At 40.4% G+C, this 142,540-nt stretch overlaps 9 protein-coding genes across 19 annotated transcripts; 1 reads left to right on the top strand and 8 right to left on the bottom strand.

Annotated features, from left to right (window-relative positions):
• Positions 1-28,742: 28,742 nt before the first annotated feature.
• Positions 28,743-60,492, bottom strand: rnf213a (ring finger protein 213a). Of its 2 annotated transcripts, none has more exons than XM_061027397.1 (67): positions 60,340-60,492; positions 58,730-58,848; positions 57,838-57,992; positions 56,261-57,208; positions 55,961-56,133; positions 55,691-55,858; positions 54,493-54,698; positions 54,092-54,393; positions 53,737-53,996; positions 53,386-53,595; positions 53,095-53,284; positions 52,944-52,999; positions 52,602-52,776; positions 52,348-52,509; positions 52,163-52,261; positions 51,964-52,086; positions 51,679-51,862; positions 51,292-51,465; positions 51,017-51,169; positions 50,307-50,926; positions 50,030-50,189; positions 49,324-49,541; positions 48,402-48,539; positions 48,148-48,312; positions 46,483-47,770; positions 46,187-46,368; positions 45,925-46,068; positions 42,222-45,842; positions 41,578-41,702; positions 41,100-41,213; positions 40,894-41,018; positions 40,686-40,808; positions 40,397-40,473; positions 39,992-40,145; positions 39,763-39,904; positions 39,483-39,674; positions 39,239-39,369; positions 38,984-39,141; positions 38,662-38,868; positions 38,336-38,523; positions 38,104-38,224; positions 37,866-37,966; positions 37,582-37,764; positions 37,270-37,436; positions 37,082-37,184; positions 36,874-36,988; positions 36,556-36,763; positions 36,262-36,461; positions 36,024-36,146; positions 35,814-35,924; positions 35,363-35,605; positions 35,191-35,266; positions 35,046-35,080; positions 34,831-34,931; positions 34,577-34,733; positions 34,271-34,433; positions 33,764-33,858; positions 33,374-33,625; positions 32,897-33,029; positions 32,585-32,668; positions 32,321-32,501; positions 31,893-32,094; positions 31,728-31,805; positions 31,415-31,612; positions 31,081-31,170; positions 30,470-30,648; positions 28,743-29,642 (listed from the first exon to the last, which is right to left on the bottom strand). In XM_061027397.1, the coding sequence occupies exons 2-67, from the start codon at positions 58,833-58,835 to the stop codon at positions 29,486-29,488; spliced, it is 15,972 nt and encodes a 5,323-aa protein (XP_060883380.1). In that variant the 5' UTR covers positions 58,836-58,848; positions 60,340-60,492; the 3' UTR covers positions 28,743-29,485. The 2 variants fall into 2 exon arrangements, with proteins under 2 accessions (XP_060883380.1, XP_060883381.1); XM_061027398.1 differs by having other exon boundaries at positions 36,262-36,458.
• A 3,967-nt stretch (positions 60,493-64,459) lies between these two features.
• Positions 64,460-67,408, bottom strand: LOC132954192 (B-cell receptor CD22-like). Of its 7 annotated transcripts, none has more exons than XM_061026682.1 (10): positions 67,217-67,408; positions 66,980-67,168; positions 66,571-66,897; positions 66,219-66,476; positions 65,825-66,067; positions 65,640-65,730; positions 65,289-65,343; positions 64,872-64,993; positions 64,727-64,789; positions 64,460-64,639 (listed from the first exon to the last, which is right to left on the bottom strand). In XM_061026682.1, the coding sequence occupies exons 2-10, from the start codon at positions 67,029-67,031 to the stop codon at positions 64,600-64,602; spliced, it is 1,251 nt and encodes a 416-aa protein (XP_060882665.1). In that variant the 5' UTR covers positions 67,032-67,168; positions 67,217-67,408; the 3' UTR covers positions 64,460-64,599. The 7 variants fall into 7 exon arrangements, with proteins under 7 accessions (XP_060882665.1, XP_060882666.1, XP_060882664.1 ...); XM_061026683.1 differs by having other exon boundaries at positions 66,980-67,093; XM_061026681.1 differs by having other exon boundaries at positions 66,980-67,408.
• A 1,269-nt stretch (positions 67,409-68,677) lies between these two features.
• LOC132954195 (neuropeptide B-like) lies at positions 68,678-70,047 on the top strand. Its single transcript, XM_061026691.1, has 2 exons — positions 68,678-68,941; positions 69,699-70,047. Exons 1-2 carry the CDS (start codon positions 68,678-68,680, stop codon positions 69,825-69,827), a joined length of 393 nt encoding a protein of 130 aa, XP_060882674.1. The 3' UTR covers positions 69,828-70,047.
• A 287-nt stretch (positions 70,048-70,334) lies between these two features.
• On the bottom strand, positions 70,335-79,512 carry LOC132954194 (guanine nucleotide-binding protein G(o) subunit alpha-like). The gene is made up of 9 exons (XM_061026690.1): positions 79,363-79,512; positions 78,692-78,827; positions 78,412-78,596; positions 77,803-77,963; positions 74,892-75,020; positions 71,826-71,955; positions 71,649-71,720; positions 71,212-71,299; positions 70,335-70,683 (listed from the first exon to the last, which is right to left on the bottom strand). The coding sequence occupies exons 1-9, from the start codon at positions 79,399-79,401 to the stop codon at positions 70,493-70,495; spliced, it is 1,131 nt and encodes a 376-aa protein (XP_060882673.1). The 5' UTR covers positions 79,402-79,512; the 3' UTR covers positions 70,335-70,492.
• An 869-nt stretch (positions 79,513-80,381) lies between these two features.
• On the bottom strand, positions 80,382-93,135 carry LOC132995788 (ethanolamine-phosphate cytidylyltransferase-like). Of its 2 annotated transcripts, none has more exons than XM_061065985.1 (13): positions 92,812-93,135; positions 87,298-87,386; positions 86,822-86,983; positions 85,671-85,737; positions 85,489-85,573; positions 84,287-84,328; positions 83,635-83,767; positions 83,389-83,471; positions 83,026-83,103; positions 82,878-82,943; positions 82,720-82,785; positions 82,543-82,631; positions 80,382-81,970 (listed from the first exon to the last, which is right to left on the bottom strand). In XM_061065985.1, exons 1-13 carry the CDS (start codon positions 92,949-92,951, stop codon positions 81,826-81,828), a joined length of 1,245 nt encoding a protein of 414 aa, XP_060921968.1. In that variant the 5' UTR covers positions 92,952-93,135; the 3' UTR covers positions 80,382-81,825. The 2 variants fall into 2 exon arrangements, with proteins under 2 accessions (XP_060921968.1, XP_060921967.1); XM_061065984.1 differs by having other exon boundaries at positions 83,635-83,783; positions 84,288-84,328.
• Positions 93,136-97,913: 4,778 nt separating this feature from the next.
• LOC132995522 (transcription factor MafG) lies at positions 97,914-112,841 on the bottom strand. 3 transcript variants are annotated; one of them, XM_061065535.1, is made up of 3 exons: positions 112,669-112,841; positions 100,943-101,015; positions 97,914-100,860 (listed from the first exon to the last, which is right to left on the bottom strand). In XM_061065535.1, the coding sequence occupies exons 2-3, from the start codon at positions 100,976-100,978 to the stop codon at positions 100,408-100,410; spliced, it is 489 nt and encodes a 162-aa protein (XP_060921518.1). In that variant the 5' UTR covers positions 100,979-101,015; positions 112,669-112,841; the 3' UTR covers positions 97,914-100,407. The 3 variants fall into 3 exon arrangements, with proteins under 3 accessions (XP_060921518.1, XP_060921520.1, XP_060921519.1); XM_061065537.1 differs by lacking the exon at positions 112,669-112,841 and adding an exon at positions 112,260-112,503; XM_061065536.1 differs by lacking the exon at positions 112,669-112,841 and adding an exon at positions 111,908-112,243.
• A 153-nt stretch (positions 112,842-112,994) lies between these two features.
• On the bottom strand, positions 112,995-117,263 carry pycr1a (pyrroline-5-carboxylate reductase 1a). The gene is made up of 8 exons (XM_061065534.1): positions 117,112-117,263; positions 116,814-116,885; positions 116,612-116,682; positions 116,257-116,436; positions 114,982-115,203; positions 114,761-114,853; positions 114,074-114,237; positions 112,995-113,781 (listed from the first exon to the last, which is right to left on the bottom strand). The coding sequence occupies exons 2-8, from the start codon at positions 116,878-116,880 to the stop codon at positions 113,613-113,615; spliced, it is 966 nt and encodes a 321-aa protein (XP_060921517.1). The 5' UTR covers positions 116,881-116,885; positions 117,112-117,263; the 3' UTR covers positions 112,995-113,612.
• Positions 117,264-118,612: 1,349 nt separating this feature from the next.
• Positions 118,613-121,179, bottom strand: LOC132954315 (myeloid-associated differentiation marker-like protein 2). Its single transcript, XM_061026850.1, has one exon. The coding sequence runs from the start codon at positions 120,411-120,413 to the stop codon at positions 119,502-119,504; it is 912 nt and encodes a 303-aa protein (XP_060882833.1). The 5' UTR covers positions 120,414-121,179; the 3' UTR covers positions 118,613-119,501.
• A 2,227-nt stretch (positions 121,180-123,406) lies between these two features.
• notum1a (notum, palmitoleoyl-protein carboxylesterase a) lies at positions 123,407-132,300 on the bottom strand. Its single transcript, XM_061026790.1, has 11 exons — positions 131,691-132,300; positions 128,852-128,904; positions 128,628-128,723; positions 128,202-128,262; positions 128,046-128,104; positions 127,852-127,954; positions 127,237-127,428; positions 127,032-127,129; positions 126,727-126,874; positions 126,577-126,624; positions 123,407-126,245 (listed from the first exon to the last, which is right to left on the bottom strand). Exons 1-11 carry the CDS (start codon positions 132,017-132,019, stop codon positions 125,942-125,944), a joined length of 1,491 nt encoding a protein of 496 aa, XP_060882773.1. The 5' UTR covers positions 132,020-132,300; the 3' UTR covers positions 123,407-125,941.
• Between the last annotated feature and the right edge of the window lie 10,240 nt (positions 132,301-142,540).

The raw sequence follows: 142,540 nt of genomic DNA, 5'->3' as shown, positions 1-142,540 counted from the left end.
GTGCTGCACTCGAGCTCGAGCTGACCAACCAATTATCATAATCCAAGGCTGTTTATTTTTTCTCCGCTGCCAGTCACAGAGCGTTGGCTGAAATGGTGGTTTTTACACCGTGAGGCCTGGTGACAGGAGATGCTCAGGAGCCGGTGGGATGGAGAGAGGAGGCAGGACAAGGTCTGTTCAGTCTGTCAGTAATCTAGAAATGCTGTAATGAGTGAAAGTCGATCTGTCTGGGTTGGCTGAGCGAGCTGTACAATACTGACATGGATGGAGAAACACTGACACATTCAGATCACATTGAACTCATTTGCTGTCTCAGCTAGGATTTGTGTTTCTTTTTTTCAGATTCATTTTGTGGTCCTTTAAAAACACAAGACCACACAGTTCGAGGACTTTACTTTTGGAGTATCAGAGTCTAATTTATCATATATATGGAATACATAATATCCATAAGCGCTGTATGGTGGAGGTGTATCTCTCTAGTGAACATATATTGTTTCTGTAGGTTGTTAGATACATTTCGATGCACTGATTCTCAGAATTGGGCACACGTCTGTTAATCGTTTATGGTCAACATTTGTCCTTAAATATGGACATTATTCAGAAAAACAATTATCAAAACTCCTGGTAAATGTTGTTTCCGTCAATGCCCTGACCCTGTTTTTAAAATGTAACGCAGACAACCTGAGCAGGAACTACAGCCTTCTGTTCTTCAGAGAACTTTGAGAATAATTAGCCACAATGTCCACTACTGCGGGCGCTTTTATTGTAAAAGGCTGCTTGACCTATATGAATGTATACATCCAGAGCACCACTGGAGTGAAGAATGTGGTTAAGATTAAGATTTACTTTATTGATCCCGCAAGGGGAATTCAGTTTTTACACTCTGTAAGTCATGCAACACACACAGGCTGAAATATACACACAAACAGGATCCTATGGAAGTGTACTAATGGAGAGATTTCAGAGTGACGGAGCTGCCCCCTGAGCGGGCGCTCCTGAGCTGGTGGTGGGGAGGGGGTTTGGTGCCTTGCTCAAATGCACCTCAGCAGTGCTCAGGAGGCGATCTGGCACCTCTCCAGCTACCAGACCAACTTCCATATTTGGTTCGCACCGGGACTTGAACCAGCGACCCTCCAGTTCCCAACCCAAGTCCCTACAGACTGAGCTACTGCTGCCCCAAAATTCAAATTCGGTTATTCAAAATCAATAGTTTCTATTATTTGTAGATTTTCAATACAGACACGCATGTAGTTTTGAGTTTTCTAAGTCATCATGGCCTCTTAAGGACTCAGATCTATTAATGTTGCAAAAAAACAGATGTTTTTGTTGTTATCTAATAATACCGGTGTTACAGTTTAAAAAGCGACCATGTTAACTGGCGACTTTTAGCTGAATGTATCGGTGGTTGTCATAGTTACAGCAGATGTTGGAGACAGAAAGTTTCCTAACAAATAGCACTTTGTTGACTTATTTATTTGAATGTCAAAAATACCAATCATGGCCTATGTGTTTAACTACGACGACCACAGACACATGTCGCTGAAAGTCTCCATTAACACGGTCACTCTAAACTGTAACACTGGTTAATGTTCATTTTAACATCAGTTTATTAATAATGGAATGAACTGATTAACCTTCGTTGATAACAGAAGGTTATAAAGTAAAGTTTTAATTAACTGTGCCCACCTCTGTAGATTCTATGTTCTTTAACAGAGGGCAAAAAATAGAGCCACACTGACCTTTAGCTCTTGGAAATGTTCAATTGACTTAAATAGTAACAGCTGGTACTTTTTTTGGCAAGAGAGCAAGACAGGTTTCAACAAGGTCCTTTATTTTATGTACGTTTTAAAAGCCACCGTGTTTAGATGACACATTCGCTGTCTTCCATTCCAAACAAGCAAGCTTAGTCCCATTTGGTGACCGGTTTCGCTGCGGCGTGTCGACAAATGTCTGACGCATTAATCAAAATGTGCCCACAATTGTTTTGTTTTCCAACAAATTTGAGTATTTACTGTAGGTCCTCTGTTTTAATTTTTGGCAAGAGAAGGTAAATGTCAGATTTAATAAGAGGTTATCGGGAAGGAAAAAGTAATTAAACTCCCTCCGCTCAGAAAGAGTCCTTTTACGGTACATGCTGGCAGTTATTTCTCCCTTTTCCTCTGTCTAGACACGCAGGGCAGGACCGCAGTTTGCATACTGGACAAAAAGAGGCATACAGGTCTCTGGAGGACTCTATGAAGGCCAATACATCATTTTATTTTTTCTCTGACCTGGGAAACACCATATTTACCTCTGCCTATAGTAAGCAACATTAGTTAAAAAATGCCTTGACTTAACTTTCTTAAAGGGGCAAGTGCAACAGAAGCAACACAAATTCAAAATGATGAAGTGGTGGAGCTTTCTCACCCCAACCAGGCCCTGGTACTTTGGTAACTTCTGGCTACTGTTTAAGTAGCCGACACCAGTTTAACAGTGGCCAGTGAGGAAATTAAATTTCCTTTTCCTGCGCTACAAGTTTGATAATGGCCCCTTCCAGAAACCTGCTCCCTCCTGACATTTTACTTCCACCTGTTATAGTCATGTTCTGCCTCATGTCAATCACCTCATAACATTGACAACAGCACTCCACAGGGTGTTAATTGCAGCATTCAGTGTCCCGGGGTAATAACACTGGACGGCTGGCAACACGAGCGCCCTTGCGTTAAACCAGTGGTACAACCAGTATCTCTGTGCAGAAGTTAATGGCATGGGACGTGATCATTGCTCCAGCACCTATTCTCTGAACACCTCTCTTCTAATGAGAACAAAAAAAAAACAGGTTTCCAGGTTAGCTCAACAGAATCGGTAACTAACACTTGTAAAAATGTTTCTCAGGAGAAATCACAATATATTGTTTGTTTCCTGCAGCTTGGGAACAACTCGGGGATAAACTCAAGTGTTCACTCTGAATGTAGCCATTGTGCCAATGTGAGAGGGGCTTGTAGAGTTTGTAGATCTAACATACGGAGACATAACACCAGGTAACAAATGCTTTGGAGTCAGACAATGCTTATTATTATTATAAGGTATTTTAACTTCATGCAAAGTGAAAGCAAGGGATTTAAATCAATTTTATCATCTAAAAATGTTCTTTTAAAGCTAATTAGTTACAGTAAAACACCAAATGGTCTTTTTCTAGTGTGAAAGTTTGAGTCAGTGTAAATCAAAGGTTCAGTCAGCCATGGAGGGGGCATGAAGCTGTGACCCCTCAGATTCTCCTCAAACAGAGGAATGTAGGCTCCAGAAGGCGTCATTAATCGTCAAATCACCCAGAAACCCTAAACATCATCAGCCTGCAAAGATATCTCAAGAGCATACTATATACCAGAAAAATCTTAAAAAATAATAGGGGTGGGACAAAATCCTCATACAGCAATATATCATCGTCTTCACTCGTGTGATACATTTGTCAAATCGCTGAAAATTAACCAAATAAACAACCAATCTAATTTGAAAGCCAATTTGACTCATGGCATCACTACTTCATGACTACTCGTGGTGGAGCTTCTGACATGAATGAGGGTAATGTGAATATAAATTAATTGTTCATAGAAGAAATTGATGGAGAGATAGAGAAGAAGAAGAAGAAGAAGACAGCAGGATACTGTTGAACAGCAGTGAAACAAAGTTAGAGGATGCATCATGATCAGATGTGAAACTGACAATAAATTGCTTGGAATAAATACATGAACTTTACTTTTTTAGGACCATTTTGTATTCTTCAGTTAAACGTGATGTACAGCACCATTATATGATTGTCATGCAATGTATCAATTATCACACTATCTCTTTGTTATGATAGTTCCATAATCATGGGCCACAGATTGTGTACTGTATCGCATCTTAACCTGTCGATATCATACTGCAATACATCGTACTGGGTGCATTGTATCCTATCCTATCGATACTTAGTGTATCCTATCGTATAGTATCATATATATCGGATCCTATCCTATCCTATCGCATGGTATGGTATCTGTCCTATTATATCGTATTGTATCAGATGGATCATAGGTTGCTCTGTGGTTCCCATCTCAATTTCAAAAACCTCTCTTGCAAAGAAAAGCCTCTCTCTTCATATTACATTTTAAAAAGTTATAGCATGTCAGTAGTTTGTTTTTTACAGTATTAGAAGCACTTTCTAAGGTATATTGTTGCGAGGTAAAATATCTGTTAAAGTGACACTTTCAGCGGCTCATAAACTGAATAAACTGTACTCTCTCTGCCAAGACACTCTTGCTATTTTTCTTATCATGTACAGTATCAGACTGAGAAAGTGGAGCAATAACATCCTCCACCGTGCCTTGCCAGGGCACCAGCAGCCGTCTGTGAAGGAAATTAAAGTGAAATACATCCCCCTGCCTGGCTCTTGCACTTCACACGCACATAAAGCACTCCTTCGCGATTGTCATCTTTTACAGCCTACACATCGTTTAAGGAGATTTTTCATGTGGATGAATAAATCACAGTTTGAATGTTTGAATTCTGCCTAGCAACAGCAACCAAATGCAGAGAGCTTCGCTGGCAGTAAAAGCATGGGGCTTGGTGTGTGTTCAACAATCAGAGTCCACATTAATACCAGAAGAGGGGCCAAGGGCTTTAGTCTATACTCTAACTAACTTAATGTGTATTTATTAGGAAGTAAATGCAACTGAGAAACCATGGATATGATCCAACCAGGGCTGGGAATGATTCAGCATGAGCTCCTGAATATGAGCAGTATTGCATGCAGTGTATCTGATGCTCAGGTGGGTCAGGACTAGCCGGCGGTCACACTGAAAGGACCTTTTCATCCATGACAGAATGAATCAGATGCACAATTTGGAGCAAGCTGCTGACAGAAAATCGGCTAGGAAAATATTTGGCCTTTCATACATCCCCCCAAAACACATCACATGTTAAAAATACAGAAGGCCCTGCACATACATGTCACATGCATGGAGCCAGGGCGCCTGGCCACCCTCTAGTCTCACTCCATCCACCCCACACGCTCTGTAAATATCCCATCAACCCCAGGTGGTGGAGACACTAGACAACGCCAAAGCATGACAGGAACATGTCTTGCACTGTGACCCAATAAAAACACGGCCAGTGTCACCCTGGAGTACACATACAAGCTAACTATGTATGACCTATAGGTTGATACTGAGTGAAGAGATACATTTTGTACATTTGAAAAACAGCAATGCAAAACAAACCAAAAGGATTTAGGAGTTTAAAAAAGTGGTTCATTTCCTACCAGACCATATAGCCGTACAAACTTATTGTAACCTTCAATTTAACAAACCACCAATAGAAATGACTACTACCTCAATCATTACCACAAGTTCTACAGTATAATGTTCCCTAAAGACAATATATAAACTCTATAAAGCCACCAAGCCAATTTGAAAATAAATGACATTCTACAAAGGATTTAAACATTACACATTAAATTGAACATAACAATAAAACTGAACTGGGTAAGTTATCATGAGATTTTATTTCAAGTTTCTGCAAAAAAACCTTCATATAACAGACTCTGCAAGTATGTAAAAAATGTATCTAGTAATCTTTTTTCTATGGTTCAAACATTTAAGTTTGATACAAAGGTCAAATAAAAACCCACAACAGGGAGTGCTAGATCGCCTAGCGGTTGGGTCACACCCCATGTGCAGAGGCTGGGGTCCTCCGAGCAGACGTTCCGGGTACGAGTCCGACCTTTGGCTGCTTTCCCACATATCATTCCTCTCTCTCTCTCTCTCTCTCTCTCTCCCCAATGCCCTACTCTAACCTCTGTCCTATCAGACAAACGCATATCAATCTTAAAAATAGAAACTCATCAAATAGAGGTACATTGAATATTCTACAAAGTTTAGAATACTTAATAACTTACACTAAGGTTTTTTAAGAGAGCAGCCAGTAAACAAAACTGTTCAATTGCGTGAAATCTTCAGACTAAAATGACATCTTTTTATTTAACAAAAAAGATAATATTATGTATTCGTTGTTTCATATGTGCTGACAGGGTTAAAAGAAAACGGATGAAGCCAGAGATGCAAACTCTTGCACATTTAGAAGAGGTCTTTTTACTGATGCAGTGGGACTGTATACAGTAAGGATTCCATGGTCCATAAATGTAAATCAGCATGGCTTTTTTGAGAGAAATATACGGCACTGTTATAACAGAGGCCTCTGAGGTTCAGCCTTATTCTAGAGTCATAATTCAAGATGATGCAACGGGCCCATTGTCAGACACAACAACACACTTTGTTGCCTCACAAAGATAAAGCCTTTTATAAAATCTGTTTTCGAGTCATTTCAAATTAATCTTTTTCTTTTGTGTGTGCGTTTACTGTGAAGTGTTTTTAAAGTGATGTCTTACAAAAAGCTTATTGGCTTCTTGCCTCCATGACAGACGCCCCTGAAGCAATGTATCACAGCCGTTTTAATGCTTAAAAGACTCTGAGGAAAAAGAAAAGTGTTCACAGTGGACCTGGGTCTGAAAGAAATGAACCAGAAACCCACATGTGTGTTTGTGTGTGTTTTGTTCATGTACAGTACATGGAGGCATATGTGCCTGTGCTCTATGGGATTTGTCAAAGCGTTTATTGTCCACTAAAAGCAATCAGTAAAAAAAGAAAAAAGTCTGTTTCTTAGCTGCACAAGAAGAAAAGAAATCTAATATTTTTGGATGTTAAGACAATACTATGATGCATTTTTAAAAGCTTTAATTGCCTGAATTGAACCGGCTGAAGTATTTTAAATCTAAGATCTGATAGTTATAGTCGGTGGCAAAGTTTCTGGCAACGTTTTAGCTCCGAGCTCCACAGAATGACGTTAAAAACATGCAACTCCGTATCTCTAACCACTGTGACGTTGAGCAAATGGACTGCAGAAAATGCGAGATACACATCGCAGAGATACAGAACAAATCCTCTGATCAGTGGATGAAATGGGCAGTTCAGCTATTAACAAAAACAGGCACATTTATGTGCTATTAGGGCCATTTATTTTCAAAGAGATGGAAACAACACGCTGATTAGGGTTGACATCGCACCACCCTTGTTTCAAAACCTACAGCCAGAGCCTGTTTGGGAGGTTTCGGCCAAACTCTGAGGAAAATATTCTTGCTTGAGATTGCATAATAACATTGCAAATCTGATAAATTCAATCTACCCCATAGCCTATTAGATCTGCTGAATTTAACACTAAATAATGGTCATTTAGTTTTTACTAGTAGATTAAGGTGCATTCAGAGGTTGTACATAAGTTTAATGGATGAGTCTAACATTGTTTTCCATTACACACTTAACCCTTTTGACTAAGAAAATACTGGAAAATAAGCACGAACACCAGATAGCCATTAAATCAAAACACTTTTTGCACGTATGTTTTAAAACTATTAGTAGTAATATATTCTACCACATTAATACAACAACATATTGGGATTTCTGAACAAACAGTAACAAAGCAATGTGTGTGTGTGTGCGTGTGCGTACATGTCTGTGTGTGTGCATTTGTGTATCTCTGTGTTCATAAGAATTCCTGAGGGATAATCCCATAATTAGAGCAGATAGCTCAGGAAGTTTACTCAGGTGGGCTTTTTTTTTTTTTAAACAGGCCTGTCGACATACTCTACTGTATGAGAGATCTGGCCCAGCACAAAAGCCTTGAAATGAGAGATCCTTAAAGGTGCTTTCCACCACAACAAGACTGTAAGATTACGCACAAGAATTATATCAGAGAAACGGTGTTGTTGCTGCTCGAAACCCCCGGGCTGTCTTGATGCAAGAAGCTTCACATGTTTAAGGTTTATTGATGCATAATAATACAAAAAAAAGTTAAGTGTTAACAGCAAATGTTCTCAGACTATTTAGTAATACAACAATCAAACAAGATTGACTTTCCTTGGTTTGGAATTGAAATGCATTTCAAGATAACTAAATCAAATACTTACAAAAAGTAGACAACTACACAATAGAAATTAAAAGCATAGCCACCACAAACGCATATAGATTTATTTTATATTCCAGCTGTGAGTCAAAACTTACTATGGAATCAGCAACACACAACTGCTACCTAGCACCCGCCTGCCAGCTCCAGCTCAATCTAAGGACACTACAAGCTTAGAGTACTAATGCAGCTCAGACAGTCCTCTTCTTCACTGTCTTCTCGCCCTCGTTTCTGATTGATTATGAAAGTAATGTGGTCATTAGTCAGCTGGTTAGCATGGAGGTATTTACTCAAATCTTGGATGTTCGTTTTTTTTCATGCTGTCCCACAAACGTTATCAGACTCTGCTAGGAACCAACAAATCACACAAGAAGCAAAGTTGAAGTGTCATCGTTAATAAAATAACTGGAACTTTAATAGTTAAATTAAAAACATGATCATATTCAATACAAGGTGGAAGGGTGGGCTAAGGGAGGGGGGGTATCTTCTTCACCACAAGACCCAGTAGGAAAATGATGGCATAGCTCTGATAGAAGAGCACTCCAAAGAGAGCTTTTTCATATTCCCTCCATTTTAACATTTAATCATGTTCGCTCTACAAGCTCTTCACATTAGATGTTTTCCGTCCACTGCGGTATAAGGCATGCAATTTAATATTAACCTCTTAGAGATAACTTGCAGGTTTAAATCAGTAGGTAAGCATTGCAGTCAGAAATTATACTAAAGAAAACAAAAGTTCTGGCTTGTGCAGAACCTACTACAATATCAAGGCAGTACTTTTGGACACCCAAAACAAACTCTCTTTGGGTCAAAGACAGGAAGCAGATGGCCTTCCTTCACTCTCCATGTGGGATCATATACCCTCCATAAGCCCATTAACACCTACCATACAGTAGCCATGCTGCTGTGCTGCGCATTAAATCATGGTTGCACATCTTTACTCGGATCATCACTGTTGTCTTTCTTGTTGAACACAAACAAAGTCTTATTGAGCCTGCGTGAAGCCATTAGTTGTAAATTGCCAAGAACAGTGTGAAAACCCAGCTGAAGCCATGTGGTTTTAAACGGCCTCCTTCTCGCCATGTTTTTGGAATCACTTCCAGCTGCTCCACAGCCACTAATGGCACCTTGGGCCCACATTGCCGTTTTAACGCCGGCCAAGTCTCAGCCCCCTCCCGCCTTCTCCAAGCTTAGGAGGTTTTCAACTACTGTTGAACAAATGATTTTAGCCCATATTACGAGCAATAAAAGGACGCCCTGCAGAGTGTCCTGAATGTTTTGTTAGTGCACATGAGCAGATCCCGACAGTTTGCTCAAAGAAGTTTAAATAGTACTTCAAACTCTGCCTCTGCCATAGAATTAAGGAAATCTATGAACAAAAAATCAATAATCGAATAAAGCCTTAAGTAATACTTTAGGATGAATAGTTTAAATGCAACACAATACTTCACTAAACCTTTCGTTTTACCTTGAGCATAAACATCTTATTTATCATTTAGAAGATATAATTTATCGTTTCTTTTCAATATGTATTCATTCATCCTAACTGCAATCAGACTCTCTAACAGCATCACCACCATGTGACTCACAACACCTCATATACATAAGAGTGAATATGCTTGTATGTGTATGTATATGAATGCATACACTCTTTACAGTCTCATATACCTCAGAGTGAAGTGTAATCTTGGAAACGTTTTTCACATGTCAAAAGTTTTCCTGACTGTGTCATCATGTTCATCATGATCACTATGCTATGCACCTATTTTAATAACTCTTATTTGTCTTCTCATAACACACAGCATACTATTCTAGTATTATGTTATTGCGATCTTTCTTCTTTTATTTAATTACTGTCAATATATGAAGGGCTCATTTGCAAAAGCAGTTAACTTTTTTTTGTGTTTATTTTAGCAAAATAAAGTATATTTGATCTTATGCATAATATATGCAAATATTTAAATCCTGCTATAAAAACCAAAAAAACCTACAGTATGTTATATAAATGTTTTTTTTTACCAAATGACATGGCCAAAATGACATTGTGCATTTTTCTGGGTTCATATTCAGTGAGGCAGGAGTTATCCAGCAATCACAGTCGGTATAAACAACATCATCTTGCTTTTGTAGAATTAAGTTCCCTCAATTTTTTTAAGAACTAAATAAAGACAACTGAAAACAATTGACATCTTTGCATAAATGTTGGTTTGTTTTGTCTGGTCTACTGTTTAAAGTGTCTAAGTTAAAGTATGTCCAGGTTCACTCTCTAACCAACAACTCCATAACTGCCCATAGACAGCTCCAAAAATGTGCACAATCTGTACCCGTGTCTTAAACAGGCTCAATTAGTTAATTATACGTCAGACAGTGACTGTTCGTCTGTGTTTTTTTCAGTATTCTGGCAGTTAGCAACCTCAGCAGAATGACAGACCCTGGACAACAAAAAACGTTTTGACATATAAAGGTCAGACAAGTTATAGAAGCAAGTGATCAAAGTCAGATATGAGAGTTTAAAGGATAAACGCAGTAGCCATTATGCAAAACGAACACATCCCAAACACAAATACATGTGCAGAGATCTACATAAACAGCCACAGGGCAGGGGGATTAGACATGTCTGTCAGGGCAGGCAAATTTGTTTTCAGCTTGTGTTTATGTTGAAGGGACCTCAGCCACTCTGAATCCTGTTGAGAGTTTATCACTGACATCATCTAAGAGAGAGAAGAGGACTGCGGCTGATAACATTTGACCTCCCGCAGCTGTCAGTTAGAGAAACGGTCAGAGTTAAGGACAGGGTGTGTGGGCCGGGGGCACTTACACACTCAAACAAGCAGTACTCACACATGAAGGAAAGACACACACTCCTTGACCGTAAGTTAGAACTGTGGACAATGTGATACATCCAAATCAAAGGTATGCGGGGGGGGGGGGGGGGGCATCCTCACTGTGTTATGGTATTTTGTGGCACAGTTTATGTTCATTTATACTAACTTGAAAGATTACTAAAATTAATTTGTACTAATTTGTAGTTTCATCATACAGATACAAACACAATTAATATGTAAAATTATTATGTATGTTTATATGTATATGTTACAATTGGGAGGAAATCTTACAAAAATAAATACATGTTTATAAAGCACTTTCTCTGAGTTTTTTAACTCATTATAAGTCCATTGAAATCTGTATTCTAAAATAGGTTTCGCCTGTCTGACAAACACTTGTTGCATAAGTGGTTATTCACATTGTACACACAGAAATCATATCCTTTTATTTTCCTGCATACTTCCAGATATCATGCACGCTAACTGATCCGTGAAACCACTGTGTGTTAATAAAAACTGCAAGGCCAAAGAAAGCATGTGTGCATCTATGAATGTATTCATATGTGCATGTGTTAATTGACTGCTCATGAACCGTGTTGGCTGGTCAGATGGCCAATTAGTGCTGGCACCTTTGCGCTCCTTGTCGAGAATATAGGGGCAGGGCACATCTGGTGTCAATACATCTTAATAACTTATTGTAATTCTCCTTTTCCTGGACTGAACATGCTGGGACAGAGGCCCATTTAACAGCTTGTCGAGCGGTTGACCCTGTTTGAATGGAGCCAGATTGCCATCACTGGATCAACGGAGGTACTGCAGGGGAGACTGTCATCCTTTTTTTTTTTTTTCAAATTGTCTGACAAGGCAGCAAAACTGAGACTCATGATTAAAACATGTAGAGATACATTTATAATCAGTTTGTTTCAGTGTGGATACTGATGGTCCAGAAGGTTTAAAGGAATCCATCATGTTGTCTTTGAATGTGTTTGTGATTGTGTTTTGCTGCTACTTTGGCCAGGTCTCTCTTGTAAAAGAAATGTTTAATCTTAATGGGTCTTCCTGGTAAAATAGTCTTCCTGGTCATAGAGATTAATGAATTAACCATAATGCATGAAGCCTCCTAAAAAGAGATCAAGCTCCTACTTTTTGATTCATGCAGAACATGTAGTGAACCCTGAGCCTTTCTGTGCTGGAAGGTCAAATACAAATGTATGCTTACTGCATAAACAGAGTTATAAATGTGTCTGTTTTATACTATAAATGTTGTTTCATTGCACAATGCCTCATGTTAAACACTTCCAATTGATTCCCTATCCATTTCCAAGAGTAAGCGTTATTACTTCAGTTAGGTTGGAGGCAGTTTAAAGCTTGTTTCTTCAGCTTGTTCATGAAAGTACAAACAAATTTGTGTTGGTCTCAAAGCTCTTTTATGCTTTTTTTTTCGGTCCATCTCACACATTTCTGTAACAGAAACCATAAAACTAAGTTAAATAACAAATCATAGTGGGGGGATTTTTCTGCGAGGTGTTTAATTGTTGCTTTAACAATGCCATTAATTTTCGCTGGGCACACACAGCATTTGCTTACCCAGATCATTATATCCTCCCTTTAAAAAAAAAAAAAAAGCTGAGTGAAATAACAATAGCTAAATGTGCAGCCAAAACTTTCACCAAGGTTAATATTAACAGATGTTTGGAGGAAAAATCTGAATAGTTCCTGTCAGTGGAGGCCTTTGGAATTTCAAGGTCTGTTCAGATTCAAACATCAGATAAACAAAGAGTTGTATAATCTGTTTAAATATCTGTGTCTTATTTAATCGATAGAAAACAATGTTGATGAATGGATTGGAGGATACAGCCTTCAGAGAGCTTAGAGAGCAAATCTATCCACCAAGCAATTTAATGGTCGGGGTCTTGGCTGGTCCGTTTGTTATGAAACTAGACAAATGTCTTCTTCTGTCAAACATGGTTATTATAGGCAACCAAAACTATATAGTTTGTGTCCCAGCGTGGGTGTAGTGGATGTGACAGAGCATAATGTATCAATTTCAAGAGCCGTGACATACACCAAATTGGCCATTTATAGTCATAATGCAAAACCGAATGTTGACGTCAAAGATGCAAAGTTTGGCAGAGGCCCATAGTAACGCCTGGTTAGAAATGAAAGTGGTTTTAAACATGAGCTGAAAAGACAAAAAATAGACCTCAATCATTTTGTGACACTGCCTATTACTGGTTCCTGCCAAGCCCTACAGGGAGGAGTCCCTCCTGAGTAAAAGATGACCTCATGTTGTCCCATGCAGTGACAGCGCGGCGGGCATGCCATCACACCCTGGCGTCCTCCGTGTTCCTCAGGATGTGATGATTATTTAGGAAGGCTGACGTCTCTGGGATCAGACAGGCCTCCAGAATAGTTCTGTGGACCGCTGGGTAAGTGAGATGCTGTGTCAATATACCACTGGCAGTTTCCATTGCCAACACATTGCAAGAGCTATTAGTTTAAGTGGCCGTGGTGGCCTGAAATCACCCTCTGACTGCTATATGAAGCGTAATGAAATAATGTAAAGAAACAGTAAAGGACTGGAAGAGTGTCTTTCATCTATCTAACCTTACTTCTCCAAAAAAATTGCTTCATTATAGTATTTTTATTCAACCACAATAGCCATAAATAGCACAGCACGGGATGTTAAACTTACAAACTAAGGGCCTCGGACCACAAACTGCGCAGAATAGAGCTCAAGTTGCTGTTATTGTGAGCCCGGCCAGAGCAGCAGATAATATTGCAGGCCATTCCTAAACCACAAGTCTGAGCCATAAAATCCCAGAGTTCCTTGTGGCTGACACAGAGGAAGTTAAGTAGGCTTTTTACAAAAAGCCAACAACACAGCCCCTGTCACGGCTTACTGACTTCACCAGAGGACCTACTTCAATGTTCATTTTCATAGTCGTTATTTTAGTCAAACTTCTACCATTAATATTAAAATTACTTAATATTATTTTAGTATTAATTATAATACAAGTTACTATAAGCCTGTATTATCTGTGTTATCTTTGTTACTCTGTGTACGTCTCACTATGAGTGTCTAGGGGCGGCAATAGCTCAGACCGTAGGGACTTGGGTTGGTAACCGAAGGATCACACCCCAAAGCGGCCTTTAAATTGGGAGTTGGTCTGGTGGCTGGAGAGGAGCCAGGGCAACTCCTGAGCACTGCCGAGGTGTCCTTGAGCAAGGCACCGAACCCCCAACTGCTCTGGTGCGCTCCCTGCATAGCAGTGTGTAGCAGCTCCACTCTGACATCTCTCCACTAATGCATGTCCACAGGTCCTGTTTGTGCATGTGTGTGATTCGGGCCTGTGTATGTGAGCAGCATGTCTCTAAATAACAGAGTGTAAAACAGAATTTCCCCTCTGGGATTAATAAAGAATATAAAAAAAATAATAATCTGTTTTCATGTCTCAACCTATCGCTCTCTTTCTTTCTCTCTTTTTAACACTTTCTCAGTCGAGGCAGATGGCTGTTTGAGATTTCTGTCTGGATGTTTTTCTTTCCACTGTTTCTGAATGCTTGCTCATTTGTGGTAACATGTTGGGTCTTTCTAAGAAAAATATACAAAAGCAAGCAGTCTAGACCTGCTTTTTATAAAAAGAAGCCTGAGATAACTGTTGTCACGATTTTGCACTGTAGAAATCTAAAAGACACAGGGTGACACAAAGGCTCAAACCTGTGTTCGTCTGGTCACATCTGCCCCAAAACGATGATACCTTCACCTTAAGGAGCCGAATATAGCTAACAAATTGATTCACTATATTGGAGCTAAAAGACCCTGAGGAGCTGCAGTGCTGACAGACCCACAGAAAATAACATGAGGGTTACAGGGCTCGCTCCCTCAGAGAGTAATCCCACCACCCTACCATTAAGGATACACATGTATATAGTATACACACACACACCCACTGCAGCTGCTGAGCACGTGCATTTCCACACAGCTCAGCTAAAGACGTGAAGCAATGACACATTCACACCTGTTAGCACCAGCAGAACCGGCCAAGTCTGACTGACAACTTCCCTCTGGCCATCATCACCTCTCGATCGCAGGAGGACCGTCCAAGCAAACAGTCCATCAGCAGCGTGTCGGAAGACTCTGCCGCATTGCATTAGCATCAACAACCTTTCCACATCTCCGCTGATTACTGGACAAAGAGTCTGAAAAAACAAGAGAAAATGTCTTTTCTGTTTGTTAATAGAAGATCACTTACTGGAATATGAGCCACGGGTTGGGAATAACCAAGTGTGTGTGTGTGTGTGTGTGAATACACAAAATTATGTTTGTGTTGCTGCATTTCTGAGCTGTTACAATGTCTGCATGTCTCATTTGTGGCCATGAGTATTAAAAGGAGGAATAGGTTTTCTTCTTTACTGTTAAGCTTTATTCTATCAAAAACTGAGAAAGAACTTTGGATTCAAAAGTTGACCAAAAGATGATATTTTTTTTAGGCTTAAAAGCCATTAAAGGCTGTGAGGAAATTTTAACCAGTTGTGAAACAGACTATGATTAATACTAATGCCTCTATATGATCTACGAAGGCAAACAACTCCATCGATTGATCATTTCTTTGCATCAATTTTTAATGCAAGGATCTACCGCGGCAGGGGTAGGTGTTAGTTTAGATGAATAGTTTAACAGCAGGCTGTATAGAAACCGCCATTGTTTACATTTTCCAATCCAATCCCAGTCATCCCAGTACAAACTGAAAGTTTTTCACAAGACCGTTAATGGTTTGTAAGAAAATAACACGGTTAAGGATTTATACACAGTTGTTGTCAAAAAGTATTTTTTCAAATTTAGCATTTGCTTCTAAAGCAGCCGTATCCCTCTTTTCCGTTTATGCTCGTAACAGAGCCATACATACCAGTGTTTGTTTTCATATGTGTTGCAGAAATGTAGCAGAGCTGTGGGGTTTATTAAATGTGCTGGGAGGAATGGGATCCTGTCAGTGGTGAGAAATGAGGAGATAAATTAAGAGTCTGTTATCATAGATTAAGATCAGAAGGAGTGCAGAGAAGAGATGAATAGGTATGGATGGGTATAAATCTTTCTAAGTATATCTAAACACGGGGAACCTTCAGTTGAAATATTATGAGGCTTCTGAAGTCAAGTGAACGATTTGCATGTTTACAAGGTGGAAACAAATCAGAGAAAAAGATCTTATCTGAATGACACTGCCACCATGTTTCTCTAGGTCTATTTTCCTGACAGGCAGCTCTAGCTCTGCAGCGAGGGAGACCTCATGTTAAACATCTCTTCAGCTTGAACTCTGATTCCTCATTGTCTGCCTATCTGCACTAAACACCTACAGATGGATGAGTCCAAAGGGGGGGGGGGGGGGGGGGGAACGACGGCTGTGTGGTAAAGTCATCACACGGTGATGTAAAGCAGGCGCACGCTGAGGCTTCTCCACAAGTTCAAAAGGAAATGAAAACTTTTTTTGATATTTATTTCACATTTTTTTCCACCAAGCGGCCTCCTTTCCTTCCAATCTGCACATGGGCAGATTTATTAATGTTATTCTTCACATCATCTCCATAATGTATGACAGAGATTTAGCAGATTTTGGTCTGGTGTCAAGGTCTGACAGAGTTATCCTGACTGGAGGAGCTGCTGAGTCCTTAGTTTGACCCAGAGGATTGAAAAGGATCTACTGATGTGTCTACATGTCCTGAATATGAGTAACAACTTGTTCCCTGCCTGTAAAATCTTAAACCTGTTTTCAACATGGTGCATGAAACAGTGTCTGCTAATATAAAATTAATGAAAAAAATAAGCCTTTCTTTGATAATTACAAGTGATATTTAGTTTTTCTGGTTTATTAAGAAATTAAATATTACTGACAGGTCGGCTCATTGTACCTGTTTGCCACGAGGCTTAAGGCCTGCCTCAGCTCTGCCTCTATAGTCCTATTCAGATTGTCGTTTTTTGCGTTCAGATTGTGTGATATTTACGTCCCTGTGATGTTTAACCTTCAATATGAAGGTCGCAGAGCCGTAATGGGGGGACAAAGTGACCCTGCCTGTGTACCGTCTTTGGAGGTAGCAACAGAGGCGTTATAGGGGGAGATGGGATCGTTGGAGCCAGCAGGGAGCGCAGCACTGAGTGTTTCTGAATGCATGACTATGTGTGTATGTGGAGCTCCCACTGTGCCATCCTCTTCGTCTTCTGCAACGCTGCAAGGTATTAATATTATGCTGTCACAGAATCAGTATGTACAACGATGTAAAGATGGCAGAGCTAGGTTACAGAAACGCAAAATAAAAAGAGCTTTTGTCTGTTTCTAGGTTGACTGACAGTAAGTTTGAGTCAGTATTTACAAGGTGACAGCTGTAAAGTTTCTGAATCATTTTTAACACAGCCGAGTATGGTTTTAAGGTTCTTCAGTTAGATTTCTGCTAACATATCATTGTGCTCTATCGACCCTCATAGCATCCTTTTTCTTCCTTGCTTTCAACCGATTTTTCCAAAACATATTCCAACAATGAACCAAGAGTGCCCCCTGGTGGACCGAACAGAACAGTTCCAAACTACAACATCACATGCATAAGACATAAACATTAAAACTGTCACCATTTGGCTAGTAACCCTTCTTCAAAATACAATGGCTGACACAGCCATAAAGTCATAATGTCCATGTTTCATACAGTTTGTAGATTATTCATCATTCCCCTCTCATGGAATAGATATAAGCTTTAATCTGACAATGGGTCAAAATGTCTCTCACTTTTAAAACATATGAATCATAATGTGAAATGACAATTTTGATTTTTTATATCCATATTAGTATCAGTCACAACTTAAAAAAAACATTGTTTATAAAGATCAGTGCAGACATTAATGTCTCATTGGCGCTGTATTAAGTCTAAGGCAGCTTTAAGCCCGTGTGCATAAATGTGTCACAAAATGACAAATATCCATACAATAGCCGTTTAAGGTTGTTATCTGCTTTAACAAACATTTAAAGAAGAAGAAGCTATGTGCTGGCTGAGCTGACCTTGGGAATCACACAGTTAGGAGGCTGTTGTGTTTTATCTGTGTGGGAAGGAGGCCATCCCAGGTTATCACACGTGCCTCCTCCACCGCTTGCTCATCCTCTCTCCGCCTCGAGGAGTTTCACAGTGAACACAAAATCCCGGGCACCGCTGATAAAGTCCATTCAATTAGTCTGGGCAGATAAAAGTATTATGACCTCCATTTCCGTCTGCTTTGAGATAATTCACAGCTCTGACGTGTTTGCCTTTATTGCATTTTGGTCCTTTTTTTTTTTTAAACTGTCGATGTGCTGCTTGCGTAGGCTGCCAAATAGAACAAATTAAAAGAATAACAATGTGAAATCATGAACTTGTGTGACTAAGAATTCATGAAAAAACTTGATATGGATTGTATGAGGCTGTATGCTTTGTCCTCTAATATCTTACTTTTACATGAGCTCACTGCTGTTATCCACCACAGAACCCCTAAGCTGAACTAGAGGCCTTGAGGTTAAGAGGCTATAGCATGATGTGTCCTCCCTTTCTGAACAGTCTGAGTGTATCCTGACATCTCAGAGCTGTTCTCTAACTTTGACCATGTAATACAGATATAACAGCACAGATAGAAGTGACACTATTTTCAGCAGTTCACGTCGTCCAAAATCATGATTTAAAAAATGCAAACACATATACTCTGATGCAGTTTTGTCCATTGGCCCAGCTGCTGGTGGCCAGTTATTCAGCCATTAGTCCTTTGTTGGCGAGTGGCCTGAACCACCGGCTGTGCTATCAACGGAGCCAACTATTTGATGGCAGGGGAATACTGATGCTCAGCTGTGGGGCCCTGTGAGGGTGAACCTCTTGGCTTTAAAAACCTCCAGGGCTTTTTTTGTGTCAGTCCCCTTTGTTTTTCTTTTCTTCATAATTGGAGACTAAAGCGAAATAAATTGCCAAGTAAACTGGGTTGAATATGTTGAGTCTGACAAAAAGTGAAGTGTCAGGAGTTATTCATCTCTGCACCTGAATGTTTCAGTTGCTATGTTGGATCATAGCTGTTAAAAAGCTACAAATTGAAAATGTTCTATTTGAAATTGTCTATTCCATTTAATAGAAATGTGTGTTAACACGGTAAACTATTTTTTCTTGCTAATGGGAGACTAAAGCAAAATAAACTGGGTTGAATAAGTTGAGTGTCACACACACTCACATTACACACGACCTTGAGGTTTTTTTCATTACTCATAGGTCCTATAGCTGATAAACACCTAAAATTAGACATTTTAATTTGAAATGATTGTATAGAAATGTGTAGCCTTAAAGCTATAATGAGGGTCCATCGTTTTGTCTCGATGTCTTTTAACAATCAAATGCATCACTCTCGAGGAAGCTTTGCTGTTGGAAATGTAATTTAAAGAATCTACCCTGCGCGGCTGTTTTAAGCATTAAAATGAACTACATAGAAATAGTGAATCTTTATGCTAATGTTGTGTATGTTTTTTACAGAAGCATCAGTATTAATTTAACAAACAGTTAAAAACTCCTCACAGGAGCTTTAAAGTACGGTTTACAATTAAAAGTAAAACTTCTAATTGAACTATTTGTCCCTGTTTGCAGTTTAAACTAGGATTTGATCTCACTGGGACATAACTCAGACTTTACATTAAACATATGTTGAACGTAAGTTAAGCAGGCAGTGGTCGCCATCATGTGAATTAATTCTACAAATCACATTTTAGAGAGAAAACTAGGGCTGACTCACTTTAGATACTGAACATTCAAACAACATTCATTTTAGTCAGTACACTCATTAATAACATTTAACTACATGTGACCTTCCTGTTATCACCGGGTAAATATCATGTAATTCAAGCTACAGTGTAATTAGTCTGTTTTGTTTGTGCAAGCTTAATGTATACAGTATGGAAATCCATCCTATGGGGCATAACCAGGTAGAGTAAACAGGCTATTTTTCAAAGCCAGGAGCACTTCTACAGCATATTTATTAAAGGTCCAGTTCAGACATTTCAGACAATTCATTTCAAACTACATTTTTCTAAGAACTCAAACCTTCTCAACCTGCAATCTTGATTTGCTTGGAAAGATCGCTGCTGTCGACAAAAGAAAAATAAACACGTTTAATTTTTTGCAAATCAGAGGCAGAACATGAACGGGCTGCCAGTGAGTAGTAGTTATAACCAAATGAGCGCCCCTGGCAGGAAATTACACGCATGTCGTTCCTGGGCATCACAGGGTAGTGCTGACTTGCCCAAAATAGGCCCTGCCAGTAACAACAATATTACGCACAGATCTCTATGTGTGTGCAGGTTAAAACAGCAGACGCTGGCAGACACTCCTTCCCCTCATTATTTCCATCTACTTCCCCCTGCTAGAAAACTCTCAATCCTCTGATGCCATCTCTAATAGCCAAGACAATCAACAAATCACAGGCTGATCCTCAATAAGAGCTCAGGCTAATGGTGGACCAGAAATGAGACGATGATCTCAAGACATACGGGCTGCTGCAGTTTGAGGCAATAAGGCCTATAGGTAATGTATATGCTCTCTGATTGGCCAAGCTAAATATGACTCTTTATGTACAACAGAGATTGGATTTGTACCCAAAATACATACAATATTATGAGTCCCCTTCACTTCCATATGTTAGCATGATGTCATACAGTAAAGAACTGTTAGCTTACATGACGTCTTTGGTCACTGAGTTCAAACAGGACATTTCCAACTTTCCTCACTTGACAGATTAATCAATACATAAAATTACTATACTTATATTGTCTTCAATTATTTGCTTTATATTAATGAAACATTATAAAAACGTATTTGTGATCCATTAGATCAGTGGTTTCCAAACGTTTTCTGTCGACCCCCCTTTGGCAGAGGATACAGTGCCCCCCTCCCCACCACCACTCCTCAACATATATTGACATACACTAAACCCTCTGCGAGTCACATTTGTTGTTTTTTTACAAATTCTATAGTTTTTGGAATTTATCTCAAACATTGTCTGCAAAAGGAACAGAAAAGCATTTCAGTGTGTGACAACAAACTAAAGAGCATAGAGCATGGTCACACATGAGCAAATGGCAAACGACAATGCTTTTTTAAAATGTTTTTTATTTACAAACCATGTTGACTGTGATGTTGTCGAGGACACAGGCGCTCTTCCGGTTTCTTGCTGTGCTTGAATATTGTCCTGTTTGTCATTGTCTTTTTGTTTTTTGTTCTTGTGAAGCCAAAGATAATTTTCCACATTGTGGACAAATAAAGTTATATTTTACCAGGCCAACCAAACACACTGCACTACTATTGGTTTTTGTTGAGACATAAGGTGAGCCCAAGTTACGTGAGGATGCATACAAGCTTTACCACTAAGAGATTTTTTTGGGGGTCCTGTAACTCTCAAAGTCAAATTTCCATCAATGCATCAATTCAGTTCTTCAGTGTTAAAGGGCCTTTCAGTTTATGTTTTGATCATATATATAGGTCATCATATGGTTTGAGACTGTATGACTGAAGAGGAGTTTCCTCATACCTGTGTGTGTTTGAACCATTTCCAACTTCATGGTCTATGGAATGTTTTTACTTAACTCATTAATAGACTTATCTTTAACATTTCCTTGTTTTGGGGGATGAAGCAGACAAGGCTGGACTCATTTATTTAAACTGTTACCAGCCCTCACATGCAACACTTAGTTTGTGTTCTTGCTGGTTTCACGTTTCACCATCCCAATGCATGCACTCACCTCAAGGACAAATATACATCCAAGTGTTTCCCCATTATATTGGAGCTCTTAATGGTCACATTGCTTATTTTGCCCCACTGCTGAAGAGAACATGGATTGTCTGGGGTTAATGCAGGAACCCACCTCAGCAAGGGCCGGTCAGGGGGCTCAAGGCCGCTCTGATTTGTCTGGTGCCACTGTACTCCACTCAAGAATCCATATCTGTGGAATTATAATTGAGGATAAATATTATCAAGTGCAATCGGAGAGGGTGTTGTGTATTTGTGCTGGGGCCAAGAAGAGAGGCTCGGTGAAACTGAACACCGTCTTGAGCCCTGACCACAGGAGAGCTTAGTTGGAGGTAGAGGAACCATCTTTCTCTGTGGACCGCCAGAGGCATCAGGGAATACCAAGGAGAAAGGTCAAGGTAAAAGGTGACGTCATTTCCCACCAACTAAGACTGCATATCATGGGCTACAGCTAACATAAGTCTGAGGAATGAACAAGCCAAACCACGGAGGCTGCGGATTACTTTCGCTGCAGGACAGCCCTGGTCCTTGAGGTCTTGGCATTGTGATGTTCAGCCTTTTCTCTGAGTCTCTCAACACCAGGTGGAGAAAAACATCCCATGATACAAGTTCTCTAATCTTGTACAGGATAGCTGTCAGCACCTCCATACACAGTGGAAGGTTTCCCCAGCTTGTTACAACACTGGCACCAGCAGTAATCACCCTAATCCTTTGGTATCCATGGTAAACAAAACCTCTTGCACAGTCATTATCTATTCACAGCCAAAGGCCGTCAGATAACAAAGCACATCAGGGAGAAGAGAATGAATGAAGAGAGGCTAAAGAGAGAGGGAAAGAAAGAAAGAAGAGTGTGAGAAAAAGCAAACAGGAAGAAAGAGGAACGAGAGAACGGCATTTAATTGTATTATATAACACTCTTTGCTGTGTGCCAGGCAGCAACTGTTTTCTCTCTTTCAGAGAGTTTTCTGTTGTCAGAGCTCCAGGCATGTCTCAGCCTTGATGTAAACCGATACTTGTGTTGTTTGATTTTTGTTACGAGATCCAAACCCCTCCAAGAAACGAAAACTCTGGGAAATGTTACATAATGACAATGTAGCGACATTCATGGCTTAACCATAAAAGTATAAAGATGGTTTGCACTTCAGACTTTTTGCAGAACAGCGAAGACTTTTCCAAAGAAATGCTTACACAGAAACCTGGGCAGGAACCTGCCTACAGGTCTGCTGAGTCGCTGCTCCTGAGGAAAATTCTGACATGTGTGCCAAAGGCCAGACAAGTGGGTGGCTCTTTGCAGCACCAATTTGGTGAAAAAGGACATTTTCACAGGAAATCAGAAAAAAGGAGCATTTGTTCAAGTGTTGCATTATTATTTGCATCTGCCTGCACGCCCAGATGTCAGATTATAAGGAGTGGTGTGTGAGAGGGTGAACAATTACCCGAGTGTTAAAGTTTCTATCTTAATCTTGACTAAAACTAGTAATAATAAAAACCACATTTATAATTAATGAGGCTTGATGATATGTTGATATGAACAAAATCCAAGACTTACTTTTACAGAGTCCAAGAAGCAACAAGGTCCAACAAAACAGGTGAAAAACACAAGAAGAGCCACGAGGAAAATCCACAAGAAACAAGGGTTAAAATGTTTGATGAAAAAAACTGGCATGGAGAAAATGAACACAGAGACACACTGGTTAATCAGGCACAGGTGAGACTAACGAGACAGAGGTGAAAACAATAAGGGGCGGGGCACACAATAATGACATAAACAGTGGATTTTAGATGTTTTGCATCAGCAGCAGCAGTCTCTGTTTACATAAAAAAAATCCAGTGTTTTACTTTACAGTCAGTTATTTCTGGTTAGCTGACCCCACATTAAAGGGCCCATATTCTTCTTTTTCTGGTTTTATATGCTCTTTAGTGTGTTTTCCAAGTGTCCTGTGCATGTTTAGGCACATGCAAAAATTCAAAATCCGCGGAAACGCGGCTTCTCCTACCTCCTCCTGTTAGCTGTAGCATTAGCTGCATGTAACGCTCGGTTCTAGCCCCCCTCGAAAAATGTGTCAGTGTGACGTCTTGTCAGTGTGAGATCACTGATCTAAGCCCATTGGCTCGTTGTGGCAAGCCCAGCAGCTCATGTTGCACGCCCATTAACTTCTGTAGCACGCCCACGATATGTCGTAGCCTGCGGTAGCACAGTAGTGCTAAGGTGCTAATGTTTTTGCTCCCTGGCCCTCGGAGCCAGAGTGGCTGAGCAAGTGACCAATTACGGTAGAGCCGACAGGCCAACCAATCAGATCAGACTTGGCACAGGTGGGGAATCTGAACGTGGGCACTTCAGAGCCTTAGAGAGAGAGTCAGAAGCGAGCCGGTGCATGGAGCGGCAGTACATGAAAACAGACACTTTTTAAAAACTTTAGCTATTGTGAACAAACTTTAGTAGGTACATAGATTAAATATATGTACCCCAAAAAGGGCATAATATGACCTCTTTAAATAAAACAGTTGTGATAGGCTGAGAAATGTGCAGTTCTATGGACATGTGGATTGTTGCTTTTGTTTTTTTAGTTATTCAGTTTTTTTTTAGTTATTCATTCTACTCTATAGGTAGCTCAATGAGTCCAAGAAAAAATTCCCCAGGGGGACGATGAAGTGAATTGTATCATAGCCGATCCTATCCTAGAGCTCAAGAGTGGATAGTGATGTATGATCTGAGATGAGTGATTCTGATCTTTGTTATTTTGATCGGTTCCTGAGAATTGTTTAAAAAAATGTAATCTAAAGATGGCTTCAATTGCCATCCAAGGAACCCCAAATTTGCACTTGTTTCCAAAGTGATTGTCGTTACATAATTTTGCTTGTTGCTCACAAAAACATGATATGACCACCTGAAGAAACATGGCACTTGTAATGAGAGTGTTTGTCTCCTAAAGCCTGAACTGTGTGTCTACACGGTCAATCAATTCTGGCTTGTGCCCAATGGTTTTCCTTTTTTTTGCAGAGTTTTTTATTTCCCAAAACAAAAGTCAGTGAGAACAGCAGGAGCTTCTAACAATGTGAATGCAACTCAGTGTCTGACACATGATCCTGTGTCTGCTTTTTTGCCGCCTCTTATTATTTGGGAAATGCAGGACACATTTCTGAACTGCTCAAACACATTCTCCTCTTACCATAACAATCTGATTCAATATGTGCTTTTATTGTTACGGAATGCAAAGGCTGAGCTGTGTGCCTGTAGCAGGCGGCTTGGTATCGACATTCAAGCTGTTCTGAAGAGTCGGGTACAGTTGAGATTTCTTCGCCCAAGGTGAGTTTTGCAGCTCCAACTCGACTCACTATTATGCAATAACAGCCATTTTCCACAGAGGACTGAGCTGGAAAAAAAAGTTGATATTCTGTATTTTACAGCGAATAATGGAGGTACATGCAAGTTCATAATGTGTCACAAGAGAATATACACTCCAAATCATTGATGATTTCTTTGACTGCACAGTTTTGTTGAGGTTTGAATGTGCAGGAATTTTTAATGCAAAGACAAAATTCTCACTGCAACACTGTCATTTGGTTTCATCTTTGGTTTAATGTTGCTCAGAAACCTGTTCGCATGCAAAGCAAAAAAAAAAAATTAACTCACTCTGAAATCCTGAAACGCGGTGCCTCCCATAATCCCTTGTGGTATGTTCCCACTTAACCAGTAATTGTATTTTCTCTTCACGTATTTAATAGAACAACATGGCAGCAGTGCGGTTAATTTCTTCCTTGTGCTTGGAGGACAACCCAAGTGTTGAGTGCAAAGAGAAGTGCACACAATTAGCTAATATAATTCACAGATGTGCTCACTGAGTTATTCTTTCTCTCTCTCTCGCTCACTCACTCTCTCTCTGCCTCCCTCGTCTCAGCTTTGCACAGCAGGGCTCGACGGCCTGAGAGTTTGGACACGGTCTCTGCTCTCACCCCACTGTGACCTACTGGCACATACATTTCAAATGACGTAGTAATTAAAATACACTAATTTGATAATAATGCAATAACAGCAGCACCCTGAAGGGCTAATTTAAAGAAAACATTTTCCCAGACCGCCAGTAAAGCATATGTAATGCCCCATAGAAAATACAGTAGCCTGTTGGTGTGCTTTCAGAGGTCTCGGGAGTGTTTCAGGGTACTGATTTCATACCACAATCATTAAAATCTTAGCTCCCTTTTGGCCCAGAGCGCCTGACTGGCGACGGCGCCTGTGAATGATATTGGATCCCCAAGGTGTAAACGTGATGAATATCTGGGGCTGTTTTGCAAAGGGTTAAGTCTGAAGCTCCACCACAGATCAAGGCACAGTGACGATTTGAAGCTGAACTTGATATTATTCTAACTGGATTGAAGAGTTCATAGGGCGTCTCTGAAGGGTGAAAAGATACACAGGAGTAACTAAGACAAGAAGAACTGATTTAGATTGCTGACCTAGATTGAGCTTTATGATTTTTTTTAAGCATTATTCTGTGACGTCACTTATCTGACATTATCAGTACACTGAAGAGAGAGCTGCACCATTGAACCACCAGGAGATGGATTTAATTTTAAATATAGTTTAACATCAAAGTAGATTAGCTGAAAAAAAAGGGGGCAGATTTCACAGATTTCTTAAAGACTGGATTCGGGTTTGTCTAAATGTATATTAAAGGAAGAATGTGCGACTTTTTGATCCAGTAGATGTCGCCCTTGAGCACAAAACAAACTGCTTTTTGGTGACACCTCGGCTATTCTGAAGCCTCCGCTCTTCTCCAGCGGCACACCTCCAACCCCTCTCCACTCGCCATTTCCACGAAGGAGTTATTAATTAGAACGCACCATAATTAAGCACCATGAAGCGCAAGCGGCGGACAATATTGTCCTTTGCTTGAGCTGCAATTGCCTGTGGTCTGCACTGTTGTGTTAGCAGGCTAATGTTAGCACACTTTGGTTGACTCATAGAGTCATATTGCACATAAACTGACACATAATGACAGTTATGTGACATCCAAATAAGCATTGAGTAGACTATGTTATTCCTTCTAGTACTTGACTAAAATAGCTTTATATGCAAGGCCGTCCCGTCCATGTTAACATGATGTAAACACAGCTCTGACAACAGTACAGCTGGCGGGACTCTGGCTTCTCACTCAATGAAGACAGTCAGGACTCAGAGACACATTTACACAGGATATACTTGATTTCTGATGTATTTATGTGTAAAATATCATTATGATGTCAACATTTTGGTCCATCTGACTTGAAACTGATTTTCCAAGCACTACAGTGTTATCTGTTACTGGCTGGAAACCAATGCTTCCTAGAAACTTTTCTGAATCCATCGGTATTACTCAACAAAATGCTAAAAGCTCTGAAAAAAGGACAGCCATGCACATCAAGTCCTTCAACACACTGCGGCTGCAAACAAAAAGAGGTAATTTCTGCACATCATTATCCACCTTTGTTAACCATAATTTACCCAAATGCTTGTGACCTGATCCTGACTGCTCAGCAAGCATGAATATCATTAAATGTGAGCCACGATGCACAGTAATGTGCCCCTAATTCCTCCTCATCAAGAGACAAAGACAAGAAACAAGTAGAGAGCAGGGGAAAGAATTTGGTCCCTTTGTAGCGCTGGCATGGCGGCTTTGAAGCCTACAGGAGTGGAAGTTAAAGTGATTAAACTTGCTCACTGAGGCTTGTTCTCCAGGACTGAGTCGCACAAATCACGCCTTATGACCCATTTGTGAGTGTGATTATTAAGTACCAAGTAAAGTACTTCCACATTTGGGTTTGCTAATGAGAACAGGGACACGGCTAGATAGCGCTTGTTAGCATCGCCTTATAATGGAGAAATGTGTGACGACTCTAATTGGTAGTCCATCAACTTGGAATGAATCAGGACTCCCGACTGGGGTTTTATGTGTTTCTTCATGATTTACAGATCAGATTCTTTCTTTTTGTTCATCTGGCATGTGATTGGAAATTGACTAAAAACTTGAAAAGTTAGTTCCCCAAAACACACACTTACATCCAAAAAGTGGAATAACTTCGACTTAAATTGCACAGATGTTAAGTCTAATGAAGCTCAGTGTAAGTTCAAGCAAGAAGACTGTTTCATATTCATTCACCATCCTTCATTCATGTCACTCCCCCTCTCCCTATGTTCCTGCTGATTAGAAGCATTTACTCTTTAAATACTTTACCAACGAGATTTTGCCACAACCTCTATCGACCAATCATCCTGCTGATATCTAACTTTAAATGTGTTCTCCTCTCTTTCGCTGTCAGTTTGTTGTTTCAGTTTGATCACTGCGACCCGATCGTAATGTTACTGAGATAAAGGGGAAAAAAAGGAATTTGGGTGAGCAGTCCTGACTCTAATGGACTCTATCATTTGGCGGCAGACTCCCAGAGGGTGGTCTCCAGCATGGTTTACTTTCACAGGCGAAATGCTTCCATTTGTCATTGTTATGCTAAACACTGCTTTGGTATAGAGGAAATTGAATTAAAGAGCCGTCCAGCAGCAGTCTTCAGTCTGTCTTGTCCTTATCATTTCCATCGGCCTGATCAGAAACACATTGAGCTCCCACCAACAGAGGGTCAGAAAGTCACGTAACCTTCGGCAGGCAGCCACTTCCTGAGCACTGCATCATGGACAGCCTCTGCTAGGTTCTTGTTAGGGGTTAATATACAGCGAGTAACAACACACAGTACAGGAGTAAGTGTTTGAGAATCTCCAGTAACAACCTCTAAAACTGTTCACAGGGAAAGGGAGTTATAAGACACCAAGTGAACCTTCATGTACCCAGTGTTTGTAACACTTATCTGAGTGTGCTGCCCCCTGTGGATTATTTAGATCACTGATGACAAACATCCAGTAGATATCGCGCTCGAGCACCGGCACTATACCAAAACATTCTTCCTTTAAATGTTTGAGCACACTGCAATGACTACAGAACCAGATTCCCATTTCTAGTTTGTCAAAACAAATGCATCAAATCGTCGTAAAAAGATGAAGGACAAGTAACTTACCAGGGAGAGAAGAGGGAAGCTTAGAGACACCTGACAAACCAGCCGTGTTTAAAACATGTTATTTTGTCAATCTGTTATTTCCTCATTATACACAAAACAGCCAAACAAACACATAACATAGGAAATGTCTGCTTTATTTGAAGGAGTTTGTTTTATCAAGCAAATGTGGAATATAACAAACTTCTGGTAAAAATGAAAAAAAGGCGGAGTATGATGCAATATGAGAGAAAATAAATGAAAATGTCACAACTGGAATGTAAAGTGTGTAGAGTTGTTTTAAGGAAAGATGTATATATTTTTTAAGACAGTGAATTTGAAGAGTAGAAGAAAGAAAAGTACATCTTTGACACAGATATGACACATCAACATAATTATTCATGAATGGAAATGACACATTATATAATGTGAGTTAAGTGTGGCTTTAAGCCCCCAGATGATTCAACATTTGGTACCTGAGAAGAATTCAGATTCTTTTTTATTTTGCCTCTCTGGGACAGACAAATTCACATTTCAAGTAAAGTGTCAACGAGAGAACGTTCATCTGTAGGGAAACCCTGTGCATGTTGATGCTTCAGAAAATGGAAGAGAATATAAAACAAGTGCAGAAAAAAAATTGAGGATACATTTTAAAACGGTCAACTGTAGAGGAGAACACTTGATCTGTGGCATAATGACACTTCACAACAGTGCTCTTTAAAAAGGCATCTGTCTTCTGCATAAATATTTGTAAAACAACTATTAACCCCACAGCCGAACAACAACAATACTGTGGATTTATCATGATTGTAAACTTCATCTGAGGTATTTGAGTACATCAAATAAAGAAGTGAAAAAGAAAACAACCCTTCTGAGTGTCTCACTGCCTCTGTCCATGCTCCTGCTTGAAGGCCACAATGAACTTCCAGGCTTCTACGTAGTGACACAGGAGGATCTCTCCTGGAAACAGCTCCTCCACATCTTGCGGGATTTCCAGGTCTTTGCGCTCCATGTAGGAGAATAGTGTGTCTTTCAGGCTTTTGAGGACAAAAACACAATTAATTCATGTGATTTGACATTAATGATGGAAATCATCACACTGACATATCAGCCCAGTCATCAGTCGTTTTTTCTTTACATTTTCCAGACAAATTTCATCAAAGCTTCTTACTAGACACAATACCATGAAGGTCTCGGTAATAGCTGTGACTTATAATCAGAGCCTGAACAATTCATCGGCCAGCTGATAATATCGGCCAATATAAGCATGTCCAGTGACTCTCGGTATTGGCTAATTTTATCTCCGATATGCGCTGATATGCACTGATTTATTCACCAGTTAAATAGCATTTCATTTGAGTATCATTGTATTAAACTAGCAGTTCTCTTTCTGGCTGTCACCAGCAGAGGGTGCTATATTAAAAAAATCACTTCGCACATATGGATTACAACAAACATCCAGAGTGTTAAGCAATGATGCACGTACATGTCCATGTTACTTTAACATTGAGAGACCATCTTGTCTTCTTTATATATCTTTTCAACAAGGGCTTAATTGCATTTGAGGGATCCACACAATAAATGTGTTTATCTGTCTCTACAGGATGAACATAGATCCAAAAAATATATCGGCATCAGATTTTTTCTGTCCCAAATATCGATATCGGCCCCTATAATCCATATTGGTCAGGCCCTACTTATCATAGCTCACAGTGACATCACAATGTCTCTGGACCATATAAAGTCATCACTTTTGATTACCTACAATATTCAACACAATGAGAAATTAATATTTCTCTATTTATTTTAAGAAATATTCAAGGTTAGAGAATAAATATTTAAGTAGTAAAGTCATTCATTTTACCTCCAGTCCGGCCTGAAGGTATCAAGTGCATTGGGCTTTTTAAGGACCAGAACCAGGAACTCGTGCATCTCCAGCAGGAAAGCGTCGGCACCGTTCTTAGAGAAGAAGCCAGTCAGCAGCCGGTGCTCGTCCTCACCCAGGACCTGTTTATACTTCTCTGAGACCCCCACGAATGGATCCTAAAAAACATTAGAAATGAATGTAAAAGGGGCGCCAAAGGCCAAACAGTGAGGTTGCACCCCATGTAGGGAGGCTGTAGTCCTCCAAGCGTGCGACACAGGTTCAAGTCCGACCTGTGGCTCCTTTCCCACATGTCATTCCCCACACTCTCTCCCCGATTACCTACTCTAAACACCATCCTCTCAGATAAAGGCATAAAAGCCTCAAAATAAATGTTCAAAAAAGAAGAATTTCATGGAACAGCCAATTGGAATAGTAATGTGAGAATAGATATCATTGCTCTGACAAAAAGAGGGTTTCCATAAATCTCTATAACAGCACAAAACATTAGATCATAGATCAGATCATTATAACCAATATGTTATTACTTAGATGACAAATGCAGTTCCTCTTTTCTATATGTGCTCTGGTAGAATTCTGTGATGCCTTACCCTCTTGAGTCGCAGCATATTTTCTGATTTCAGTGAGATCAGCAGCTGCCACAGAGCCACACAGTGTTTTAGACAGCACATGCTCAAGGCCTGAGGGAAAAATACAAAAAAACAACACATTAAATACTAACAAATGCCAGGAACATAAAATAAACACCACCAAATATGACTTTGTTGCTTTAAATCCATCAGTGATTAACACTTAAGAAATATAAAACTTAAAGTAACCTCAAAAGGTGTGACATTGTTTGCATACAAAGTATCAAAAGTTTGCTCAGTGGAAGCAGGAGAACATACAACAAGATTAAATATCCTGTGTCTCTGATAGGCTGACCTTGAATATGTGTGGAGCCATCTGGTTCTTCATCTGCAGCACCTCCTCCAGGTAGCAGGACAGCTGCATGAGAGGCTCTCCCCCGGTCATGGCGAGGAAACCGAGGGCCACTTCCAGAGTGGACAAGGCCTCACACACCTCGCTGTATGAGTGAAGCTCCCCCGCCATCGCAAACAGGGTGAGAGTCTGAAGAGGCTCCTGTTGGCAAACACACACACAGGTAGAACGGTAGCATTAAGTGAAATCTGCAGCAACATACTACACAAAAGACATTTGAGTAACTAATGTGTGTTGTTTTATTATTACAGCTTACTTGCTTGACTTTTGCTTTCACATCCTTCAGTATGATTTCATAGTTACGGTCATGTCTGTTCACTAGTGTTGGAATGCCCTGCAGAGAGAAAGGGACAAAAACATTTATATTTGATCTCTTTTCAAAACAAAAAGGGGACACTTGTTTCATTTTCTATTTGCTTACGTTGAGAGTGATGAGAGGTTTGCCCAGTAAGAAGCGAGAGATAATCTGCTGCTGGATTTTGGGTAAGTCGTACTCATGAAGCGTCTCCTGGCCCCTCTCAATGCTGTACTGGGTGTTGGACAGAATCAGGGGCATCAGATCCCTCTCCAGCTCATACCGAATCACATGCAGGTCAGTCAGATCTGCTGGACTCACTTTGTAACTGGGGGAGAGATGAAATGAAAAGAACGGTGAACCAAATGCTGTATTATAAGAGCATATCTGCACACATGCTTTTCTTGTTTTCACCCCTCTCTGGTTTTGATTTTGCAATACAATATTATCCTTTTATAATCTCTAAAACTCCAAAATAAACAAATGAATAGTCATATGCAGTGGCAGAAGTGCTCTTGCAGCAAGGGTTATATATGTGACAAGAGCGCCCCCACCTGGTCTCCTCTCCAGTGTGTTTATCCACACAGTAAACCAGGTCATTGTGCAGGGCGATGAGATAGCTGACTAGAGCGGTGGAGCACAGGCCTGGGCCCTGTCGCCGTGGTAACAGCACTTTAAAGTCACTGTTGAGATCCAGGTCCTTCTTGCAGAGATCAGCGGGGATCTTGAGCTCACCTGAATGACAAATTTCAGGTCAGATCTCGATGTTTGAAAGGCCAGTGTGAGTTAAACAAAGTGTGAAAATAAATAATATTCACCGTTTGTCCCCAAAGAGACTCTGAGCTGATTCCAGGTTGTGAGGAAGACTTCGATGTATTTCTGGTACCAGGCTTTCAGGGAAACTAAACAGATGAAGAAGTAAAATATTATCCAAAGTGTACACAACACAGATGATTATAGAACTAAAACACATCAATGTTCAATGTTTCCTTTGTTTAAAGCAACATTTCTCTCTCTGTTTCCAGCAGTGTTACTGTTACATTTCTGAGGAAGAGGTGATTAGAAAGTGGTTAGTATAAGTAGTTGTTCTGACAGTCTCACAGAACTTCTGATGTAGAGAGTTACAGTACCTGATTTCTGACTGTGGAGGAATTCTGCTATGGTGCTGCAGGTCAGCTCAGAGACGTTTTGAAACGTCTTCACCAGATCTCTCTGCAGTGTGAGGATATCAGGAAGGTGCTTCACCAGTCGCAGCTCGGCCTCCTAAAAAAATAAAAACAAAAAATGCATCCGTGGTAGATTTTTCTTTGATGTCACTCACTAGCATAATGCTACTGCTGAGTTCTAGTGTTTCAGTCAAACAAAATGTCAATGCATGATGAAAGTCTGGTACTGAAACGAGTATGCTGCCTATCAGTGTTTGTTTGCATGTTAGACAGTGTGCGGGAGTTTATGCACCTGTCTTATGAAGTGGATGTGTGAAGGTTCTTTCTATAAACCAATTGATCATAAAAAAGTTAATTTTCCCAAAACAGCTGTAGAGTCGGACTCAGAAAACCCTTGCTGTGTTTTTAGTCGACCTGTGTATTTGTCCTCAGTTTCTTTACCTTATGCAGAAACCTCCAGAGCACAGGCAGAGTGTCTTTGCCCCCGTTCTGCTCCACAATGTGGGTGAGGCTCAGCAGAGAAACTTTCTCCCTGCAGCTCCACACGGCAGAACGATGGATGAGTGATTTTTTGGGAAGTGAAGCCAAGAAAAGACTAGGATCACCAAACATGAGCTTCATGATTGGATTGGCGGAGATTCGAGAGTCAGCTCGGATGAATGTGTTCACTTCCTTTAGCTGTCTTTCCAAGTTCTGTGGAGGAGAGGAAAGGAGAAATTCAATTGTTTGATACAAGTGTTTTACAAACAGGCAGAAAAAGTTGTCCAAATAAAACTATTTCTTCTTCAATTGTTTCCCTTAGTAACAAATAAGGTCACAACTTATTGCTACCTTCAGCCACGGTGAGATGATGGTATTGCTCATTTCCATCTCCCATCCATTTCTAACTTCTTTGGTTGTGAGCAGGTTGTTGTTAGGAACAGGCACTGAAAGCAAAAACAAGATGTGTTGAATAGTAGACTCGTATCAAGTCAGTGTGATTCCTTTAGAACCTCAAACCAAGTAATACATAAAAAAGGAAGTTTTTTTTGATCAGGGTCTTTCAACATTATATCACAGGCCCAAAAGGGACCAATAAAAAGGAAGTTTAATGGCAGCAGATAACAGCAGAATAACAATGTAAAATTTTTTTAAATAGAATATTATATATATTACATCATTATATTGACATCATAACATAAGTTACCCTTAACCACTCCGTATAAATCCTTTTCAAACACTATTAATTACAAAATGAACACATGCATAATTTCTGACCACTAGAGGGCAGCCATGTGTCACTTTCCTGTAGCAGCCAAAGTTGAAATTATTTCTTTTTTTTTTTCAGTTGTTCCTTACATGCTTGTTGCAGGAGGCTGCCGATGAGCAGGTGAATGGCGCTGACTGTATCGTCTGTCCCCTTCCCCAGAGATTTGATAAGATGCTCCATGTCCTTTTGCAGGTGAGCGAGAAGAAATGCACCTGGGTCAGGCACTGGAGGCTTGATGATGGCAGAAATAGACTAAAAACACAGAAAAAGAGGATGAATGAGTGAGACAATGGCCCTTGTATTGTTTGATGTTTCTCTTTTAGCTACAAACACTCCCCCCCCCCCCCAAACTCCTTTGGGTATATTTAAGGAGGGAAACTGTCTTTATCGGCTACCTGTAGATGGCTGCAGGTACCGAGCAGCATGGCCATATGAGTGAGCATGCGAACAATGGTGAAGGGAACAGGAGAGATGCCCTTTGTGTCCAACATGGCTGGGTTGTCTCTGCGATTTGGGTCCCCCAGGATATGACCTGTCTGAGTGCGGTCCGCCCTATTAGAAGTCAACAAACAATTAAACATGAAATCAAATATAATGTACACTTATGAACTTTCTTCTGTTTTCTTGATTTAACCTACAGAACACTTACTGTAACCCAACGACATGAAAGCCCGGCACCACTGCATGATTAATTCCTCCAATCACAGCCCCACAGTCCAAACAAAGACCTTGTTCCATTGGCTGGCCGCACTAAAGAAAAAGACATAAGATGAAAAATAAGACTCAAAATATATATATATATATAAAACCTAAAAATAAGTCTTATTCAAAATCATTGAGTCCGACTGAAAGAAACACACGTACCTCTCCAATGGTGCAGGGGTGACCATTAGGACAATCTATGGTGAGAATAAATTAAAAAATACTTTTAGAGTATAACAACAATCCTTGTAATACCTGCAACTGGTGTATTTAAATGTGAGAATAAAATCTCTGATCTGTTACTTACGGTACCACTGCAGCGGTCCCATGGCTTGTTGAGCTACTGCTAACATGTCCTCAGGCATTGTAGGCAAGAAGGCTGCCTGTACCAACAAAAACAACATATACATCACATCAAAGAGGAGGTATTTATCTCTCTCTAAAAAAAGAAGAAAATAAAAAGCTGATAATAAACATACCTGCATGTTGGCAGGTGCTGTTGCCAGTTGCTGTAGAGGAGCTAAGATCCCCTGGTCTCCACATACCAACACAACAGCCAGGTGAATAGTTAATTCCACCAACGCACACCTGGCGCCAGACGTCCTGGGAGGAACAACCAGCGACTTGAGTTCGTTGGTCACCAGAACTTCGGCAAACCTCTTCGTCTCTGGGCTGGGAAGGAACTTTGAGGTCTGGATGTAGGCCATCAGGGGCTTCAGTAGCTGTAGAAATATAAGTATGTACATTATACATCCTGCTGATCCTGCTGAGAGTTAAGAGCAGAACCAATACCGACAAATACGACAGTACAAACCATAAGTGCAATAAATGGTTAAATCTATGACAAGAAAGAGTATTCCTGACTGAACAACCAGTTATGTCACTATGTCTATTACTTATAGAGACTGTGGTCTTATTGTTAAGTGCTACCTCAGGCTTGGGATGGAAGCTAACATTGGGGTCTCTGTAGATAGTGGTGACTTCTCTGTACAGCGCAAGCAGAAGATTAGCTGTTATCCTCTTCGGAGAACATCTGCACGCCTATAAAGAAACAAAAGAGCAGCGAGATGGTTTTGTTAATATACACACAAAGTCCAGACTTGATGCTGAGTTACGTACAAGAGAGTGATGTCATATTACCTCACAGGTCTGGTCCAGCCCGTCCACTTTGCCTTCCATGACTACTTTGGCAACAGCGTTTCTGATTGTCTTGTAGTCCTCTCCACACACAAGATACTGATCGATTGGGGTGGCTTCTTCACTCTGGGAATAATGAAAATTAAAACTAATTACTTCATATGCAACTATTTAATTTATAGCACAGTATTACCTTTTTTAAACATTAACGCTAGAAAAACTACAATGTGGACAAGTGAACCTTTTCTAGAACTTCTTCAGGGAAGATCCAGCGCATTTCATCCACTTTCAGGAGTTTCAGGACAAACTCCACACCATGTTGGCTGCAGATCTTACGGATCAAGTAGACACAATACCAGCTGTTTCCACTGCGTCTGCACAAGTTCACCACGCTGGTCAGGAAGGCTGTGGTACCACTTTGACCGCCCTCTTGAGCCTCTGCTTTGATTGAGAAGAGCAGAATGATGTTTTTTCGGTTAACATTTTGAAACATCTCAGTCTATAATATGGGAGTTTATCATCCAAATTTGCAAACCTGGGGCTCTCCGTTTTTCCACTATGAGGCTGGCAGCCAAATCCAGGTCCATACGCACTCTGGCCACCTGCTGCAGGTACTCCACAGTGGCTGTTTCAGCAGACTGACCATGTGACTGCAGGTAGTCGGTCAGGAAGGAACTTTCATCCTGCAGACACACATGCTGGTCTGCAGTGGACCTGAACTGCAACCTTTCAAACATAGAGTCCTGGAGGAATGACAAGGTAAACATTTGTATTTAAAGGCAGATCACATGTATCACAATGTGTTATAGGAATCTTATTTCTTATAAATGATAGTGACTGAATGACTTCAGACCTCGAGGCAGTTTATGTACATCAAGTACAGTTCAGTTTTATCCGACTCCTCCAAGAAGTTGCTCTGCTCGACTGACACCAGATGCTGCTGCAGGTATTTCTTCACCTCTTCAAAGCTTTAAAAATGTAGAAAAATTAGATACTGCACTAACAATGTTGGAAGTTTATACAAGTTCATCGTATACAGTCTTTAACCATGACCACCTCACCTGTACTTCAGCAGGAGTTTGAGCACTACTGACCGGATCACTGGATTTTTATCCACAGAGTCATCAAATGGAGAGAGCACCTTTGTCAGGATTTGACGATTAACTAGAAAAAAAAAAAAAAGATTGTCAGAAAGGGGAAAAAACAAGAACAATTACATGCTAGTGACAAAGTCAGCCCAGTGTCCTACCCCTGAGAATGGGAACAGGGCTGGCCTCCACCATGAGAAAGGAGAGCAAGTGGAGAATGACATCTGAACAGGGGGGAGAGTTGTCCTTAAAGCACACAGTGGACACCAGGTCAATGAAGAATGCATTGCACTGCTTCCTGAACTGAGCATGTTGGTTGATTAGAATCCTAGACAAACAAAACAAGAGACAAAAGAGTTAAATCGTTTTATTCTTGAAATGCGCTACATGCCGGATTCACACAGATTAGGAAAACAGATATTTTTTAAATTAATACTCCAAATACTCTCACTAATCCATATACAGTCACCAACCTCATTTCGTCTGAAGGAACCAAGGGAAAGGCTTCCTCAACTTGCTGCATGCAGAGTGGACAGTACATCTGACCTGGGATCAACCACTTTTTAATACATGCCAGGCAGTACATGTGTTCACATGGCAGGCAGAGTGGATGTTGTGGGTCTCCCATACAGACTGGACACAGCATAAGACCAAACCTGGACAAAAGATTCACAACATGAGACGACACTGGGTGAAGAAAGAGTGATGTGGCAGTGATTTTGATGCAATGCAAAAAGAGTCTCAACTGAATTTCTACCTGAACAAACAGTTGACCGCTTGATCTTTGCAGCTTTTGAGCAAAGTGATCACTGCCTCAAATGTCTGCCTGGTTTTGAGATCCGAATTCTTCTCCAGTATCTTGATGAGAGAGGGGAAGTTACACATTATTATTGTGAATGGGAGACGGATTTAGGTTAACCTTGAATGCAGTCTTTTGGTCAGTCCTTTAATAAATCTACTGAGAACCAAGGTAAACATAAACAAGTCAAACCAACCTGGCAAAGCCTTCGTGTGTGCTCCAAAACCAGAGGTGTGAGCTTTTTCTCAATCTCTTCAATTCCCAACAGCATGTGCTCCACAAACAGAGAGAGAGAAAATATCCGATTCCATCCAGCTCTAAGAACAATGGAACAAAAAATAAATGAATAAAACATCGACTTCAATAAAGTAGTATCTAAAGACAGCATATACAACTGACCCATTGTGTCCCAATAAAGAATGACTTACTGGACTCTGCAGACGATTGTTTTGCTACGCTCTCCGTAGTGTCTCACACTGTCCTCTGAGCAGATCAGCTCTATGGGAACTTGGAGTTTTTTGACCCGTCTGAGCCAAGCTTGTCTTTGGGCGTCCGTGTTCAGGACTGTGGGCTCCAAGTACTCCACACATGCAAAAGCAGCGTACACATCGAACACCTTAGAAGAGAGGGGGAATACAATCACTACACGAATAAAGCAATGTATATAAAAACTGAAATAAGTCACTTGTATGCCTGCTTCATTCTAAGTAGAATAGTGCAAGTGTGGTTTTTAAGACAGACTTTATAGGCTCACCAGCTCATCCCCGTTTCTGGTATCTGGCATCTGCATGAGATGCTGTGTCACCAGTGGCTCTATGCAGATCATTCTTGTGAGGTTCTGTAGACGCTTTTTGAACTCATTATAAGCAGCATGGACCCATGGAAGAGACGTCACCGTGTCTGTGGCATTGAGCCGCAATCGCAGCTCATTGACACAACAATTCAAGGCACCACACAGGATCTGAAGAGTCGAGGATAATTTAGATAAGTGCAAAAACATTCACAAACCATCCCACATATGTAGCCTAACAATCATGCCTTCATTTCAACAGTTAATCTATTAAACTATTAACTACCTGCAGATCGTCCTTGCAAGTCAGGTTCATTGTCATAGAGATGAAATCCTGAATATAGCGGTGGAAAAACTCCTTCTGCATCTCTGGGTCTCCTTTTTCAATGTAACGCCCGAGTGGTGTCTTCCAAAAGAAATCATCAAACTCCAGCTGAGTTTGGCCTAAAAGACATTCACATTGATGTTGGTTTTACTTTTAACATTAAAATCCAGAGAAGCGACACTGCAATTTTGTAAAGTACGTGATAGAAGCCTTTACCTTCATGTTGAAGTGCATGGACCCAGAGCTGCTCTAGGTAGTTCTTGATCCTCCAACTGAAAGGCATGCTGCAGCTCATGATCTGGTCCTGGGCAACATTGTTTTGTACAAGGATTGTTTTTGTCTCATTGCTTTGAAGAGAATAAGATTGCATAGGGTTAATATGTGCAAATGTAAAATTCTGTTTTACTAGTAACAGGAATGTGTTATTCCTATTTCAGATTGCGGTATTATCCCCACTCACTTGTGGTCCAGTGTTAAATGTGGGATATCCAGGAGTTTATCATTCCCAAAGATATCTAACCACAGTCTTTTGACAGATTCACCACAGTTGCTGTCAAGCAAGATATCCAAGTTTTGGTCTCGGTCGATGACTGAAACCAGTTGGGCCAAGAGGGGAACCACCACAGCCTGAACACGCTTCCATAGTGTGTTCCTGTAAAGACCCCCAAATATCATCAGTGCTGTTTAAACAGGAACATTAGGGAAACATACAACCATGAATCAACGACTGAAGCACTCACCTGAAGGTGCCTCCTTCTTGCAATGCATCAATGTTTGATGCCTCCTTAATGACCCAGTTGCTTTTCATGGATGAGAAGGTGTTGCCATCATGAGACGACAGCAATGAGTGAAGATGCCTCTTCACAATTTGTAGAAATTCACCTGACAAGAATCAAATCATATTACAGGTAAAATCAAATCATATTACCTGTTGAAAGAAAATAAAATGACTGCAGTTATTGTTTGTACCTTTTATTTCATCATTGTCACTGAGGAGTGTCAGCAGGATCTCAACTCTGTGGGTACTGCGGCTGCCCATGTCCACCTGGTCCCTCAGCATGCCTACTGCACTCTGCACACAGCTCCTCAGCAGCGCTGTGGTGTCCACAACACAATCCCCAAACTGCAGCAGGAGAACACACCAGTCAAAACCATGTGTCACACATAACCCAGGATACACATCAATGTGTGTGGAGGTTAAAGAATTCACAGTTTGGATCTTTCAACTCAAGGATTTGAGCATGTTTGTATTTTATTGCTGCATGTGTCAAATTTTTTTAAGAGTTATTTTTCAGTTCATGTCCGAAAACATCTGATGTGAATTTTGTGATTTCCCTCAATAGCAAATGTTTGAAATATTTTGCCTGTACTCACCTTTTCATCTGACTGCACATTTTCCTGAACTGCTTCCTCCTGTTCATTTTCAGTGTACATGTCGTCGACCTCCATGGCTGTAGAAAAATATTTATTTTATCATTAAATGTAATGCTATACAAGTTTTAAGAAGAGTAAAACTATTTGATAAGTTCATTTACATGTAGGTATTTTTAATTTTAAGAACATCTACATAAGAAAATAATGAGTGTATAAGTGAGAGAGAGTGAGTGGATGGAGACAGAGAGGGAACTATCATGTAGTATAATTTAACAATCAAGTCTGATACCTTCATGCAGAGTCATCTTTGTTTCGAACATCTCACTGATTGTCATTTTTTGCAAGGCTTTGATGTCTGAAACAATGTCTTTGGACCGCCTGAGGTCATCGATGTGAGCTGATGTCCAGGGGCCTGTGAATATCAGCATGTCTGTGATTATTTTCTAATCTTCAAACATTAATAACAACATCGTATTCACAGTGTTTAGTTTCCTTACCTCCATGAAAGCCAATGTAGGAACTTCCTCCTTCCATTCTTGGCAGTCTGGTGATAAAATAGACAAACACCTTGCCACCTATGCTCTCCTGAGTTATCTTGTTGATCTCATTTATGGATGAATACCTAAAATATGAAAAGCAACATTCAATATAACATAAACCATCCAGTAGTGCATACCTAACAGAGAGGAAAAGTTAGACGCACTTTGCTGATGCAATGAGATTGGCACTTTGAGAAACTTCAAAGTCGCACTGAATGATGAGGATCTTGTTGCAGGGTCCAGGGTTATTGCTTCTTCTGCCAGCTGTGAGGTAGTTCCTACAACAAAACAGGAATAGATCTTAGAAATTAGATCAAGAGATCAAGAAGAGATGTGTATTCTTGCAAATTATTCTTCAATGTAGATCCACAAAACATATCCAGTAATACCACAGGTGTCAAAACAGCTTTTAAACACAACTCTAAATTCAGCAAAAGTCTAACTGACCTCAGAAGTTTCTATTTACAGTTAGCTTTACAACTAAGAATCCCATTATTTGCACAAAATTGTTTTTTTTTTTTAAGAAGAATAGATTTGTGCATGGCTCTTTTTTAACTGGGAGAATACGAATACATTTCAGGCCAAATAATCACATCTATTATCAAGTAAATATCACACATCTTCCCCATTATGTCAACAAACCTGATCTTCTTTAGGAATGATTGCTCCGTGTCAAACTGCTGGAGTGAGAGGAGCTCTACACTTTGCAACATTTGCCCCAGTGGTTCCAAGTCAGATGCTGTCAGAAGTCTGGAGAAAGTTGTCACCTAGGGTTTAAAATAAGAGTGATTATAAAGGCCTTATGAGGACTTGAAAAGTTTCAAGGCTTTATGTGTATTTTTCACACTTAAATATAATAGAAATCAAGTATATCCTCTGAAAATAACTCTGTGAGTAATGACTGTCTACAATGGGTGTAACACCCGAGTCCCACTGTCTGTGATGTTTTCAGAGTTTTTTTTCTGTATGTTGACATAGCCGGCCCGACGGCTGACTCCTCCCCTCGCGAATAAAAGTTGTTTAATTGAGGGACTAGAGAAAAGAATAATAACATACTGTACTCACTGCTTAATTGTGTATCTAGATCACGCTTATTTCGGGTAAATTTACATGCAGTGTGAAGATACAAGCATAATAAAGATCGCTAGCATTAGCATGCTAACCCACAATGCACCGAGAGTTGTTTTGGTTTCATGCTGGTGCTCAAGGGTGACATCTGCTGGATCAAAAAAATATAAAGCCTTTAACTTAAAAAAAATGGTGTTATATGACAACTTTAAGGTTACCTCTGTGAATGAGGAGCTGCAATGGACTTCCTGCGTTGTGTGAGCAAGAATGAAGTCGGCTAAACAGCTGTTACTCTGCTCTTCAAAGTAGACTCTGGACAGATTGTCACTTTCCACTTTGGGGAGGCCTGTGCAGTCCAGTCGTACAACTGAGTCTGGTGTAGCACATTTGAGCAGGACAAGTTTGGCTTCTTCCAGAATCTTCCTCTCAGGGTCGGAGATATCCATACTGTCCTTCTGCTTCTCGATGACTTGAAGCACTACAGATGCACAAGTGTCTGAGTGGTACCCGATGAAGACGTCCGGTGCTTTGTACTTGTAAGTCTGAGCAGTTGTTGCACGTTGACTGCCAAGGGACACAAAAAGTTTCACCCATCCCTCCAATTCCTCCACAATCCTTTTCTGCTCAGTTTTGAGCACAGTTTGGATGTCCAGGTAGTGTTTCTCCAGCCTGTTGATGAGAGGTATGGGGAACTGTTTGTAGACCACCTCTCTTTCCTCAATGACAATTAGCCTGAAGTCTTTGTGCACCCTGCATTTCACACGGTGGGTCCCCAGTCCAAGGTCAACATATTTCTGTCCTCCCAAGCAGACATAGTATTGGTTGAGAGCATCGTACAGACTTTCGTAGAGGTTCTGCAAGTTAAGAAGCACAACTGTTTGACCCGTCTCCATGCAGATCTTCACTCTGTTGATGTTGCGGCAGATTTGGGTGTATTCTTGATCTTTTGGGAAACTGGATCCGAAGATGATCTCTGGCTGGCCACTTTCTGAAAAGAAGGTTTGCTGAAGGATCTGGAGGGCTGCATAGTTTTTCGTTAGCACCAGCAGGTACCGACAGTCTTCATCTTGTCCAACTGCTTGAATGTTTTCTCTCACGAACTCAATAGCACTGATGTTGTCCAAGTTCGGTGCAATCTTCAGTCTCTTGGTGAAGACAGCAACTGCATTCACATCTTCCCTACCACTGAAATTTCTCAAGACTGCCTTCATTGTTTCCTCTGCAGTAGGTTTGCAATGAGAAACCTTTGCCAATGCAAAAATCATCTTAATCAAGCTGTAGTAGTCACGTAGGCCAAAAAATCCTTTGCGTTGTTTTGTTTGTTTGTGACAGATGCTCAAGTAAGATCTTGCAAAGGGCTGGAAGAAGTCCCTGACCTTCTCCAAAACCATGGCATCAGATCTGCATATGCCTTTGGCACTCTCAATCAGCTCCTTTTCATCAGGGTCACCGCGGGAGACAAATATGCCTCTGTTCATCTTCGCAGGGTCCAAAGCCCAGTTGGAGATTCCAATGAATCCGACCTTTTTGTGTGGTAGTGCTTCATCATCTATGCATCCCTCTTCTAGCAGGGGATGAAGGGTTTTCAGTGGCATCTTTGGAGAGTCCTCCGCCAACCCAATCTCATCAAGCACCACGACTGAAATGTACTCATTCAAGTTCTTTCCTTCCTGGAAGCGTCCGCATTGCTTAAAAGTATTAATGATGCCTTCTGGTGTTGAGTGAGGGCTGCACTGGAAGGACACCAAATGGATCTGTTTAAACATTTTGTAGAAGTCAGAATGAGAAGCTTGGCCTTGCATTGCGTCTGCCACCAGAGTTTTAGACAGGGATTTTGAGCTTCCAGGTTTTCCAACTAAAAAGAGAGGGATTCTCAGCTCAATGCAGAGAACCATCATGAAGACATTTTCTTTGAGAGCACTGTTTCTTGCAATTGTATCCCCCATTGGCACACCGCTCAAAAGTACATCCTGCATGAGTGAGATCTCCTGCATTACCTTTGCTGGGCTGTATCTTTCTGGAAGACATTTGCTGACTTCCTCTCTGTATTTATCCTTTTTTTCCAGGCAGGCATGGTAGCACACTCCTATGGCCATAACTAGAGACCAGAGCACTGGATCTCTGACCTCAAGCTGTCTCTGATTCCTATCATTGTTCTCAGCATTTTGATTGCTCTCAAATTTTTCAAGTTCTCCAAACAGCATGAGGTGGTTGTCATAGAACCACACAAAAGACTGCATACAGCGTTCAACATCTCTCAGGCTAACAAAGCTGCATTCATCCTTTCTTGTTCTCATATACTTCTGGGAAGCTGAAAGGACATCGGTGATCCACTTGAGGTTTGTTTGATTGATTGCGTTGTTTTCGATCACCCTTTGCACAATCTGCTGGATGTATATTTTCTCTGTGTGATCATTTAACTGTCCAAAGTCCCACACCAGAGGGATCATGCTTGGTGGCAATGCTTGAACTCTATACACTAACTGGCGAAGAGGGATAGACCCAAGCTTTTCATCTGTTTCTTCAGCTCGAACTCTGTACCCAAGACCAGCAGATTCTAACCTCTTGATCATGTCATCTGTGTGTTTTCGATAAGGGTTGCATGCTGCAATGATCTGCAGCCCACTGTCCTGTGTCAAACTTTCCCCCTTGACTGTCTTGTCGCAGAGGACCTCCTTGATACTGCTGATGGACTCTGTAGTGTTGGCCTCATCAAAGAAGAGAACAGAGTCAAATCCATAGTCTTGCTTGTTAACAGAAGCAATATCTTCAGCTTCTCTGACTTTGGTGTAAATCATCTCTGAGGTTGTGCCTCCGTGCACCTTGACCAGCTTCATGTTCTCTGTGGCCACTCCACTCCTCCGCAACTCACAAAGGAATTTAATGAGCCTCGTCTTTCCACAGCCTGTCTCTCCCATGATAATGACGGGAATGCCACACCTGAATCGCATGTGGATGGCCAGCATCTTCAGTATGTTATCAGTTGTTAACTCGTATGTTTCATCTGGGTCAAGAGGCCACTGGATCCCAAGGACATTGCATAGCCGCTCTATTTTCTCTCCTCTGGGGAGGCTATCGAAGTTGATGTTGAACGGGACCCTTTGCAGCTGTAAGCCTTCATACAATGCCCTTGTCATGACATTCTTTTTTATCACGTGTCCAGAAGTGGGTTCAATTGCATCAACAGAGTTCTGTTCATTGGGCCGAAGATGGAAACCAATGAAGGTCATGGACACGTGGTCATCATTAAAAAAGATGTATGGGTGTGGTTCTGTTTCCCATCTTTTTCTGATCAGAAAAGGAGCCAAGTCTTCATCTCGAACACCAGTCAGGTCATCCGTCTGCAGCCTGCCAGGGCTCTGGTCAGAGATGCTGAGTGATGGAGTGGCAAAGTCCTTTGCCATCAGAATCATAAAGTCCACCACAAAGGTCTTGAATCCAGTTAGCGTGTCTCCAGTGAAAGTGGCATCACAAAAAACAGATGTCTCACAATCTTGCAGCTGAAGATTAAGGAACCATGCAAAATTTCTCAATTCTGCCCAGGATGGATCCATCATTCCACAGAACATGAGAAGCATCTGGAGACACTCCACATGTGACCCTTCAACACCCTGATATGTGAACACATCAAGATCACTGTGGTTATGAAACCTTGTGAGATACTGATATGGCCGCTGAAAGGCTGCGCTGCGGAATTCGTCATCATCCATCAGTGGGTCATCCATGGTTGGAATGGTGGGTTCTTCTCGCCCTTTCATCTCTAGCATTAGAACCTCTTTGGGTGGTCGGCAGAAAATATTTGGAAACACATCTGTGAACGTGCTGTTTGTAGTTTGAGCCTATGCAGAAGACAGATGAACACACAGCAGTTTAAAATCAGAAGACAAATGACTGAAATAGACAAACTTGCGAAACTCATACCTGTTGTGACACATTTCTGTTTCGCTCTAAGATCTCTATGAGATACAGCTGCTTATCACTGCACTTCCACATCTTTCCCTCAGAGTCCATCAAATAGCGCAGAATCAGCAACTTGAAAAGAAACTCATGGAGACCTTTCTGCACCTTTTTTTACAACAGAACAGACAGTCAATCAATGTGTTAACCACATTTTATCATAGCAGTTAATAAGACTAATACACATGCACACACAGCATAGCAATAACTTGAGACTTATTATTACCGATGATGTGACATCGAAATGAAACACGATGAGTTCCTTCCTCTTGGAGGTGTTCAACAGAGACTGAAGGATGACATTCTCGTCAACACAAGGTTCAATCAAGCGAATGCATTTCATCATGGACGACTTTTTTGTTGAGTGGTTCAGCTTTTCATACAACTTCTTGATGTAGAGAGATTTACCTGTGATTTAAAAAAAAGTTAATATCTCAGGTGAAGATATTCTTAGGAATTAAATCTTTGCCATCAATTAATTCATCATTGTGAAATTGCAGAGTAATGGTAAAATCTACACACCAACACCAGCCCTTTTGGATGAGACAACACCAACACGCAGTCTGTCTTTGAAAGTAGCTGCAGCACTGCATTGATCTGCTGGGACGACAAAGTGATCATGGAGGTACCTCTGGATTATGGCCAGTGGTTCCTGGGGAACCATGTGCAATCTGTACTGGCTGAAGGCAGAAGGAAGGTAGGCATGTTCTCTTTCTGAGCTGCAGATTATAACAAGCCTGTAGTCCCTTAGGCTCTGCATTTTTGTACGCTGAAAAAAGTTCTCAACTTTCGAGCTCACATCATAAGTGAGGAGATCTCCATACAGTAGAGTGTATATCTTCTGTCCCCTGTAGCCTGTGTTGAGGCAGCGTCTGAGGAAGAGCTCCACCTGTTCATACGGTGTTGAGGAGTCACACAGGAGGACCTCGTCATAGGTTGGAAGTGCTTCAGCTTTACTGGTCATGTAGATAGAGATACAAGACGTCAAGACATCATCATGTGGACAAACAATGAGGTTTGGATTCCCTGTGGTTAGACCTTTAGGTAGCTGCCTCATTATAAGACCTGCAGTGTAAAAATCTGAAATGTCTTCTTTTCGGTTTTCTTCTTCACTTTCATCTACTTTGTTGGCTAATATTTCCAACAGTCTCCCCAGATTATTGATGTCAAGGATTTGTGGGAGAAAGTTCTTCATGTCTTTCATGTATGCATTCCATATGAGATCAAACTTTTGGGAACCATTTGCTTGTTCCACAAGACTTGGCAAAAGATCAAATTTGCCGGTGAAGTCTGGACCTACCAACTCGGGTTGTGGCACCACAACAAAAGTCTGGAACTCAATGTCTTCATTTTGCTCTTCTGGTTTGGTGAGGATTGTATACTGGAGTGCATGCCAGACCTCCCTCAGGTCAGAGGCTGTGCAATTTGGTTTGACAAAGGAGAGCATCATGAGAACCTGGTCCTCAACATTGTTTGCATTTTGTTGACTCAGTTTGCTGCAGAGGTAAACAATCTGCTCAGCTGTGTAATAGTTCAGATAGTAATGCTTGGATCTCTGTTTGTCCACAAAGTCCCTCCAATACTCCAGGCATTTCTCCATTTTCCTGCAAAATTCAGGAAGCTCCTCCTCGATGCTGCCCTCCACAGTTACAACGCTGACAACACTGCCAAGGTTGAAGTCCATCTTAATACTGGGTTGAGTGTTGCAAAGAGAGCAGTTGATTTGTGCTTCCCAGTGTCTGAACAGAGGATTCCCAGCAGTGTAGAGGGCGATGAATGCCTCAGCTAGCCTTTGAACACTTGCAAAAACCTGAAAAACAAATACAAAGCAACATTCAACTTTTTCCTCTTTTTAAATGTACACTTCATTAATGAGGCATAAAAACTCCCTCAAGCACAATGGGAGATTAAAATGCAAAATCTCTGATCAATAAGGAGTTGTATAATCTCTTTCTTTACCTGTCAAACATTAACCTTCGCACTTTCGATTATTTTTGTTTGGGAAATATCATTTCAGTCAAATTATTATTTTTATCATGGTTGTGTTAATGTGTTAAGCAATAACCGTATATGCATCTGAATCACAAAATCAAGTAGTAGAAGAATTCATATTAGCAGCAGCAGTATTCCAACTATTCCAACAGAATGACCTTTGTAAGTTAAATAAAAAGTAAAATTACAAGAGACCTCTGCAAAGTGATCCACTTCATTCTGCCCTTGGTCCCCTTTTCCAGACATGAGCATGAGTTTGTTCTGAAGCTCTCGAAGGTCCTCTAGAGAATAGCAGCGCGTCTGCTGACCCTCGTCGTGCTCCTCTATAATCTGCAGCTTCAGGGCCGTGTCAAGACTCAACTGGATGTAGGAACAGAAATACAATCATGCATAATTGTGTCTTTTGTAGCAAGACTAGGAACATGGTCCTCTTTGGTGTTGTTACTTACTTTTTTTACATTTTGTGCACTTATCAGGTAGATTCCCTTGGTGTTGATGGTTGATGCTAGGGATAAAGATGACAGCTCCACTGACCCGTGGCTGTCCTTAACAGTCTTAAGCCATTCCAAATGCCGAGCACTGTCCCGCTATAAAAAAGATAGCATTGTTAATAATGTTATTAAATATAACATTAGGGGTAACTAACCCCTAACTCCTAACTGTTACTTTCCCTTGGTTTATTTGTTGAGCTAATATGAGTCTTGTGTTTTAGCTGTGTTTTTAAAGGCTGCCTCATCTTTTATTTAAAAAACGACTGACCAGAGAGATGTAAAGTTTACATCCTGCTTATATTCACTTATTAAATCCCAGAGCACCTGGCTGGCCTGGCTGCTCACAGTACAATAAATCCTCAATGAAAGTGGAAGGCAGCAGAGAAGGCTGTACTGTACCACATTAGGTAACCCTGTCTTACGCTGTTTGGCATCACACAACCTTCCAATTCTACCAACCTTTCATTTAGTGGTTTGTGGTCATTTTAAACCAAGTTTGTTACATTTTAAGATGTTCATGCTGTTGCTCTTCAAATATTTAAAAGTATGAGCCATCCCTTGTTTCAAGTCTTCTCTAGTTTAGCTTTGCTAATGGAGAGAACCCCATATTGTCTGCCCCCTGGTGATTCAGTGTCAATCCGACCTGCAGATGTGAATTAGCTTTAAGTTAGCTCTGGTACAATGCATCGAATGGCAACATGATTTATTTATTATTGTACATAGTTCCTTTACAATATAAAGTAATTAAATTGATTTAAAGTCAGCATCCCCAACTGACTATGGAATCATAATAGCATAAACAAATTCAACACACGTTAAGTTGTGATGGTTTTTACACTAAGAATTACTTTAGTAGTAAAGTACAAAAGGGTCCTCTTACTAGTTTTTTTGGTAGGTTGCAGTCATTCTCCAAAGCTCTCCAGAGCTTATGGAGCACCTCTTTGAAGACTTGGAAATCAGAGTCTGGTTTGAGCTCGTACAGCATTGAAGAGTAGCCAAGGATAGCATCATGAAAGCAAGCGACACGGTCCACGTCCATGTCGTTCTCTCCCGCAGAGATAGAGGCCAAGTCAACAAAGACCTTCAACTCATTGATATCTGAACAGAAAAACATTTTTCAGGATGAAATGCAGAATGAGCTTTAAATGATTTGTTGCTCAAACTGCTGCTAACAATAACTACTGAAGAAAAAACAAGGTTAGTTTCAGGTTTACTCCCTGCTCACTCGAGACACAAAATGACAATATTTTAGAATTTTCTCTTACCAGATCAAGTCTCTGACCAGGTTTAGATAAAAGATTCAGGTTTAAAGGAAATGACAGGCTAAAGAAAGCCGTTATTTGGGCTAAGCCAATATCTGATATATCACAGATTTTTTAATGCTAATGCCAGATTATCAAGAAATTCACTGCAGACTCGGGTCTTTCTACCATAAAAAAGAAAAGAAGACACATGATCAGTGTCATTAAAACACAGATGACCAGCAGTTTGACAGAATACAATTTCTAATAAAGTAGTAGAACCATAAATAATTCTCATTTTTTATGAATAACAAGTTTGATCCTCAATTCTGATTCAACACCTACCTTCAAGTGCATCTTTCACCCAATTCACAAAGTGTCCTCTGAGCCCCAGCTCCTGCAGGCACAGTCTGCGAGGCTCAGTGATGTCCACCAGAGCTTTCTTTGCCTGCATCAAGTCATTGTCAATGCGATTGAGCTGCTCGTTCTGAAAGTCTGCACGACTCTGAGGAAAGAAAGAGCCAAAAGACACTTGAGGTTCTGCTGTTGACTCAATCCAATCACTTCACTTTTCTACATTTACATCCAGGAACAACTACTACTAGAAAACATGGTCACTTACAGCTTCAGTGAGTGTTTCCAGAACCCTGAAGTTTCCTTGAAGATGAAGCGTCTCTTTAACCTTCATGATAATTTCAGCAGAAACCACAGCTAGATGAAGCTCGTGATACTGCTCAATCTGTTGAACCCTGCTGAGGATCCACTGTTTGTCCGTGGATTTATCGACTCTGCACATGATGTCCAGGTCCTTTGCAAGCTCCTCGTAGTTGCCCTTGTAAGCACTGAAGAGCTGGTTCACCTCCCCAAGCCTTATACTGCCATTCTTCAGACAAGTGTAGATGTCTGTGTAATCAGCATAGCACGGCCTGAAAATCTCATCATGTATTATTTCTGGTGTCGCCATAATGTCCACTACTTCACATTCAGCGGGATTTTCGTCTTCCATCTCTTCAGAAGCACGGAGCGTGGCTTGTTTCTCCCAGCACACCTTGAATATATAACTTTCTCGGAAGGTGTGCAGGACCTCGGCCATGTTTCTGATGTCTTCATCCAGACTGAAGTAGGTGACAACACCGGCCACTGGAGAGGGCATTTGGTCAAGTTGATGGACCTCCATGAAATGGCTCAGGGGCATGATCTCAATGTTGACCTGCTGCTTATTTTCCATGTCGGCAACATCAGCTATGGTGGGAGAAAAATGTGAATCTGTTAAATTTGCTGCAACTGGAACAAAACTGACTAATATGAATTATCCTGGCGGTATAACCGTACTTGTCATGTGTTCCTCCAGTTTGTGGCTCATTGTTAGGAGGGTGTCCAGAAGCTCCTTCTCGTGGTACACGGCATTCACTTCATCCTGTCTGCACTGCAAAAGCCTCCTCATTTTGGCATGATCCTTGTATTGTTCTTTCTCCAACAGGCAGTCTGTTAATAACAAAATCCCACACACAACATTCACTTAAGGAAATCATTTTTTAGAGCAATTATCCCCTAAAAATATAACACATTTCTCAAGCAATGTTTGAAGACAATGAAACTGCTATTACCAATCTTCAACAGCTCCAAGAAGGCCTTGCTCTTCTCAAGAATGATATTGAGCAGGCCGATCTTAACGTCTCCACTGACCAGTTTATTGTTCATGGCTATGAATGATGACATCGCAATAGCAATTTTGCCCCTGGCATCTTCAGAGAGCTTATCTATCAGGTCTTTATCTGCACCTACAAAGACAAAATATGACATCTTAGGCTTAAAATCACATCAATGATCAAACTGTTTTATTGCTGCCTCCAATATCCGAGCTAAGGCCGTTTTTTCACTGTCAGAGGGTTCATGGTAGGATGTCATTGAGTATTTTTTCAATTAACTTCTACACCCTTGAAATTCTCTGTTTGATACTACATCCTTGTGTTTATTTTGTACTGTGAAAATACCGTATAGTTGGAAAATGTTTTTGGCAGCCGTCCAGGAGAGGAGGTGCTGAAGGACCACTTCTTCATCTTCCCGATAATTTCCTTGACGGTCCTTTGGCCACGATTTCTCAATAATTGTGGAGATGAGTTTCCCAAACTTCCAGTTTATCTGGAGTCTCTCAAACAGTCTCCCCTCCGACTTGGTCTGTATGTGGGTTTACAGAGGACATTAACATGAGATCAAAAAAGGTTTGTTCTTTCACGTTTATGAACTATGCCATTAAGGTTTTTAGAAGTCATTCAAACCTGGCACAAAGACGTCACAGCCTCCAGAGCACACTTCTCGACGCTGGCAGCAGTAAGTGGATAGGATTTATTGAGCTGCTCTATCTTAGTGCAGTAGAATTCAATTTGATCCACAGCATTTTCCTAAATACATAAAATGTGTTAAATATGTTTTATATTTTACACACAAACAGGGACCTGAACGAGATACATCACATACCTGTTTGTACTTGCCCTCGAAATCCTTTGTGAATGTGTGTCTCCATTCTCTTGTGCACTCCTCATCTTTGAAGCTGATGGAGATGATGTTGTTCCATATCTAAAACAGATCAACAATGCTGAATTGTGACCACTGGTTTGTATTTTTTGTGGTTTATTTAGGAAATGTAAGACTTAAATGCTCACTTCAATCTCCCCTGTAGCCTCAATCTGTAATAGGGATGTCAGGCCCCTGTTGAGCAAATGGTACCTGAAGGACACATTCACCCAGTTTCTCAAAGTCCCCATGGCCTCAGAGATCACCAAGTCCTTTGCATGTTTCTGCTCTTTCTGCGCGTCTTCTGTCTCCTAAATTGGATTTTTAAAAATATTTAATATCAGAATTAATTAATCCAGTCTGACAAGCTCAAAGCTTGGCTTTACTGATTCACGTCACATACCTGTTGAATGTTAGAGTGAACAAAGTCTGACACTGATGCAACTAGGTGCATACAAGCCACTGGAATATTAATCCAACTCTGGTTGTAGTTTGCCAGTCTGACTCCTCTGCAGAGCTTCTCCAACAGTTTCACCGCTATTTCAAGGCACATTCTCCTATAGGCCACAGTAAAACAACTATGCAAAAGAAAGAAAATAGACTTAGACATCACATGTCAGAAATATGTTATTTCAATAAAATAAATCTTGATTGTTAAAATAAGAACTTAATCAACAAACAGATGTCAGCATCTATGATGACATGCCTCTTCTGTTAAATCAGCTAATATTAGGGAGAGCATCACCTGTATTTTTCTTGAATGAGGTGTTCTTGTATATGTGAGAGAATGTCCGATACTGTCTGTGAAAAAGGAAATACAAAATATATGGAAATATTTTATTTGCTTGTCTTTTAATGTAATATGTTATTGTTTCAAAAGAGTGTTTCCATTTTACCTGGAAGTTGTAAGAAATCTCCTGAGGAGCTTTGTTGGTGAAGATGTGAAGCACGTCCAGGAGCTCAGTGTTAATGTGTGTGAGACATTCTGTCAAATCATCAAAAGGCATCAAGTACAGACAGGATCGCACTAAAAGTGCATCCACCTCCATCAGGTGACTGTGGCTCTTCATCAAATTAATCAGTGCCCTGAAAAAAGGGGTGTAACGTTAAAATGTGCAGCATCCACCTGTCTCCAAAGAAATGAATTGCAGGGTTTTGTTTGAGCTGTGAAGGTAAGGGAATCTTACTTCCTGCTATCACTGTTCATGTAGGCTTGACCCATGTCAAGGCCTTGTAAGCCTGCCCAGAGTAAGCCATACTTCATGTTTCCAGAAGTTGGTACCTCAAAGGGCTTTGTGTTGCCTCTGAGGAGGTGGAGGAGCGGTAGGACCAGAATCCATCGAGGCATTCCTGCTGTTCTTACAGCACTTATCAGTGACACCAAGTTTTCTGTCAGACTATAACAAAGACATTTTATTAGCAGGTAAGAAGAAACGTGTTTTAGAAGAAATGTAAGCAGTGGAGTATCATCTTTAGTAAGCTGGACATGACTGACATTATTTATTTATATTTATGGTGATTATAAACGGGATACTGACTTTTTGAGAATGGGGACATCCTGGGAGAAATCTGACCAATACTGCAGGAAATCCTCTTTGTTCAGTTTGGGCAGGCAAAGTGCAGTGCAGAGCCAATATCGGTGTGAATCATTCAGTCTAATACCATACTGTTTACACACACCGAGCGTGATCACCGCTGCTCTTCTGGGATCCTGAATATACAGCATCTTCTTATCTCCTTCCTTGGACGCCTGAGGAATCACGTTTTCCAGCATGAAGTCCTTCAGCATTTTCCTCACCTGAGAGATTAAGGTAAATTAAGATCACATTACCTGGATGTCTACAGACATTGTGTACTGCTACTATGAGAAGAAAAATAAGTTTACAGACTTACATCATCTTGTCCATAGCCTAAGGAGTTCCATTTCTTTTGTCTGTCTTCGTACACAAAAGGCTCCCCGTACACATGGAAGAACTGATTCAGTTGGACCAGGAAACCTTTCAGATTGGCCACATCCCAGCTCCTGAGAAGATCAAATATGGTCTCTAGCATTACAGACCCAGCAATATTCCTTCCATTAATCAGATCTCTCTTTTGATTAGGCCAGAGAGTATCTTTAATGGTCTCTTTTAAACGTTTTAACACGTTTGTTGGAGGCTCGACGCAGATAATGTCGTCATATTGATGCCAGTCTCCTACAACACAAAAGGAGAGATTTCATTATTATTGTTATTATCAGAATAAAACATTCACATGCTGTTACCAATTAGATGTAAAGTGAAGGCTTTGATTACCTTTCTCAGTGAGTATGTGGGGTTTCACAAACAAGCACCTGTTGACAGTTTGCTGTGTAGAATCCAGTTTGTATATGAACTCATATTCATATTTGTCCTTTTTATTCTTGTAGACAATATATTTGTACGGTATGGACTCAGACTCTACGTCCTTTTTTTTTGTTGTCAGACTGCCTTGGATCAGAAACCCATGTTCTCCAAGGTCCCTGTGTTAAAAGGAGAAGAACAATCATATGTACAGTGTGCTAAAACAGTGACAACTCTCTGAATTCCTGAAGTAGAGAATAAAACTACAGGGCCTACAGACCACTTAGTTTCCATTCACCAGATTTATACAGCGGACACTTTTCTCTGACATCATGTCATGCTGAGCTCAAATTCTGATACAATGTCTTACTGCTGTGTTCCACGTTCTGAGAATTAACAAATAGACAGAGGTAGTCACATTGTTTTACTGCTTGTCAAGTGGTGACAGCTGGGAGAAAATTGCAAGATGCAATAATGCATCAAAAAATTTGAGACCAAGTAAATGCACTCTGACGTCATACGTCACTGATCAAACTACTGTCCACACCAGGGTTGTAAACTTGATGAAGACAAAAGCAAAAAATGTCATGGGCGTTTGATTTTTATAATTTTGTCAGTTCGAAAGATCAACACCATCCAGGACAATTTAACACAAGTCAGCCTTCTGTCGGTCTGCCTCTACCAAGAAACACACACAGAGATGTACAAACACCAATCCTTTTTATATAAATCTACTCCTGTCACTGTTTCAAAAGCTGACTTAGCTGTTGTTTAACAGTAGCTTACTATCTGACTGATCCTTAATAATTCTGAATCTGTAGAACTTACTTTGAATTAAGTGTTTCAACATCATAACAGCATTTGAGCGTCCCACCATGAGCATGATGTCTGCTGTGTAAATATGGTAAATATGGCGGACTAAATCGCCTTGTCAGCTTCCCAAAACAGTTAGCGACAACATCATAAAAATGGTTTTAATTTGTGGAGATTATCCTGCTGAACAAAACGCCTACGCATCAGAAACACGTCTCTGCCACAGAGCTTATTACCAAAATCCAATACAAAAATCCCATAGGCGAATTCTCAAAAGACCCCATGGCGATGCTACTTCTGGGTTGGCCTACAAAAATACGTCATTTGGTTTGTTCTCTATTAATGACAAAATAAGTACCTGGCTACAAACAGCTCAACTGCATCTTCGTCCCATGTCCCAATGCCGCACCCAGCTCGGATGAAGACACGATCTTCAACCGGATCAAATTTGAAATCCTTGGAGAGAACTGCGTGGAAGTAGATGGTGAGCCTGTCGGATGCAGCAATGGTATTGCTCCTGGTTATCCTGAAACCAAAACATAAATCCATAAATACTCAGAGAGCAAAAACAACACAGAGACTTAGACTGAAAGATTGGTCTGAAGCAAATGTGGGAGAACATCGTCACCTTTTGGGCGGCGGCTCAGCTCGAGTGCTGGATTCTGTGTTATCCTTACTGCCATCTTTGCTTTCTTTGGCTGCATCTGAGGATTGTGCCAAGGTCGAGTCCTTCCTGCTCCCAGTCTGCTGAACAACTTTGTCTGTGTCCTCTGGGTCCACACTTGAGCCCGCACTGTCAGACTGTTGAAGTATCATGAAATATTTGTGTTAAAAATACTTCAAGTAATGAAAATGAATCTGTGATATTTCCACTAAAGCTTTAGTTAATCAATAAAGATTCCTTCACAGTCATTTCATTCAGCATTACCTTTGATGGAGTCTGAGGGCCAAAAACCATCTTTTGTGCAGCGGCTGCAGCCGGCTTCTGTTTCTTCTGCTCCTGCAGACTATTTCCCTTCTTTTTGCTTTGTTCGCTCGGTTTTGGGCTCGTCTTTACGTTGGCATTCTGGTCCAGCGTGGGTTTAGTGGCTGCAGTGTCTTTCTTGTTCTTAGAGTTTTTTCCGTCAGTCTTTTGCTCTTTCGAGTTGGCGGTCTTTGTTCCTTTGCCTGCACCTGGCTGAGAGGTCGCGGCCTTGCCATCCCTTAAGGGAGGTCGTTGGGTTGGAGTGTCTGTGCTGAGAGTCTGGTCCTGAGCTGATTTTGCGTCCTCAGGCTGCGTTGCTGATGCTGCCTCTTTTTTGTCAGCGGACGTTTCACTGTGACTGACTGGTTTGTCTTCAGACATTTCACTCTGACTGACTGGTTTGTCTTCAGACATTTCACTCTGACTGACTGGTTGGTCTTCAGACGTTTCCCTCTGACTGACTGGTTTGTCTTCAGACGTTTCACTCTGACTGACTGGTTTGTCTTCAGACATTTCACTCTGACTGACTGGTTTGTCTTCAGACATTTCACTCTGACTGACTGGTTTGTCTTCAGACGTTTCCCTCTGACTGACTGGTTTGTCTTCAGACGTTTCCCTCTGACTGACTGGTTTGTCTTCAGACGTTTCACTCTGACTGACTGGTTTGTCTTCAGGAGGGGCAGCAGGAGCGTTAGGAGTCGAGGAGCTGGACGGACTCCCTTGTGAGGGGACCCCATCCTGGAGTGGGTCTGGTGTTTCATCCATTGCATTGTCTGAGCTCTCGCTTTCTGATGAATCTCCTTCGCCCTTCGTCTTCCCTCGCTGGTTTTCTCCCACAGAGACGTGGGACATGTCAGAGTGGCTTTGATCTTGGCCATCTTTCTTTTTTTTGTTTTTCTTCCTCTTTTTTTTCTATAAAAATCAGAAGGGAGGTAATCAATGTAACAAACCACTTTACTGTTAATGTAAAACCGTGCAAAGGTTTTTAATCAAAAATAACATCCAACATATTTTTAGTATTAGTGACAGATTGACATCTTAAATGAAAATCTAAACTACTTCTTGTGAAAGCTATTCCAAATGATAAGACATCAAAATACGCGTAACCTTTATAACACCTTTATAAAAATGTATAAGAAGAGGAAAAGTACTGTGCATGAATAACAACAAAAAACATAAATCAGGTATTTTAAAGTCACCCAAAAAATCAAACATCTCTTATATGTTCGGGAACTGAAAGATCGACCGCCTTAAAGTTATAGTAGACCCGGAGTGAGCACATTAAGGGCGCACCTACACTAGGCAAAGTTGTCCCGCACAGTGCTGAAGCTAGATTCCCCCCCCTTCCCATTCCCCTGCACTCCAGGACTAACCGGGCCTGAGCACGGTTACCTCTTGTAGAGAACGTCGTAATACAACACAATGTATATCTTTACGTAATTATGAAGCGTGCCAGACAGACTCAAAAATTAAAAAAATCAAAAGGACATGCGGTCGAGTCCATGTCCGCACATCAAAGAACATGACTGCATAACCCTCACCTTTTTCTTTACGTTGCTGGGGGTCTCATCACTTGGTCGTTTGGGGAATTTATTTTGTTCTTTGCCTTCCACAAGTGAAGCTGTTTCCTGTGGGGCAAATTTCTCAGCTGTAACTTCAGAGTCTGCTATCAAGGATCTGGGCTGATCACCTGTATCTGGATTACACAAGAAGGACACAAGAGGTGAGGCTTCCATTTTCTCCATGTTCTCTATAAGTCCTAGTCTGGAAAAATACAGGAGAGATATCTTTAATAACATTTTTATATTCCTGAATTTTCCCATAGAATCTTTCGCTCTATTCACCTTTTATTATTTCTTAGACTTACCAGTAAGGCCCAGTCAACCCGTTCTTAATGTCACTTGTTCTTTATTATAAAACCTGTACTTCAGCCCCTTTTGTAATATTCTTAGGTTAAAGTATTCTTTATGTATTAAACTCCACACGATAGATGGGCCTGGTTGCAAGGCCATTAAGGAAGACATCACAACGTGCTCCTCTGCCACGGATGTTTCCTGTTAACTTGTTGTATCTACTTTACTATATGAACGTTCTGACGCATGCTAAATAAACTTGTTTACATCTCAATCTGAATATTTGTTTGGGGACAAAATGTGGTATACATGTACAACTGATGTGACTATTTGAATGTGTTATTTCTGCTCCCTTTACACACAAGTTTGACATGTATTATTCAAAGACAAAGCCACAATGATCTGTGTTATTTCAGTTTGTAGATTAAAACCAAAAATAATGTCAGAGTATTAACAAATAGTAAAGGACAGTCTGACTCATATCAACTTGAAATGCATTTTTTTTTTGAATGTTAATTAATCCTGTTGTATTATTAAGCCCATGTTTTAACTCAGTTGGTTTGTAAATGATTTGACTTACCTTGTTTGTTTGCTGGTGGGCCAGACAGATTTCGACCACACTCACTGCAGAACTTGGCTGTCTCCTCTACTATGATATGACCACAACCTGGGCACTTCATCTTCATACTTCACTGATCTCTGTAAATGAAACCAAAGAATCAGTAACAAAGTACCAATAGGTCCCACCCTGCTGCAGATTCCTTTCACTTTCAATTCTGCCCGATGAGGCCTCATTCAACTGCTCAGCTCTGCACAACAACCGCCCAGAGGAAAGTTCGGTCCTTCATTTGGACTTTGAGCGGTGTTACCCAACAAAATGACAAATACACGTTTCCTTTAGGGGCTGAAAAGGAAATTACCCTGCAAAAGTGAGAGTGGCATGCACGCCCACCTTCAGTGCCGCTAACCCACATCAAATCAACAATCATCAATCCACAGTTAGGCCAAAGACTAGACAATAAAACATGAGGGCTCACTGCGCTCTAAATATATAAAATTAAAATCCCTTGAAAAAAACTAAAACTAGAGGCAAAAAGTCTATAACTTTTAGCCTTCTGAATTTCCATTTAAGGCATTTCAACATTAAATCACTGCTCTGCTCGGTCTTGAGGCCTCTGGTTACACCCTGAGGAAACAATTAGCTGGAATGTTTTCAGCAGAAGCCAAAGCTGTGTTAGAGGGATTTGGACCTGAGATAGTTTTATTAATATTTTCTCTCATGTAACTTCTCCTTTGCAGCCAATGAAAAGAGGGTAGAATTATTTGTATTTGTTTTTTGACTGCCACAGTTCTCTCAGACTGTTGCCTGACTCTTGTGATAATTTTCTTATGAAAACGTATTTTAAAAAACGATTAGTACATCTGGAAATGAAAACTATGGTAAGCAGGAAAACATGCTTTAGAAAACTGTAGGTGACAGGCATGGCAATGTTGTAAATTGTAAGGGATATTTGTCTTGTGCACCAATCAGTTAAAAACTATTTTACACATTATCAGGGAAATAATTAGAATCAAACATTTGTGGTATTTAATATTGCGGGTAAAACTTTTAGGGGAAGTTTACCTAAGAAGAGAGAGCGAGATCATTTTTACTCAATGTAAGTGGGATACGGCATTTTCTTGTATCGAGTGATCCCTCTTTTTTTGAAAAGATCTTTGGCTGCACCATTTAGCCAATCACATGTTTGCCTTGTAAATGTATGTATTACGTAACTTCCTGTTGCGTTTCCAGAAAACATGAGAATGCGAACTTAACAAACTGTATCTTCCTTTATTATAGCACAAATGTTGCGTACGACACATATATTAAATACAGTAATAGCTCTCTTTCACGCTGCCGTAGTGTCATTGCAACAACTTGGCAGCTTCTAGCTAGCTAACTAGCTTCCTAACAGCAGACCTACGTGTGTTAGTTTAGCATTTACTGGGTCACTACTCCTATAAAAACATTGAATATGCATGTTCGAAGACAGGTACTCACGTCATTTTATTGTACTTAAACATTTTTTTTTATCAAAAAGTGACAGCGAGGTATGTTAGCTTACCTCCTCCAGCTAATAAATGAGTCTGTCGTTTTTCACCTCAGGCTTTTGGAAACACAAAAACACGTTTTAGCATGCAGGTACTCACCTGAACGGACTGTCACTGTTTCCTTCTGTTTTCCAAATGGCAAAGCGGAGAAGTCATATGTTCTGGACCTGCGATGGACCAACGCAGAGTCACTTCTGAGATTTGCTGTCTTTGGCATTTCCGCATGTCTTCTAAAGTTTCGTTTTGTCAGAAATGGGCGTAAACTAATAAAGTCAACTTTCTTAATGATTCATATCGATATGTTGCCTTTGGGTGATGACTGCTGCTTACACAGGTGCGGACAGTAACTAATTAAGACACTCAGCACTGTAACCAAGTGCTCCCTCTAATGACCACTCTTACACACCTGAGTGAGAATATAAAACATGCATAATAGTAGAACAGCATGAGTAGGCTAAAGGTGATTATGATGTGTGAACAGTAAGCACTATTATTTATGGTGACCCAGAAGGTCAAACACAAAAGAAATGTAATTATCCAATCACATGTAAGCGATAAAAGAGGGAAGAAAAGATGCATTAGGGTGCATAAAAGGTCCTCCCCTAATAAAAAAAAAGAATTAAAAAAAAAAAGAAATAATACACAATGGTGTTAAAAAAATAATTAGAATATGAGATTGACAGTTTCAAACTTTCAATCTTTGTACAAGTCATATTGTGTATTTTCATTTCCATGAGTAAAGAATTTAAACACCTCTAATAAAACATTTAATGAAATAAAAAAAAAAAAAAAAAAAAAAAAAAAAAAGGTCCTCCCCTCTAAGGATAACTTAGTTTGACTTGCCTTGAATAGTGAGTCATGGCTACATTGTATACAACCGTAAATTTGTTTCAGATTTATGAGTTGTGGAATTTGTATTCTGTCTATTTTACCAACTTCTTCACCCATTACTTACTGCAGAAATGACCTTAACCATGGAGCCGCTGGCAGCTGTATTTTACTGCATCTTTTAGGGTAAACCCAGATGGCAGTTGCTCAAAATTGGCAAAGATCAGGGTATACTGGAATCCCCTCCCCCATTTTCATTTTCCTGGTAAACAGAAAGTGAGATTCAACAAAGAACCTTCTTACAGCAGAATGTCCACAGCATACTAGCACACATACTAGACCCTCTCCTGTGATGTATTATTTTTAGCACAGTGTAGTCACCATGGGCATGGAAGGTTAAGTATTTTTTTTTTCATATAAAGGAAGGTTTCAGGTTACTATGATATAAATAGTAAATAAGAAATAACAGAAAAAAATTATCTTGAATAATGGTCTTTACAGATGTGATATTACTTCTATAAGTACAACTAAACAAAAACCTGTTTTTTTCTGTGAGGAGCAAAGAACTTCCTCTAAACACACATCCATCGGGGAGAGGCTAAACAGTAAATGATCTTATGATGCAATGACTCTACATTGCCAGCAGAGGGCAGCACAACCCATACATTTGGCATCAATAATGTGCAGGGGCTCTTAACATTTCATCCAGAAGTCTGCTACAAAACAAAGTGTTTCACAAGTGGACTCTGTGTTAATCACGAGGAAAAAGTTACCAAATGTATTATTGCTTAACATTTAAGATTAGTGTTTCAGCATAACTTCAGGCTGCCCTTTGGCTTCCCAGTCCCTGCAGTGTCATTTTGTGCAGCAGTATTATTATCACCATGTAAGCCTGGACTGCACAGCCAGTTCAGGAGCATGTTACATTCAAGCAGCACAAAATCAAAGAATCATGTGTGTCTCAAGCAAAAAACAAAACATGCAAAAAACATGCAAACATTTTTTTTTAAAACCGCTTGCAGGAAAAAAAAAAAGTCTGGGTGGATTTTATTGAAATGAGAGGAATCCAAGTTGTTTCCTCTGTTTATTACTTCAGATAAAGAGTTCAAGGAGATTGGTCAAGACTATGTTGCCCTCTGGCCTGCAAACGAGAGCTTAATTTAAATATCAAGAAGCTAACATAGTTAGATGCATATATATGCTTTTTGCATATATTATTCCTCCTACACACATCTGCTGCAGAACTGGACAAAAGACATTTTGTATCCTGCTGTCCGCACAGTAAGTTCTAAAAATATTTAAAAAGTGGTCATAAAGAAATGTTCACTCACATGTGTTTTTCACCCCTTACACTTAAGGGCACCTGAAATGACTGAAATTCTCAAACTTTATTTTTTCTTGATCTCAGAAAGCTGAACTTGAATTTCTGATCTGAGGTTGAGTTGCATCATGGGAAATATAGAAGCAAGGTTTAGCTGTGTCTGCTGCTTCAATTTTAGTTTTTTTTTTTTTTTTTAAATCAAACTGTCAATCATTAATCAGTGCAATTCTTTTTAATGATATTCAGTGGATTTATAGAAACATATTTGCACTTCATTCTCATGGTGCATTTTTTAACCACATTTAAGGGTTTAAACATAACGTGTTTTTTGCAATGAAGACTGCATGACAATGTGGTTCTTTAAGTGTAAATACTCAAAGGTAGTGGGCGGCCCTGATGACTTTCCTCTAATACCATGACACACTGAGAAACAGCTGAACAAATGTGTTTTTATGCTTCACTGTTCAATACATTTGCCTTGTTCTCATTTATCAGATATAATAGTTTGTATGTCACAGACATCTGTGTTTTATCTCCTTTATATATTAAAAGTGTAGAGCTTTTTCTACCTTTGAAATTGTCAGTGGCATTCGTTTACAGCTGAGAAGATAATTTATGACGACTCTGACGAAGTTCAGCAACTAAACACCCCAGTAAGCAAATGAACTGTCATGGTACCAAAACCACAAAAACAGGAATGTAAGTGATTTGCAGCACAACATAACAGCGTGTTTATTTCATGCCAAAACACACACACATTTACCCAGGGGCAAGATTCCCACCCTCAGACACTGAGGGAAGCATCAGACAGTAAAAGGCATCATGTGAAAATGTGTCAGCAGGGGGTCTGACTCTGTTGTTCCTTCGTTTTGAATCAGGGATAAGATGATCATCCCAATAGTACACTGCACACTAAAGATGTTTTATTTTTTCTCATATGCACTAAATCAACAACACGCGGTGTGAACTGTGAGGAAATGCTTCATACAAACGTTTGTTCCCTGACCGGCTTGTTTGACTAAATTTCCCATGAGACAGTATTTGGAAGCCAAGATGTGCATCACCTGTACACATCAGGCTGACGTAACATTGAACAAGAGTGAGAGATGATTGCACACTTTAAATCCTGTGTTCCAAACATCGATTTCCTTCCTGTGTTTTTCTTAATTTCTCCTGACTTTATGCTGATTTGTACTTTGATTTGAAGAAAAGTCAGTTAGTGCATAATGAGATCATTTTTGATGGGATTCACTTTCACTCTGTTTTGGTCAGTGACTTTCTGCAGCATCTCACTGAGATGTAACCATCGACTGTATAAAACATGGATGTAGTGTCAGTGACATCTTCTACTGGTTGAGGCGTTGTGATGCCAAATGATGCAGTCGCCAATATTGGAAATGCTATCTCAACCAAACTTTCAATCAGTCTAGAAACAAACAAAGAGGTGGAGCTGAGGTGGGCCCTTGGGCTGCATTCATGTGCTCCTCGGATGGTCCCAGTTTCAGGATGTTCTCAGGTTTTCAGTTCAGAAAGTCAAAATGTTGTCACAACAACAAAGAACAATGTGAACGGGACAAAGAAGATGTGTGTAATGTCTCTGCTACAAGTTTTATTGGAGCAAAAAGTTGATGTGCAAATATGTGAATTAATAAAAAGTATCTTAACAATAACAAAACATCCTTTGCCCCCAATGTGATGACAAATATGACGTCAAGTTGGGCACCTAATTCTTTCCAGAGTTGCTGAGTTGTTGTACCGACTTGAGCAGGCGTTCATGAGCGTTTTCCAACTAGCTAGGAAGCTTGTTTTTCCAATGTTTCTGACACCACATGAATGCAGGGTTAAGCCTCCTGGCACACAGCTGCCACCCGCTTTCCTGTCAGTCAACCCAGCCACGCCCCCAATTATGCAAATGTGTGCATACCTCTAAGTCTTAAAATTGTCAAAACGAATGAGTAAGTAAAGAAATGAATCCCCCGTACAGTTTTTTTCCAATAAATAAAGGAGCTGAAACACCAAAGTTTGCTGATTGTTTACAACTTATTTTGTTAAGGGACAGAAAACTTCAAATTCAATGTTAACACATTTACATGTTTTATTTTTTGTCTGGATTATAACATATATCTCCCCTGTGATGCATGTGCTGTGCATCCTGCTGAAACATATTCCCTCAAAAGTTAAAATCCTGACTGCATGTTCTTGATGTCAAATCAGGAATCCTCAGTGTTTGAAGGGTTCACCAGCTGGTGCCTGAAACAGACAATACAACGTCTTTGTATCCTTTTCAGTCTTGTGATAATAATTGTCTTTTAAATGTGTGAGTTTCTTGAGCCGTACCTGCACACCATGCTGTAAATCACACTTTGGTCATCCGTACAGGAGTCCATCTGCTGCCCTCTGCTGGTGAAACAGTCCATCAGTGCACATGCAACCAATGCAACAGGTGAAAGAAATGGATAAAAAGTTTGAATAAGCATCTCACATGTTTGACTCTCTGTTGATGAGGTCAACAGTTGCGTAGATGAGTTCTGTCCCTTCGTCAAGCTGAATCCCTTCTTGTGATTGGTTATTGTCACAGGGGAGCCAGTTGACATAGTCTGTGTTCTGAACAAAGTAATGACAAAAAGCACCAGATTAATACGTGAAAATAAATGTGATATGTGCTTTTTATTATTAGCCTCTGTGACTGTTTTATGTTTCACTCATACATAAAACTGTCTTGTCTTATTTGATGCAGGGAATGGAAATGGGTTTTATTTGCCTTTCACCTGCTGAAATCAGTTTCCAAACCGCCTCTGCGTGACTGAAAGCCCCGAGAATAACTCTAGGATGTACATTAAATAATAAATGGAAAAGTTGGACTATGTTAAAACATATAAGAAGAAGCTCATTTTGACACCTGTACCTCCTCCCTGCAGTCCAGCTTTGGTTCCCATGCCCTTTTTTTTTTGAGTCTGAAACAAATTATAAAAAAAGAATCATTGCATGATCATCGCTAACATCAAAAATAAATACACAAGCAAAGAACAGCAGTTGAGATGTCTTGTATGTATTTCTATATTTGAATACATTTTAGAGACTCTTTGCTCACATTGACTCTTTATAATGTATTATTTTGTTTCAATGCAATTGTGATTTTCCTGCATCAGTGACCACAGTGCTTTTTCAGACACAAAACAAACATGGTTCATTGCTGTCAGATGAATTGTAACGTGGGGCACATGTCTGAAAAGAACAAACACATGCTTACCTTATTGTGATGACAATGACAGAGGTCACGATCAGAAGCACAGCAGCTGTAATGATAATAAACACGTCTCTGGTCAAAGTCGTCCAACATGCTGTGAAAACAAAAGCAGTGTGTTAGCGCTTTATTAACATTTTCCATCACTGACAGATCACTCACTGTAATATCAATCTGAGTAACATGCGTACCTTTACTCTTTACATTCACAACAGAGGAGTTTTGGCTTCCATGCTTGTTGCCGGCGTTGCAGAAAAACTGGCCCCCTTCACCACAGAAGAGCACAGAACGATGTGCAACAACCATATTGTCCTCATCCTTTTTAAACCACGAGTAAAACTTCACTGGGGGGTTTGCCTGGCTGCTGCAGATCAGGGTGAAGTCGCTGATATTCTCCACCTCCTTGATAAAGATGGATGTGTTCCTTGGACCGTCTGAATCACAAAACAGAGTTGATGTGTGATTATTTCTTTTGCACAAAATGGTAATTTACCAAGATTAGAGACAACATTCTGTAGATTTCAAAAATCAAAGCTTTCTCTATTTCTGATTTTGTAAAGTGTTGATCTTGTGTCATGTTCTCACATTGGACATCGATGTTTACGGCTTCTGAAGTACTTCCTGGTTGTGTCTTTAGAGAACAAGTGTAGTTTCCAGAGTTTGTGTTGGACATGTTGCCGAGATAAAGCGCGGGTACTTCATGTAAAAGTTCTCCATTTTTAAACCAGGTGAAAGCAGAAGAAGAGTTTCCACCATCACAGGGGTTAAAGCAGGTCAGATTCACTGAGTCACCTTCCTTTGTTATTCTGTTCCTGTTGCGTCTTGTCACAGAAACATGCAAAGCTAGAAGAACAAAGTAACACCTACGTTTTCTACTTTGCATTTAGTGCTGAAAGTTTGAGCTGATGATGTTTTTCTTAAAAGAAGCAATACTCACCAACAACCTTCAGTGTGAGTGTTCCATTTCTAGGCCGAATCCTTTTGGCTTTGTCCGTAATGATTATGACGGAGTATTTTCCTGCATCATTTTTCTCCACTTGGTGTATTTTCAAAGAACAATTGCTACGTGTGTCACCAATGTACTGGAATTTTCTTGAATTACTTTCAGAAATGAAACTCTGAGACTTTTCCTGACCCCACATGACTTTCTTCACTCTCTGCGACCCAGGAGAGGAAAATGAACAAGGAATAACCACAGACGAGCCTTCCACTGCACACATATGCTGCTGCTGATATTCCACTTTCCACCAGTTGCAAATAACACCTAAAAAGGACAGATTCATGAATATGTTGTAAGGTCATATCACCTCTTTTAAATCTTAATCAGATGACAGTGTTGTACTTACCAGTCAGAAACAGTGGCATTAGGAACCATGAGTGTCTGCGGCCAATGTGCATGTTGCCCAGAACAATTTAATCTAACGTCTTAAGTTGAGATCACTTTCATGGTGTTTCAAGTTCTGTAGGTAATGCTGATCGTTATCTCCTCCAAATAGACAGAATGAGTGACGGTATTTTCTGCATTACGAAAAAGTCTTAATTTGCCCAAAGAAAGCTCTAAGAATGTGAAATAGGTCACTTACATTGGTGCATCATTTCCCCACAACAGTGTTCTATTTCAGCTTGTTTTCTGTTTGAATGTGACATGTAGGAAACCATCCCTCGTACTGAGAACCTGCGAGTCTTGTGCATATGAGAGGCAGCGTGTGACGGGGCTTTGTTGTGGTTTGAGCTCAGTGACAGTACAGGGCTGTAACTGATGAATATCGTGTGAAAGGATTCTAGTTGAAGCTGAAATCATGTCAAAGTCAAATGTCACAGTTTGTTGTTTACATAATACTATACATTTAAATACTGTTGGTAGAGGATGGGCGTAGAGGTTTAAATGTAGCCTCTGAAGAGTTTCACATATTCTTGTTGCATTCCAGCTCTTCTCTAACATTAAAGATGACTCAGAAGCAGAGTAAGATACAGCTTTGTGTGTCTGGTTTGTAAAAGGAACTTCACTGCAGTTTTACATGGCTTTCCATGTACATACAGTACACAGAACTAGAAGACAAACATTCTCAAAGAAGGCAATCTAAAGAATCTACTATTTACAGATGTACAATTAAAGATATTTATTATGTTAACAATAAAATCAAAGCACAACTCTAACACTTGTAGGCAGTAATACAATAGATTGTTCAGTCGGGATAGCTCCAGAAATCTCCAGAAGGGAAAGGAGCTTTTATTTTTTTTAAGCCACTTCTTTCTGCGGTGGCTGACAAAGGAAACCGACCTGCAACAGCCGACACAACGTTTATTAGGAAAAAAGTGCAGCAAATCTAGAAATGATAAAAACAGATACAAGTGTGCAAATACAAAAGCATCAACTGGAGAGCGCTGCAAATACAGGAAATGAACTGCAAAAAGACAAAACAGCTGCATTGATATCAAACAAGCTGCAAGTTAATAAATGACACATGATCATGGAGACATTTATGCAGAAAACTTGTTTTTATTTTTCAGTCGTTTTTCAGTTGTTGCCCCTCTTGGCTGTATGTTTCTCAACATTGAAACCTTCAGGTATAATGACCTGAAATGTTTTGTATAATTGTTTTCATGGGTCACAGTATTTTCAAACGTTCAAAGGTCAAGTTCTGGTCAAAATAAAAGCAGAGCTGACATATTGTATGTGGTTCTATGTATCTGAATAAGTCACTTTACAATAGATGTAAAGGCCCAAATAGGGACACGAGTTGAAAAGTATCAAAAGCTCTTACTTTCTGTACTGGAAACATAATCATCCCTTTCAAACAAATACATTCAAATTCAACATTGACTAAAATACTGATGGTTACATAAATGTGATTGTAATCTCACCTGGAGGAGTGTATTTCTCTGAGACGTGTGTATGAAGAATTACCCACACACATTGACGAAATGCGTGGGGATGATCACGGGGTCCCTATAAGTAGACTGACAAGGAGGGTCCAAGCAGCGCGCGCTGACAGTGAGGAGGACCAGTCAGGCAAAATTGGAACCCAGCCGCTGTGCTCGACATGGAGGTGCCCGCTAAACTCGTGTTCCCCATCATGATCATCTCCGTGCTGCTCGCTCACAGTCCTGCTGACGCATGGTACAAGCAGGTGGCCGGGCCGACCTACTACTCGGTGGGCAGAGCGTCCGGCTTGCTGTCAGGTATCCGGAGGTCACCGTACGTCAGGAGAGCCGAGCAGACAGAGGAGCCGTCAGACAGCGGAGAGGCTGTGAGCAACAGCGTGTTTTCTGAATTAACACCGCAGAGTTTCCTGCTGAAGACGATGGTCAGTGGTTATCGATTTTATCAACGCTTTATGGGTTGAATGGGTTTGCCATTACGCATTACGCATGGCGACTTGCCATGCGGGCGGCATTGAGGGTGTAAGTTAGACAATTAAGGATGTTTTTTTGGCTTAAGTTAGGGGCACTCTTATCACCTGTCTACATATACAGCATACAAATCAATCAAGGTATACGCTTAGTCTTTAGAAACCAGATATCGTCTTCTCGTGGATTATTGATAATTTCAGTCAGGGAAAAAAAACTCAGCTTTCAAACTGCAACATGCTGCATATTCTATCTTCTATTATCCAAAAAGTGTTAGAAGAAAAATAGAGGTAGAGAAATTAGCAGAAAAGACTATTATTTAACAGCAATAAAATGAATGGCCCATTTTCTCTGTAATACATCAGAGTAGGCTATTCGAATATCTGCTTCTAAAAAATAAATGTAATTTAAAGGCATCCATTTAAAATAAGTGTTTCAAGATCCAATTTCTATGCAGTAGGTGCAGGAGTTTTTTATGGCTTACAATTTGCACAGAGAAGAAATGTAGACCTTTTTGTGGTTTATCCTTCCCATGTTTACCTTGTGTTTAGATGCTTTTATATCTTCATCTGAAAAGTAAAACTATCATTAAAGGTGGTGAAGAACAAACAGTTTCCCTCCTGAAATGGGAGACAGACCGTTGAAACAAAGGTCTTTGAGAACTAGTGTACAGTAGGTGCATGAAACTGAATTTGTCCGTTTCTCTCTCCACAGCCTGTTTGTATCAAAGACATCAAACCAAACCTACAGAGCTGTGAACTCCTCCAGGAACTCAAAGGCTCATTTAAGTGCAAAGCAGAAGTCTTCCTCTCTCTGGACTCTTCAGACTGTGCAGAAAACTGAGCACAACAGCAGAGGATGAATCCGGCTTCTTGGAGACATTACCATTTAAAAACTGTGCATTAACTAAGTAACTTTGCTCAAAATCAAGTTTAATACTCTGTTCAAAATCAACATGTTTATTCCTATTTATTGGCTGATAAACCCCTCTTGCCACTATAAACTGTTGAAGTTATATCAATGTACATATTTGAGTTTTCATCAATAAATAAATCATGTCGCAGCTCTTTGTTGAATGCGTGACTGATTTTATTTGTCTCTACACAATTTAAGTCCTGCAACATCAATCTTAAACACAACTTGTCATGGCTTATTAACAAGCATAAAGGTGTCTAAAAAGTAAGAAACTGGAAAACAAATCCACCCGAGTGGTGCAAGTTCAAGTTATTGTTCATGTTAAAATCTCAACAATACATTTGTGCATTTCTAGTTCAACATGAGTTTTGATTTGACACATACTGGAATTATTTAGTGTTGTAAATAAACAGCATTGCAAATGACCAGGCAAAATCCTCAATAAATATTTTATTAAAATCATTTAAAATAGGATAAATTGGATAAAGTGCAGCTTATAATAAATTATTTTTACTGATTAAAACTGAGAAACACAAACAGAACTGTGATTACATGAATAACTAAAATCAATCTAAAGAGTGTTCAGGAGACGTTTACAGCAGCTCTATGGCTTCTAGGTTCTCCTTGATGATCTGCTCCATGACCATGTGGAGGACCACCTGAACGTTGGCAGTGTCTGTGGCAGTGGTGAAGTGGTGGTACACTGGTTTGTCAGGGCTGCTGAGACTTGATGAAAACATGGCGGTGATGTGGTGGGCTGCAGCATCTATGTCTCCATCTGCTCCTGGATGGGGAGGAAGGAAGAAAAACTTCAATTCTAGGAACACCGTTCAGTAATGTGAGGATTCGAACGAACTACAATGGAAACTACACTGAGTCGGTCCTAATCATTCATTATTGATAAAACAAGACACAGGCTTCACATTGAAATCTGTGCAGAGTGCACAAATAAAATATGACACCAAGTATCTTCTCAGTTTCTGTGAAGGATCTCAAAGATGCGTGGCCATGATCCCGCCAGAAAGCATGATTTATACATACACTAAAGGAATTTTGATTACCCAACGGACAGCAAGGATTCAGTGACCCCTCCAGCAAAACATAGAAGCACACACACACAGTTCCTCGAGGACTGAAAGAAGTGAAAATATTCTAAAGTTCCTTGTTGACTATTCTTATGTCGCTACCGTTGAGCTATAAATGAAGTGTTGGACTGAATCCGAAAGTGTCCCACAAGTCAAACAAACCTAATTAAAAAACATATCGACAGACAGATTCAATAGGGAGCAAACATGACTCCCTTTAAACATACCTTTGTAGCTTGAAAAGTAAAATCTCAGGTGTCTTCCAGAGTGTAGGATCTTCTCACGGAAAAGGTCTGTTTTGTTCATTAGCAGAATCTGTGGTGGCGAGAGAGATGGTTCAAAAATTATGCTGAAAAAGTAAACAATGAAAATGTTCAAAAGACTCTCTGCTTGATGGCTTTCAAAGGGCCGTTTGTCACAATAACCTTCAGATCTCAAATGAGACTAATCCACACCCAAGAGTCTTACAAATTAAACCTGGTATGTGGCCTTTGTTTCTTCAATCATCATCACTTTGGATAGTTACATGTAAAAAATAAACTATTGGCCTTAAAACAGTCATGGCAGACGTGCAGGGAAAGGTCATGAAAAGTAGACTCAAGTGAAACCTAAATCATCTTCATCTTTAATTAAAAGCATCTAAAACAATGATTCATAAACTTACCAGTGATACACGTGTAAAGACTGCGTTGGTGCAGATGGATTGAAAAAGTTTAAGACTTTCTTGCAGACGATTCTAATGAGAGAAAAACATTTAGAAAGGAGACAAAAAGAACAAAAAAAAAAAAATCCTCCCATTTGATTTATGTGATCTCAATTGAATCTGTCTTTCATCACATACTTCTGATTTGTCTTCCAGCAGCGTGGTATCATAGCTGCTCAGGGCGACTACAAACAACACGGCCTGAATACAGTCGAAGCAGCTGAGCCACTTCCTCCTCTCACTCCGCTGGCCCCCCACATCATACAACCTGTAAACAAACAAAACTTAATACACTCGTGCTTTGTTCATCCAATATGTCGTTTACTACTGATCACATATCAATAGATAGAAAAGGGAAAACATTAGGATTCATTGTGCATCACCAGGTTATATTGTTTAAACTTTTGACATCTTGTATGTCATTTACACACTCGCAAGTTCAAGCTAACGAGGCGCTCCATAGACAAGAATATTAACATTTACGTTTTAGAGGTGTAGAAGTTGTTGGAATATTATTTTATAATAAACTAAGTAAATCAAATATTTTCCCTCACAAATAAAATACTCAAATGTGGACACTATGTTTGACAAGTGTTGCTATAATCCAAACCAATTGAGCTCTTTTGATTTAAAGGATTGGTTGTATTTTTCAAAGTGGTTTTGCAGTGATTACTTCTCTATAGTTAGTGCATCGGCTACAGTAGACAGTGATCAGCACAGGCCTGTAAGATTTAAGTGTAATATATATATATTCATGTATATATATAAAAATCATTTATTGGACAGCCTTAATTTTTGGCACTATAAATGTTTGGACTGTAAGGCCTCCATTCCTTCACCCAGGCCATGAAGGTCCCTTATTTATCACAGAATCAGTTTTTTTTTGTTTTAAAAATCCTGTTTACTCCATGAAAGTAGAAGGAGACTGGCAACATATTCAGGGGGAAAAATGCTGCTTTCACAAATGAGTTGAAGTAGCCTGTGGCATTCACTCTGCTCATCCTCTCACTGCTGCTCGATGGAAAAGCAGCACTAGTTGTGCATGTGAGATTGTGTCTGTTTTTTGTATTACACCTAATGCAAAATCTTTCATTAATTTGCAATGGACTCAATCACTACTCTAGTTTGACAGATTAAACTGAAAATCAATTAATTGGTCCTGCAGATAAACTGTCTTATTTGTAAGCGATGCTGAAAAATACACTTGTTAAGAAACGGCATTACAACAGAAAAACTCAAACCCATTTCAAATATTGAGGCAATCTTTTCCAAAACACAAACTGGCACTAAGTGTAGCCGAGGGTCTGGCTGACACAGGTAATGAGTTCCAATTGTGGGCCAGACAGTCTCCAGGTGCATGATTGCAGTCCTCGTGTCAAAGGCAATGAAGCGTTTCTCTCCTGGGTCAGGAGGCGAGTGTAACACGCTGGGGGACAATAAGCATTAACCATGGCGTTTGACAGTAGCAGCTCCTGTTCTGCAGGAGAAAAAAAAACACTTCTCATGACAGCAAGCAGACTTTGATGTTTCCTCAAAATTAGAGTAACACCTGTTGAGTTATAAACCGCGAGCTGAGGAAATGTTGGCTTGAATTTAGTTTTTCTTTTTGGAATCAGTGACAGAGGACAGTCTTACTATTTCTGACAGTTTAAGAATTTGTCATTTTTAAGTCAATGATTGTATCAAAATAGAAACGGTTAAGCAGCCAGTGTTCAATTTATACACTCACATATCATGCATCAACAATTTCCATATAGTTGAATCTTAAAGTTATACCAAGTTATCCATGTCTTAAACACTTCCTGGTGGAAAATATCTAAGAGAATGCCATAATATTGTCAGATTCTTAATTATTTAACAAAGTGACGCATGTTGATGCCATTCTCACTGAAGAAGCTACAGCACATGCAGTATTTATAATGTCCTCGTGTGTATGAAATGCGTTTCTTGTGACACACAGACTGCCGTCACAGCACATGGAGAGGCCTCAGAGAGCTTCATGAATGTTTCCTCATACTGCAAAAAAAACTTAGAATAGGGGGAAAGAGGTCTGAGTTTCATTGTGTTATTGCTATGCTTCCTCCACATACATGTTATTATTCCTAGAATAACTTGGTCATGGGGAAATCATCAATATTTCATGTGCGAGTCATGCCCTGGTGGATGCCTCCCTCGGCTCACAGGACTTCAGCTTTGGTTAGAGACCCTTCAAGTGTTGATGCTGATTCTCAACAATGCGCTCTCCAGGAAAGCAGCATGTTCGTATACAACAACTCCATCACAAAATAATCTTCATTATTTAGTTATGAATACTTAAGGGACCACAGATCCAGTTTTATTTGCTCCACCTATTGATTACAGGTGTACTCAGAATGTCTACAATAAACATTTTCCTTTTTACTTCGGATTACATTTGGTGGTTACATTTGCTAGTTATGTTCAATTTATTTATGCCATGTTTATTTGTGTAGGGAGGAGTACTTGCAACCACACACTGCTGCATATATAGCCTTAGCCATTTTTGCAATGCCTGTCCCCAGATTGTATGATGGTTTTACACACGTTGTGTCCTGTTGTCACTTGATGTATTCATGTACTTTTTTTACTTGACTTTTGCAGGATTACAAACGGGTGTCAGACTAACAGAGAGGAAGCCATGGAGGAACGAAACAGACAAGTGTTATACTATTCCATACGATCTCTGCTAGCATTTCCAGCAATCACTCCCACGGGAAAGGCCCCAAAATACACTCCCTAATAACTCATCAACATTTCTTTATTTTTATTATACACCATGTGTGCTGATTTTAAATCACGCTTCAGTGTTTGTGTGAATGCATAGATTCTTTCTGGAACAGTTCCCCAGGTTTAATATCTTGTTTAAAGTCAGGATTTCTTTGTTGATTTTTTTAATATAAAGGTTTGACTGTTCATGATCATTTTTTAAGATGCCCATAGTTTTGTTGTCCCATTCGAAGTGAAGGAAGGTGGAACATTTAATATGGAACATGTATATTTAGGAATTTTCATGTGTCTCTAACAATGACATTATAATATGACTTTTTCACAGAGCTTTGAATGTGAAGTCATTAAAGCCTTGTACCTTTTTGATTTCAATTTACAACTTATTGGCATACAATTGTCTGTGAATAGAATATCAAGTTGTAACCACTGCTGAATTTGTGCCAAGTTAATAACTCTTACCGAAAGATCATTTCGTTCATTTGAAACTGCATCTCAACGATTCCACAGGTCCTCACCCTCACTCTCAGCACATCTGTCTCAGTGGGAATGTATTTGGGAGCGATGATTCGATTCATGTTCTCAAAGAAACTGGAGCGGGTACAGTAAGAACATTATCACTGACAGACGAGAGTTAATATTTCAAAGAAAGTAAATTGTGAACTGATAGACACAGCTCCAGATGTCATCAGAACAAGACACTCAATGTTTGGGCTTCTTTAGATGCATAGATAAAATAGAAACTAAATTTATCACAGCAACATCTTAGTTTATGATTTAACAAGCAGCAATGTCTACACTGGGTGTTCAGTTGATGAGGTATCTGGGATGTATTGAGCTGGCTCTGTATGTTGATGTGACTTATGAGAAACACAGTGTGCATTAAGTCAGACGGTTGGCTGCAAAACTATTCCTTAAAGCAGAGATTGCTCTTCTCTCTCACATCAATGTCTACAATGACCACATTTGCCCAATGGATAGAGATTTCATCAAACTACAGTTTTTTTTATATTTCTTTAACCATTGCTGCCTATGGGAGAAAAAAAAATATCAAATTTTTTTAAAGTAATGCATCACTTTTTCTCATGTGGGTCCTGGGGTGGGCTCAGCTTTTCTCTGATACAAGTAGGGGGGCTCCTAGGAAAAAAGGTTGGGAACCACCAATGTAGACAACAACATCTTTGAACCACATTGGTTGCTGCTATGAAAAGCTAAATCACTATCAGATGTTATCAGATGGTTGGTAGGATTGCACTTCAGCCGATGCGACCTGCCTCTGTTGCTCTCTAAATAGACAATGTCAATACATTGCTAACAGAGAAATAAAGTTCTTTGACTTGAATTGAACAAAAAATATTGCACACAAATGTGCAGCTTTTCAACAGCTCTAGAGGAATTTTTTTTGTATAATCTAACACTCATCTTGAGGCAAAGAATGGTTCAAACGCAACGCAATGTTTATGCAACTCTACCTCTTTATTTCCACTGAAAGCATTAACAAGTAAATCAAAGTAGTTTCTAAGGCAAACCAGTTACATTATGGTTCACTTACTGCAAGTGCAAAGTACTTTTAGCAACATTAAGAGCTCATTTCATGCCAAAACTATCGTCTGAGAAGTCATTTTACACATTGAAATGCCTCCAGGTCTCGGGGAGTTCAAATGTGCCACAACCTAGTCAGATCCAATATTTCTGGAGGCAGAAATCAATGTGGGGTCCAGCAGAGTGAGAAAGAGGGCTATAAGAGAGATGGCTGAGTTTTATATGGTCCTCCAGTACCAATCGAGTTCTGATAATGAAGCTTTCACATTTCCAGCTCTCACAGCCTGGCCAAGTGATGTCACCCCTAACTTGGCAGATGTGCACAATGTCCCCTTTCACCCACGAAATCAGAACATCTGCTCAGTGCATTTATTTCAAGCTAAGCTGATGATAAAAACTTAATTTTATAGTGACTATACAAGTAACTATAATGTTTACGGTACTTAATTCTTGTCTTTATGTGATGCTACAGCAGTGCCAGGATTTTATAAATTATACAAATGTCAATATGAGAAATGACATCAGCTCATCCAGTCTGAAGATTTCTATATTTAGTGCAAATGGGGGTGGTAGCTCAGCCGTTCTGTACCAAGTATTATGTGATTAATATTCCAGATGTGTTCTTGTTGTACACATTTCTAGTTACGGTGTAATTTCTGGTTCCCTTTTTCTGTACTAAAGGATTTCTTCATGGAAAATGTGTCCACTAAACCTGCATAAATTCTGCCGTTGGTGAACTGACCAATGTTCACTCATTTCAGGACAGGACAATGGGTAGTGACAATCTGGAGAAACATACTATGCATACTTAAACAATCACAAATCAACCAGAATTAGCTGAAATGATCCTCTGATAGTGTAACAAACGGGTAGAAAAAATAAATTCCAATTGAGTCAAGTATCCGGGGAAAACATAGTGACACACCTGTCACTGCACTCATTCTGAATGATTATTTTTACATAATGAAACATGAAATAGAAAAATACTGTGAAATCAGTGCCATCTTTATTCTGCCTGCCTTTCTATTATAACATTTTAGCTATTGGATAATTTAAGTAAGTGTTTGCCCAATGCTGGAGTACAAAAAAACTCCAAAGACACATTTTGACGGGTAAACGTAATGCTGTTTTTGGATTAAATAACACTTCAGCATTGGCATTAAGCAGAGTGCACAACAATACTGCCATTTAGCAAAACATAGCCCACACTTGAATTAATGATCAGTACTTCAAGCTGATGATGTAACGCAGACTCAATCAGTGATCAATGCTGAGTAGTGTTTTAGGATTTCATGACACTGAACAGGCCTCTTTTTTTTGGCTCAACTGTCTAAAGGGCACGATTGCTGAAGGACAGCAGTTTTTAAAAAAACGTTCAGCCCACTCAAATATAAAATGTCTCACACATAACTTGCTGGCCTTATACCAGTAACTTCTCTTTTATAATATTTTTACATTTTTAAAAATGCTGAGAGATGTCTTCTAGTGATAAACAGAATAAGCAATGCCACCGATGATGCTGTTTGACTTTTTATGCTCTTTAAAAAAAGAAAAATGCTATTTAAAATCATCCGTTTCATCTGCTCCACCCTCATTCCTACCCTCCTGATGTTTGCAAACACTGCTTTTTAATTTGGTCCCAATTAAGGCTCCCTTTCTAAAATGTCACAGGAATCATTTCCTGCCGATCAGTTATTCCCAGCACTTGCTTTACTGTTGCTCAGCATTGACAAGAAGTGACGACACAACTTCTAACTGGGCAATTTCCCCTGACATTTGCACTGTTAGTCATAATTGGGCAACATAGATCACTTGAGGTCATTCTACTTACTAGAGTGCCGAGTCGTTCAGCTCAAACTCGTAACCTCTGGATGCAGCTGCTCGCACCCCTTGGTCAGACCAAAGCGCACAGAAAGCATGAGCCACAAAGGGAAGCAGCTCCTGGTCGTCCTCCAAACACTGGCTGCAGGACAGGACAGAGCGAGCATGTATCTAAGGCATAAGAAAAAATATAATCAGAACAAGAAACCTATCATATATTGTCAATCAAATTAGAGTAAATGTGTTTTTCTCCCCACTAAACAACATCACAACACTGTAGATTGTGCCTAAATGAGCAAATATGAAGTAATCTCAAGTTGAAACGCTCACAACCCTCTAGTGATTTTCTTCCATTTAAAGATTAAGACTGACACCTAGTGCAATAAAGAAGTACTGGAAAGAAAAGCAGCTTCTATAGAGCTACTTTTCTACTGCAAAATGTACTTTTAATGTGTTATTAGCAACTGTTTCTTTGCATATCACACATACACTTAAAATGCTATAATTCATTTAGATTTTATGCTTTCATTTGATAATCTTTTTTTTTTCTTCTGTAATTCTGGAGCAATCTGGCACTTCAGTTTCCGAGTTGATCAAGTTCTATCGTATTGCTCCTCACCTTGTTCTTCTTGTTAGCCAGGTTAATCCTCAGCATCCCCATTCCTCGCAGAACAACCTTCATAGAGGTCAGCAGGTTGTCCAGGACAGCGGGCTTGAAACTGATGAGCTCCTGTTTGGTGAAGCCATGACTGTGGATTATCTGCATCTGTTTGATCAGGGTGCTCTTCCCGCTCTCTGCAGCTCCTGACACAAACCAGAGAAGTGCTTTCACTTCAAAATGTCAATAATATTGTGATGAGACCTGATAAATGTGTTTAACATTTCAGTAGTTTACTCACCAAGCAGGAGGATTTTCACCACATTCATCTCAGTTCTGGCATGTTCACAGAGATCCTGCTCTATTTTAGAGCTCTGCAGTTTGGCCTTCTTATCCTCTCCTGTTATGTCCTGGTGAAGGCACATTCTCATGCAGATCTGAAGAAGTTTAACAGTTTGAAGCCAATAACTAACTGCAAAATGTCTTGTTTGTGAAACCTTTACGGATAATACAAACATCCCATAGATTATTTTACAATTAAAACACAAAATTAAATAGAAATGCATGCCTGAATGTAATCTCGGAAGTGTAATTTAGAAAATTAAAATAAACATTGAAACTCTGAGTAAATTGTATAAGGAACTAATATTTTATTTTTTTCCACTTTAGCTGTACAAGCTATTCTCTTGAAATGACTGATAAACATTAACAAGACTTTTTTTACCATTTAAATAAATGGTTCGTAATGTTTTGTCTTTATAATTAATAACTGACTAGCATCATAAAGGTTTATTCTATCAAGTAATTTACAAAAAATTATGATGTTTTGGTGCATATTAACCGCAAAGCGACACTTAACTGACAGAAAACTGCGAAGAGGGTCATGAACATTTTGGTTGTGTTTTGAAAATAAAGTAATTAATTTTTTTTTTTTTTTTTAAAGAGTTAAAAAATGACGTTAATATGTAATACCTGAAGTGGGGTTGGTAGTTTATTTAGACAGCAAAACATCGCTCTGCTCGCTCTGTCGCCGGTGTCGTACGATGTACAGCCTGAACTGCTAACAAACAATGTTCGCAAGAAACGTAGTAGCTAATTGCTTAATTAGAAGCACGTGTGGAAAACCTGTCTCTCCAACTGCCCTCGAGCTGTTAACCACAGGTGGACAAACCTTCAAAGTAAGAGTACAGTTGTAAGTGGTGAAGTCGACAGATAAAATAATAATACTAATAATAATACTAATAATAATAATAATAATAATGATAATAATAATACGATTTATATGGTTGCTGGTTGCTTACAGCATTGAGTTGACACAAGTATTACAACCTTGAGATAGTAGGTCGACTTTACTATTTCCATTTCCTACTATATGTTTTTATAATAAATAACAAAATTCAAAATTGAGCGACAAATTTGTAATGTGGTATATTTAAACTGCTTTTAAGATATTATTACTATACTATTGCTCATACAATGAGTCGCCAGCAAAGCATTTGACCTTTTTTTATAAGATTTGTTTTGGGGCTTTTTTATGCCTTTATTTTAGACATAGGACAGCGGACAGTCAGAGTCAGAAACCTGGGAGAGAGAGCGTATATAAATTACTTGTGATATTTTGCACAGCCTACATGAGCCTTAAGTTCGGGGTTATATTTCTTTAAAATTCATATAAGTTCAGGCCTTTGATTTAAACTGGTACTCATATAGGTCAGATTACATGTGAACTTTCCTGCTCTCTCTGGGCACCAGTGTTCTAATGACCTGACATTTAACGAACCATCTGTGTGAGTCATACATATGCTGTAAAAATCAGATCATTTTATTCTGATCAAAGGTCATTTCTGTGTCGGGAAAAAAAATTACCTTAACCTTTTATAATGTGACTCATGCACAGCCTGTTCATTTACTGAAGACATACATGACACATTACAATCCCCCTACACCCAGATGTTTTCTGTTTGAGTGAGAGAAAAAAAATACAAAAAGCCTTCAGAAATAAAATGTTATAATTATCAGCAATAGTGTACCTTAGTCCAATCATTTTTTACAACTGGGAGTTGTTGTTAACAAACATTATAGCCTACATTGAATACATTCCGACTTTACATACAGACATTGTTATTATGCTTTTTACATATGAAACCATCTATACAGTAGTTAATGCAGAGGAGGTAAGTAAAATACACATCTACAAAAAATATATTATTTCATCCGATTTGATAGAGACAGAGGTTAATTGTACAGAGTCAATGACAGTAAGAGGTCTATTTCATGAGTGAGAGGTCTATTTCATGATCAAGTCAACAACATTGAGCATCTGTCATTATTCTCTATTAAAACTAAAATCTAAATGTTAAAAGGAGTCTGTTAATGCTCTGAAGTGGTCTCTAGATTAGGATCAATCTAAGGTGTGTTGCTTTAAAACAATGCATTTTGCGCTCAAAAAGGCCGGGCATGCAGGTCTCTTCGATGTGCATTTGGGAGTTAAAAATCAGTTCTGACAATTTAACAGAAAATTTCTGATGATTTTTCGAGCAGTCAGTGCAGTCTGAGAGGAGCGAGGTCTGATATGTACATGAGGTCCAGTGAGAGTCCATCAAAGTGTCAACACCTCAGACAACCAAAGTTAGAAGTAGAGAATCACGGGAACTGTTCTTCCCCGACTCTCTACTGGTTTTAGCATCCTGCAGAGAGACTGTAATCAACCTATAATACATACATACAGTACGTACAGTATATACAAAGATAGTTTAGCTAGGGGGCGACAACCATTGCTGGACAGAAAGCAGTGACAACCCCACATTAATGACAAAACAAATCACATCCTTTAAAGTTCAAGGCATGGCCAACATCTCAAGTCCCCACACCTCCAATTTGCATGTCCGAACCCCCGAAAAATAACTCATAAAAAATGTGTTTGAAAGCAAAAAATTAAAGTACTTAAAGATTAAAAAAGTATTTTAAGACACAAAATAGACATTTGATAGCTTCCTTTTTCCTACTTTTGACTAATATTCTGTCCATAACTCCATAGTTAGCTGTCAGTATGTGAGTGCTGACTAATATAATCATGTAGTTGCATATGTAGGATATATGAATACACACATAGGATCCTCACACACATCCACACACACACGCACGCACGCACGCACGCACGCACGCACGCACGCACGCACGCACGCACGCACGCACGCACGCACACACACACACACACACACACACACACACACACACACACACACACACACACACACACACACACACACACACACACACACACACCCACACTGTATACCTGATACTCACAGCAGACTATGCCGACCTGGCTATAAATGGGCGGCTGTTAGTACTGTTGTCATCAGCCATGACTGTCACTGTTATCAAAGAGTTGTTTTTAGTGTACATGAGTTTATAGTAAGTGTCACTGTTATGTCAGTTGATGGTGCTTGTTTTGGGGCCTTTCTGCAGCACAGCCTGGGGTCTTTCTTTAGTCTTTTCCTCCTCTTTTCGCTTCATGGCCTGAATCACAGCGATCTCTTTGGCCTCTTTCTTCTGGTTCCTTGCTTCAAATAACAACCTGAATCAAACAAGGGAAAAGTGGAGGTTATCAACAAGCCCTTACACAGATGTGTATACTTTTCACAGCAGTAAAATAAAACTTCTAGAGCCTATTGAGACTGACGTTTCAAGGCTCGATATTTATGCTCCTATGAAGTTTGGTCTTCAATCTGAATGCCGCGGAGGTGTAAAAGAGGGGACAAAGTGATCCCCCTTCTATGACACCTTCTGAGGTCGTAACAGACGCTTACAGTGGTGAGAGGGGATGAGGGGATCAGCGGAGCCAGCGGGAAAGAACATTGCTGTGTGTGTGCAAATGTTTGACTGGTTGTGTATGTGGAGCTCCTGATGTGCCGCTATCTCTCGCGCTTCAGCAAAGCTGTACGCTATGTCAATTCACAAACTGGGACCCCAATATTAAGCAGTTCCAGAACCAATATGAATGTCTTATGGCATAATGAAAACAGAGCTTCCTGACAGTCTGCTGTTGCAGATTTACAATATGAAAAGGGCTAAAGATAACTGATAATTGTTATTTCTGCACCCATGGCACAGTGTATTGTTCTTCTACTTGTATTTTTTTTTTATTACCTGTTCTTAATTATCCTCTGCACAATGGCATCTGTGGTAAGGCTGTTCCCACTGTCAACAGTACGCAGGATTCCTATCCTCCTTGGCTCCTGGATAAGAAGCAAATAGAGCAAAATAAGTCTAATTCATCATCTCTGCAGATTACAGTGCTAGCTTTATGTGAGTGTGGAGTCTTACCGCATGAGGGTCGGATCCATCCTTGTCAGGATATATTTGTGTTTTACCATGACATACAAGATCAACCTGTGGACGAGAATGTGTGCTATGTTACTGATTTCTAATACACATAAATGTATTATATATTCATGAGGGATAAGTGTCTTCTCTGTTGTTACCTTAAAATGGTCAATCAAGTCTTTAGTGACTGCAAACGGTGCACCAATCACCACTTCGGAAACATACTGGGGGAAAAAAGTAGACAACAAATTCAGAAATCAATTGAACAAAATCACCTTCAGATTAAGAGCAAGAGGACAAACCTACTCGACAAGCCAGGACGCTGAGTGTTCTCTCGTGGACATTCATGATGGGGTAGTTTTTCCCTTTGTAGCGATTCACCTCCTGAAAGAACACCAAGAAGAATCACAATCAGATGTAGTGTTCAGGCATGTGTGCACGTACAATCCATTTGAAAATAGTGCTGGGGTGAGGAGTGCAAGGGATGCTGAAATACACATGATAATAAATGATGTAACCTATGGGTTGATTTACATGTGGTATATAGTTTTACAGTGTTTATATTAAAACAGTGTGTATAGGTTTAAAAAAAAAAAGCAGAAATCTGAAGTAGAATGCAAACACACCATTCAATGAAGCAGTAAATGTCTCATGCAAAAGAAGACTCACCTGATCAAAGTGCAAACCCACTATAATGTATGGCTTTTCTGCGAGTTTATGCACCGCTTCGAGGAAGTCAACATGGCCGATGTCTGACAGGTGAGGGGTCAAGGATGTTTGTGAAAAAGTGACTTCTCAGCAACTGAATTACTAATAACCCACACAATCCTTACACGGCTGCTTTTGTGAATAGGAGTACAGACAAGTCTTAGTTGACATTGAATGCAAATGCAAAATATACATTTCAAAGGATACGGAAGAGGTCAAAGGCTCCTGCCACATAGATGATGGTGTCTCCAGGTTGAGGCTCCTGCCCTGAAGCAAACTGGATGATCTTCTGTGACGTTTGCAGGAACTGAGACACCCCCGTCCAGGGACTGTGGCCCTTCTGCCCATGTGCCCCCCGTAAACCAGAGACAGGCAAAATGAGTACAACATGTACAAACAGAAAGAATACACTTCAGTTAATGGCCAGAAGCTGCATCACTGCCACCTAGTGGTGAGCATAGTTACATCGCCTTGGGCTTACTGAGAGTTGTTCCAAAAAGCCTGGGCACATTTATTCAATACGTGCCAAATTAACAGTGTTCCAGTTATAACAGTTTGAATGGTGCAGAGAGCCTCTGCTGCTTTCACACTTTTTAAAACCCAGACATGTTAACAGGGAACAGAAGTGGCATTCACTGTTTACTGGCAGGGTCCACAGCTTGATTTTAAAGTGGGTCCACAGTAAAGGCCTTTCTTTAATAATGGTTGACATTTGGTCCACTTAGCAGCATTGACTACTTAAATGACAAAACAATTAAGAGAGGGGAAGCTACTTTTTGTTTTAAACATGTGCCGTTAAGAAATTGGTAAAAGCTAAGGATTTGATATTGATTAGGTGATAAATATATTTGGTACCTACCTTTCCAAAGTTGTCTGTGTGCTGCTGATAGTCTGAACTATCCTGAAGAGAAGAGAGAATTGAGTTAGAAAGAGTAACATTTAGAGAGTACAAAAAGATGGGCGAGATGACAGCTTCCCGAAAGTGAAGCAAAAACAACTTGATCGCCCTCTAGTGGCTGACTGCAGTATAGGTCACACAGCATGCCTCCTCCTTGTCAACAGAAGTGCCATGGGTCAAACTTCAAATCAAAGTACAAGTAAAAAAAATATATTCTCTACGATTGTTTATCCTTATCTTGCTAATTTATATCCAAGTATTCTTTTTTTGGAGAAGTTTTAGTAAGATTTTCAATGCTTTTAAAAGGGGGTGTAATGTCTAAATTGGCACCTGAAGCGTTTCGGTTTAGCAGAGAAGAGACACGACAAGAGTAGATGTAACTAGCTCTGACACTGCAGTGATTCAGCTTTCATAACTCTAAATGTCAGCTTCTATGTCTACCAGCACTAGAGGCTGACCTGATGGGTCTTTACAATGTTGTCCGTAAGTTAAATGTGTGTTTTGGGAAGCTAAAGGGGCAGGACCACAGATTGTAAAGATTAATTGATGAAGCCTGAGTTACTTCAGGGGAATTTGTTTTCCTATCGATGGCAGTCGTCATGCTGGAAATCCTGTCTAAACTTAATTTTCAGTCAACCTAACGACAGGTTCAGAGCCGGAGCTGAGGTGGGTTTTAAGCCTCTTGACAAACTTTTATGTCAGACCCGCCTGTCAATCAGATCAGCTACGCGCCTTGTAATAAATAACACTTATCGTTCATAAAATCAAAAAAATCAACTCCCATACGGCATGTGCTGATCGAGACATAAACTAAACAGACCTAATCCAAACTAGGCTGTAGTGTTCATTTCTGCGGTTAAACTTGCTTTTTTGAATGGGTGTGTATGTGACTTCCGGCTCTTCTGCAGCGGACACTCAATGAACTGCAGGATTTTCGGCTTCATCTTTCAACACCAAAGTTCACATCAACATCACGGCTCCATTATCTCTACCCGGAAAACTCTGCCTCTAACTGATGTCACCAACGTGACATGTCAGCGATATTTTGGCCTTATTTTTGTCAACAAGGGCAGGTGGAAACACTGTGTCCATTTTATTACATGGTCAGTGGCTTAGACTTGGACTGTGTGTACTGAGACTGTATGCAGGAAATCTGTACTTACAATGTTGCTGTGGTGTGCTTTGGTCATCAGTAGCATCCTGCCAACCAGATCTGTAGTTGAAACTCCCTGGGTTCTCTTACACTCCCTGTAACACGCAAAGACACCATGTAACATATTTATAAATCACACACACAATGCCCCATTCTGACTGTATCTTTCAACATATTTTAAATGGAACTCACCTGTACCGGCCCGACTTCTTCACCTCTTCATATGTGTCTTTCCCATCCACTGTTAGTGTAATATCATCTGAAACAACAGAAAACATGAAATCCAGTTTATATCAAAGTGTTAAAACTCAGTAACAAAGCTTTATTCTTGCAACTGTAATCTTAATGTCTATTAATCTTTAAGTGCAGTGATGGGTCGTGGCCCCCTAGTGGGCTAAAAAGGTACTGCAGGTGGTTGCAAGAGGTCTTTTACAAAACAAATACAAAATATAAAAAAAAGTTTTTATCTTTTCAACTAAAATACTTTCTGTTTTGGACATATTTTGTTGTTTCCAAAATAGTTACATGTATGTGAAGGGATTTATTTTTGCACTGCATTGTGCAATATTGTTGGCATACTGGGACATAACATTTTTCTTTTCATGACATGGAAATATGCTTGAAAATATCAAATGTAAGCTAAATAGTTGATCAGACTTGTATGATCAAAGGTTTAAGTGGGCATAAACACTGTGTGTGTGAGTGTGTGTGTGTTTGGGGGGATCAGACCACAGAATTCTTAAATGGTTAATGGACTTGAGTTTGTATGGAGCTTATATAGTCTTCTGACTACTCAAAGCACTTTGCTCAATGACACATCGACACGTGGCTGGAGGAGCTGGGGATCGAACCCCCAAGCATCCGGTTGAGAGACGACCGACTTTACCACTGATCCACAGCTGCCTCTTAGAGCTCCTGTGAGAAACTTTTGGCTTCTGTTGATTTTGGCACGCCCTGCGATCAAAGCAGTACCTCTCATCTTAGATGATTTTGTCCTATACATGTGAAAGTAGTGTGTTTCTGATGTCTTTTAACGGTCAAATGTATAACTCATGGAGAATCTTTACTGTTGCAAATGTAAACAAAGTCTGTCTGTGCAGTGTGCTGTTAATCACTTTGTCAGACCTACCCTGTGGCAGAAATGTCAGGCATTAAATAAAACAATATAAAAATAATAAGTCCGCACCCTGATGGTTTTGTTTGCTTTAGTAGTTCATACAGAGTCATCAATACTCATTACAGGCTGTTTCATAACCAGCCAAGAAAACTCCTCACAGGAGCTTTGAGTCATGGAATGACTATTGGTGTTTCTGCAAAGGACATGAGGAAGTGCTCTACTGTACCTCCGTGCACACAGAAGTCACAGTTGTACTTGTCGAGGGTCTCTAGGGTGGTGACGTAAGGCGCTCCCTCCACGACCTCATCCACCCACTTTATGGCCCTCACCATCTTGTACCTTTCTGCCTGAGTGAAGACTGGCGGACCCTTGTGCTTCGCAATCTCACCTTGAAAACACAGCAAGATAAGAACACTCGTAACACATTGTTAGCCTGAATACACCCTGTGAACGTACATTAATAGAAGTACACTAGTGACTGATTTGGCATTGGCTTGCCACATATATTATTGTCAAATATTTTTGGACCTTGACATTAATGTCATTCTGGGTTATCTAAATGACAGTGTGTTGAAAGGAGGGCGAGTCACGACTGTTGCACTACAATCACAACATTCCCTTCAAAGTGTAAAGTGGACACTGAAGGTAGAGTAGATGCACTCTACTCTAGTTGTGGGAGGGACGATAGTCAGTGATTCTTACTGTCTGTGTGCACTCCAACGATGAGGTAATCTCCCATTGCCTTGGCCTGTCGCAGCTGGTTGGAGTGTCCATAATGGACCATGTCATAGCTGGGCGGAAAAAAGATAATGAAAAGGGAATAAGAATTATCACCAAAGTTGCATAATGACAGTGAGGTAGAGTGGCTGTATGAGCTGTTCTTTTCTTTTTTTTTTTTTAACTCAAAGACAACGGATTGAGTGGATTTGTTCATTTCTTGAATTTTGGAAGGGGGGTAGGTAAAAAAAACAAAAAAACATGTCAATAACCCCTTGTTAGTACATAAAGATCTGTGCTGGTGAATAAAGCATGGCTGTTCTTAGGGCTGAGCAATATGGATCAAAAATCATATCTTGATAATATACATATATTTACTGTATATCTCTATATGTTCTTCTGTAAACAAAACAAGAGTAACAAAACAAAGTCCGTCCTCAGTCAGATCCACTTGGGCTGAATGCCAAATGTCACACAGACACTTTTATTAACAGCCAGCTGCACAATGTCAACATGTACATGTGTATTTTGTTATGCAGGGGGTGTTTGACTTTTGCTCAGAGAGAGAGGAGGGGGGAGCAGGGTGAAGAGGGACAGTGAGAGGAGAAACAGGCTAACTCAGTTCTACAAATGAAACCTATAACGTTATTCTAACATAACAAACTACATCCATATTAATGATGTTTTACCCTATACCTCGCTCCAATTTATAGCCATACATCTTAACAACTGCATATGTTTTCTCACCCTACCTTTTCTATTTTTTTATGTATACATTTTGAAGCTCACACTGTTCTTTAATATTGAACAGGCAGACTCTTTTTGACACTGGGACGTACAGTATGAGTTTCCTTGAGCACAAGTTTTCCGCCTGGGATTCAGAGAGTATTTCTGATTCTGTTGTTTTTTTAACAAACTTGCAGCAACTTCGTCCAGAAAGAAAGATGAAAACACTTCAAAGTAAGTTAAAATCAACGCGTTGAAGGTAGAATGTGAATGGTTTGTTCATGAGATCAAATACAAGAGATATTTTTTGATATGCGTTTCTGATCGTATCACTGTCATCCACACTCGATGTCATGTGATCTTCTGAATATCTGATCTGAGTCTCAAACATGAAAATGTCCAGCACACAGTGTGTTTTCCCTCCCTCACACTCCACCCTGCCTGTGATAGCATCTGGAGATAATTAGATTAGCACAGATTGCAGACTGAGACTGTATCGTTGTAATCTAGCATAGTAATAGTGAACAGATGGGTGTTAGCCTTCTATCACTATCACTACTGCCAACAGCTGACATCAGTGTCAACATGTTTCTTCTGCTCTACTTTGAATATTATATAGATGTTTCATATGCACTAAAAAAGGAGAAGAATGCGTTCAAACCGCAGAAGTGACCACATGTAACACTGAATACTTTAGAAGGATCTGATCAGGAATTTATTCAGTAACTATCAGCAGTTCTGAGTGAGTCGGTAACTCAGAGAATCACAATAATGACAAGATAATAACGGCATCTCTGTCCTCTTCAGTTTATTATATTACACGTCAGCACCCTCAGGAGTCAGGTGTAAAACAGGGCTATAAATAGCATCCTCACAAATCAATAAGAAAGCGGATGATCCTCGCCAGAATTACAGTGTGTACACAGCCACAACAGTAATATAATCTCACGTTGTTTCCAGCTCCATTCTTTGCTAAAGAGAGAGGCAGCATCTGCAGCCTGGTCTCCCTGCAAAACAAGCAGCTCTGCACCTGAGGGTGTTGTGATAGAAAAACAACTGTGACTACACTCAAGGTCTTTTCTGCGAGTCGTTATTTGCACTACTGCTGGAACAAAATGTGCAACAATGTAAAGGTTTTTTTTTTTTGGTCAAGCCAGCTCATCACACAGACGAACAAAAGATTTCCAGTGTGACGTGCTGCCCGTCTGCTGCAATGAGATCCACATGTGCAGGCTCTGAGGCGATAGTGCAGGGCCAGAAGAATCTAGTAAGGAGGGAGGGCATTTGGAGGTCAATGAATGGAGAAGAAAAACTCCAAGACCCAGACCGAGTTACATAAGAGCAGGAGGCTGCTTCTGGGGTGTTATACTAGCTGCTTGTCCGACGTGTGTTACCCTATTCCTGTTGTATTTTTCAGCAGGGATAGGTCGTGACAGTATCAGTGTGGGATGATGAAATATTGATTAGCTTAGCCTGTTAGCGGACACCCTAACAGCACCTAAGCTTCACAGGAGCAAAAACAAACCACATTTAAAGGGACAAGGGTAGGAACTATAGCAGAAAAGACAAAGTGAGAGAACATAATCTTGACTTGATTAAAGTGTCAACTGAATCAAATTGATGCTGTTCAAGTGGATTTCTCTAAAAAAAAAAAAACTAAAAAAAAACCTGGAGACATAGAGCTTTTCAGACATTCAGCTTTTCTTTTCTGTATTGAACATTTCTTTGTTAGTTCCCAGGAAACCCAATAGTCTCCGATAAGCCTGAGCAGAATGGGAAACACTCTGTTACGTCACAGAGGCTTTAAACAGCTGAGTTTATAGTCTCATAAGGATGCACTGTCTCAGCAGTTACACATGGAAGTGGACCTTACACTTTCCCCTTGTGATGAATCCTCTGACAACTGATCTTTAACCCCTCATCACCTCTTCGCACAGTGACAAATAAGAGAGGAAAGATTGTCTTCTGCAGAGAGCATGTGTCGTGACTGAACTCTTTCCTTGGAATTTTCCTCTCATGCTTGCTGACGGGGCTGGATGTCAGTGAGAGCGTGATGATGCTGATGTGTAGTGGGGCTTCAGGGGGGGAACAATGTGTTCAGTGACGGGAACGGCTGCACGAGCAGCGGTGGCCGGAGCAGGTGTGGGCAGGAGGGGTTAGAGGGGTTAACGGCATGAGCTCTGTTGACATTGGCTCTTCTTTGCGTGCTCAGCCCACCGGTTAATATTCTGGCATCCCAAACATTCTGCAACATTCCACCAAACCACGGACAACAAGCCACACCTAAATGTCAGGAATTCTACAGGAGAAAGCCACTGTAATCCTGGCCTTAAACACAGAAAGTCAAAACATTTTATTTTGCCGCTACTCAGTAAAGAGCCAGACGCTGTCCACCAAGGATCAGTGTTTCCTGGACAAGACACTTTAAGGGGTTAGTCCTCCTCGGGATGCTACTTTTAGCATTTTGACTTTTGATTATATAGATTGAAAAAAAAGTCAGAAAAAAATGCGAAAAATGTAAACGGCTGATGGCTGCAAATTCTGGTCGTTTTTTTTTTTTTTTTTTAAAAAGCCCAAAATCTATTTGCTATCATTTATGGAAACAACAAAACTTAATTTCTCCATTTTGAGCAGCTGAGCCTGAGAAATAAAAATTAGAATTTCTGCGTGATAAAAAACATACAAAGATGATCGCATTTGTTGTTCATCCATTTTCTGTCACCCATTTCATCGATAGACCTTTGCAGCCCCTGTCAGTTTGCTAACATCTCCTGCAAAGAATTCAGCTGCTGACTCATCACATTAGAGGTGGAAAGCATTTTTGGATTCAAAGAATGTCCTGTTTACCTTTGATAAACCAAAGGCCTCACTATCAACACGTCTGTGCAGTCTGCAGGATGTTCTTCTTGAGCACTTCAGACGGGGAATCATTGAAATATATATGTTTTGGTTGTCAGGGAAAGTCTGCACTGGAGACCTACTGTATGTCTGAATGGAATAATATAGCATTCCTTAAATAGTGTCTACAATTAAAAAAAAGTCATTATTTGACTAGTTTGGTTTGATATCAACATATTCTATGTAAAACTGAGGTAACTGATCGTACAGAGCTTTATGATGGACTATCTTTGAAGTGGTAACTGAAAGTGAGTAGCCTACACATATCTGACACTATACTGGAGAACAGTCATACTTTAAATTCATCTAAAACATATAACAGCCGTTAGGCTAGTCCAGACCCCTGTTTGTTGTGCTCAGCTGACCGGTTGCATAAAGAGAGGCAAGCAGTTCAATTTATCTTTAATTATGTCCAATATTAAAACAAATCAGGAGCATTTTGTTGCTGCTGAATGGATGCTCTACTCTAGTACAGTTGTTCCATGACGCTCAAACAGAACACCTTGTTTGTAAAAGATGTTATTGTGGTATCATGAAAGTAATCCCAAAAGTGAGGCTAAGCAGATCAGAGTGACCCTGTGCAGCATTATAACAGTCACAGTAGCAGCATATACAATACCCAGGCCCTGAATCACGTTGTACGTCTGCTGAGCAGTGGTGTAAGGGTGCCAATAGAAGTGGATTTTTCATTTTTCGCCAAACTTTTTTTTAAAGGGCCGGTTCAGCAGAGGATAACCGGCCTCTGTTATAAACAGTGACATGTAAGACTACTCTTGCATATTTAATTTACTTAAAAAACATCCACTGCTTGACTTAAGGGAGAAGGGATTGTTATGAAATTAACATAATCCACAGAAGAAAAGCAGGTTTTATCATTTTAACAGGCAAACAGACTACAGGCTGAGACAACTACACCATCCAAGGGGAAAAAATTGCAGCATTCTACTGAATATTGTGAAGGGATCTAGAAGTGTGGATAGAGACTGAAAAATAACCGGGTATACTCCCTCTACCTTCCTATAAACTGCACTACACCACTGCTGCTGAGTATATCAATGGTGGCTGATTTGAGCAAAGTTACAAATTCTAAATAAAAACAGAGAACTCTTTGTTTAACAACATTTAAAACAAGTAACAATAGAAAAGGGACAGAGATAGTGTAAGAGGTTAGACCTCGTGTATTCCTTATTTAAAAAACTGTGGTGTGATGTGTCTTAAAGCTATGGATTTTACTTTTACTTTTTATTATACTATTTATATTAAATTATGTATACTAGTTTTCATATTATCTCATTTAATTAGATAATGACACATTTAGAGATTCAAAACAACATTTAGTGACCACTTGAGCCTTACATTGGCCCTGCTTGATGTTTTAATTTGCACAGGTGTTGAGTGAATTAAGGTGGTAAAAATTTTACATTATAGATAAATTGCAGATACAGTACATTTAGTTGGCGAACAATTTAAAATAATGTTAATGTAAGCTGCAAAGTTCAGTGGCCTGTAATATTATCCTGATGTTATTATGTAATTGTATGTTCACTGAGTTGGAAAATGTACACTAGGATCATGTGCCAGTAATGATGCCAAGTAAAACTAATGAACTGTAATAAGTCCTGGATTCCAGTGGTCATATGTTTGGCCATTGTAACCATTAAAGAGCATGAAATGAGTGAATGTTAAATTCAAAGTTTGTGTGCATCCCTTGAGGATGAAGCAGCAGTCCTGAAGGAGCTCTGCAGCAGGCCCGTCCCGGTGGTAGATGACAGACTGGCACGTTCTTTCAAACGTGCTCGAAAATGCAAACGATAAGAAATAAGACTGTGACATCTCTTTAACACCTTCAAACATCCGGTCAGAAGGAAAACTCACCAGCCGTCGCACCACACCCGTATCCTTCGCCTCCTCTTCTCGGGACTGCACGCTGCAGCGCTGGGGGTCGTCCCTGCGTCTTTCCCGGTTGCTGCTGCTGCTGCGTTCACTTGGTGGTGGTGATGCCCGTTCTTGATCATTATTTTAAGCTGGTGGTTTATTCTTTTAAAATAATAAAAAAGTGCAACTACAGCTACAGAAGGTGTCCCTGCAAATGTGATGGTAAGCGCACCGTGTCTGATGTGTATCCCCTTTCAGAACAGGACAGCCGGTTTCTGTGTCAGGATCAGCAGCAGCAGCAGCAGCAGCAGCAGCACCACTGCGATGCGCCAACGCCTCCTCGACCGGCGACGCAGCGACGCATGACGCACGACGCCCGGCTACGTCAAGTCGAGGAAAGAATGCAGGCACGTCGCGGAGGGAAGGAGAATTGCTGAGTAAAACCCATGCCATTCTCCTTTGTAGTAAGAGCCTTTATTTTGAAAGGCTCAGACCTGAAGAAAGGTGTTAACCCTGTCGGACTTGACGCAGGTTGAATCGTACGATGAAGTGCCGGTGCACGCGGCCGACATGTTGTTACATAATAGCAGCGTTTTCCTCCGTCATGTGATAAATATCTGGATTCCCACAGACATAGCAGGCTATCTGCCAAGGCTGCCTTTGATGGAATGCCAGTACATTAACTGGACTTTCATTTACTATCATGCATCACTTTAAACTAACCAAATTCAACATAATACTACATCCTGTATCACTTTATCAAACATAAAACATGAAAGCAATTAATAAAAACGTGTTTTTAAGTAAGTAGCACTATGGTAGCCTAATAGAAAGTGTTCATAATTATGACATAATGTATCCTAATTAACTAGAATATAAAAAAGTTATAGCCAAGGTTAGAGAATTAAAAAAGGCCAATTATGACAATTATGATCACAAAGCATCAGGCTACATGAGTCAGATGGGCTAACATCAACAGTCCTGCAATAAATCTTTATCTAAGTGAAGATACAGTTTAGTGTCTGATGACCCAGAGGGTTCACTGTGTTCCCTCCACGCTGATCATTTTGTGGTGTGATGTGTTGGCTTTACTCTTTACAAAATGTGTGTCTGATCATCACAATCAATGCCCTGAAAAACAGAGTTCAATTAAAGCCCTCATGCTTACACATTGTCACACTGCTGATTTTATCTTGCTTTACATGTAAGCTATTCTTAGTGTGTCACTATAGCATTAGTAGTAAAACATAAAGTTTCCATCATTTGTTTGAACTAGCTGATCAGTATTATAATCTGTAAGTGAGAACAACACAATAATAATAAAGGGAAATTTTTTTGTGTTTCACTGGAAATTCAAGTTTGATTTAGGGGGCCGAGGATAGCATGTCCTCTGTTTGTTAAGAGCGGATAGTGCACTGGAGGGGAAATCCTTGTGGGAAGAGAATGTGGCGTCATCTTGTGGAAAAACCCTGTTAAATCAGACAAAGTCTTTACACCGAAGAGCCAGCAGAGGGAAACCCAAACCCACATATTGCAGAGCCAGGGCAAGGTTAACTCCTTCACAAAGGCAGTCATACAGTATTTATCTAGTCCTGTCTCTACACTTGTATTGAGTCTTTATCAGGCAGGACTGCACACAGGCGTGTTGTGCTTCATATGAAAAATAAGATTGTACGTTGTATCCTCCTGTGCTTCATCATTGCAGAGGATTTGTTTAATTTCTGATTTGAACAGGAATAAACAGCTTCCCCTGTCTCCCAGAATGTCCTCTACCATCGGGACATTTGCCCAGAGGAGCCCCCGTACCATGATTTGGCAGCACAGACGTGGAAAATGAACTGCCTCACTGATGGAAATGGCAACATTAATTGTGCAGCGGGGCTGAGCTGGGAGAACTGGGGCAGGCACCTGCTGCAGAAGTGGGTGAAGATGAAGAATGCTGTCCTACATATCGGCCACCAGCTCACCTTAACCCAACCTGCCAAATTAATCAACCCTTCAGAGGCCATCGGGCTGTCTGGGGCAGGCATCCAAGGAGGGAGAGAGGAGCCTGTTTTTAAGGCACAGGTCACTTAGACCTGTAGGAGCCGCCTTCATTTATGAGAACAATACTAGGCTGCTGCGTTGGTGCAGAAGCACTGGGGGTTGGACTTGCCCTGCAGGATGGAGTGGTAAGACACAGCTTGTCTTCAGCCATCTGTCTCTGTGTCTCTGCATGTGCTCTCAGGAGATGTGTTTTGAATGTGCTGGGGTTGAAACGCTGCTGAGGAGGGTGATGTTTGATGAGGTGCGCCGAGACAGAGGGGGTTTAGGAGGCCCACAGGGAGCGCAGATGACTAACTCACTACTCCTCCTAATCTAGGACAAGCACACCTAGACATCCTTCATGACTCTAATGTTTTACTCGTGTCGGGCCAAAAATATGTCCACCGAGGTTAGCCAAAGTGGGTCGCCCAATGGCTTTTTTTGGATCATAGAAAAAGAAATCGTGCCATCTAAATGATCGCTGTCTTCTCAAACCCACCCTGGACGGCAAAAAAGCCTTCCCCGCCAGTTTATTTTTACAAGTATCAAAGTGGGTCAATGACGCCACAGAATACGACAAAAAACCCAATTTAAAGAGGGTTTTTTTAACGCCTCCAAAGACACAGCGGCAGTGATTAAAATGCTTTTTCAAAACATTTTTATTGGTCTTATAGAAAATAAAGTAAGCTGTATCAACAAACATACAATATATACATCAATAACTTAGACACCTCAGAGAATCACGTTTAAATCCACAGTTGTTACTGTATATATGAATACATAGTACTTATCTACAGATTGCAAAAAGTACAATAATTTAATTTATAAATAGTTACAATTAACTATTGTCTGTTTTCATACAAAGTACTGCAATATTTTTATAACAACCCATACAGAAAAATAACAAAACAGATTATTAACTTTGTATTACTTGCTTTAGATTTGATACCTTTTTAAACACAGACCCACTCCATGAAGTAAAGAGGGAAAAAACCTGCACAGTCGACTGTTTACAAAGCATACTCTCATGGAAAAAAGCCAATGTCTCGAGAGCTAAGAAATTCACACAAGTGCTGTTACATTATCCTCTCTTACGCAATGCTTTTGAAAACAAAGCAGACGAGAAAAATAAAAAATATATAAAAAAAAGACAACTAATTAAAAAGTAAATCTGCAGAACAAATTACAGTGTAAAGATCAATTTTCAAACAACACACTTGACACATGATGAGAACACAAACGCTGTGGATGATGCTACAGCAAAAAACGACGAGCATTAACGACTGGTGTAGCAGCAGAGGAACCTCAAACGTACAAAAAACACACACACGCACAAACACACGCATACCAAAGAAATACAAAATATATTGCAAGTGGCCCTTGTGATCAAATCTAATGTAGCATCCTTTACACTCAGTGCACAAACGTTAACATGTTAGCAACATCTTTCAGTCTGATATCCTTGTCCAATTTCTTGATCCAGTAATTAATTCGATTTAAGACCAGAGTAATAAGTGAGTAAGGCTAAGTGCAACTGTCCAAATGTTCCTTTTTTTAAAAACAGTGTTAACATGTTAGCTACTATAACAACAAGGGCCGCCTGCTTTTCCCATGAAGGGATTCAACATGTGAGGGTGAAATAAAAACAGTTTACAAAAAAAAGAACTACAAAACAGCAAGAGTTTTTAAATAACAGACCATAGTCACTTTGACAATATTGATTACTCGTACATCTACTCTTTCACACCTTTTCCACTGAGTTGCATATTAAGGGTCACTTTTTCACAATGGTCATCAATACCTACTGTAGCTACATATTATACACCTGTATGTGTGTGAGAGAGAGAGAGAGAGACTCGTCATCTCTAGCAGAGATCGAGACATTGGTCGACGGTCGGTGCCACTCGAAACACCTTAAAGACACTTGACACCAACAAAGATTCACTCCACAAGACTGCCACAGCAATAAGGACGCCAACATCAATACTGGGCTATGTCAAGAGTTGGATAAATATTTTTCCCACAGTTAACCAGTCATTGTAGATAGCTAAGCATGTTGACAAAGTGAGGGTAGAGATACTTGCGCACACAGATCTCTGGCATGGAGTTTTGCTGAGGGGAAGTTTTGCAGATTAACACCTCGCAGACACTGTAAGACATTCTGACCAGCAGGAGAGTGAGATCTGGATGAAGTGCTTTCTGTTAATGTCATCTTTACACTACTGCCACCATGAGATGTTGAACTCTTAGATTGCCTTCTTAGAGGACCAGGAGAGTGATACGACTCTTGGCACAGAAGAAGTGCTGCTGACAGCTGTGGTTGATTGTAATTCTACATGCTCGTGCTGTGTCTCTTTCTGAGTGTGGATTGAAGCCCTTTATGACATGTTCAATATTAAAGAAAAATAGGTGGGGGGTAGGGGGTGGGGGGGAAATGAACAGAGCTGCCATCCCTGCCTCCCTTCTTATCATATTGAAAGGTTTGTTCATTTTCTAGAGTGACCCGTTTGCCCTGAGCAAAACAAACAGGAGTTTAGTGCATACAAACCCTCGTCCAATCCCTACCGCTATTTCTGAAGTCTGAAGAAGTGGGTGAACTCACACAAGTGATTCTGCACCATGTGGCCCTTACCCTTTTAACTTCATTGATCCAAAGTTATCTTTTAGTCTTGAGAATGTCTGACGTTTCCCCACAGATTTGAGGGAAAAACCAGTCCACAGATTAACTTTGGAAGTCTTGTTAACACAGAATTATTTCAATGTCTACAGTGAAATTTAAAGGTTATTTATTTTTATCCCTGTGATCTAATATAATAAGATCTCTCCAACAACAGAGGCAAAGTCCTCCCCCTTGAGACGCACCCAATGTGACATTGTTTTTTTTTTTGTTTTTTTTGTTTTTTTTGGGGGGGGGGGGTTAATTTATTTAACAGCTAGTGGAAGTATTTTGTTTAATCTTGTTTGAATTGTGCCATGAATTACACATGATGTTTTTCAATTTATATCACTGCAAAAAGTTCCCCTTTAAAAAAATAAAACAAGTCCCTTTTATTTTTGTCATCTACCCACAATCCTTCCTCTGGCATTTGTTACTTCACCTTCACCAATATGGCCCTCACCCTCGCCTATTAAGAGGTGGAAATATTAAAAGTCTGTGAAACAAACACAACTCCAACCAATAGGAGGCAGCGTGCAGGGCTGGCTCTACACGGTCAACTTTTGGGTTTGAATTCTTCGTCTTACACTTCAACAATTGAATGAAAAACTGCATCTTTGAATCAACAATTGAATGAAAAACTGCATCTTTCATGACATGCTTATTGTTTAAATTGATAAACATCATTGTGTATTTAATGCACAATTCAATCGAGTATTTGTCCTTTCACTATTGACTAAAAAAAGTTGTCAAAATGTATTGATACACGCCTCTAAAAAATTATATCCATTTTTTAATAATCGATAGTCATTAAAAAAAAAACTGCAGACCTTCAGGCATAGTTTTAACCAAAAGCTTCTGCAAGTGAAAAAGAGAGAGAGTACTGTGGAAATCCCACAATTACAGTTCTGAAATGTAGTTCTTTTTAAAAAAAGGTTTGGTATTTGTGTAATTTCTACAGTGCCTGGGAGTTCGCCTGCATTTTGTGAATTAAAAATACCTAGAAATTAAGACTTGTTTTTTGTTTTTTTTAATCGCAGGGTATCGAAACAGGACTCTACAGTGTTTGATTTTCACTAGAATCTAGTTAAAGTTTAGAAATGTAGTATCATGGTTGATCCAATGACCATACATATTACTTCTGAAAAAAGGTCTCATGATGGTACACCCGAGGGTCGGGTAGGGGGGGTCTCACCTCTGTATGAAGGCATTTACTCTCAGGTCACAGAGGCTGTATTTAGAGGGCATCCAGCACCTGGTGCATCTGTTACACAGATTCTGCAATGCCAGTTATCGCTTTAATCTTCAGGTTAAAGTCTTCAGAGTTGATTTTCACTAATGTCATTTCCCCCTGATTCTGTCTCACATGGCTCAATGTGGTCAACTTTGAATGACAGTATGATTTCGTAACTAACACCAAGGAAGCGGAGGATATCACAGATGCCAATACGCACAAAGACAATTGACCTTGTTTACACCACCTAGTTTAGCTCTACAGATTTGTTTTAAATAGCACAGCATTGACATCTATACAGTGAACAACACTGCCAACTTGTCACTTACACATCACAGCACGCGCTACCCCACAGTACGCGCCTAGTCACTAGAAAAAAGCTATCAGACTTCAATAGTAAGCCACTGTCGGTACAATTGCAAAAAAGATGTCACAGGTTTTTTTAGTTTTTTTTTTAGTTTTCCTTTTCTGTATTTATATAAACAATGGAAGTTATTCTACCTAGTAATAAAAACCGAGAACTCAACATTAGACAAAGTTTCTACACCTTAACAATTCAAACAGTAAAGCTTGTGTAAAGATTTTCTTTTGGAAATATCTGACGGCCCTGTCAACAAGTAATTACAAAAAATGCAATATATATCTTTTAAACAAAACAACTTGAACATATTTTCTCTATGAGCAAAAGTTATGTCTCAAAATGTTTGTGGATTTCACTGTCCCCACAAAACACGAGGATATTACTGTTATAACATTCAGGTTTTCAGATATTGTAGAAGAATCTTGTCATACTGGAATGGCACTCAGCTCTGGAACGATATCTGAACTGCTGATCCTTTTTTTTTTTTTTTTCTCCACTTTACCATAAATATGCAAGACCTCTTTGTATTTTCAGTGCATACATATATTATTGCATCTACCAGTCATATTGATTATGACAAGTTCATTAAAGCCTGTCACAAACGTATAAACAGAAATCAATGCCAGATTCGGGAGCATTATTTCGAGCTTATGTTCTTGACAGACAACCAACAAAAAAATTGCAAATTGGGCTTGATTAACTGGTTTTAGGTTAGTCAGGCTGTTTTGAAGACATCTGGAGAATCCACACCGAGTTTCTTATGCATCCCAATGTAAGTCAGTGCATGATAACAAGGAAGGGTTTATAGTGATGTACTGTCTGTGATGGCTCTTTCTCCAGTTTCAGATGGCAAACTGGAGAGGAATGACATCCATGATTTTAAGATTTGTAATCTTTCCGGTTGTGATAAGCTCTAAGACTTCAAGAATGCCCATTCTTAGGACGGAAAAAACTTAAGAGCTCAGTCTTAAAGAAACAGATACATGACATACTGTACCTTAAACACAGATATTGCCTTCTTAATTATTGTGTAATCACAATCTGATTTTTAAATGAAACGTATCAGTATTGCCAAAATGTTGCTGTTCTTGAAATGACCAACTTCTGAATGTTTTTGTGTGATTGTGTCACCCATAAGCACGATGTGTCTGTTGACAGGTACAGACTGCAGAATCATACTTTAGGGGTGAATTTGAGAAGAATACTGTTAGTGTTAGTAACAAGGGTTAAAACTGAGAACTTCAAAGGGTAAACCGTTTCCATGTTACAATGCACTGACCAGTTAAGTCTTGAACATCTTCCCCTTCTCCCTTTCTCCTACTACGACCTAGCCTCCGTTTTAGATTTGACGATGGTGATGACGCTGGTGGCGGCTACTTTACCAGGGATGAGGGGCCCTATGACAGAGGCCATAGGTCCCCTGGCTGAGGTGACGGGATTACGGGTCACAGTCCTGGCGAAGCTCTGAAGGGCCTCGTACTTTGAACGCAGAGCGTCCAGCTCCACCTTCATGCTGGCGTTCTCTGTGGCCAGCTTGTCCACCTCCTGCTGCAGCTGAGCCTTCTGCTTCTCGAGCTCCTCTTTCTGGGTGACGCGCTTCACTCGGCAGCTGGCAGCGTAGCCCCGGTTCTTGAGGGTGCGCCGCCGCTGCTTCAGCTGGAGGATCTCATCCTTGGTCAGCCCTCGTAGATGCTGGTTCAGCTCCCGCACTGACATGGTCACCAGCTCGTCATCGGTCAAGCTGGTGCCATTTTCTCCTGGCTCCCGCTTCACCTGAGGAAATTGGAGGTTAGTAAGTGGCAGGTTTGATATTAAAATATCAGAGATTGATTTCTGTGTCAGATAGGCTGATTACCTTCAAGGCCTTGTTTCCCTTGTTTGTGGTAGTCATGCCACAAGAGCCGCGTCCACCTGTACTGCTGCTTGTTCTGTTGGTAAGAAAAGTCAGCGTCAGCATAAGGAACACACAATCTGAGGAATTAAGAATAAGAACATGACTGTGACATACACAACAAAGTATTTTTCTGGCAATGAAGCGAAAGCATGACTCAAATACACAAGTCCTTCAGATTCACAAAGCGGAGAAGTGGGTCAAGGACTTAACACTTCACTGCAAATGATGCCAAGTCTGTTCTGAGAGAGGTACCTGGACTATTTCTTCCCCTGTCAATATGAGGAAAGAAAGCATTTGTGGTATGCATTTCCCCCCTCCAACACACATCTACCGAACGGCAATGTGTTGAGTCATAAGGAGGATCAGATGTTATGCTGGCAGGGGTTCACAAAGATCTATTTGAAAACAAAACCTTAGATAAATAAAGCCTCTTAGAGCAGAAACAGCAGAGGACATGGATGGACTGAAAATCAACATTTTTTTGTTTTCTACTGCTAAAAAAACAAACAGGGCATGCTTTATCTACTGTACCAGTTATCTAGTCTAGACAGTAAAACCTGTCTAGATTTGCTGATGCATGCCTATAATCCCATAAATCAATGAAAAAGGGAGATGCTGCTACTACTGCAGAGCCACAGCTATCATCCAGAAGAAACGGGCTGCATTGCAGTTAATTCATGTCAGGATTGAGGGAACTCCAAAAGACGCTGTGCGGACGAGAAATCTAACCCACTGGTGTAAAGACAGGCAAAAGGTTGGGTGCCTTGCACCGTGTGAGCTCTGTCACAGGATAAATATGCACACACAGACACACACACACGGTACTGGCCCTGGGTGCTTTACACTACACACGGCAAATGCTGTGTCAGCGACACGGGCACCGACCACAGTCAGCCCAGCCAGCACATTGCCTCTGTAAGCTGATTTACACCGCCCAGCAGTGTGTTTGTGCTGAGCACATAAACAAATGCATGTGGGCTTTTACTACTTTCCAGCATCAAAAACAGGAAACAAAAGATCCCCCCCCCAAAAAAAAAAGAATCCTCAGAAGAATTACTGTCAGTGTGTGTTTATAGCTTACACAATCACTAACCTCGTCATCATGTATATGTATGCCGTGTGCAGAGAAGCTCAGAGAGGGTAGAAAAAGAAAAGGAGATGAGTTGTTGCTCAGAAGTGCACTAAGATGGCCATGATATTTCCATGGCAACAAAGGGGTGCTACAGGTGGACTGGTCACCTGAGCCAAACAGGGAGAGACAGGCGCTTGTTAAAAATGACCTGAATACGACACTATCACACAGGCAGGGGACATTACATGGGGTCAGACTGTGACTTGCATTCTTGATGCTTTTACTTCAAAAAGTCCTCTGGCTTGTCATAAAATGGCAACACTTCCCTGTGCTGCAGACGCCAATATAAAAAGCCTTTCACATTCTGCAGAGGACTTTTAAAATGTGATACTTTCATCCCAGTTGGACCGGCTATGAATAGCCGACTGATAGTAACACCTACCTTTCATCGGCCTTTGTGGTGACTCATTTCCAGTAAGCATTTGGACCACAGATGCAAAACATAATGGGATAATGGGCTGCCTGATGATGCACAGATAATGGACAAATAGACAGGAAAGTACTCCACTAATAGCTACTGGGATGAGAGGAGAAAAAAAAAAGGCTCCTTCTTCTAAATTTCATATAAGCCTATCATTTTCCCCTCAGCTGCCTAGACCCAACATTGTTCAGAAAGCAGTTGAAACATAGAAAGACGGCACAATGTCCAGACTGAGGAGGCGTTTTCTGTCACACAGCTGTGCAGGGTAACACAGTAGGCAAGGCTTGGCACGCTGAAAGCCCACCATATGACACTCTGGAAGGATTGCGCCCAGGCTTCAACCCTCTAGCACAGGCTGCTGCCAACAGACGGCTACCAATGACAGGGCATGGCAGCACAACACAGACAAGGTCCAATGCACAGCTGCTCCCTTCCACTACCAGGCATGTCATACCTCCCGGAGACAAAGAGGCATCGCTCACACAAACACATAGAGAGAAATAGAAAGGAAAACACACCTGTAATTTTAAAACCCAAAATCATGACAGCGACATTTTCAGATTTGCTTTGATGATTTGGTTGCAACAAAATGCCCTCGCATTTGACAAGTTCATCCTCTTAACAGTCTTAAGCAGAGACAGGAGTGTCTTCCCTGAACACATGTTTTTATCTCTATTAATAGTTTCAGGTTTGATTTGTGAGCCTAGCAAAAAAAAAGCAGGAGGAGAAAGCTGCTAAACTTTGAGCACCGGGGCAGCAAAGGTAGGGAGCAAGCGCAGGGACACATAAGTCTTTTGTAGGTGTTTGCTGAATTTTTATGAATCGCCTGAAAGAACGCTGACAAATCAGAGCTGATTGCTTGTGTAGGAGAGACATCACACCCACAGGAAACAGAAATCGCTGAGTGTGGTCACCCAGAGAAAGAGAAGGAGGGGATGGTGAGAGAGACAGATAGAGGAAGAGGGAGAGAGAGAGAGAGAGAGAGAGAAGAAAAAAAAGAGAGAGAGCAAACAGCCTTGTAAAAAATGCACGCTCAACACATTTAGAGGAGCCTGAGAAGAACAGGTTGGTGGAAAAAAAATATATACTGATCTCAGCAAGGACCAAAACCAAGGTGCCAATTAGGAAGTTGTGAAGTTGAACTAACACAACGAGAGAAACCCGGCCAACCTTCAAAAGCTGTCTGTGTTCATCTAAATCTATAGAGGGCAGCTTGCGAAGGTGGGGTGGGCTAAGGTTGAGACTCAAGGGGTGTTTAAAAAAAAAAAAAAAAAACTCTGGTGGGATAAATGCTGATGTGACATGATAGGTCCGGCCTTGAGCCTGTGTCATGCTTTAATGATCTCAGCCCCTCCACAGGATCTCTCCAGGGGGGCTGCCAAGGATGGACACCATTAGCCAGGGGACCCTTTGTTGAGGGGGAACTGAGGCTCCGGCATCCATGCACTGCGTCCCCTGATGAATATTTATCACTGTCGTTCACCGCCTAAGGTGGGGGTGGGAGACAGGGGCGGGGGCGGGAGGCTGAATAAAGATGCTCAGGAGGTGATTCTTCAAGGATACATCCAAGGCTCTTCCATCAACGGCTGTCTCAAAATGGCGGTATATGCTGGTGGGGGGCTGTGAGGGGGGAGGGGGTGGGGGGGGATGGGGGTGGATTTCTGGTACTCGAGGTGGCACGCATGGTGGTTCAGGGCTGCAGGGAGAGCCAGCTCCACTTGACAGCAGTGTAACAAGATTATCAGGGCCATAAGAGCAAACAAAAACCCCAGCAACCTGCCTCAGAATCCAGATTACGACAGCGCCTGCTCTCTGAATACTAAACAACACGACCGGGGAGGACTAACAGGGCGCAGGCTTTACTGAGACATGACACTGTATTTCATATCACACAGCTAATCACACGCACATGCATCCACGCAGAGACAGATTACCAAAACCACACAAGCACACGTAAATTTAACGTGTCATGATCAATTCCTGAAAAGAAGCGTCCGAGAGCTTGGCACCGGCGGCCTGCTAATGAAGTGAATAAAAGCAGACAGTGGAGGTGCATGCTGATGAAAGCACGGGCAGCATCCAACAATGGCAACACAGCCCTGTGAAACTAACAGCTGAATATCATCTCACACAGCAGACAATGCATTTCACTCCAAAAGAATAACACACAGTGTGGCTCATTTACAACTCGGATGCTTAGTTTAAATGTCTTCCCTCTGTTATGACCGCTCCAGATTTGCAAAGGTTTGAGCAGCCATTAGAAGACACAGGAAGCAGCTCTGGCTGAAAGGAGAAAGAGGCCCTGTATCAGTGGTTTTCATGGAACTCCTTGGGCTACTTCAGAGAACTGTGGGGTGGACTTGAGATGCGTTTTTTTTTTTTTTTTTAATGCAAGTAAATAAAGTATTAGACATGATTCTACAACAATAAGTGTGATTTAATATTCAAATTGAATAAATCCCAATTTGGACTCAACATTGGATAATTTAGTACTCCTTTTTAAATGTAATCGTTTACTGATTTAAACTGTCAACTGCTGCAAAAAAACACAGTATGTTCAACTCTGTTTTTTGTATACTTTTACAGAATACATTCATGGTTGAAAGGCAGCAAATAAAAAATATATATTATTTGTCAGCCCTTTTTTCAAAATCTCATGGAGTGTTGTGCTTTTGTCGCCTGTTTTTAACCAAACACACTTGTCACTGGTTGATTGGTTAGGTCGTCAAAATGTTCAATACTTTCAAATACCAAATGCTTTAAAACCATACAATCTCCCTTATTTAATGATCGATACTGTTTTAATGAGTATCAAAAAGGACCAAAACAATTATAAAAAACTGAAGTTTACTGTCATTAATTTTAACCCAAAGCTGTCGAGAGATAACGAGGAAGCGCACTGTCTCAATAACACAAATACATTGAAAACATTTTGGTTCCTGAAACGCTGGCAACGTATTTGGCTGGCAATTTTAATTTTCTAAAAAAAACTGAACTAACCCAATACTTGGTGCCAGCAAGTTGCTGCATTATCAAAACGTGTATGGATATCTTTGATTTTTCCGAATATCATAAACAATTGAAATGATAGTATCATGACAACTGCACTTGGCTGAAAACATATTTCAAAGGTGATAGGTACATAAATGAACTCTGGGAGAACAACTGCCCCTGATCAGAGAGGTGTTCAGCAGTGTTTTCAAACCCCCGTCTGCACATTTAAGACGATTAACACAACGCAAAAGAAGAGAGCTGGATGTTAAGCCAGTATGATCACCTATTCAGTTTCCCTGATCAATAATGTATCAGACTTGTAGCCTCCCGCTCCATTATCAGGGACTCAACACACGGAGTAGAATGATGATAACTACAAAGATAGAGAGAGGTCCGTGAAGAGTGTGAAAAACAACAGAAATGTCAGCAATTTCTCATCGGGGGCTTCGGCTCATTAATTCATACTTTGTGCTTATTTGTTCTCTATGTCCACTTGCTCTCTCTGCGTTGAGATGCTTAATTCAACCAGCCAACCCTGTCACCCTGCTTGCCATAAATAGCAATTCTCAACACTTCACGCCTGATCAGAGCCACTACTTTTGACTCCCTCCCTTCTGGTTCGGAGTCGAAAAAGATCGCCTAGATATTCAGATCTAATCATTCCTCCCTTCAACTGAGTGAAGTCAATTATCAGGCGAGCTGCATGTGCTGGGCGCCATTTAACTGCAAATTAAAAATCAGACTCCTGTGATAGCTCTGGAGGAGTTACTGGATGACTGGTGTAAACTTGTGTATGGAGGAAAAAAAAAAAAAGAAACTGTGCGAGTGTGTCAGTGTGAGAGGAAGGTATGATGGGAAGAGGGGAGGGAAGCTATTAACTACTAAGTATTCAGAGCGTGAAATAAGAGTGACAAAAAGAGGGAGAGGGGGAATCATTCAGCGGCTTTCACAGGGAAATGTGATACGCTTGTAGTAGAGGGGGAATACTGAGCCACTACTTTTGACCAGAGGACGTTCAGGGCTAAATAGAATTTTATAAAAATCCTATGCCCACCTTGGGCGGGCTGACCCAGAGTGTAACTGATGTGTTAAACAGCTGGCAGCAGCAGTCTATACGACGTCCTTACTTTGTTTTCACCTGATAAAATGAGGCCATCAAGATTAACAGCACAACTGCAATTATTAATCGATCAGATTCAACCATTGAATTCATTACTCACAATTCATAATCGATGGGTTTGAGTTATTGTATAAGAAAAAAGGGTCAGATTTTTCAATTCAAGCTTCAATTCTTCTTTATTTTATTTTTTTTTTAATCTGTGAGCTTCGTTTAGTGCTTTTGAAATTACTGACTTACTTTTTCTTTTTTTTTTTTACCATTTTCTCACATTTAACAGACTAAACAACTAATTAATGAACTGATAAAACAATCATCAAAATACATATAAATAGGTTACTGGATGCTCTAAATAATAAATAGATGTTAAAAAAATTATTTATTAGAAACATGTTATTAACTGCATTAGTAAAATAGTAAAAACAAATAGAAAAAGTGAAATAGTGGGGATTGAAGTTTTATTAAAGGATTTAGTTACGCTTGATTCATAAGTGCTCTTAAAAAAAGGATTAAAAAGGATTCAATGAATGAAAGATGAATTAAACTTTGGTGGACCAACATGTTGAATGTAACAAAGCATTGCATTCTGAGCTGGGATCAGGACAAATGTTCAGTCCACTGTAACATAAAAATAAAATCAAAAACCAACAACCTTCACCTGGAAACCTTTGAATGTTTGTGTCATGTAAGCCTATTTATTCAGACGCCATATTTAGAGAATTTATTGTAGTAAACAAACAATACTGTAAGCAAGTAATTGCTTGAATGCTTAATCACTCCAAAAGTCAAATTAGACTTTTATCTTTTCAACATGAAAACAGTCTCAGATTCGGGTTTGATTGAAGACAAAGAACACTGTTCCTGGGGTCTTTCAATCAAAACAAAAAAATGGCATTCGTTAGGGGATGTGAGGAAGTAGCAAGGAATCATGGGAGTTGTTGTATTTACTGTTTTCAATCAAAACTATCTGATGTGATTCAGGCAGAAATCTTGTTTACACACAATCACAATGTCATATGTTGAATTTCCATATACAGTATTTTCTGTTAAGCCAAATATATTCACATGAATCCATTACATTCTAATAAAATAAGCTTCTTCCATTCTCACTCTCTGACGTGTCATCGGTGTTTCCCCTGTTACCTCTTAACACGGGTGAATGAATTAAATGCACCCTTAAGAAAAATATTTAGGTTTCTTCTAGGTTAGGACTTTGTTGGACAGGTTTGGGATTGTATAAATACATAATTCAACATAATCTATAATATACATCCAGTCCTTTTTAGGCATTTTTAAGATTTGCAAGATGTTTGTTAATTTGACACTATTAGTTTTAGTCTATGATAAAACAGAGAAAAATATGTACATTACATTACTTTGGATCATCGTAGTCATATCTACAGAGTTGAAAATAGAGCATAACAGAATGTTCTATGAAAAACACTGGCTCTGAAAAAGCCCCATATGGAACCGAGTCCGTTATATGATTGCAGAAGAGCATGTGGCACATTTATGTCGAGAATTTGCATCCAGTTCATGTGGTTTAAAGTAAAAACATGAATCACCACCCTCAAGGGATTTTGTATATTCTGAAGTCACTGAGAATGTGAAGCTTATTTAAAGGGACCGGGGTTAGACTGGTTTGCGTTAACCAATGTTTCGATACATGCAGAATCTATTCCCGAGCTCAGTTAGCTGCTGTTTACACTCAGAGATGCTCTGTTGGTGAAAGCAGTAGGACAGGAGAAGAGACTTGGTTGGCCTTCCACAGTATCTGCCTGGAGGACTTGATTAAACAGGAAGAGAATAGCTCTTGATACTTCAGCCTTGCACTGGCAGAGGAAGTAAGGGTTGCAGGCAACCCACACACTGGCAAAATATCCAGGAGCTTTACTACAGCGCCTGCATACATATTAAATGCATATTGCATTGACCTAACAACTCCGACACAGCCTTTGCAGCACAAAAGGCTAAACTAAAGCTGTTCGACACATTCTAGTGCTATTTAAAGTGAAAAACATTGGAATTAATTACATCTTTGATTGTTGCCCCTGCACTGTTATGATTTGAGGTGGATTCTCTTCAACTGAAACACGACTCTGTGCAAGGCCATCAAACAAGCAGAGCTCAGCAGCAGCAGCTTCACTGAATAAAGACGAGAGAGAAAACAAATTCATCATCTTGTTTCTCCTGTGGAGTGTTTTGATTTGAATGCAGGCAGTTAGCAGTCAAGACTTATTACCTGAAAGTACCAAAGATGCTAATTTCTATTAATAACACTGCCACCGCTCAGCTCAAATTATGGCAAGTGATTGATGATGTCTGCCTACAGGATATTTAATGGAGCCTCACACTCATCGTCCCCAAAAATATCAGAATTAGATCATATTTATGTCACTAAAGAAAACAGTCCAAACTAATAATAACACATTCAATATGTTGAACTTCTTCTGTTCATTGTTATCTCCTCTCTGTACCTTACATCTTTTTCTCCTGAATTAAAGCTTACCATGGAACAACTTTAAAACATTTTCTTTTACATATTGTAAGATATCAAGTGTGATCCAAGGCCTGTTTGTTCCCCCACAGTTGATCTGAAATTAAATGTCTAAGAAAATTAACCCCAACCTGTCCACTCTTCGGAGTAACCCAGGTTGGATTCAGTCAAAGGGATTTGGGCGGCATTTATTGGTTTTATTTAAGTCACTTTGTTTTTGTAATTAAGGAGTTCCACATTTTTCAGGACTACATTTTTTACGGTGCCAGGAAGAACATTATTTCCTTTAAGTGATAAAAGATTTGACTTGTGCAGTAGGTGTTGCCTAAATGTATCGGCTACAGTGTGAATATAGGTTTTTAATTGGGGAACCAATCGTTGTTTACACAGAATCCATTAATGTTAGAAGCAGGTACTTCTACAGGCAGTAATGATGTCAGCTTCAAGCTCTGCCTGAGCTCATTTCAATGTGGGTTTCACTGATCACTTTAGAACAAGGTCTCAAAATATTTACCCTTCTTAGACAATAAACGTTTACATATCCAGCCCAGAAAAAAATCAAAACAGCCTTTTTTTTCGTCTCTCAGCAATGAACCAAATCTAACAATGTCTTCCCTATGTCAGTCACTGCTTTCATTTTGACTTGTGCAAATATGTATACACAGTTAAACACTTGGTTTTTTTTTCACGTCAGTTTACCGCTGATGTGTCTCAAACATTAATCAGCCAAGATAAAAGTAGGTTACATGAAAAACAGCAGCAAGCGCACAGCTCTCCGCTTATGCTCTCCATGTTCGTTTGGATATTGGCTAATCTAAATTATGAACACACAGAGAGCAGTAATGAACATGCCAAGTGTAGCTCGAGTTCCTAACAGAAATTCATCAAACACACTTGCTACCCTGTCTGCTGGATGAAAGTATTACTTTGAGAAGTGGAGCGGGCATATCGCAATGCTAAGCAATCATAATCCGCACTACACTTGCAAGAGGTTTCATCACCAACATTCCCTCCCCATTGCAAAAAGGGTAAAAAAAAACTATATTGATCTTTTTCTCCCTTCCTTGCAGGCATTCCCATTTCCCCGTGCAGCTTAAGCAGCACTTTTGTGGACAAATCCCACATTTGTGTTCATTTCTTGAGGCTATTAATTGTCCTGAATAGGCGTAACTACTCCCAAGGCACAGCTGTGTTGGCCAAGCAGAGGTGTTGGTGGCCAGACTGTAGTCTATGCTGTGAAAAGTCTTGCCTCGTGTTTCATCAACCTCATATATCCTCTTCTACCCTCCACCGCCTGCCCATTCTGAGCAACGCCACTGGGTATGAGTTGTGCATTCGGTTCACCTCTATGGTATCCGGCCTTATTTTATCATCGCTACCTCAATGCAGGAGGCGATAAATCTCAGAGCTGAGCTCCACCACTCCCTGTCCTCCATCCACACACCATTGCCAGCCCCATCGGGCTCTTATATGGGCCCTCATCTGTTCTGGTTACCTGCAGAGAAAGGCAGAGATGGGCATTACGCTTTATTGCAAAGCCGAGCTTCTGATGTGGGGCTGGCCTGTCTGCTAAACACACTTCAATGCCCTGCTCGCATGAACAGAGATGATGAAATAAGTTGGATATCTGAGCAAGAATGGGCAACTTCTATCTGTTTAGCCCCACCGATATAAGCTCAACAGTTTCCAAGGTGACTTTACAAATTGCACAGAGATTCTCCATGGATAATTCATTACCTGCCCTCCATAAGCGAGCACTCTAATAGGCAGCAAATTTCATCATGTCACACACAGGGAACAGGAGCATCTGCCAGCCCAAAATAAAAGAAATTACATGTTCTACCGGGTAAGCAAGCCTGTTGCCTTGTAGATAGTATCAGGCATAGCATCCAGTGACAAAAATAAAAGTAGGTAGTACACTATACACATCAAATTACTTTTTTTTCCTACACCATATTTCCATTTCATAGCATCTAAATAAGATGTTGTTTTCAACTTCTATTCATCCCATAATTACACATGACCCAATTTAAACAGCCACTCATTGCAAGACTCCATTATAACAACACAGGCATAATATATTGCTTATCATGCATTTCTTAAATGGATCTGACATGGCAGTTGACACTTAAGCACTTAGTCTAAATGTACTCACAGCCTGTTTGTTGATGTACATCATGACAGCACTGCAATAAAATGCACATTCTCAGCTGAATGTTGATGAGGCTATTGATATATACATGATGGTCATCACTTGATGCTCATAGCTTGATGCCTGACTTGCACGACAGATCAGCACCATTTCGATCCACCTCTTCAGTAATAACTGCGGCTGGATGATAAACATCGACCCTTATCCAGCGAGCAGACCTTTGTCCGGTGGTGCCATATTTCGGGGTGGATTCTGAGAACGTCTTAATACATCATTGTGATGATTCAGCGCGATAAAAAAAATACAGCTGCTGCATGTTTGTTTGCTTTGATTTTTTTTTTTTAAATCCAGTGGTTAACTGCCTGGATGTGAAATCAAAGCCCAGGACGGTGGCTCTGGCACTGCCATTGTTACAATGTAACCAGTGGTTAAATGAATTGTCACTTCAGGTGAACCAATTCAACACGAAACCGTGGTTTGGAAACGTTTACTAAAAGGTTAAATCCATGCATGCATTCAAAGCCAAATGGAAATAACAGCACACTTCTCAGATTTACAAACAATTGCATTCATATTTGACAGAAATGTCATGAGAAAATACTGGAAATCCAACCTGATCTCGCTAAACCGCTGTCTCGGCTCGCTCCTCTTCACAACGGGGTGATGAAGCAGCAGGTTTGAACAGCAAAAAGCACATGAGTTGACAAAGCAGCGAGAAGAAGCGCTGTGTTACCGAGGACAGGCGATGTCTTTGCAAAGTGATGATCATAAAGACAACCTTAGTTACACAGTGTTTGACATTCCGAGACTCTCCGGGTCTCCTGTCTCTCCACGCACTGCTCGTGAAAGTCGCAAACAACTCCCCGCCTACAAAACAAGCAAGCGAGGAAATCCCCGTGCACAGCCTTCATACTATAACTGAAGCATTACAACACCAGGAGCGATTCCTCAACGTGGGAAATCACCTTTTGCGCGCGAAACGGCTGGCTGCCACGCTTCGTGAAAAGCCAAACTGGAGTGACACGTTTTATTCGCAGCTCATGAGTGTGTACAAAAGATTAGCTGCCATCTCAGCATAGTAGGAACCCGACTGTTGTCAATTCCCCAGCAGCTACAGAAGAACTTCCTGTTAAAGATTTCAAAGTAAAAGCCGCTGTCTTCGAGAACAGTTAAATAGCTACGATTGCAAACGGCGGAAACTCTTATTTTGAAAAGTGATTCTCGTTTGAATACAGCGCGCTTGACGAGTTTAGATGACAGAAGCTAGGTATGCTAGCCCATGAAGCTAACCGAGACCAGCTTGTCAGCGGCGAGGCGAAGGCATGCACACTCAGCATAACAACACCACCGACTCCGCTTGGTTTACAGACCCACCTGACTTAAAAATGAAGTTACTGCCGTCAGTGTCCTCTTCTTATTCCGTCACGGCGGAGACCAAACACTAGAGGCAGTAAAATTTGGGTTTCACTGACAGAAGCGAGAGCGCTTCCAAATGCCAGCTCGTGCTCTCCTTGTTGATTCCTTTCTCTTGTATCGAAGCCAGACGTCATCATGTTTGGTCACGTGCCTTCATTCATGAGGGCTCTTCTTTCCTCACAATAAAAAAAAACATCCTTTATCTAGAAATGTTGCAGCTATGTTTACAGTAAAGTGACTAATACGGTTCTTGCATTTGCAGTATCATAAAAATACACAAAATGTGTTGTTTATATTTAATAAAAACTAAACAGACTCAGTTTCATTGCGTTGTAAAATACAGCGTTTGTAAAAAAAAAGGTGTTAGAAAATGATCACACTGCATAAACACAAGTTCATCAATTAAACATCTTCCAGAAAATCACTGGTTGGTGCTTTTCTGCCTCATCGCACTGAACCACTGAACCACTGAATTGCGGTTATGTAGTAAACCCAACATTTTCATCCATCACCACCGTCCCAAAGAACTGATTTAAATAGGGTTTTTAAAAGTAGTCTTTCACATTCAATAGTAGAAGTATTTTTTTGTCCACTTACTTATCCTGAAAGTGGTGCAACAGCACAGAAATCAAACCTTAAGTGGGGAAAGCACCAATTCAAAATATAAAACTTTTAACTCTTATAAAGAAAAGGCATTCCCTTACATTAAAATATCTCTTATATATTTTACACCTTTATCTCAAATGTATGTATTCATTTAGTTCAAGAAAGTAACCCTCTAGGTTAGCCTTCAACAATCACTCACCAGTAGTTGTTTATAGCTTATACTGCATCTGATTATGTCACCGATGTAAAGGTATCATCATATAAACATTGTTTTCAAATGTGACCAAAAAAAACAATCACTTCTTCTTGATCTTGGGGTTACCGCTGTTGAACATACTGATCCCACCAGTTTTGACATTAACAGTTTCTGCTGTCACTCCTGGCTGCTGCAACACTTTGTCCAGAGTTGTCTTCTTTATGGCGGCAGAGGAGATTTTCTCTTGGTCGGCCAAAAACTGAAGTTCTCTTTTTGAAGAAGGGAAGAAACAAAGGGAAATTTAAAATATATAAATAAATAAACATATCAGACAAAAACAATAGCCTAATAGTACTCCTAAGACTATGTCATCAGCAGCAGAGAACAATTCTCTCTTGCATTCAGCTCCATCTACTGTCTGAATGATATACTTCAAAAGAAATATATCACTGTGTGGTCATTTCAATATGACCATTAACTTAAAAGCATTTGTTGTGTATCCCTCTGACATAAAATATGATTTGTTGGTTTGTTTGTCACACACTTTTCTGATCAACCTACCTCGTCCTCACACAGGACGTCTCTACAGCATTGATCAGGAGGCTGCGGAAGCCGCCGCTCTCCATGACGTGCAGGGCGTGGATGGTGGCGCCTCCTGGTGAACACACATTGTCCTTGAGCTGCCCAGGGTGTTGATCTGAGTCTAACAGCATTCGAGCAGCCCCCTATTAAAAAGGGACACAAAGAAAGGTCCACATTAGACTAACACAGCACTGTTGCAGATGAGACTCGGCAAAATCTTATTTTGATTTAGGAGAGAGCTTATTTAACTGTTTGCTTAAGTATTCAAATGAGAAAAAGGGAGTATTTGTACACACATCATGTAGGTGCATGGCAGTGCAAAAACAGCAGCATGAGGAAGAAGATATGCCCACACACTTGCTTGATCTTCATTCTTAGAATTAAAATTTGCCAGTTTAAGTCAATACTCTCTTATTGTTATTTAAAAAATGATTTATGATAATAAAGTGGTGACACCATGGGTCATATTCGCAGGGCTAATCTGTTAAATGAACCATATTTTTTATTTAAATAAAATCTAAATATTCAGCACCAGTGATTCCATAATCGTATCACATGAGTCCAGATGACAACTTATTGTTATTTTTTCCCAATCCAATAAAACATATATAGAAAAACACCCAAGAAAGCACATGTGATGTATAAAGATTAAAAAACATGTAGTACCAGTAGTGCTTGGGCTCCGAGGCGTACAGCTAATCTTCTAGGCAGGCCCATTTTTACTCCACCGTCAGCAAGAGCATCCACAGCTGTGAACGCCTAGGAGGCCACAAGAATAGCTTTTAGGATCATTGTTGTTACAATGTGTGTAAAGTTAAAAATGACTTATTACAGATACTGGTGTGGCAACATTGTAAAACACACTCTCTTGTATATCCATGACCTACGTAAGCAGGGCCGCTGCCACTGAGGCCCGTGACAGCGTCAATCAGGTCCTCTTCCACCTCAGTGCAGTATCCCACACTGGCCATCAGCTGCTCCAGTAGCCTCCCATCCTCCACCAGTGCATGAGTGCCTGTGGCGTACACAGTGGCCCCCTCACGCACCACCACTGGAGTGTTGGTCATGCAGCGCATCACCTTCGGATCAGGGCGATACTGATACAGCTTCTGTAAAGAATAACAATGTACTGATTGCATTTCCTTAAATTCTAGGAACAAAAAGTGAAAGATGGTTTTCATCGTTTCTTTTTCACTGTCCTCAAACTAATATGATTTTTAGTTAAGAAAGGTGATAGAGTAGTTGAGCTTTATTTACTCGAATCTGCCTTAAAAAACACACAAAAAAACATCTTAGCCTATTTTAAATGAAAATGTATAATGTTTCAAGTCGATGTAGCTAACTCCATGTCATGTTACAACATGTGAGTATTCTGCCTCAGGGATCAAAGCTCAGATATACAGTCAGACCTTATTGTAAAAAAAAAGGGAAGATTGAATTTTAGACACTAACCGTAAACAAGACCGGAGATGTTTGAGAGAACATAATTCATGGTCAGTAGAAAAAAATGTCAGATAAAACTAAATATCATCATGATTTTAAAGATCAGAAGTATGATAAAACAAACAACGGTTCTACGACCCAACTTTTGTCAGATGTATTAATGTCTGCATATGCCTTTAGAAATAATAATAGGTTTATTTTAAGACAAAAGAGCCTTAATGAACTCTGCAATTAGGCGGCAGCAAATATATATATAATATATAAGTGTATCCACAAAATCCCAATATTGATGATCCCTGATTGAAACAAACTGTATACTTATTATATGTCCATTATTTAAATGTATCACTTATGCAGCTCTGCTTCTACTTTAGATTATCTATGATAAAGTATCTTTTATTCATTTATTTTTCTAATATTTTGATACATGTCCAATATTTGATTCCTTTCCATACTATTTTATATCTTATATCTTTGGTTCTCCTGTTTCTTGGTAATTTTTATCAGGGTTTTTTTATAGCCTTTTTCAATTCAAGAATAGATCCAACAATAGTATTCAAACTCAAGAATATTCTTAAAACTTCAACATCACCTTCATTTATCCCTAGGTCAAAAACATGACACCCACTGATGAAAAAAGTATTACCAAAGATTGCATAATCAGACAGTGTTGGATGTGAATGTCTCTGAGCAGTCACTCACAAAGGGTTCTAACTTGCCTTCTCTATCGAGCTGATGGTGACTCCTGCAGCGCATGACACAATAAGGTGACGATCCTCAATGTCTGGTCCAATCTCATCCAGTACAAAGGGAATGATGTTTGGCTTCACAGCTAAGAAGAGGACATCGCTTTTGCTGACCGTCTCTTTGTTGCTGGTGGTGAAATTGACCCCCAATTTCTGTAATAGTGACATAATATTGTACTGGATATAAGTATGCAATCTGTGGGAATACATGATCTGCAAGAAAGGCAACGTTTTATAAGATACTTTGATAATGCACACACACAAAAAACAGCATGCAGATTAAAGCAGACAAGTTGATAGGCCTAACCATCCCTAATTGTATACCCACCCGTAGCCCCTGGACTGTAGGGAGGTCTGTGTCCGGGGAACTGGCTGTGATTCTGTGGGTGGCAATCACGCCTATAAGGAGGGAAATAATCCAGAAATAAATTCAGTGTCTGATTGCAATCATCTCACATGAACAACATACGTTAAATCTGAACAATAGGCCAATATACATACAAGGTACTACAGTATGATTCAGAACTCACCTGCTGCTGTGAAGCCCCGTACAAGAGCGTGGGTCAGCTGACCCGCTCCTATGAAACCCACGCTCATTATACCTGTGAATTGGAAACATTAACCTTAACAGGTCATTCAATCTTATGTCTGCAAATTTAAAAAAAAATCGAACATAACGTCTCAGAACAGGTGTAGCAGCTCATAGTGTGTACTACAGTTGAAGTACACAAACTCACTTCCTTATAAAGCGCAGAAAACAACATTTATGTAGCTTACACGTGGCGACAGTAGCCATGTTATTGTGCAATAATTATATTTAAAACTTACTAATAAACTGATGACTTCCACAGTACGCCGACCAAAAGACCGATAGACTACAGCAACAGTTCCTCTGAACCCCCAAAATACAGCGAAGTCAACGTGGCTCAGTTGTCTCGCGCCCATACCTGGGGAGAGACAATTGACTGACAAGCGGACAGACCAATGAGCTTGCGTGTTTAGTCGACTGGTAAAACGTTTGACCTATCACGGCATTATGATTAAAATACTTTAGGGCGGGTTTTGTAAGGACGAAATACCAGTTGCATCAGTCTGTGCCGGAGGGCAGAAAAGTTTGCTGCTTGAACTTTACCATCATCTACTGGCGAAAAGCTCGAAAGGCATGCTGCAGACCATTTTTTTGGAAATGGAGACAGACGCTTATTCTGACCCAGAAAGCAACAAATGAAGCCTAGTTTACAGTCGAAAGAGTGTAACACATTTTATATCTTAACCAAAGTTCAGCAATCAGCAACAACCAGTTTATTTCACATCTGTCTATCTTTTATTTTAAATCCCAAACATAGGCCTATTAGGCTATATGATGAGTATTTAAGTAGGCTATTGCCCATTACCTAGTAGTCCCCCCCTCTCTCTCCCCCCCTTAAAGATAAAGATAAAGATAAACTTTATTGATCCCCATGGGGAAAATGTGTGCATTACAGCAGCTCCAGAAAACAGGGGATGGGAATACAATTATTAAAAATAAAAATAGAAGTTAAAATCAAATCAAACATATTTACATTCAGTTAAATTAAAAAATAAATAAAAAAAAAACATATATATAACAGTTTATATAAAAAATTGAATTGTACCTTGGAAACAATGAGGAAGTAATCAGCAAATAACTGGCTCATCTCTCAACCGGAAGGTCAGGGGTTAAATCCTCAACTCCTGCAGTCACATTTAGAAGTGTCCTTGGGCAAGTCACTGAACCCCAAATAGCTCCTGCCTCTATGCCAGCAGCATGTGAATGTCTGTGAATGGGATTAGTTAATACTGATGGACAAATTACATAGAATCCTCTTCAATCAGTGTGCAAATGTGGTGTGAATGGGTGAATGTGACATGCATTGTAAAAGCACTTTTGAGCAGTCAGAAGACTAGACGTCTTCGGGAACAGTTGGTATTACAAGGGATCAAATAAGGAACAAAGGAGGATTTATAAAGGCTACTAGTCAACCATAAATCAACGATTAACCGATGAACTGTGATTCATTCCTCGTCTGCTCCCTAGTGAAAAAAATATTTTCCCCTGAACTAATGGGTTACTAGAAGTTTTTCCAATTTAATATTAATGGGAAATAAATGACATAATAACTATGGCTGTAAAAAAATATATATATATATTTATATAATTTAAAAACAACCTTCTCCTGCTCAGAACAAAATCAGCGTAGAGATTTAATGTAAATATTTATCCACAGGGGACGCCGAAATCAGCACCAACCAAAGATCCTCTCAGGAGCTTTTAGTCCTTAACAATACAAAATGAGACTTCTGATTGCACTCTGTATTAAATTAGTTTAATGTTCAATGAAAGTTCAGAGTAAAGCTACATTTACATTACTCAAGAGCGAAGGACACAGAAATAAAATATAAAAAATGTGAATGTTTGACGTTTTATTAAACATTGAATACATCAGAACTATTGCCAAAAATAGATCTCTACATGATGTGCTCATCCAAAATAATCAATCTAATACTGCTGGCAAAGTGTTTCCTTCAAAATTAATGTATCAGATACATTTGACATTCAGTGAATGGCGGGAAAAGTATTTTAAAGTTGAACTTAAGGTCTAACACGAGTGAAGACAGGAATACAAAATGGAAAGTAAAAATACAGCAAAATGGCTAGACTTTCAAACCCTGAAGCTATGTTCAGTGCACACTGCAGACTTAGCATAAGCTTTGCATCTCTACGAGTTACATTTTCAACCACTTTAGTGTTTAAATACATAATACATGAATGATTTAATAAAGCCTGTGTTAGTCTGACTGACATAAAACTTATTATATTCTCCACATTATCCAATAATAGCTCTGTCCTGTGTGTGACCAGCAGAGGAATTTGGTGCAGAGGGATGCATTTGGTGCTCAGATGGACATTTCCAGGATACTCTGTGAAGAAAGTCGCTTAGGTCAGCTCATCAACAGTGCACCTGGCAGGCTCTCCCTGGTAGGTCACTGCAGAACTGGAGAAAGGCCCCTGAGATTGTAACATGGGGTAATACTGCCTACAGACCCAATTTGGAATAGTCACTGAAAATGAAAAAAGGCACACATGCATACCACACCATGAGTCGTTTACAGAGAGACTTTACCATGGAGAGCATGGTCAATGTGGGCCTTCAACTTTCTTTATTTGTCTGTGAGGGTATTCATTCTGAAGGGTTTTTTCAGACAGCTGAGCTGGAGACAAAGCGAATCCTCTGGGAGTAAACAAGATCAACAAAATAGAGAATCAGGTTGACGTTGGTGAACACTGCCACCACCAGCTTGCTATCCCAGGAACATTCCCCACGTGGGCAGTCCTCAGGGCGAGTCGTGTTGCCGTACTTCTTGTCGAAGCTGAAGATGGGCCAGATCAGTGCTGTGCTGAGGTAGAGGATCACAGCAAAGAAGGTGTAGACAACCACAAACCGGTCGAAGGGGAACCGCAGTGATGAGGTCCTCCCAGAGACTGTCAGTATCACCACTATGACAGTGATGGAGAAGCACAGGCTGTACACCACCACACAGTACTGAGAAGCAATGTGGACAGTGTACTCACTGTCATTGGCCAGAGCTCCGAAAATAATGCAGGCCACAAAACCCTGGACCACCTTGAGTAGACCAGACACAGTGGCCATGTAGCCCACCACAGCCCCTGGTTTGGCTCGAGTTAAGAACACCTCAGCGCCGTATGGGAAGCAGCAAACACTGGAGCAGACAGTGACTGCAATGCGGTACATTTGGACTTCACAGCCCTCATCTGGGCACTCTGATTGGAGGAAGTAAACAGGGTAGACCACGGAGGCTGTGATATACATGAGGGTTGCCAGCATGGCAAATGCCACGGTGAAGTTATCCCAGGAGATAGGCATGCACGTGTGGAGCCGAGTAATATCCAAGGTGAACACAACCAGTGTGACGGCGAAGCTGAAGCACCACACAAACATGCAGAAGATTCCATAGTTGGCGCTGTAGCCCGCACTGTGGGACACCAGGGCCATTATGGTGCAGCCAAGAAGCAGCTGGCACATTCGAGCTGCCCCTAAAGGTGACAACACAGCGTCTTTGTTGAGGTAGTGTCCGCCATGAGAATCCATGGTTTGTGTTTTTCTATGAGGGCAGCTGGTTTTCCTTGTCGCAGTTTTTTATGTCTTGTTTTCGGTCCTGGTATTCTAGGGGTCCACTCTTGTCTTTAGTCACAGACCTCACCCTCTTGGTTGCTTTTCACAGAAGATCCTTAATTACAAATGTCTGTAGTCCTTCCTTCAGCTTGCCTTGTAATTACAGTGGTGCGACGGAGTTACATTTATACACTGTTAGGCAGGCGTTTTTTAAAAAGAGCTTGTAATAGTCAAAGGTATTTAGTAAGACCTCTGGCTTTAAACCTTGAACACACGGTATATTTTCTATAAAGTATATAACACTGGTATCAGTCCTTTTTTAATGTTTTCAAGGAGTTATGAATTTGATCCTGGTCTTACTCAGAGCTGTAGTGAATGTCCTCAGAAATCCTGGATTGTTTTCTTTAATCACCAAGTTGTCCAGTGCCTGAAATAAAAAATAAAGTCCTCTAAAAGTCATACTCAGACATTTGCCCTCAGTGCAGCACAGGTGGACAATTTCCTCGTCCTGTCAATCAACATCCATAACTTGTATCCTTATAATTCCGTTGCGTTAGGCCCCAAAAACGTCCCATTAGAATCCTTCACACCGTTGGCTCTGTCTCATGCTCTTTGTCCCATCGTCTCAGTCGCCTTTTGCCCAGCTCCTATCCTGTGTGTGTGTGTCAGTGTGTATATGCACTCAGTGGATTGCTAAGGGTGGTTGTTTAAATGAAAGTTTGTTGCCGAGCCCAGGGTTACAGGCCCTGCCAGCTCTAAAAATAGGGGGTCTATATTCCACAGAGGGGTGGGAGGCTACATGTGGCGGGCAGTATGGGAGTCGTATTTCTAGGGAGCACCCAGAGAGGCTGAGTCAGAGCTCCCTCAGTGAGAAACTGGCATTTATACTCAGCATAATGACAGGGAGAGAGAGGCTAAGACTCCCATTAGAGACAAAAATTACATACAGGTCCAGAGGGATGATTATGCACCAGTGATGACAGATTTGAACGATGGATGTGTGAGGGAAGTGGAAACAGATTAGTAGAGACTTAAAATACCTTAACCTGTGATATAATGATGCTTTGATTGTAGATTTACAGTGTATGTGGTGATTCTCAGAGAAAACCACCACCTGTTATAGCTTTTGAAGTTGTTGTGGGATCAAATTGTGGACTTAAATAAAATGTTTTAACACCAATACATAGGGGTGGGGATCGCATGGTAGCTCATGATACGAAATAAAGCCAACACAATACATGGCCCACAATAATGATTTCACAATTATGTAATAATTATTACAAGACAATCATATGATACATCACAATATCTGTTTAACTGAGGCATACAAAGTGCCCCTAAATGGGTGAACTATCCCTAATATATATATAAGGCCACATCTTCTCTGGCCAATTAACTTTTATTCAAGTTATCTGCATGAAGCACCAAAGGGAGTCAAAAGGTAGTGACACAGTGAGTTAAAATGCCTTGAAAATCTATTCAGAGAGTCTTGTCTTCTTTATTAATATATCAATATTTTTGCACCAGCGATTTGATATTTATATCACATGTACCACATTACTTTCTTGTTGTTTAAATATAAATCACTCTTAATTCTATTACTTACTTTAATCCCAATAATTGGGCTGCTGTAGATAAAGCTGAGGTTAACTTTTAAACACATTATTCGTTCTATATCAGGGACAAAGTTTGTATTTGAAGTGCAATGTCCTGTTCAGACTTGAGTGTCAAAGAACAACGGTCTACTTTATTGAAGTAATTAGTCTTGTGATGCAGCAGAGGGCTCTCTCATACTGTAATATGAGCATTCACCTCCTTGACCTGGATCAGATCAGCTTTTGAAGCTGAAAAATGTTTGTTGGGGTTAAATACGTTGTAACCAGCCTCCCTCCTTGTCTTCTCCTTTCTTTTCTGTCATTCTGTCTGTGGGCATGACTACACAGACATCAGCGACAGTTAAGTTCCCTAGGTCTGCCTAAGATGTACGGTACAAATAAAAATAAGGTCACATCATTTTAAGAATACAGGCTACAGTTTACTGAAGCAATAATATGAAACACATCATTTTGTTGCATTAATTAGTAATGGTAACTCTTTGGGTTAAAAATAAAATGTTTTCATCATTGCTTGAATTTAGGATTGACCATGCTTTTGCTGATGTCCATGGGCCCCCCATGTGGCTTGGCCCCAGAAAGCAAACCTTCTAGTGTAGGGGTTCCCAAACTTTTCAGGTCGTCCCCCAAAATAAGGGTGACAGAAACTGGGGACCCCCCACTGTTCTTTAAGGTGGTTAGTTAGGTATATAATGTAGCGACAGCCACACACACACACTAATAAACCTATCCAAAAACTAGTAACACAAAATAACACAACAGCCTAAAAGAATTAAAAATGTCATTTCACTTAATGATACTGTCTTATATGACATTGGACTACTTTTTGCATATTTACAAAAATGGTAAAAAGATATATTTATGCACTTTTAAATGATTTTTAATGTTTTATGGAAGGCATCTCGCGACCCCCCTCTTGATGGCTGGCGACCCACCTTGGGGTCCCGACCCCCACTTTGGGAACCACTGTTCTAGTGCATCCAAATCGTTTCTTATATTGTTTTCAGTGATTTCTAATTAGAAAAAAAAGACAACCTGAACATATTGCAATTCTAAAATCTGTTTCCTTTATTTAGGAGATTAATGATGTTCTATTTTGTTTGAAGAAAAAGCTTCTAAAATAAAAGGTGTTGAAGAAGCTTTCGACTGTCAGTGTGTGTGTGTGTATGCGTAGCCTCATATCTATTATCAGAAGTGTCAAATAGTGACAGAAGGGTTTGAAGCCTGAGGGAGAAGTTGACCTTACCTCCTGCTTTTTATGCTGTGAGTGCAAAATAGGAAGGAAAAGTGTGCAAATAATACCAACACAAATAATGATGATAATACAGATAAAAAAATAACAACGCAGCAATAATGAGCTTTTAAAATATGTAATGTGTCTTTTCTTTTACGTCTGATACAAAGACATGCAATCAACACAAAGAGATAAAACAGCGATGTATTTACAATTTACAAAGAATCACTTCTCTGTGAAAAGAGCACTTATAAATATGATTTACATAACAAAATAAATATGTAAATTACCAATGTAGCTTGAGTTTGTCTTTATCTGTTAAAAAATATGTTACAGAATAAAATTACAATTAGTAATACCTTTCTTTCTCTGGAGTGATGCCCAATAGAGGTCCTTTAAAAAAACATATTTTATAAAGACATCATTACATACAACATTGTCATTATATTAAAAAGTGATCTCTATTATGAAATATAAGAAGGGAGTTACAATAGTGAACACTTTAAAGAACCTATACAAATACTCAAAAAAATATACAATACACGATATTTGTCTCCCTTTAAATGTTCATTGCATTGATCCGAGGATTGCTGAACTGCTGAGGTGTTCGAGCGTGACAAAGTACCCTGTGATCGGGCTTGAACAGTCGTCTGTTTGTGATCGGGCCGTTTAAAAAAAAAGAGGTATAGACTAGATGTAATGGCACTGTGGTGTATGCAAAGGTAACAGGCCCACAATCAATTAAATGTGATCTTGGCGATGACATCATCACATGCAGCTGTCAAAACTGAAAGTATGACTTCAATCTAATGTTGACAATGATGAAGTTATACAGAGATGAATTTACTAAGCACATGCTTTTGTTGTTTTAACTATTATTTACAGGGGGGAGAAAGAGAGCTTTCATTTCAGTAGCCTAAATATGTAAAAAGACTGTGTTAATCCAACATGGCATTATACCATGAGTGCACTAATGAAGCATTGTTTGAAAGCCAAGAAAAGCCAGGTTTGCATTTTTTCTAAGGCTGCTATCTCAAGTTTCAAAAATGAATGATCTTGTCTCTCAAGATAACAGAGCTTGTTTTAGACAGATAATTTAAGATTTGTCATAATGAAAGAAAACGTTTGTGATTATGGAATAGTTAAGTAGTGTCTAGCTCCATTTATTACACTTGATTTCAGCCCTATATCGCATTAGCTCCTTTCACACATGCAGCACCCTCTAAATATGTCCTGACATTTTCCGTTTGAGCTGCATGTCTGAACGCAAACTGACAACATTTCCATCTCGACTTTTTTGCAGATTTTTTTTTCTGTTAGCCCACTATAGCAATATTTCCGCAAGACGTCAGAGTGGGCCGGTTGATGACGTTTAAATCATGCAACCAGAACAAAACCAGTGGGGTTTCTTGTGCACGTAATGAGGCTGCTTCATACTATTTTCTGCATGCCAGCTTGTTTTTTTTTTCCACATATTTGCTGACACTGTGGCTATGACCCGTAAGACATAGCATTAATATTTAGACAAAAACTGTCATCATGGGTATGACTCTGTTGCTTGGAGACGTTGTAAACATTCTCTTCCACAGCATCCTTTTGAAGTCACGGGGACATGTGTGAAAGAGGAAGTCTGGAAAATGTCAGCGGCAGGCTGTTCCAAAAATGTTATGGTAAATTATCTGGAGTGCCTGTCTGAACGGGGCTTTGCATGACTATCGCTTGTGTCTTTAAAGAACAGCGACAGGTACAAGCATTTTCTCTGACAGAAAGACATGATGCCATTTTTGTCTGCGACCTTGACTGGAGTAAACTCTGATGGCATGGCATTCCTCAGCTCTTACAAGTTATGTAAGTAAGAAAAAGGAAACCAATTTATTTCACTTGTATCAGGTTAAGTATCAAATTATTTCAAGATCGCATTATCTCTGAAGATAAGATTTGTACGTTGAGAGCCATCATTAATTATATAATAACAAGTGTGACCATTTTCGGCTATCCTAGCTGTAGTATCAGATGCATATCCCTAAAGTTTATGACATTTTTTTGGGTGATCAATACAAAATGTTCTTCTTGATCCTGTGCTTTTCTCACATTATTACGCCCATATTTATGCCTCGATGTATGTTTGATGAGATGTTATAAGAACCCAACCACAAAACAGTTTGAACAAAATATACCCTTCTTTCCTCTGCGGTGACTAAACTTAATAAAACAGAATCTGTAAGTCATTGTAGCCTATTCTTTCTTAAAACAATGACTTAATAAAATCTATGAAAGGATGAAAAAATATATTTAAAAAAAAAAAACATCAATGAGCATCCTTAAAACTGGATTACATTCGTGATATTATTTCCTTTTACAAAGCAAAAGATAACATCAACAGAGTAGCCGAGAGTTGTGCCTTGTCATGGCGGCGCGTCGCCCCTGTACTTGTCACTAAGTGTGAGGAAAGGGATTGTGGGACAAATCTAAGACCCTGTGTTTGACTGAGGCTTGTACTAAAGTAAACAAGAGGTCAGAGTTGACTAGACTAAAGGTAGAATGGGTTGTGAAGATGGAGTATTAGTTGGAGGTATCAGGCAGGAGGAGACTGGACATAGAGACCAGCCAGCCCTGCTTGGCTTTAGCTTGGAGATGCTGTGTGTACGTGTGTCCCATTAGCTGCCGCTGCTGAGCATGCCCAGTAGCTTGCTGGGGTCCATACCCTGCTGCTGGGCCATCTTCTGCACGTCGAAGCCCATGTGCATGAGGAACTGAATGACGTTCATCTCCTGTCCTGTGAACTGGTCTCGAATGGTGGGGCAGGTGGGGTTGCAGTGCGGCCAGGGGCAGCTGTCAATCAAATGTACGGGGCAGCCTTTGGGCGGGGCTTTGTTGTTCCTGTTGTCGTGGAGGCTACGGTCCCAGCAGTGCAGCGCTCGGGGCAGGGAGGTGCCTTTAACTTGCACATCAATCCAGTAACTAGAAGACAACACAAGAGGGCGCTGTCAGCTCACGGGTGGAACGTCTCAAATTGCAATTTACTGTTCTCTGTTCATGATATAATGGAGTTCAATATCACAAAATCCCTGATATCCGTTTTTCTTTTAATTCTGCTACCTGTTTTTACACTTAAAAATTTCTCTCTCATATTGATATCTTTTTTTTTTTAGGTTTGTTTATTCATGCAGGATCTATTGTTCGCATAATTGTTGATCTTTACTGGGGCCTGAGTACATATTTTTCTATGCTCTCATGCACAAACATGTCGTGGAATGACAAATAAGTCCTTGAATCTTAAAATCATACTCACTTTCTGGTGATAACTTCATGTGATAGGCAAGCTGGAGCAAACATAGCCCTGAATAAGAATTTTAAAAAAAACCAACACAAATCAATCTCAATCCATGCAAAAATCTTAAATCTTAAATTCTCTTCTGAAGATGCAGACTGGAGGCCTTACGGGACATCTTTGAGCGTGTTCCTCAGCTCAATGCCCAGGTTTTGGATGTAGCGCCATTGGCCTTCCTGCACTGGCTGGCCTGTTAGCTGGATGTTGTCCACGGTTAACTGGGCCTCATCAAACAGCCACTGGACTACAAAGACTGGGCCTACACACAGAGAATAGAAGATGGATTAATTAAAATAAGAGAGTTTAGAATTGTCGATAGCTACTAAGACATGTGCAACACAAACCAAGCTGTTTTAGGCTTGCACAGGGTACGACAGAATGTGCATTTCACTCCAAAATGAGTCACTGAAACTCACTTTTTATTGATGGGAAGACTCTGTAACCAAAGAAACAGTTCCACTCCTCTCCTTCATGGGTTTGCCTACACCTCTCTGGCACCACTCCTCCCCAGTACCTGATGGAGCAGGTGAAAAGCACAAATAGGACAATGTCTATATTAATACTTTTGTATCCTCCCCACAAAACGTTGTCATTGTTTGATATTCCCCCTGGATTTCTTACTTTATGCCTCTCTTTATGGTCTCTGTGGGCGAACAGCTGACGGCGTCCACACAGTCCGTGCAGTGGTACTGCTTGTTGTCCAGGAACCAGCCTGAATCAGACAGTCCTCGCACCTGGATCCCTGTGTGCCCCAGTCCCTCCAGCAGCTCTGCGACACGGTCCACGTTCAGAAGGACCCCAGTACCACCGGCACTGCATGCAGAAATGTCACATATTCTTATTAGAGCCTGAATAGACATGAACGTATCAGGGCTGCACAATTCATCGTTATTGCAATGAGAATTCACCCAAAAAAAAAAATCATCAAAAGAAAAAAAGAACAAATATTTTATGCAGTGCTCTCTCACTCAGCATATGTATATTTAATGATTTGATGAAAGCCTGGGTATGATAGTCAAGCTTTTACACCATTATGATGCAGTCAGATCAAGTTATCTACTAGCTAACCTCTGAATATTAGATGCTAATTGATCAGTATTCAAAAAATGCTTTTTAGATTTATTTTGGTTTCAGCATACACAGGTATTGTGGAAACAGGAAAACAGCAGATAGACACTCATATCATGCTGGCCTATTATAAAAGGCTGCAAGCAACATTTTCATACTCATACACACCTGCTTCCTGCTAATAGGAGAACTTTGGCGTTGTCCAGACCTTTATTCAGCAGGTCTTTCACAACTTCCTGAATAATCAGTGAGCCCATGAAGGCATAACCACCTGCACACAACACAAAGGGATTAAAGCTGTAGAAAAAGCACTTGTTTCTAGGAGAAAAACATGTCATTTTGATGTTTCAGAAATGTCTTACTCTGCTCTGTTTTGGCTGTAGCTCCGCTCCACACATCACTGGAGCAGTATGGGATGAATCTGCACAGACAAAATAAAGTTAAGGTTGGCACCTATGACCCCCCCCCCAAAAAAAAAAAGTGTGCTCAAACAAAATCACAAACATGAGTCAACTTACACCATGTTGGCATTCCACCAGTGAGGGTTTTCCTCAGGCAGTGGAGACAGGATCCCCGTGCCTGCAGAGACACATCAACATGTATCATTAGCCATGCTGGCACTCCCAGACACATCCTCTTCTTCTTCATCATCATTACCACATGGATTACAGTTATTACACTGCAATGAGAGAGGGAGGCGTCTCTGTTCCTAAAGCAGTGGGCGCCAGGTAGCCCTACACCACAGCTACATTATGACCGGGTGTCGGTTGCAATAACACTGCAGATGAGCACTGATACATCCGATCCTTTTAATTACTGAGACATTAAAGTGGGATCTGGGTTCTTTTTTTTCCACCTTATTAGGGGGTCAGGATTTCAGTACACGCCACAGGTGGAGTAGCAGTGGTGCTTAAAGTGAACTACACAGACTATCCTGGGCTCACCTGTTTTTGTTTGGGGCCACTTGGATGAGCTCATCAGTCTCTGCATTGTCTCGTATCGGCTGTCACAGTTCTCTTTGTTGAAGCAGTACCAGCCGCCTGGACACACACAATAATAAAAAATAAAAAACATGGGTCATTTCTCACCTTAAAAAACCCCACAATCATGCATCTCAGTTTGTGCATAAAAGTGAAATAAATTAGTTGATTTAGTCCAGCATACTGACCTTCTAAGAATATCAACCACCGTCTGCTGCCTCGAGATTCTTTCAGGTAATACCTGCAAGACAGCAAATACACCAAAATCAATACATCACAGCAGCTTTATGAGGTGGATTTTTTTTCATAGCCTGCAAAAACATACAGAAGCAACAGTAAGCTATGACCGCATTCTTTGGCTTGGTTTCTTCAGAAAGATGAGATAAACACAGAATAGTAATACCTCCACTGTTTCCACCACCACTGATGGTATCCAAGCGTAAAATATAAACACATACGTCATCAACATTTAAATCTTATCGAGTATGTCATATTACTTTGCTGGGTTTTTTTTATTTTTTTATCTGGAAAAGGTGACAGGATCAGCACAAGTGAAACCTTGCCAACATAAATTGGACAATGAGGTTGTGTGTACAGTTTGCACGTAGGAAACAGATATAGTGATCAAACAAGAGATAAACATCAACCTGCCCCCTATCCTTTTTGTACCGTAGGTGCTAGTAGACAGTATTCTTCATGTTAAATGTTGTACTATATGTACCATCATAGTCTCTTCACTCTGAGATCATCATTCCTCTGCAGTGTCCTCACATAAACAGGGATAAAATCACACATACCAGCCATGGAAATGATAAAAGACAGGGTAAAATTACACTACATTTGTCTTGCGTGGATGTCAACATGCAATCTGTCTTTTGAGTGCTGTTGGACCCAGATGCAGCCAGGATAACCTGCCTTTAATGCCCCATGAATTAGGGCTTTAAAGAAATGTTAAATATCTGCAGAATATGCTGTTTGTCGTCAGCCCAGAAGAGGGCATTGCTTTCTCCTGCTATGCTGCAGAACACATTCATGTAAGATGCATACATGACAGATGAGGCTATTGAAAAAAAAGGTTGTTTGTAATATACTTTTATGCATATAAACAGGATGCTCAAAATGTGCTTCTGTGATGATCAATCAGCATCCCCTTGACTCTACCAATGATTCAACTCAAGAGAATGCCAAAAACATTCTTCTCTAAAGAAAACAGACTTGGCGGAGGCTCTGAGCTGTTTTTTTTTTTTTTTCAGTCCCTGCATCACACTTTGGCTGCAGTTTGTGTCTTGCGCTATTATTATAAACCGCAGTCAATGATGTAGGCTTAGGACAGAGCAATTTACTGACAACTTCCAAACAACAAAGTGGAGCCCGGGTTTGGCACGTGAACAAGCCAAGAGGGGAAAGCGCAGCATCAAACCCACTCAACTCTAACAAGTGCTTCACCAGGAGATGAATCACACAGTTTGCATCCTTGTTGATCTGTAAACTGTAACAACACCTCGCTTAAAAGTACTCTTTGTAGTTGATGGATTAGCATCTGACAGCAGCCACAGTGGTGAATGAAATGGCCATCTGCCAGTAACTGTCCCCCTGTGCTGCGTCTCTAAAGAGCTCAGAGCTTTACCGCGCTCGCAGACAGCTCGTTCTACCACTTTGGGGTTTAACAGGAATTAGACAAAGGTTAAATCTAAACAGAGACATGTAAAGCAAAACCCATTTCATTTAAGTCTGCCCATCACTGAGCTGGTCCGTGATAAATGCACATTGGCAGAAAATCACTTTAGCCTCTAGATAAGGCACAAAATATCTCATTAAAAGCATTGGCACAATACAATATTATACATATAATACATTTCGGCTACATTACTAGCAATAAAGTTGCATGTTCTTTTATTGTGGGACAGTTTGTCCTTAAAAATGTATCCTTATGCTGGAAAAACATGTTTGAAACAAGCAAAATCAACAGTCCTATAGCCCGGAGAGGTCACATGAACTCATGTATAAATAGTAAAAACATATTTCATCACTGCCTTTTTGCTTGAATCTTTACCTGCTGTATCTTGAATATCACTTTTATTTGTCCAAGAAGCCGTAAAAGTTAAAAATAGGTTTTAAAACCTACTGCACACAATTTACTATGTGCAGCCTAATGGAATAAAATGTCCAGTTTATACATCATGTGTGTATTAAATATATATATGAGGCACAAGGGATCTGTTTGATATTAACATGCTTTTAGTGCCATGGCTTAGCCCTCTTTAGTGGACAATAAATGCAGGCTACCGCCAAATGGATTTTTACTTAACAATGTAACATGGAAATGTAGAGATCCATTGTTTGTCTCTCTGACCAAAGAACATAAACTATTTTATTGTAAACACCTATAGAACTGAAGTCATGGGAGACTGGGCACTTTTTTACAGTAGCCATGTAGAGAGAAAACATGCAGTTAAAAGGCTGTAAATTCAACACTGCGCAATCCTCAGAAAGAGACAGACAAGCAGAGAGAGATGGGCGGGGGTCTGAAAACTTAAAGCTAAACTTTCTGCAGAGCAAATCCTGCATTCTAATTTGAGGCAAAGGAAATGAAGCATAGGCCATGTGGCTATCCGCAAATTTCACGCTTCGCTGACGCAAAGCAGCTGTCTATCTCATCCCGAGTGGACCTTCTTTAGGACCCAGGACTTTGCTTCCTTTCGAAATTGTCCCACATTTATTTGTATACTATTTATCATGCTATATATGCTGATTTGTAAACTTTGCAATGAACCAGCCCAAATAATGAGAACTACTGGCTCTTCTGCATTGGGACGAGCATGGTTGTCCTCAGGCCAGATACATGCGGGTTAGTTCGGGTTGCAGGAGGACCAGCAGGACGGGGTGCGCCCTGCTGAAGCAAAATAACAATTCCTACTGGCTCCAGGGTGCACTGCTGCACAGCTGACCCTATGACCTGTCACTCACCCAATCACATGTTTCTAACTTTCCATGAGCATTATTCTCAGTTTTCTTTAGGATACATACCCAGCGGAGCTTCCGTCGTTGCAGGTGACTGATGTATTCTCCAAAAAGTTCAGCTTCATGTCGTAGTCGAGTTTCTGCGCCGAGCATGGGTACAGGGACTGCGCGAGGTTCTTCACCTGTGTCATGAAGTTATCCATGTTCTCCTCTACGGCGGTGAAATCCAGAGGGAAGCTCTCGGTGGTGTCAACCCGATCCGCCCGGTACGTAGGAGGAGGTGGTGAGCGTCGTGGTTGCGGGTTGCGGCCACCCCGGAACCTCCGCGCGCACAGAGCCCCGGAGTGCATCAGCATCAGCAGCAGCACTGATGAAACCATTCTGATCGCTGTCATCGTATCCTCTTCGTCAGTGTCCTTCCTCCAAGTGCAAAGTCTCGTCGGGAAAAGACAGAATCTTGACTGATGGAGCTTGAAAAAGACAATTACGCACGGTATAAAAGTCACCACGACACTTGTCACCGCTCCCTGAAACAAACGAATGCAGTTAAAACTGAATAAGAAGTCCCTTTAAATGAGTCTGAACTCTCTGGATTTATCTCAAACTTCCCAAGAATGCGCAGACATCTGTGTGCCAATCTATCCAGTATATCTGAAGCACTGCTTCACCAAGCGCACAAGCTTGAACGACAACACTCGTGCCATGCTCTTGTATTTTATTCAAACTTTCCCCCCTTGTGTGTCCGTCCAGCCAATCACAGCAGCGGGGCAGGACTCGGGGCATGATCAAGCGTGGCAGACTGCCCCCTCTTTGTAATTTATAGAGGGGGAAAAAATGTCCATGCGTTGGTTCTTTTGATCCGCTAAGTTTTATTTGATGTGGTGGCTTTTATTGGCCTTGAAATGCCCATTTCCCATCCCGCCACACATTTATGAAGTGAGAATACCATCTTGTTACGTAGTTGCCCAAGAATCAAGTGGGAAACAACAAAACATGACCAGAACTCACGGAGAGTACCAACAATAGAGAGATTTTACCTGGTTAGATTTTTAAAAAAAACGTATTTTGATTCGTTTTATTGTTTAAATTTGTAATTCCCTTTTTTTTCAAGATGTCTTGAAATAAAATATGGTTTAAGTATCTTCTTTTTTTTTTCTTGAGAGAAAGAAGCAGCACTTTCTCAGTTGCTGTCTCAGTTCTGGCTGCTTGGTTTGCCCATGTTTTCTTTCAGTTTAGAAAAAAGAGACCTGGACACTTTTTTTTTCTTCTTTAAATCCAGTCTGCCTCCAATGATCAAAGCAACCATCACTCTTTCTCCCCCTCCTCTATCCTCCTCCCTCCCACTTCAGTCTCTTCCAAACTTTCCTGCTCTACTGTATATTTGAAGTCGAGCAGAGCATCCTGATGGGAAGCCGGCTTTTTAGCGCAAGAGTGCCTCTTCACGGTCGATCTATGGCTTCCCTCCAACAACTAACAACCTCTCATTTTAGGGACACATTGAAGTTAAAGTGAAGCCCGCAGGCTTAAAGTAATTTTTCACCAAGGTAGCACTTCATAGTCGTGTTTTGTCTTTGATAGAAGAACTCCTCTTTACCTTTCAGTGTCTTTTTAAGGGACATTGCAGTTAAGTCTGGCAATGTTTATAAACTGTGCACCTTTACATTTATTTTTTATAGTTATAAAAGTTATAAAAGACAACCAGCCTTTAACTTTAGAGCAGCTTGAAGCTTCTATGAGGAGTTTGCAAACAGACTGAAATCAAAACCTCTATATAACCTACAATAGTGATTTTATATGCCTGTTATCCCTGCCTCCCTGCAGTCAGTGTAAGACCAGGTGATAAACAGCATGCCACCAGCTTTTCCAATAATTTCCCATGCCAAACATTCATTGTGAATTACACGTTAGCCATTTTAAAGAAAGCAGGATGAGATTTAGGGGCCAAAAACACTACATGTATGTACTCTGTGTCGGCTGTTTTTTGTTGCTGCGCTCACAGCGCTCTCAGTTGAAAACAGTTTAACTTTTGGAACAGCGCTCTTCAATGTCACTTCTCCCTCACTGACCAATCAGAATAAAGACGGGTCGGGAAATACAACATCAGGCTTTGTCAACAACAATGGCGAGAGGAGACGCTAGTATGACTCGTCTTAGAGCTGCTGCTGATGCCAGGACACGACTCATATACATGTGTTCATGTTTTCTTGGTCATATTTTGTTAAATGAAAGCAAATATTAAGCACACGGAGCGATCTAAAACACACATAACAATACACCAAGGGAAGCAGAAGTTAACTTGAGCAACAAGGTCGTGAGCGCTTCCAGCGCTAAAAGCACTGTCTGTGGACACAGGCCCTTACCAAAGAAATCTTTTTCCATACTTGTCTCCTCTTTAAACTGTTTTCATTGTATTTTAACTGATATCAAATACATTTAAATGCCAATTTTTGTGTATCGCACCCGACACAGCTAGAAAGAATAACTCAGGATATTGTTGACAAGACCTATTCAACGAGCTGCTCATGGGCCAAACCAGGCCCTTTGCCTCAATAGACCTTTTAAGCAGAGGAGAATAAAATGGAATGAAAAATATATTTAAAGCCCCTGTTAGGAGTTTGTAACAGGTTATGTAACAGACTGAATTTAATATTGATGCGTCTTTATGGCCTACAAAGGCAAACAAGACCTTCAGTGACAAGTATGATTACATCTATAAGGCAGTTTTTTGTACCTGCATTTCCTTAGGGTTCCTAAGCATTTCCTTAGCTGAAAACAAATCCTTTTTTGTGCCAAAATCGACACAAGCGAATGCTCATCATAAGAGCTTCTCTTTTTTTCAAATCGAGCCCTTCTAAAACAGCGATTTAATGGGACTGTATTAGACAATGTTAAAGTTTGCTATGGACACAACAAAACAACAACTGTAAATCTGCTTCACACCCCTGACAAGGTATAAACACTTTGTCCTCCTTTAATCCGTGTGCCTCCAGGATGTTGAACTGTTCTGAGCCAGGTAAGATGGATATGAAGTCACCGGCAGAACTGATGGTATTCATTGGGAACTTCAAACAGATGCTTGTATAGATTAAAATATGTGGTAGGGCCCAGGAGGAGAGGCTCTGTCACAGATTGAGTCTAGTCACTTTGACCCATACCTCCCTGTTTTATCACACATCATCCCCAGAAATGTACCCCTCAAATCACTCGCAGATGGATGCTGGCCTCTGACATATGGAGAGATGCCCCGGCAGTGTGTCAAAAACATCCTCTGACTAAAGTGAGTGAGAAGTGTATGCTTCGGTGTTTTGAAAGATTCAGAGAGTTATGGTGGATTCTGTGTTAAACAGGCTGGAGTTAGAAACTCTGGTGAGCTTTGCTACTGTTGGTGCACAGGGGTTTGTTCTCTACTGTGCACCTTGTTTGAACTCCAAGTGCTAAGCCTTTCTGGCTTTCACTGGTAATTCTCTCTGTCCCTTTTTTCCTTTGCCTCCCATCGTCTCTGCGTAGCGTAGAAACAAATTTAACCATGCAAGTCCGAATGGATTAATCCTAGATTTAGGTCATTTGAAAATGACCCAGCTGTTCTGATGGCAGTCCCTCAGAAGTGCCCCCATAGCTCCCGTAGCCCCCACCCTGACTCCAGGCCTCCTGTGAAAGTCAAAGCCTGTCTTTCATCTCCGATCAGTTGCATGTGCCCTCACAGATCCACAGGTTTTACTGCTTAAGTCTGGGCTGGCAGCATTGATCATGTGACCGTTGCCTGCCTGCCGTTGAGACACATCATAGCTCTGTGAGCGCTCCCTGTCTGCGCGGCCTGCCAGTTCTGCTCACACATCCTTGTAGTCCGTCTCCCCATGCCTGTTAGTTTTGATTTGCACATGCTGTTGTCGAGAGTCCATCCGTGATCATCAAATCCCGCTAGTTGGAACTGTTAGGTCAGGTTACATCAAAGAGATCAGGAGGGATCAGCCTCTTGAAAGGGACAGGCTCTGGCTCATATCATCAGAAACAGGTGGAGGTCCTCATTGGAAGAACAAAGGAGAGATCACCATCTATAAAACTTTTATATTTCATAGAAGAGTTTCTTTAGATTCCTTTAAATTGCCACCCTCTCCTATACAGAGAATGTGAACTATGCACACTTCTAGCATAAGACACATGAGACCACATTGTGGGACTCAAACTAAGCATTAAATCCCATGAAAACCACAACAGCGAAGCCAAAGACTTAGTTGTATTACGCCACAAAGTGTTTAAGTGTGGAAAACTGATCAAAGACAGGAGGAAAGAGAAACTGGAAATGTAAGGAACATGTCTCAGGTGTTAGGATCAACATAAAAATGTTTCCAAACCTTACCATGTTCATACAATGCACAGTGAAATCTTATTGCCATCTGTGTCTCATATTTTTGATAATAACGATGACATTTTGTTTATCGCTTGTCATAGCCATATACTGTGTAAAACATGGATGTAGTTTCAGTGACCTCCCCCATTTGTTTTCTGAAGAGGCAATAGGTAGCCCAACAATGGTGGTCAAACTGTTGTAGATGCTATCACAACCTTTATTTCTAGATCAATCTAGAAACAGGGCTGAGGTGGTACTCCTGGTAAACAGATACAATGTGTCCACATGTCAGTCAACACAGCCCACGGCCCTAATTATGCAAATGTGTGAATTACTCTTATGTTATAAATGAGAACAGAAAAAGAATCTGAAATTTTATTGCTTGGGGCGCCAGTAGCATAATGGTTAGAGCACGCGCCCCCCAGAGAAGCTGAAGTCCTCGAAGAGCAGGCAGCCCGGGTTCAAATCTGACCTGTAGCTGCTTTCCTGCATATCATTCCCCACTTTCTCTCTCTCCCCGATTTCTGCCTCAATCAACTGTCCCATCTCTAATAAGGGCATAAAAAGCCCCAAAATTAACCTATCACTGCTCATACAGTGAGTTCCAATAAAGAATTAAGCCGTTGATACCAAATTTGTTTATTGAACCAGGCTATAAACATGTTTATTTCTGCTGTTAAAATAGGCATGTTAATACAGAACCTGATGGGGATTCCTTTACTTTTGCAGTCATCCTCAAGTGGACACTTAAGGAACTGCAGTCTGGAGGTTGCTACTTCGTCATACCATATGTCATGATGATTTCATTATTTTAAGCGAGTTTTCATCAGCAATAAGTAAATAAATGCAATGTAAAAGAGCTTTGACATTTCAGGTACTCCGCCCCTCCGAAAACATTTCATCCTTCAGCTCCTGTTCAGACAAACTCCCTAAAAGCACGACCACTTAATTTCACGTTGAAACCATAGTTTAAATCCCCCAAACATAAATGTACAGGTTTGTTTTGGGTGTTAACACACCGTGGAGTCTCTTTCATGTGCCCCCAGCACATGTTCCTGATATTACCCAGAGAATCGGTAAACAACCTTGATCCTGACTCGAGTCGAGAAGTGCCATCGAAGACGTGGACGTAAATGGGGAGAAAGAGCGAGTGAGAGAGGCAGGAGACATCTGTCGAGCAGGCTCTCATTTCGTAAGAAGAGGCCGTCTATTGGTTACAGATGATGCCCTGTTTGATAAAAAATGAACTCTTTCAAGATAGGACAGCTTGCATTGGGGTCTCGCTGGCACTGAGGGAAAATCAAATAGTTCATCTGACAGGTCAGCTGTTTGTTGTTGATCTTTTATCTAGGTGATGGTCTCCAAATAGCTGCTTGAAGCCATGTAAACAGCTCTGTCACGTCATTCATTCAAGCCAAGATGATTGTTCGTGTCGGGGGTACATGCTTGTTTTGTGTGTTTGCCTGCATGTGTTGGAGGATGAGCGAGGTCTTCTCTCATAGGTATCGGTGCATGAGTGTGCGGTCTTCCTCCAGGAGTTTTCCATTCATGCCTAGCGCTTGAATCATCCTCTCCAATGCCCTCTTCCAGGTAGACAGAGGAGGGGAGCAGAGACCAATTACCATTTAAGACCTGCTATTATTACCATCAGAGAGGCGACAGGCCTCTCCTTCCTTTGCTCTTGTTCTCATCTCCACGGAGACAGAAGCAGAATCCCGCTCCTTTGTCTCGGAAATGTTTATTTTTGCCACAGATATGCCAAAGGACATGGAAAAGCCCTTATTACAGGTCATGATAGCAGAGTCACAACCCATTATTCATTTTCTGTCCTTTAACCTGGTAGTCTTTATGGGGAAGTCCACACCCTGTTGTAAAGCATGGTCATTATTCAATTATGCAAGAGCTGTTTTTGAGACAGTAGACCTTTAAGAATCTCCAGGGAGGAGATGATAATTGCAATCACTTTTAAGGGATTTTTCTTTTATTGTGGTTGTACAAATTTGAAGGAAATGAGCTGTTGACATGCAATGTGAATCTGATGTTAGGTCAAAACTCTTGATGCCAATTTAAAAGACTGAGAGTTACTGGAAAGATCCTCTGAAGCGCGTCATAGTGGAGGACTAGAGTTAAACCCTCTCTGGGAAATAGTCCCATAATGTTTTGAGTACACGGTATGCGCTCCCATCCACTGAACCACTGGGACACCATTAGTGCATGGCATGTGCCTCATTATTTTTGACACTCTCTTAACACCAAGCAGCCGTTTTCTTTTATCCTCTCAGTGAGAAGATGAGGCTACTGTAATCAAAGAAGACAATGATCAGTGCCAGCCTCTTGGCCTGGCCGGGTACCTGCTTTGATGTCATATTTTGGTGTATGGCGGGCTGTGGCCCATGCCAAAAGAGTACCCATCGTCGCCAACTGTCTGACAGGCTGCCTTTCATCAGAATGACATCACTCTGCTACTTGATTACTTTCCACGGGCTCTTCCAGGCCTGGGAATTTTCTCCCAGGAATCCGAAATCATCCTCCCTGCCTTTTACACCCTTAGTCTCAAAATAAAAAGAGCACACATCAGAGTGCTTGTGTGGCATACATTCAGTATTTATATATTCAAAGCTAACAGAGCACTTTGTGGCATTACCCAGTGTGTATTTTTCCATTGCAAATACTTTTCAAAATATGGACACCGTTGACATGATGGGTCAAACTGGTTGAAACGTTTTTTTCACAGAGAATCTATAGCTATTGTGCTCTCCAAATTGGAAATAATCTCATGACTCCCTACATGAAAGTCTGCCATTCACTACTTCCGGCAAGCAAATTCTATCAAACCAATGCTCCCGTCAGGTATCCGCCTATAGCGCCCAGCACCCAGGGGTCTGTCTGCCCTGAAGTCAGAGCTGCACAGCCTAAGAACTTTCACATGGGCAGTCTTTATAACCTTTTTCACACATACGGAAATCTCCTGAAAAACTCCAGAGATTTGGCTACCCGGAGGTTCTTTAGGCTATGTGTGAACGCAAACAGCCACATTTTTCGAGCAGACTTTACCCGGAGTTTATCCGGCCAGACCCCTAGTATTTTATCCGCAGAAAGTCCGGGTGAGCTGATGTCTGAACGCGGCCGCATATACTCCGGTAATTTCAACTGGAGCCAATAGAAAGAGAATGACGTTTATATACAGTGACTGCCTAAAGTGTCTGCACGCGACCACTACGATCTCCGTGCATGTAAATTAAACGTCTGCATTATGTTTTCTGTTCGTCAGTATGTTGTTCTCCTCTCTTTTGTGGATGTTGTCATTCCATTGGATTACACATAGCATTGATATAAAGGCAAATATTCTCATTATAGCGCCGTGTAGCGGACTCTGTTGCTTCGGCCGCTACTTCCGCGTTGTTTTTTTACGTCACGTCTTACCTCAGGAAATTCCCCGCGGCCCCTCCCCTCTGACAGGGATAGTCCCCCGCTGTGAGGAGCATATGTGAACGGCTAGTTCGGGAGAATCTCCGGAGCGGTCCTCCTGTAATTATCTAGATATTATCCGGAGTACATATGCGAAAACGGCTTATTTTGACTTTTTCTGTTGGGAATGTTTGAAACCTCATCTCTTAAGAATGCCTCCGATCCGCTCTGAACCTTCTTGTTAACATCACACAGCCAATAAATCGGTGCACCATATTTCTATCTACCTTGGAACCATTTGCAAAATTGTGTTTTGTGACATGTTGATGACGTAACCATTTTTTGGCCGATAGTTAATAAGATGTCCTGTACGGAAGGACTCATTTCACCTTGTTTTCAAATGTGGACATTCAAATCACGGTTATTGCTGCACACTGGGGTTCAGTGATTTTCTGAGGCATTGTCTTGCAAGTGGCAATTCCAAGAGAAGTTTAGTTTGCTTATTAGTAAGGTTCCCACAGGGCTCCATAAATATTAAAAAGCAAACACACATGCAATCTTTGATGTGAACATTTCCCAACCCTTGATTTTTCCCCACCATATGGAAGGGAGCAGTGATAAATTACAAGGTAGAACCTGAAGTTTTTGCCTTTGGAGGGAAACTGCTGTGTGAAGTGGATATTTATAACCAACTTCTTTGGCTTGCAGCGTTGCCTCTCTGCTCATCTGTCTGTCTTCACCTGTAGGTCAGAAGCACACAGACTCTCCTGTAGATGCACAGACTCTCCTGTAGATGCCCCGAGGATCAAAAATGCATTTTACGGGCCCCTGACCATCCTCTGACTGGAAACTAGATTTTTCAAAAGATTTAAAAAAAAAAAAAAAAAAAAGAGTTTCAAAGGATCATAGAGTGTTTGTTCATTCTCAGCGGAGAGGATGTAGAGGATGGCTGCATATCTTCAAGAGGCTGAACAGAGATAGACAGTACATAACTGATGTAGCTGCCAAGTCCACTCTGCTCTTTGATGTATTCAGATGCAAACAGCACACATCCCCTTGCTAACACCTGCATGTGTAATTATGATTGTGTGATCTATTTGAAACATAGACTGATATGAATCGAAAGTCAATGTAAGTAAGACTGAGTACTGCTTCCTACAAAGCCACCTAAGCTTTTGTAATCTGTGTGTCTTCCCGGAAAGATCTCATTTTATGCTTGTGAGGTCAGCCAGGGGAAGCATTCATTCAAAACAATGTAAGGTATCTGTTTTGGAACCAATTCCCTTTCTCCTGTGGCAGGAAGAAGGTGGTCATTTGTGGGAAGAAGAAAGTGTTACTCAGGCTTTACTCACAAAGAGCTCAAGGAGAGCCGTCATCACGACACATCATCTTGTTTTTGTCATGACGAATGAGCAGATTGCTACCAGCACCTTTTTTCGGTTTCTATCTGGTTTTGATCTGTTTATAATTCACATCTCTGGAATCTGAAGACAGGGCTTCCTCCTGGACACCTTGAAATGCAGGGAAGGAGTCATTCTGAGCTGTATATAGATTATTAGTCAATCTATGAGTAATCCCACACTTTTCTCTTCCCTGTAGGGCCGTGAGAGGAGAAACTTATGAATGTAAATAAAGTCAAGAGACACACATTCTACGACTGCTATAGTAAATTCCTGACGTGAGGAGAACAAAAACAATTAAGACAAAACATCGGGGGAATAAAATGAAAATTCCATCAAAGTGAACGCCGTCACATCTGGATGACAGGTGTAGGCTTAATTCCATGCGGCAGAACTTTCTACCTAATTGACTCATTTAGGAGTACACAAAAGCGAGAGTTCTGCGGTTGTGTACCTCTGGATTTGATAGTGGGCAGGATTTGAGTCTTTAGTTTGCAAAGAAACCTGGGTTATTAGTCCAAAATAAAAAATAAAAAAAAGGCAGGCAGGTAGGGGAAAGGACAACTGTAACGTGTCTGAAGCGTAACCTGTTCTCCGGCCCTCGCTTTGAAACCAGATGAAGATCGGCTGTGGCCCTGAAGTCATTACACCTTCAAAGGTAATTAACACATGGCTTTTGTTTGGGCCCGATGAGCCCCAGATTATGTAGGTACAGATGGTCAGGGGGGCGGACGACAGATACCAAGAGCAAGGTGTGCTTGGATGTGCTTTCATGTCAGCAGGAAGTGCTTGACCCCTGGCCCCCTCCTGACCTCAAATCTAAGCTGTCAACGCCACTTCCTTTAATGTGCCCTGTAAAGATTAACATGTGGACAGAGACAGGGGGCCTGCAGACCCAGAATGAGCGAGAGGACCCAGCTGGCATCTCTGCCCTGCTACAACTTTGGCCAGATATGCTAATATAAGGTTATATATGATCAAAGCCTTGTTTTATTTTTCCATTTTGTGAAAAAAATGGACACATCAGGTTTTGGTTAGTGGAAGATGCAGCCGTTAGAGATCAGAAAGTTGTGAATTTATGTTTAATACAGAAGATTGTGTTTCTGCTCAGTTTTATCTTTTAAAATGTGCCACTTAGTGCTGCAATCTACAATACAGTCTCCTGGTATATTTCTTGTTGTTGTAGATGGCGGCACTTCCTCCTTTTGCCATCAAAGACAAGGAAGCCTTGCCTTGAACTTGGAGCCACTTTAACCTTCAACCCCTTGGATCTTTCTCCTTGTAGAACTCTCTGAAAACACAATATTTGGCCCTGTTTGGCATCCCAGAGCACATTTCAAAACTGGTTTAAGAGTCAGAATTATTTGACATACTTTTTGATGATGTAGCGTCCATCTTTATATCAGATTTATCTGCTTGTGTCACAAGAATCTTTACACATGCAGACACATATACACAACAGAGATTTATTGCATCTGATTTTTTGCAACTAGGATTACTGAGGCGTGTATCACAGTCATCTATCCATTATCAATACATTTTATCCAGTTAAACTAATCCCAATTGTCATTGTCCGAGAGGCTAACCCTAACCCTGGACTGGTCACCAGTCAATCTCAGGGCTGACATACAGAGACAAACAATCAATCACACTCAAACTCGACAGGTAAATGGTAAATGGCACTTTACTAATCTTCTGACTACTCAAAGGGCTTTCACACGACAGGTCACACATACACTACACATCACACCCATTCACAA

The sequence above is a fragment of the Labrus mixtus genome, chromosome 20 (genome assembly GCF_963584025.1).
Source record: "Labrus mixtus chromosome 20, fLabMix1.1, whole genome shotgun sequence".
Classification (NCBI taxonomy): Eukaryota; Metazoa; Chordata; class Actinopteri; order Labriformes; family Labridae; genus Labrus; species Labrus mixtus.
This window is presented reverse-complemented; position numbering and strand designations above follow the sequence as displayed.

Coding starts and splice junctions, on each gene's coding strand:
- rnf213a (XM_061027397.1), bottom strand. CDS start 58,835: ATGAAGATGAAGTGCCCAGGTTGTGGTCATATCATAGTAGAGGAGACA. Junction 51,466..51,678: donor AAACATTTTCCAACTATACG/GTATTTTCACAG, acceptor TTGTCTTTGTAG/GTGCAGATAAAGACCTGATA. Junction 45,843..45,924: donor ACAGAAATGTGTCACAACAG/GTATGAGTTTCG, acceptor TCTTCTGCATAG/GCTCAAACTACAAACAGCAC.
- LOC132954192 (XM_061026681.1), bottom strand. CDS start 67,031: ATGCACATTGGCCGCAGACACTCATGGTTCCTAATGCCACTGTTTCTG. Junction 66,477..66,570: donor ACTCACACTGAAGGTTGTTG/GTGAGTATTGCT, acceptor TTGTTCTTCTAG/CTTTGCATGTTTCTGTGACA. Junction 64,790..64,871: donor ATCAACAGAGAGTCAAACAT/GTGAGATGCTTA, acceptor CTGTTTCACCAG/CAGAGGGCAGCAGATGGACT.
- LOC132954195 (XM_061026691.1), top strand. CDS start 68,678: ATGGAGGTGCCCGCTAAACTCGTGTTCCCCATCATGATCATCTCCGTG. Junction 68,942..69,698: donor GTTTCCTGCTGAAGACGATG/GTCAGTGGTTAT, acceptor CTCTCTCCACAG/CCTGTTTGTATCAAAGACAT.
- LOC132954194 (XM_061026690.1), bottom strand. CDS start 79,401: ATGTTTTGCTGTCTAAATAAACTACCAACCCCACTTCAG. Junction 75,021..77,802: donor CTGAACGACTCGGCACTCTA/GTAAGTAGAATG, acceptor TACCCGCTCCAG/TTTCTTTGAGAACATGAATC. Junction 70,684..71,211: donor TTACTTTTCAAGCTACAAAG/GTATGTTTAAAG, acceptor CTCCCCATCCAG/GAGCAGATGGAGACATAGAT.
- LOC132995788 (XM_061065984.1), bottom strand. CDS start 92,951: ATGATCAAGAACGGGCATCACCACCACCAAGTGAACGCAGCAGCAGCA. Junction 87,387..92,811: donor CGGGTGTGGTGCGACGGCTG/GTGAGTTTTCCT, acceptor TTTTCCGCCCAG/CTATGACATGGTCCATTATG. Junction 85,574..85,670: donor AAGAAGTCGGGCCGGTACAG/GTGAGTTCCATT, acceptor TGCGTGTTACAG/GGAGTGTAAGAGAACCCAGG.
- LOC132995522 (XM_061065535.1), bottom strand. CDS start 100,978: ATGACTACCACAAACAAGGGAAACAAGGCCTTGAAG. Junction 100,861..100,942: donor AGGGAAACAAGGCCTTGAAG/GTAATCAGCCTA, acceptor CAATTTCCTCAG/GTGAAGCGGGAGCCAGGAGA.
- pycr1a (XM_061065534.1), bottom strand. CDS start 116,880: ATGAGCGTGGGTTTCATAGGAGCGGGTCAGCTGACCCACGCTCTTGTA. Junction 116,437..116,611: donor CTACAGTCCAGGGGCTACGG/GTGGGTATACAA, acceptor TCACTATTACAG/AAATTGGGGGTCAATTTCAC. Junction 114,854..114,981: donor GTGGCAGCGGCCCTGCTTAC/GTAGGTCATGGA, acceptor GTGGCCTCCTAG/GCGTTCACAGCTGTGGATGC.
- LOC132954315 (XM_061026850.1), bottom strand. CDS start 120,413: ATGGATTCTCATGGCGGACACTACCTCAACAAAGACGCTGTGTTGTCA.
- notum1a (XM_061026790.1), bottom strand. CDS start 132,019: ATGACAGCGATCAGAATGGTTTCATCAGTGCTGCTGCTGATGCTGATG. Junction 127,429..127,851: donor CTCCTATTAGCAGGAAGCAG/GTGTGTATGAGT, acceptor TTCTGCATGCAG/TGCCGGTGGTACTGGGGTCC. Junction 126,625..126,726: donor AACACGCTCAAAGATGTCCC/GTAAGGCCTCCA, acceptor ATTCTTATTCAG/GGCTATGTTTGCTCCAGCTT.